The sequence below is a fragment of the Pagrus pagrus genome (assembly GCF_965226575.1).
Source record: "Pagrus pagrus genome assembly, chromosome: 8".
NCBI classification, from domain to species: Eukaryota; Metazoa; Chordata; class Actinopteri; order Spariformes; family Sparidae; genus Pagrus; species Pagrus pagrus.
This window is the reverse complement of record NC_140192.1, coordinates 13,635,482-13,759,611: the sequence shown is the minus strand read 5'-3', so window position 1 is coordinate 13,759,611 and position 124,130 is coordinate 13,635,482. Positions and strand designations below refer to the sequence as shown.

The 124,130-nt window shown below is 40.5% G+C and overlaps 3 protein-coding genes and 1 long non-coding RNA gene across 29 annotated transcripts; 2 read left to right on the top strand and 2 right to left on the bottom strand.

Moving 5' to 3' along the window:
• Window positions 1-3,189: 3,189 nt before the first annotated feature.
• On the bottom strand, window positions 3,190-16,508 carry LOC311260841 (uncharacterized protein). Its single transcript, XM_084359098.1, has 10 exons — window positions 16,404-16,508; window positions 15,634-15,828; window positions 15,354-15,534; window positions 12,585-12,768; window positions 12,276-12,373; window positions 11,733-12,113; window positions 11,408-11,584; window positions 10,851-11,038; window positions 8,604-8,827; window positions 3,190-7,237 (listed from the first exon to the last, which is right to left on the bottom strand). Exons 1-10 carry the CDS (start codon window positions 16,485-16,487, stop codon window positions 6,640-6,642), a joined length of 2,310 nt encoding a protein of 769 aa, XP_084215224.1. The 5' UTR covers window positions 16,488-16,508; the 3' UTR covers window positions 3,190-6,639.
• Window positions 16,509-16,698: 190 nt separating this feature from the next.
• On the bottom strand, window positions 16,699-45,722 carry LOC311261468. The gene is made up of 4 exons (XR_014623150.1): window positions 45,502-45,722; window positions 40,249-40,326; window positions 18,643-18,885; window positions 16,699-16,807 (listed from the first exon to the last, which is right to left on the bottom strand). It is a non-coding gene; the product is annotated as an uncharacterized lncRNA (long non-coding RNA).
• LOC311261467 (uncharacterized protein) lies at window positions 32,693-43,816 on the top strand. Its single transcript, XM_084360143.1, has 8 exons — window positions 32,693-32,783; window positions 33,045-33,205; window positions 35,299-35,482; window positions 37,877-38,020; window positions 38,349-38,482; window positions 39,212-39,423; window positions 40,264-40,370; window positions 42,362-43,816. The coding sequence occupies exons 1-8, from the start codon at window positions 32,761-32,763 to the stop codon at window positions 42,417-42,419; spliced, it is 1,023 nt and encodes a 340-aa protein (XP_084216269.1). The 5' UTR covers window positions 32,693-32,760; the 3' UTR covers window positions 42,420-43,816.
• Window positions 43,829-120,651, top strand: kcnt1b (potassium sodium-activated channel subfamily T member 1b). Of its 26 annotated transcripts, none has more exons than XM_084360115.1 (37): window positions 43,829-44,689; window positions 47,915-47,990; window positions 50,622-50,789; window positions 77,470-77,508; window positions 87,876-87,955; window positions 89,225-89,330; window positions 90,266-90,328; window positions 90,437-90,485; window positions 90,702-90,761; window positions 92,644-92,718; window positions 93,039-93,122; window positions 95,136-95,230; window positions 96,243-96,423; window positions 96,932-97,096; window positions 97,410-97,546; window positions 99,310-99,373; window positions 99,627-99,735; window positions 99,829-99,937; window positions 102,603-102,752; window positions 102,869-103,104; window positions 103,358-103,378; window positions 104,314-104,527; window positions 105,826-105,931; window positions 106,054-106,226; window positions 107,038-107,109; window positions 107,550-107,684; window positions 107,971-108,082; window positions 108,675-108,776; window positions 109,050-109,133; window positions 109,224-109,352; window positions 110,129-110,149; window positions 110,401-110,698; window positions 112,501-112,563; window positions 112,812-112,862; window positions 115,439-115,450; window positions 116,794-116,878; window positions 117,204-120,651. In XM_084360115.1, exons 1-37 carry the CDS (start codon window positions 44,623-44,625, stop codon window positions 117,325-117,327), a joined length of 3,915 nt encoding a protein of 1,304 aa, XP_084216241.1. In that variant the 5' UTR covers window positions 43,829-44,622; the 3' UTR covers window positions 117,328-120,651. The 26 variants fall into 26 exon arrangements, with proteins under 26 accessions (XP_084216241.1, XP_084216263.1, XP_084216260.1 ...); XM_084360117.1 differs by lacking the exon at window positions 43,829-44,689 and adding an exon at window positions 45,847-46,125; XM_084360137.1 differs by lacking the exon at window positions 77,470-77,508.
• The last annotated feature ends 3,479 nt before the right edge of the window (window positions 120,652-124,130 follow it).

The following is a 124,130-nucleotide window of genomic DNA, read 5'->3' as shown; positions in this document are numbered from 1 at the left end:
CTCTAGTGATCGAAGCTCTTGTCTGATAAACACAGAGTCTTTTGTTCCACTCCCATGTCTTGGGGAATTGGGGCCAGCTGAAAGCATCAACCTCTGTCCGGGCACAGCTGGATCCAATAAGCGCATGCCCCGGTGCTGTGTTTAGCCATTCCATACATTACAACAGGAAATGTAGATAAGAGCTCTATTCTCTTGTTGAGCAAGTCCAAATTAGAGCGATATAATTGTTTCTCTTTGTTTGTATTGTGTTGCCGCCTCGGGATGGAACCGTACCCTCTAATTAGGGGAATGTTTTGAATGGGTTTAATGGTTACATAAGTTACTGATCTCAACTGACAAACCATGAGCTCAAATGAACAAATAAATTATAGCTGAAACACGAGTCGATTAAAGATAGAAGGAAATTAATTGGCAGCAATTTTGAGAGTTAACTGTTTATTTCGGAGCACAAATAACAAATAAAATAACATTGATTTACTCGTTCCAGGTTCTGAAATGTGCTGCTGCTCTTTGTTTCCATTGAATTAAAACACTGATATGACCTTTGACCCTAAAAATGCAGACACATACACCAGACCATAGACCGCAATAACTGCAGCCGAAGCTCAGGGAAACCAACGCAGAGTGCAGTAACTACTCTTACTGTGGTCTGCCTTGGCTTTTGGCTGGATTTTATAATTACTGCAATTTTGACATCGCTTTTACTCTAAGATAGAGCAAGATTGAATTTAGCAATTTTGTCACAAGATAAAAAAGACATTTCAATTTCTGTCATAACTGAATTTGACCAGAAGTGTAGTTACTGCACCTTGGCTTTGTAGGGCAGACATGGTGGAGAGTTTAGCTGTTTAAAAGCTAGATATTTCCTTCAGGAGTTTGGTGGTGAGGAAAACAGAGTTTAAAAGAGAGTAAATATTTGACTAACATACGCTGAGTGGCCTGAAATACAACGCAAAATGAATTAAAATGTCACTCTGTGTTTGCCAATGTGTGAATAGGCAACTTTTCCTAACCATAACTTAATAAGGTGATGTGGTTACAGCTTCTCCAGTGCAAATGAACAGCTTTCAAACACGCTTTAAGCTCTACAGCTCAAAGTTTCATGAGGTTCTTGCCCGTACAAATAACTAGCGATTAAACATCAGGGACTTTTGGGCTTTTTTATGAATGGCAGGTCATCGATTACAGATATGTTTTGGGGTCAAGCTGCATGTTATGTAAACACATTTGATATTTTCTTTGTGGCCAGAGGTCTGTTACATCCATCAGTCATCTGAGGCATGTTAGGCTGCAGCAGCTCACACACTGAAAGCATCAGGCGTCTTTACAACTTATTTTCAGGACATCATGACTCAGAGTTTAAAGCACAGAATTGCAGTGATGTGGGAAGCCAAGATTCTCATTTCTTTCCTTACTTCCCAATAAAACAGTAATAATAATAATTTGAGAGGCAAAAGCGCTTGAACACAGAGTCTGAATCTTTCTGAAGGCCACATTAGACGTGGTAATTATTGCCAATTCCTTACCCCGCAGAGCTGCAGAAAGACAGACGCTGCTGCCAAGTCAGAGGCATTGTTGTGGTGACATTTGAGTGGAGGATCAAACCGCTGATGAATAATCCATATTGAAAAGCTGCTCTTTCTGCCAAATGTCAAACAGCAGCAGGAGCCATTGTTCGAAGAGCGGACTCCAAAACTTTTCATTCACCGTCATCACAATGCTGTGTCACATACTGTAGAGAACACGGCGATGCGGGGTGCACTGAACATACAGTTGTTAAGCAGAGTTTAAGGACCGTTGCTTTAGATACACATATTATAGTAGCATAATCCACTGCTATAATAATGGCCGTCCCTCACTGGGTCTTTCTTTTACTTGATTTCTAATCTAATGAATCAACAGGAATCATTTTAAAGGCAGTGATGTATCCCAGAATTCAATCTTCTGGGTCTGACAAGTATAGCCAATGCCTAAGCTCCTTAAATCTGAATTCTTGATGACGAGCTGAGGGGAAACTCCTCTGATTTCAAAAAGAAGTCTCATCGTATGTAAGCTTATGAGAAAATTACCCTACTTTTCACTTTATTTAGTACCTCAGAAAACAGTTTCCTCGTGAGTTTATCATCTCAATCGCTTGTTTCAAGTCTTTTTCAATACAGCATGATGCTCATTTTGAAAGTTACGGTCCCATTTTGAGCAAAATGGACACGTGGCTACCAAGTAATTGACAAGTCGCCACCACGGCCTGTCCTCGGGTTTCCAGTTAGATCCAGTCAGGATATCCTCCCTGGCTCCACCCTCTGGTCCAAATAAAGTCACTTCTGGCTCCAGAATACCAACATGCTGACGGCAATATACGGCTAAACTTTACAGTTAATTATCCAGCATTTATGTCCATTATTTCCTATTATGGTCTAAATCAGTGGTTTTGGCTTGTGTGCGCTGAAACCGAAACATTCAATCCCCTTGAAGTAGGTTTATCATAAGTGAGCCTACAAGTTATTTGCCCTTATCAAATTGATTTTAATTAAATTTTAAAACCCTGATAGACAAAATTGTCTGGAAATTTCCAAGAAAATAGCAATGTTTATAGCAAATTTGGAAAGATAAACATAATTTTGTGAAGCAAGATACACTTTAAGTCTTTCCTGTCCCATTAATCATCTCATGACTCCTCAGATTTCCTGTGACCCTAAGTTGGGAACAGGGGTTTTAAATGCTGGCCGGCCCACCAGTTTGACTCTAACTGTGCACTATATGTTTTGCTTTGCATGCGTCATCACAGCAGGATCCAGTCTATAAATTTCTCTCGTATTCTGGACAATAAAGATGGACTTGTCATAGAGAGGCCCCGCAAAGAGATGTCAAATCTAGAAACGTTCACTCTCATCCTCAGCCAGGTCTTTCTGCATTTATCCTCTGCTACACTGCATGCACCAAGCGAGAGCCAACATCAACTTCCTGCTCCTCTCTCGCTGTTTACAACAGCCCGCAACAGTTGAGCAGATAATACTGCTGCTAATGAAGAACACACCATAGTCCTCCGTATGAGCTGTAACTTACCTGATTATCTTTCCATCCATGAAACTGGCAGAGTGATTCCGTTCAGCCAGACCCTTCAGGGCTTGCAGCAAGTCTCCATGTGAAAAAAAACATTTTCTGAATTGACAAACAGCCTTCAATTGGTCAAGCTGCACAAGTAACAACTTCTATGGACAGACTAGACAAAACAAATTAGTGAGTGCCTGCGGTCAGTAGAGAGCTTTAATGGACCCAACAGAGGGTTTGCTGTTCTGACAGAGGTCCACCGCCCCCGGGCTTCCGTAAACACAAACACAGCACCTGGCCTTCTACATGTGGGCTGAAAACAGGCCCGCTGTACACAAACACACACCCCTGCCCATCTACTCCCTCACGTCATACACTGAGTCAGACTGTTCTCATGGCACAAACGCTCCGTGTGGATCCAGTCAGTCCCAGCAGGCTTTGGTGTTGATTTTAGTGGTGATGGAAATGACGCAGTATAGAAGCTTCAATGTGCTGCTGTTTTCTGTTTGGAAATGCTTTCAAATACAACCTTGTATACAGTAGCTGGGTTTACAACAATGTGTTTGGGGCATTTTGAAGTATGACATCAGAAAAGTTGGATGGAAAATGGCAGAACTTGAAAAGAACGCTCTCATTTTTACACTGGTTTGAGGTTGTTTTTGCCTTTTCCGAAAAAAAAAAAAAGGGTTTAAAGTGTAGTGCAGTTTGTTAGAATTGGCCACCACTAGAAAAACTGCTAACTGCTGCTAACTGTAGCTGCTAGTTAGCGCAGTTAGCCGTGCAGCTAGCAGTCTGGACTTTAAACACTTTTTCAACTAAAGTTCATATTGCGCCTTTAACGTGCTTCATGGGAGATGGAAATACCTTATTCAAAGTTCGAATGTAGCAAACATGTATCCCACATGGCTAAAGCTGATTCCAAAGAGACGAAAAAGGAAGAAAAATAGCAGCAGATTAAAACCACTTCGTCATCGCTCCGCACAGATATAATGTCACCTTCCACATATTAATAAGCAAAACAAACAGGGATGTTATATTTCCAGCGTGTTTCCCTTTTTTTCAATCATTTAAGGTTCCATTGACGCTCTTTTAGTCACATCATCTTGCAGCGCCCTCTTCTTCTGCACTTGTGTATTGTTTCAGACTAGAAAATTGGTGCCACCTACTGCTCATCTCTACGAACCGATTCCTAGCAATTGCATAATGCAAGTGGATGGAAACAAGCATTCATTTGCATTTTCTTGTGAGTTTCTCAAAATCCGCTTACAATTTGTAATACATATGGATGGAAACAGGATTGGCTAGTGTCTCAATAAAGGCTGTTTTGTCCCAGATACCACTTTAAAGGTAGTTTTTTGTACATATGCAGATGTAACAAGATTGAAGCAGATGAAAAGCCAAAGCATCACAACAGTCATTCAAATTCATCCTCTGGGGATCCTGAATGCACAAATGCCAATCCATCAAATAGATAGTATAATCTGAGCCAAAATGGTGACCCAGCCAACAGACAGACATCCCTAGAGCCATGCAGCCGCTGAGAAAAAAATTCACTCTAAATTTGAAAAAGCTTTCCTCACCTGTGTGTATCCAGAGGTACTCGATTACAAAGACATCAAAAGTTAATGCCCTGCAAACTGCAAAGACACTGGCCTTCATACGCTGTAAGTGGAAATAAATTACATCACCCTGCCTGGGAAACTTAAAGGAAGTCTGAATCACTGAACTTCCCATGAGGGTAAGTAACCATTGTCCACTTCATTTGTTTTGTTTGTGCCCTAAGTCAAAATCAAGAAACTCAATTCCCAAGACTTTCCTCTCTCCATCTTCCCCCTGGCACAGCATCGCTTGTGTGAAACTTAACCCCTGTATACCTGTATATCAGATGTATCTATGCTACTTTTCAGTTATAATTGGCCTGTTGGTCTTGTATATCTGTTCTTACCAGCAAAACACTGATGAATCATGTGTTTCACCTGTTTATACCTGCTAAAACTGACCGAGGCCTTGTGTGACAGTACAGCTAAAGCACCAAGAGACACGATACATTAACCTGCAAAGGTCTGAAAGGGGAAACTGTTTCGGGAGTGAACCTGTAAATTCCTAACAGATTGAGCTCCTATCATTGAGGGCCTTGTTTTTCAAAGAGTGGCTGAAAGAAGCTTGTAACACTGCAGGATTTGTTTCAGGCCAAATACAGATAACATTAGCAGACAGACAATGGGGTCACTGATCTGAGTTTTACTTGTAACAGAGAAGCACGAAGGCCTTATCGAAGGAGTCCGTGAATTACAGTGAGGCTCTTGTTCGCCAGCTTATGCTCAGCCAGGCATGATGGTGTACCACTTAGTTTTGTGACCAATCTACTACAAATGCGGCTGTTGAGATCGCAGTGGATCAACAGCCAAAAAGAAAAGAAACTCGGGCTCTTTTTAGTGCTGATAACAGAATCTTATCTGCAAGATATTGGATGTTACAAATTGACCTTACAAAATAAGACACCCTGAACCAGACACCTTTTCTCATGCAATAGGGAGTTTTAAGTTCACGCCACCGCAACATCACAAATAGAAGCTTAGTCAGTCTGATACTGCAGAGCAGGATGACTTCTGCAGATGTAATCTTCAGGTGCGCCAGTCTTATTTATCTGTCATCCTCCTGGGGCTTCGGAGAGCGTCTTTATCAGGGTTCCACAGAAAGGAATTCGCAAAGACTGCAGATGAAATATGGAGGGATTGGTTTCAGCAGAATCACCGCTGGCAGCCCTGAGAGGAGGAGATAATTACCACTTTGACAAGCTTTGATCACAGGTACAGTTATTCTCAGAATGTCGGTGTTGATAGAACAATGAGATGACGGCCTTGAAATTCAGATGAATTTGCCCTAGTTTTTCCTCCCCCCGCTACATGCTTAGATTGTGAATAGAAGCTCTGTCTAGCACATAAGGAGACAAGGATGACAAAATGAGGGTAGTTGACGTGGCATGGCTTAGCTGTCCATAACTCTCTTTTGATTTATAGAAGTGGAGAAAGGGGATCTGATGATGGGGGGGGAGTCGTGTATAAGTCATCCATGACCTGTAAATACTGTGGGTGGAATGAATCACTGTGGTTTCTTTCTTGTCAGGAGGCAGCAAATTATTCAATAAAATGACAGAGGGATCAGTGAGCCTTGTGCTGGAGTCAGTTTTAGCAAAGTAGGAGGTGTGGAGTCAGGAGGGGTAACGCTGGTGGGAAGGAGCGAAAAAAAAAAACTCAAGGTGAAGATGTAACCTCACCACAGAGAAGAAAGGTTCAGTTTATTGAGATCTCTTTGAAAATGCATCCAGACCACAGCGCAGGCCTAAAGCAAACATGCCTCCTACACTACCTGCCAGGGCTAAACTCAGATGCAGCATTTGTTAGCAGGGCCACCCACTCATAGGAAGGAAGAGATCTTTGTGTGTGTGTGTTTGAAGGTCGAACAAGTCAAATGACTCAGGTTTTTCCTCTCTGACCTCAAAATGTAAACAAAGAAGTTCTCAAGTCAGCGCTGTGTTTATGTCACATAGGTTCTCATGGTTTGGAAGTGATTCTCCCATTCCTGCAGGTTTCATTTACATTTCACCTCTTCCTGTATCCTACTCATTAGCCCCGTGCTGATGTTGTTCTCCTGAAGGCTCAGATGCCGCAGTGGGATATGTGTCCTGCACAGCAGCGCCCCCATAATGTCATTTCCTCCCACGTCGCTGATGCCGTTCCTGTCCAGATCCACCTGCCGCAGACACATGTTCTCTTTCAGCATGTCGGCCAGCAGCCTGACCCCTGGATCTCCCAAATTGTTCTCATCTAGGATGATCTGAGTAAGCGTGCTGTTTCCTCTGAGGCTGTCGAAAAGTTCCTTCCACGCCGCTAGATCAGCGCCGCTGGTCTGCGCCAGCCCCAAGTACTGAAGATATGAGTGGTGCCTCATATATGATGCTACTACCTTTACCCCATCACTGCCCAAGCCATTTCCCCCGATATCAAGTTCAACAAGCGCAAACACCCTGAAAGAGCTCCATCCGGTGGGGAGCTGCAGAATCTGATCCGACGGGAAAAGCATCGCCTGCTGGATAGCAGCAGCAGCTCTCGCTGTTTGCCCTTGCAGCTCAGCTATTCCATTTAACAAGGTCAGGACTCCATGGTCACGCAGTTTGTTTCCAAATAAGCTGTAGAGAGAGAAAAAAGTGGTAACCATGGAGATTTCGATTCCTCTCTGAACTGCTCATTTCAAAGGATTTTCACTAAGGTGTACACTAGCAACCTGACATAGTTTTCCCTTATTAGGGTACAAAATATGTTCTTCTTTTCCATTGTATGACAATGTTTTGTTTGTGCTTGCTCTGCCTGACTATTACATCTAATGGAAAAATCCTGCCTGTCTTATGGATAATTTTAACACACATCTCCGTTATTAAAGGTGCAATATGTGAGCTTTTTAGTCGAAAACATTTAAAAATCAACTAAAATTGTCAACATGAAAAAATAGCAGTTTTAACTTCATGACATTTATAAATTGTGATGCAGAGATATCGACTGAAGTTAGCATGCTAACCAGCTAGCCCCAGCCCGTCCAGTCCAAATCTCCTGTGCCATCAGTGTAAACCCCCACACCCCCCTGAGTCTAGACCATTAAATGCATGGCTAACCAAGCTAACTAGCTAACAACAGCTACAGTTAGCAGCAGTTAGTGGTTACTGTGGTGATATGCTGCCCCCTTTTTGTTTGCAATAGGAAAATATTACATATTGCACCTTTAAGATGGACATTTTTGGCATCTTTATTCAAAATATTCAGTCTGTGGGTTTCAACAATTGCACACGTGACTAAAATGATGCATTCGGGTATTTTGTTGGAATCTATACATACATTTTCATCATCGTTTAGTAATTGTAGTTTCATCAACTCTTACTGTTTGATCTACTGTACATGTTAAAGGAATCTTTTCTTTAATCCACACAGAAAAGGGTTTTGAGGCCAACTACCCAACTCTACTAAGCTTAGCTAACCAGCTTCTGGCTGTAGCCTTCTATTTAACAGACAGATAAGATAGTGGTATCAATCTTCTCATGTAAAAAAAATGAAGAAAATGAAGTGATGATCTATTCCTAATCCTATTAAGACCGACACTATTCCAGTTGTGCTCTCGCTGTATCTCACACATCTGTCAATATGTCTCTGAACAAATGTCACAGATGAGCTCCTGCACATTAACTGTATTTTGTGTGGAAAAAGAAAATAACTCAGATAGGTAAGGCACTGGAGGCATTTCTTGTTCACATAAAAAAGACAGATTGTGTAATTCAACAGCAAAAGGCTAAGATTTTATACTTCAATGCCAAGGCCGTCCTTGGCTTAACTGTGTCTTTTTACTGTCTCTTCAGTTTTATTATGTTCTTTTCTAAAGTCATATTGGAACACTTTTAAAAGGCTGGTGTCCTCACATCAGCTTTTTATTCAGTCTGTTGTGCAGATTCAATTGTTCTCCTTTCATAGAATTGGATGTAACATGGGCCAGTGGTGCATGGGACTTACTGTAAGCCTCTGACCTGAGGCTTCACTCCCAGAACGTCCAGCAGGATGTGAGCACCATATGGGCCGATGAGGTTTAGGTTGAGGTTCAGCAGCGTGACCTCGGACAGGCTGCTCTTGAGGGCCCCCGCCAGGCTCAGCAGAAGGTCATCCGTCAGGTCCGTGTTCCTCAGAACCAGCTGCTCCACCTCATCGGATGTGCTCAGCACCGTCATCATGGCATCGAGCTACAGTTACAAACCAAGAGACAATCATATTTTTGGATTTGGTTTGGCTTGGTGCAAAACGGCAGTGTTTATTTATTTGTTTATTTGACGGTGGGAGCATCTTAGCTATACCAGAGTTAGCTATAAGCCGATCTGTAGTCCATGAGCAGGAGACAGAGATAACATCTCACAGTGATGCAGAAACTTTAATTCTAAAGTTAAGGTATCGAAAAGGTTGTCTTATCACTCAGAGTTTACCCACTGGGCTTCGTAAAGATTTTACAAGGCTATAGAACTGAAAGAATGTTGTTAGAAATGGAAAAATCTTATAACAACACCGATACATTTATTTATCTATTGTGTTTTTTATGTTCTATAATCCTGGTAGACAACGGTCTCCCACATGAGGATGCACGACTGTAAAAAAGAAATGATACAAACAGAAATAGCTCATCTATCTTCTAGTTTACCTCCATCGCCAGACAGGTTTAGGTTTTCTGAAATGTTTTTTCTACCTCATAGCACAGATAGATTATTTTGCACCACTGCCCTGAGAGTAGAGTTTTGCGAACTCTTGATAGTATTAACTGTCTGCATGAGAGCGCAGCATAGCTCCAAAATGTGTTGTTGGCCAGGAATGAGACGTGAGCTGGACAGGTGCTGGGGGTTTTCTAAACACAGAGGGGGGTTGAGAGTCCAGAAGACATATGGTCTGGCTGTGGGCCACAGCCACTGTGCCACTTTGCTGGACCTTGAGGAATTTTTCAGGCACCTTTCGAAGCTCTTTCATCATGATGGGTAAGTCCGAGCCAATTGCCTGCCTGTCTCAGATAAAACTCAGTGACCATTTGTTACAAACCGTTTGTGTATTAACCTTCACGATGATGGAATAATCCTTTAAGTTAGAATGACTACAAACTGATAACATAACGGCCTTTTTCAAGTATTGAAGTAGATTTTAGATATTTGAGTTTTATTTCTAACATTGTGTGTGAAATCGATAGCAACACTAACACTGTAGAGGTTACTGGGGGGGAAAAAAACTGTCATTGGGGTGAAACTACTTTGAAGTAAAACATTTTTTTTGGCCTTTTGATCCACTGTCTTTCCCCCAACGGATAGCCATCTCTTAAGTTTAATACAGGTTTTGGGGCTAATAAATTATGTGGTATTGAATCGGTGCAGAGACTCATGTATTCAACAATACCTGATTCAGCATTTAAGGCAGTATCAGAGGCTTTTCTGATCCTGGTATCATTAGGAGAATATCCCTAATTAAGATAGCATCATCTCATTTAAATGCAAATATTCGAATTTTTGATATTGAAATTTGACATTTTGTCGAAATTACAGCATTATTTCGGCTGCGTCATTGTGAAAAGTTCAACCCAGTCACCATATGTGACATATGTGTCATATCACGTTCACATGATATCAGGAGGCGGAGGGGACGGTGGTGGAGTTAGGGACCATGTCGTTTCAACATTTGTAAGTGTGACACCACTGAAGATTTGTAATGAGATGTTGGGACATCTCCAGCCATGTTTGTTACAAAAACTGAATATTATAACCCTAACCCTAACCCTTGTGTCGATGAAAGAGGTATTTATAAGCCAAAACATGATCTTTTCCTAACCCTAACAAACTGTTTTTGTGCCTATACCTAACCAGAGCTCAGCATAGTGTTGTGACAAGAGAGAAATAGAGGATCCTAAAGAAATAAGTTTTAACTTATCTGTGGTTTTGCAGAATCATCATTTGTCAATATATTCACACATATTCTGGTGGCTGGGGTGGGAAATGTGCATTATGATTTTCTGGCTGAATACTAAATAACTACTTAACATTAATGACAAATGTTTCCATTTAAAGGAAAAAAATGTTTTCTATTTATATTCATTATATTATTTGGCAATTGTTTTATCGGTTTCACCTCATATTGCAGGGATACAGGTATTTTAAGGGCTTCTGTCAGTGATGTAATGCCAAGAGCATCTCTGGCAAAAACAGAGATTCACCACAGTAATTTGTGTTGTACACACACCTGAGCCTGCAGGTCTTGTTCTTTAACAGGCTCTTCTTTGCCAGCATTCTGGCTGGCTGTGTCCTCTTCTTCCTCTGGCTCTCCATCAGGCTGCAGGACCGTGTCACTTTCTGCACTGAGCTCCACATCTGAGCCTGGAGCTTTGGGGCACGATGACAATCTCTTCTGGAGCCGGCACCTCTCCAAGACTTGGCATATGGAGGGAAAAAAAAAGAACAACTCAGGCGCAATAAAACTGTCTCTCCTAAAGCCAAGTGCACACAGTGAAATTGATACCCAGTGCTGATGTGAGAATGCAATCTAAAATTCAGTTTGAGCATTCGTGTTCAATAGGGAAAACAAATCCGCTGCAGTGAGGCATGTGTGCGTGTTTGTGTGTGAACAATGTCTGCATAACTTCTCCCACACGTCATCCGTCCTCCTTTAAGCAGACATTGTTCAATGCATGACTTTATTGCAAATTCACCATTTTCTGCTCAAGTGTATTATGTAAATCAGTTACAGCACTCAAGGGGGATTCCAGTACGTTCCTACTGTGCTGCGGTTTCTTTACTCACTGCTCCCCTTGAACCAGTTGTGTTTGTTTGGGCCCTGCTCCAACGCGGCGCTCATTTCCACACATTCTTCATAGAAGTCCTTCAGTCTTTCCCCATCTCTGCTTTTCCCATTTGATCCCAGGGCCTTCTGTTTCTCCCCGTTCTGCTTAGTCAGAGCTTCCTCATCCTGCAATGAATCTTGAAAAAGAGACGCTCTTGTTCTAAAGAATATTAAATGGAAACACCACATGCGGATGAATTGAAGGTCATCTGCACCTCCACTTGACAAGCATTTTGTCCTCCTCTATTTTTCCGTCTGGTCTTACAGGAATGAAACAGTGCTCACCGAGAACTTTGCTTGTCTTGTTCGATCGCTGCTGCTCCAGAGTTTTGACGTTGCTGGTGGATCTCTGCTCGCCTCTGGCAGGCGATGATTTGTCTTCACACTCTTCTGTCACTGTTGACCTCCGAGCGACCCCCGAGCCCTCGCTGTCTCGTCCCTCTTCCCTCTTATTTCCAGCTGTCTTGCCTTTGCTCTCTTTTTGATTAGTTTGACCCTTGCGTCGTTTCCTCTTGGAGGTCTCTTTAAATCCAGCCACAGCAGGGTCCTCGCTGTCTGTAGATCCTCCACCGCCTTCCTTGATGTGTTTTCTTGTCCTCCTCACAGATTTTTTCCCTGGTTTGGCGGGGATAAACAGAGGGGATGATGGACATGACTCGACGGTGCCTGCATTGGAGGCAAAAATGAAAGAAAGAAAAAAAAAAGATGCTTTGTGGGACATTTTGTCTTTAAACTGGTCCATTAAAATCAAGAACTGGGCCTAATGTCAAAAAAATGTTGATGAATAAGCTTTAGGAAAATTGAGACACTCATTTCCAGGCTTTGTACCGTTGCCAGGGCTCTGCTCTAGGGGGGGAATTAAGTTCTCCTTTGTGCCGTTGTTCAGCTGCTGGCAGGAGCTGTATTTGTTTCGGAGACTTGTACATCTGAAAAAATGAAAAACTGTGCTTTCATCATGACTCATATTTCCCCCCTTGTACCACCACCAACACCATTCCCTCATGCAATATGCATCCTTTTCCTCCTCTGTCAACCCACAATACATTATATGGCTTTACCCAATCTGTTTTGACTGGAACTAATTTCTCATTTTCTGCCAATGCGACGCTGCCCGTCTCCCGGAGGATGAAATCTGACCTGTAACAGGGTGTCCCACCAGCCAGCCATGTCAACCTGAAGCAGCTCTTCCTGCCCTGCTGGAAGCCGGGAGCGTAGCGGTACTCGCAGCAGGAGCTGATTCTGGCCACCATGATGCCGTTTACGTACAGGGTGGCACTGAAGGGGTAACCTCTGTGTCGCTGAGAGACAAACTGGAACTGCTCTGAAAGATACAAGGGGAAACTATTATGTAATTCTCGAAGGTTGGAGATGTTTGCTCCTTTTAACTGATTCAGCATGGTGGTCTGTCTGTCTTGTTTGGCTTACGTTGCTGTGAAGGTCAACAGGTTCGGGGATTTAATTTGTGTTTATTTGTGTTATGCTCATGGTGCTGTAAGAGGGATGGCAGCATCCAGGAAATAGAATCAGCAGTGGTTCATAATCTATTTGGCCTGTGACCCTTCATAGTCAAGCAGTGCCCCTCATCACAGGCTGCATATTAGAGGTAGATTTATGTTCAGTTCATCTTCAATTGAGGCACTTATTTTAAGGTTAACAGCTCCACAACCACCTTTTTGCAACAGAATTATAAGTAATACTTTAGATTGGAGAGCACATACACACCTTTAACTATTTTGCTATTAGCATGCACATAATTCACCAGCAGAACCTGTGTAGGTTAATAAGTGTCAAACCTTCAAAGTGGAACATATCCTGATTTAGAATGAGTTTTGTGTTTTGTAACATAAGAATAGATCATATTCATTACCTGTGATGAAGGTAGAAAGACTATTCTTGTGGGACCACCATTTTAAGGCCCAGACTGAGCAAAGCATATTAAGATCTTGGTTCATGTACAATGTCTTTATGTACTGTCAATAAGCAGTAATCAAGAGGGTAAAATTCTTAGTTAATGGCCTGGTAGCTGTAGAATATGATCATGGAGGAATAGGGCATTAATAAGTGCTTTATAATGACTAATAAAGAGCCGCTATGCTGTTAATAAGCAGCTAGTTAATGGTTAATATGTGTTTCCTAATATAAACTGTTACTGAGTTATGACATCCAGATTATATCTGTGGTTTTCAGAGCGTGTCCTCATCAGAAAAACAAATATATAGATCAAATATTGCATGCAGCTAATCAAAACCTATATTTACATTTGTTGTTACTGTAGGTGGTGACCTCTAGTGGCTGTAGTAATTACAACAGCTGCAAAGGAGAAGGTGAGGAGAAGTAGTAGAAAAGAGTGGAGAAAACAAGCACAGGACTGTCATTCAGGAGACCAGAACAGCAGTCAATGGTGAGTTCTTTAAGTTAGATAATTTATGTCTTTGACAGAAGCAACATAGAGATTTTAAGTCAAACCTACTGTATATATCTCCCTAAAGCTAACCAAGTAGTTTTCATGCCTAAACCTATCCAAACGGCGACCATACGACAAAGGTGTGTCGTTGTAACGCTGCAACAGTTATGTTGTTTTGGCTGAGGTAATATATGTCGTTTGGGAGACGCTGGCAATCAATGAAAATCTGTATTGGATTGTGTCTATAAGATATAAACAATGCAGCCAAAGCAGTCTGTAATTTTGTGTCTTTTAATTTTTTTCTGCAAACCCTCAGTTGGGAACAACCGGCATTCAGTATGTCACATTATTTTAAAAACAAACCACGTCAAGACCAACATCTGACTCCCTTAAGTCCAATTCAGGAGAATCGAGTGGAGCAAGACTTATAGGAAGAGCAAGATCCAAGATCTGAGGCTAATTCAAAAAGACTAGGCCCTCATTTGCACTCATGTATAACCATTGTAAGTCATTGTTACTGTTAATATGTAAAGAGTGTAAAGAGTTGGCTCATTCACCCATATTATAAAAACAGCACTAAGCTTTAGTTTTACTGTGTTTATGGATACAGATAACTTTGTCTTTATTGTCCAGTTTCTAGACGTCTCTCTCTAAGCTTTCTGTTTCCACCAGAATACAATAAAGGGGAGTGAATTTTTGTCTGTGGAGCTCACAGCTTTGAAAAATTACATTTTAAAAATTCAGCAGCAACAGAAACAATGTCCTGTTTCTATGGACAATCCACAGAGCACCCTGCCAAAACCTCTCCTACAGTGACTCTTTCTTCTTTAAAATTTAATTCCAATGAAACTGTTCCCAGAAATTTGCTCGTCACAATAAAGTCACAAGCCACTCTACTACTGTATCTACAGTGGACGTAACATTATATTGTGTAAAAGCAATGCAATAAAAGTACTTTTTTTCCCTCTATATGCACTGTCTTCTCCTTTGTTTTCATCTTTTACAGCTACAGAAGATTTTGTAAACAGATCACAATCACACCTCCAAGCAGAAATCCATAACCTCTTTCTTGTACATCTGCCTGAAATTGTGATTCCCTCCCTGCAGTGACGGTTGTACAGTGTGTATCAACATGTACCAGCTGCGAAGATGAAATAACTTGTCTTGTCTCCTGACTTGTGATGGTAGTCTATCAGGTCACCCATCAGCTCTCTTTTCTTGTACTGCTTCAATACTGAACGTCCTCATCATCCTTTTATACAATGTTGCTTTGAGGGCAGATGGGTAATTAAATGTGCGAAAAGAGGGAGAAGATTTAACACCTCTTATTTCACTCTATTATTCTGGGCTTCTGTTATAAATGAGGTAAAAAAAAAAAACTTCATTTTTTTCCTTAAGATTGCTGAAACTCTGTAATAGATAGTATTATAAAAGCTAAATGCTCTTTTGTGCACATTCTTGACCACTCTTGCAAAACAGCTTTGCTCACTCGCTGCTCCTACCTCCTGGAGTTACCAAGTCTTTGAAGACGCAGATATTCTCCCCTCCGTTGACTTGCTGGAGTACCTTCAGTTCATCCCGTGTCAACCCCAACCCTCCTGACCCCCGACGACCTTGTCCCAGGTAGATCATCGTCACAGTGACGTTGGATTTCTTTGCCTCTTTCTGTGCCTTCAGGTAACTCTGATATGAAGAGAGAGGACGACAGAAAGAGCTAAATATTTCATGTTGAAAAGAAGAAGTTCAGTGCATTTACTGGAATTTTAGCAGATATGAGAGTACCTGCTTTTTAGGGTGAACTCCAGTTCTCTGAGAGGCCACTGAGGAGAAAGATCCTCTTCTTTTGTCGTACAGGTATGGGCAGGACTGACTCAGAGCCCCTTTCATTGAGCTCAGACTGGACACCTTGGTTGAGATGGCTGGAAGGTAAACGTCGTCTTTAGAGCTTCTCTTAGAATGGGCCATTGAATCGTCCAGCTGTGTTGGGAACAATGCAATAATTAAAGGGGTGAATCCACGTTACATCTCATTTTAGCCTGTGTGCCTTTCTCTTTGTGACAACTACCATGGGATACTACATGAACACAGGAACACTTTGTAAAACCATTGTTGGTAAACACAGTTAGTTTACTAATGATTCCCAGATAGCATAATGATTGTGGTCCAGATCTGGCCCGCAGCAAAGAGGCCATAGCATGGTCACATGTCAACCAAGAGTGAACTGAATAAACCAGAACTGGCTGAAATCTGGGCCACAGTTCATTTCTATTCTGGTGGGCTTGATCCGGCCGGTTAATGAGAAAAGAATAGTTTCTGTAAAATGTTTATTTGTTCTGGTCCTTTTTTGATATTCAAAAAACATTGCATGAAAACATCAAAATCCTCCTCTAAGTCGATGTTCCTTGTTGACCTCATGCAGATTTGTCTGAGCTTTTCTGGCCATGTTTTCCTGAGAAACTCCTCTGTGTTCTCCTCCCAACCTGTTAATAAGTTAAGGCATCTGTCATGTCATGATAACAAAGGGGAGAAAATAACAAAAGCTGAATGCTGACCTTGTAGATCTCCACAGTGTCGGGATTCTCGAGGAGGAGGAGTTTGCTCTTCGCTCTGATCAGACTGGCGATGGAGTGGATCATTTTAGCATCTCTAGGCTTGGCTGGGATCTGTAAAAAATAACACTTCTCTTACACCTTTAATCCATTAAAACAGGATGTTCAGTTACACAACCAATAATATTCACAGTGATGCTGAACTTTGAAGAGTTGAATGGTTATAAAACATGACCAAGCTGTGGAGCTGACGGTCAGACATGGATCATAAACATGCTGGTTAGGCACTTACAGGAGTATCTCTGTCTCCTCCATGGACTCCTCTGTAAAAGAAATCCTGGAGGAGGGTGTTGCTGTTTCTCCTGGATCTTCTCATTGATTCCTTCTGATACCACGGACACAGCTGCCTGTCAGCACAGACAGAGAAAGCAACATATTGACTTTGACAAATTAAAAATATCGTTTTTCCATTTAGGGTTATGATCAGTATCACTTCGACCCCTCTGTAACCAAGGCGTTTCAGGTCCTGGTTCAGAGTGTTTTATTTTTGAACCAGATCTTTGTGTTTCAACAGCCAAATAACTGGTTCTCAGCCAGGAAACATGGTTCCACAGATGCACCGACACTTTGCTGCTCTAGAACAAAGAACTGCTTACGTCAGGGGCTGGGGGCAGGGTTATCAACACCATGGACGTACTAAAATTGCCTGACCACCATTTTTCAATAAAGTAGTTTAGTGTGAAACTAAACAAAAATTTTCACTGTGGTCCAATGAAATTAGAGACGTACACATCGACTGAATGATGCGACTCTAAGGTGGCTCTCACACCTGTGCAAACTGGTTCTTAAAAGGTTCACAGGTTAAACCAGCACTTGGTTCAGTTTGGTTGAAAGGGGGTACTGTTAAGTTACACACTGTAACTCTTTAGTCCAGGCTAGCTGTTTTCCCCTGCCACTAGTCTGTATTTTAAGCTAGGCTAATAACTAATACAATAGTATGGGAACAACATGCACACATGTTGAAAATTGTGCTTTTGAAGACATGCTTTTAAATCTGTAACTACCAGGAGTGAGTGAGACTGAGTGGAGGATGTGGTGAATGAATAGCGTCAGGCACAAAATCTCCCCGTCCGGGCCTCATGTGCTCAAAACAAGATAAATCCACCTAGGGGAAACTGAATTAAGATGACAGTGATCTTTTCCACTCTGAGCTAACAAGCCTCTATTGTTTCCTCCACAGCCTGTCAGTAACTCACACTATCTGTAACCTGATCGCATTAACGTGGCCGTGTCATCTGCTGGGCTGAGTGCTTCTGGGACAGGAGGCAGCAGGCAGACAGCCATGTCCTGAGATTAGCCGCCTGTGTATGCATGAGTGCGCCTCAGTTTCAGGTGGTAAACAGCGAGAAACTATAGGACTCGTGAGGTAAAGAAGATTGCCAGCGTAGCATATTGTCTTGAAGGTTGTCAGACTCCCTCAGACGTACATGCCTTAGCACTTTACTGCAGCCATCATAACCTTTCTTTTACCCTTTTGGGGTAGGAAACAACAAACGTTTGCAGTTTGCAGCACAACAGGAATGGAAAAAAGACAAATCCAGATCCTTTAATTGAAAATAAAAATCGCAGTATCTTGTACAAAAAGATTTTAATTAAATGAAAGTACAAAGGTATTGCAAACAAAATGTTATTTTAGTAGCAAGAGCAAAAGTAATGATAAATGAGTGTGTATGCAGCATTTTGATGCTGTAGCTGCACCAGGTAGATACTTTTACAGACTTTTTTAACGCGGGTAGTTTCTTCATTAAAGATGCATCATATTTTAAGTTTATTAATTGTTGTTTTTTTTAACAATCTTAATGTAATGTAGTGAAGCAGAAGAAAAATGTGAACACAAAAATATTCAGGTAAAGTACCTCAACATTGTGCTTAATTACAGCATAAACTTTTATGCACTGCAAATACACTTATTAAATATAAGTGTATTTAAATATACTTATTTCCCACCACTATGTAAAAATGTGCTTATTTTAAACACTAATTAGAGAGCTAACTATAAAAATACCTAATTTAAACAGATATAATATCAGGGATTACTCCTAACCCTTTTTATACCTGGTTAATAACAGCTTAACATTCTTTCCAGTGACTGTCTGTGATAAAGTCTTTTCAAACTCTTTTGTCTGTTTTTCCCCGCTAACTAATTTTCCATCAAACCCACACCACAGGACAGCGATCTTACCTGTTGTCTTGTCCAGGTACCGAGCTGAATGTGTCTTTCCACCTGGTGATCTGATCCCTCCACAGCTGCTGATCTCCTGTTCTCTGCTCTCTCCTCACACAGCCAGCCGGTGACACCTGAGCAGACGACACCTTTGGCACTGGGCCTCCGCCGCCTGCCACTGGTTCCTCATCCATCTTTGATCACCTCTGACCTTCGCTCTATATGCTCTGGACGCATGTGATGTCGATTATGAGGCTGTCCCTGTCAACACAACAACATTAGAGATTTATTAACTGATTTGTGAGAATGTTGAGAATCATTTAATGTCCTAAGTGGGGTCTGATTGCTTTTTTATTTGTTTGTTTGTTTGTTTTGGAAGGCTGATGGCTCATGTTTTTGATTATTGAATTAGCATTAAGCTGCCAAAAACTAATGCCAGTTTTCTACAGTTTTATAGCTGACCACTTCCATGCCAAAGATTTAGGGATTCAGCTTTATTTTTGCAGCCTCCAAAACAGTATTTAGACCACCATGGGATGCCAAAACGTGGCAAGACTAATTCAGTTCTGGTGTTTATCTGTTAAATGAAGCAATTGCATTATAATAATAATAATAATAATAATAATAATTGTAATAATAATCATAATAATAATAATAATAATAATAATAGTAGGGACATTGAGGAATATATGGCTCCATTTAAATAGATTATTTACAAAGGAAAAGAAGGAAAGGAAAGGTAAGGAAATCAAAGGAAAAGAATAATTGAATAATAGTCCATGTACAACATGATTTATAGGAATTCTAGGACTTCTTGTCCAAGTTGGCTTAAAATAAAGCACAAGTCAAATGCTATAAGCATCCACTGATAAAGACCATATAGTGTGGTTGAAAGCCCTTGAAAAGGCAGGTGAGTGGAGTTTGACAAAATAACTGTCTCCAAGGTTGAGAATGAACTTTCATGGCAAACATAAGGTTATATTAATGCAGTCAGAGAGCGACCTTGGGCACACACATATTGTCAGGTTATTGGCATAATTAGTGCCACGGAAGTTTTGACTATCACAGCTGGTCAACAGATAAATCGTGGAGAATCATCTCATTCCTCTGAGGGATCAAGAAAAGCCGGACATGTGATTGCCATCATGTATATTTCCAGCAGTGGATACAGAACATATGAGAACAATTGAAATCTCATTAATTTAAAAAAAAATGGCTTTGTCCTCAAAATGTAGACATGCATCACTGCACTAGTTATTGAGAGACTGTGCAGTCCTTGCCATCATATGGTGTTATTGTTACATAACAAGTACTTTCCTGATGTTGCCCCATAAAGACCTGCTCATTCTCTCTTCATCTCTCCTCTGTGAGCTCTCTGAATGCTTGTACTGTGTGAACGCCTCAGCTCTCTCAGAAAGCCCGACCCTCCTTGCATGCACACACTGGCTCCATGCAGTTTCTTATGTGCCGTGGCACATCCAAAGGGCCGCCGGAGGCCAACGGGCTCCGTCTGCCTGCTGGATCCATTACAGCCATAAACTGATAGGGGGTCTGAGTGTATTTGGCTTGGCAGAACAGCGTTTGCTTCCTGCCACGCTCACTGAAGCGATGTGTCAGTTTATTATGGGCCCACCACACACCTCCACCCTCCGGTGTCCATGATGTGACGCATTTTGTGAGCGGTGCTTTGAAGGAGGGGTGATTTGTCTTCTTGCTCAGCTCAGCAACTTTTTGAGGGTCAAGATTTGTAAATGTCATCAATGATCAATGTGGAGATATAAGTGAATATTTGGAAGTGAGGAACAAATTGATTGTTGATGTTGGAGTTTAGCAGCTGTGTTAAAGCCGTATATCAGTGTGTTTTATAGACAGCTTATGTAATATCCTGCCCTCCGGGGACAGTTTAGATTACTGACCATTCATCCTGCCTCTCATTGTGAGATCCAAAGATGCCGAATACATTTCATTTCCTCCTATTCTTCCTGTTGTATAATTTGTAACCGATATAAAGCATTGACCTGAAGAAGTGACTCCCAAACTTCTTAGGGAAATTATCAGATGAGCTGAAGTATCCCATTATCCTACACCTTCAAGCGGTGAAATCATGTCCACGTGTGAAATCGTGATCCAGTGATCCTTAAATACATCTCACTTGGAGTGGCAGTGTTCCAGCTATGTATTGGTTACTTTCTGCTAAATTGCTGACTAGTTTTTCTCTAAAAAAAATGAAGAATGAATCAACACTGACCTACCAAAAACTGCAGCTCCTCGAATGGTCACTAATGGCTGGCTCCAAAAGCGAGTCAGTCCTCATAGACACCATGTTAACGTGCCAAAACATGTTTACAGCCTGGGGGACAAATGTGTTTTTGGTTTTCACAGATGATTTCTACATTCATGTTAAGTGTACTGGGGTACAATTTCATATAACTCACTTTCAGCCCGCCTCAGCTCCACTTCACCTCTTTGCCCAGGTTTGGATTTGCCTGGACTTAAGCAGAGCATGACCTGACCTTCACAGTGGCTCTTCAAACATGTGCATGTGGCGGTCAATTTACCAAAGATAAGCCTCGCATTGATTTGTTCTCCTTTTTGCATGCTTATTTTCCTCTTCATCAAAATGTGAATACATGTCCGGGTATTTTTTTTCTCAAATCATAATTTCTACTTCTTCCACAGTCTTTCCAAGTCCCTCCTGTTGGCCACAGAAGTCAAACTTAAAGGGCATAAGTATCCCTCGACGGGAATTACTGATCTAAAAGGTTAGGAAAGGCAGGACTGGGTTGTACCAGCAGGACAAATTTGGGTGTGGAAACGAAAAAGCAGGGTTCAGCCTCCCTCATTACCAGCACTGGGGTGCCCTTTAGCAAGACCTTTAACCCCCCGTGGAGTGTGAGGAGCTGCTCAGTTGTTAATAGGCAGCTCCAAAGTATATAACTGTGTGTATGTGAACAGAACTTTTCTGAATAAGTGAGCATTGCTGCCTTGATTAAATAACGACTCGACCCTGAATCATATGTTACATACCGCTTATCTAGAAGCCAAAGACCTTTTAGTTGAGAACTGGTATTCTTCATCTGGCCACCGAGGTTGGCAGATTGAAAAATACTCAGAAGTAAAACAGATGTGAGCAGCAGTGGAAAGTGAGTCCCATTTTCTTTTGCACTGCACAGTATGATGATTTAAGAGGGTTGATTTTCTTTAAAAATTGCTCTACAAAACCTTAAAATATGTTAGTGTGCAGATGACCAAAAAAATTGAATGATTTAAGGACTATTTTATTATTACTTACTCTCATTTCTGCAGTATTCTACAGCTATTTTCATTTTGCGAGTGATTCATGACTATTGTTATATTCGGTTTCCTTTATTTCTAGATTTTTTTTGTAGTATTGTTTAAAAATGTCATGAATATGCAGTTCTTTAGATCTGGCATTTATAAAGTGATGTGTCTTGTCAGTGAAAACTTCAGTTATTGATTTAAATCAATTAATAAATCATTCAGTGTTGTGTGTGAAGCGACTTAAGGTCTTTAATCTTGATGTCTCAGACTTAAATAAAAAAGACTTAGTGAATGCACAGCAGAGCCCTGCCACAATGAACAAACATCAGCTGCCGTGTCCTCTCTCTCATCCTGTCATGTCAGCGTTGCACCACTTGAGGGTGCAAGAAGACCAGTCAGACCATCACACCTTCCAACTCCCTGTCATCTAATTGCATTGCATGAAGGAGAGTGGGCAGGCAGCTCTTCTCGAAGCTCTCCCGGTGGTCTGTTTTTCCTCTGTGGCTAATTACCTCCCCGTCTGAAGTGCTGCATCATCTGTACCCGCTGTCAGAAACACTAACTCAAGGCTGCTTATAACTGGCAGCTAGCCTATAGTTGAGTTTCCACATAATACTGGATGTGCAGCAAACACTACTGTTGTCGCCAGGCAGTCTGGGAAGGAGGTGTTTGCTCGCCTGGTTGCACCGCAGCATCACATTTCATGTCCTGGTTAAATTAATTTAATACCAAAACATCAAACAGGGGAGCAATATTCTCTGAAAGCTGGATAATGGCCGATGGGTGAACAAAAGCAGCACTCATTGCACGATGATTTCACACATTAGGAATTAATCCAAATGCAAACACGTATGGATAAATATGCTCTATCAGCTACTCTGCACGTTGCACGTTGTCAGGTGTAATTTTTTCAAATCAGGAATCGCTTGCTGACAGGTGACCTTTACCATGTTGCTGCAGGCTTTCACCTCCTGGGAGGACATGAGGCTGATAAACAGTGGTACCGATAGATTTATATCAGTGCATGAATTACCACCTGAACAAACATACACGTTTAAAATGACTGCATTGCGCTGTCACTGCTTTACTATTACCAGGGTTGGATTACTGCCCAGACAAATCAGATACACCCGGGCCCTAAAATGCATTTTTTTTACCACCAGATTATATTTAGCACTACATATTTAGCCAGGTTGATTAGGAATACTGGCTGATTGGCTAATTCAATTATGCATTTACGTCAATAACGGAAACGTCAGTGACAAAAAGCCTTTAGGGCGAGTCAGAGAGTAGGGACGGAAGTTGGCGAACGGGATTTAATGTCACAAATAAAACTCTAAAACATCACCTCCTGTGAACATTTTGAACATTCAGTTTCTAATTAGCAATAAAAGTTGTTTACCAATGAAGAGATCAACTCCCATGATCCCACGCTACTTTACAACTTCATCAAACCCTTTTTTTCTCCATTGTTTTGATTAGCGGTAGAAGTTACATACTGTGCTTTTAAGTACCAAATAATTACAGATTTTACATCGCTGTTTTTTCATGAGCTATGAAAAACAGCCCTGTTTTCAGCTTTTTTAACCCATTTTTCCAATAAAATAAATGGGTTTCTAGAGAGTTTACTGATCTTTATAAGTAGGACAAAACATTCAATCCATAGAGGAACACTTACTCTTTCAGCTAAGTCAAGTCAACACTTACGGTTGATTGTAAAACTGGCTCTTTACTGGGTTCATATTTTAGGTTTTTTTTTTTACTAACAATAGCATTCAGGCTCCCCATAAGTTTGGTTTAACAGTGGGACCTTATGTGAAAACCCCCCGTCTGGGATCTTAAGACAACACAACATCCACGTACTGTGTCAGTGGACAGCAAGAGCGGCCTGTCCCTTCTGCATAGAGCAGCAGGGGTGCCGGAGCTGCTCCCAGCTGGAGACTGGCAGAGCCATGTGGCAAGCTGGCACCTCCCTGACAGAGGCATGGTGAAGGCTGCATGAGAGGGAGCAGTAAGAAAAAGGAAGTAACGCAGCTTGAATGTTGTCTAACCCCTAAAATTACATTCCATTATTCATCATAAGAAATTACATAAAAGTCGTCGCAAAGAATGCAACCTATTGTAATGGATACTGATAACTGTAAAACCACGAATGATATAATGTTCATGAATGGCATTCACAGAAATACTCAACCTAATTTTCTGCATATATCAAATGGCTAATATTGATTACTGGATTATTTGTGTGTGATCATTGCTTGTCTTTTTTTCTTTTTCTGAGATTTGTGTGTATTTTATATTGCACACTGTAGTTATCTGGTGTGAAGTACTGTTTTTCAGGTTATTTCAGGTTTTGCATGTAATTTGCTTGTTTTGCTTGGGATAAGGAACATCATACTCACTTCTTGGTCACCTGCTACTATTATCCCAGTGCTGCTGTCTCTACGCTTGGTTCTGAGTTTGAACTGTGTGGGTGACATTTTGCATGTAATTTGCATGTTCTCCTTGTGCTCGCTGAGAGTTTGCTGTGATTCACTCTCACACTTCAGATGAATAGTTATTTTCCTAAATGTGGATGTGTCTGTGTGACTACGTGTTAGCTCAGCACAGGCAACCAGTCGAGTTATTTTCTGTGGTTTCTGCTTTTTGCATGCTGAGATCTAGGCTCCATATGGACGATTCGATGATATAGCATTTTTTTTTTTTTTTGCACTTCATAATTACCCAAGACTGCCTGAGAATGTTCATCTTCCTTTGTATCCTGTGTTCAGCTTTCTACCACATATTGTGGAGTTACAACACTTAATGCAAACGTGAATTGAATGGATTCGTCAGTGTCATCACCTTTATACAAAACAAGACTTGCCGCACTGTCGAAATCATTTTTGATTTAAAAACAGTAATGATCACTGTAAGGAGCAGCCGTCATACTTTAAATACGACACCCACAGCCTCCTTTATGTGTTTTCTAAATCTGGGTTGGAGTTAGGAACACTACACTGTATAGTACTGCTGCGAGAGAATGACTGATGTCCAAGTTGCAAGAAGAATAGAGGGTGATTATGTTACTGTAGGTTTAACCTTAGTTTCCAAGACACCTGAGAAACCACTGTGGTAATAGTGTAACTCACCATCCACTGGCCTGTTAGACAACAGGATAATAAGAGAGCTAATTACAAGTGTACAAAGAAAACAAGGAGGGACGATATATTAAATGATTAAACCAGCATTTCAGGTCATTATGTGTCAATTAATGTGGGCCATAAGTGCAATGACATGTTGCTTTTGTCTTTATCATGAAAAAGTCTGTCCTTATAAAAGACAAACAGCAGCCAGACGGAGATCAAGATTCAAATCCTCACACGTCAGCACTTAAATCACAATAAGATGGAAAAAGCAGAGTGTAAGCCATGAGACAGGTAAAACCAGGACAAGCACCCTCAAACTGTGTTCAGCTCTCGGATGATTTCTGCCTGATGGAAGGTGAAGTGGAGTCATCGGTAAATCCCCTGCCGAAGTGTTGCAGACAGGAGATTAGTGCATCTGACATGAAGGGGTGCCTCTCTGGGTCTCCATCTCCATTTATCACACAGCAGTATCCTTTACTAAACAAATTCCTTTCTCCTTTTTTTTTTTCCAAACAGGCTGAGTGAAAGACAGAAAGATCTGGTTACCAGGGGCAGAGGAAAAATCAAATTTTTCATTATTGATGTCCACGTTGGAATATGTTCAATATTACAATACAGTGAATACCTTTGACAGCATCACGTAAACACCATGTAGAGCTGTCATCCGAGACAACTCCAAGTTCAGTCTCAAGTTACAAATCAAGTCTCAAGTCTTCAATAGCAAACTGAAGTCAAGATGCTAGCCTTTAAGATCTCTGAATGATGACCATTAAAGATGTGGACAATGGATCAGATTACCATGTACGTCGGTCTATAGAGGGTGAGGTGTTACTTGTATTAACAGATCTGTCTATCTCATTTAGCTTATTGTTTTGGCCTCATGGTCTGCAATTCAAAGGATAAGTTCAACTCCAAAAAATATTAAAATGGCTCCATACAGTTCGTCCAGCTTAAGTCCAGCTTAACTCCTGAGATCCAAATTAATATGAAAATATTTGGACACCCTCCGTACGCTATCAAGCTCATGCTCCACATGGGGTGCATGCTAATGCTTTTAGCTTACCAGCTACGTTGAAGATTTCAGCTTTGAAAAGGGTGTAAAGAACTTCTTTTCAAATCAATTTTGGATCTCAGGGCTTCCAGGAAATTGAATTATGCCGGATGAACTGTATTGAGCCATTTTTTGTTTTTACATTTTAAAACAAGCCCTAATCTAGCCTTCTTCATTTTTTTAGAGAATGCTGTTTTGCTATGAAGCTCTAGAAATGTTTCAATTTATCCTTTAATAATGTTTTAACTCCCTCCCTAGTAGAAATTGCTCAGTTAAAGACAGTATACATGACCTGCCAAGCACCAAACAGAAGACGGATAAAAATTAAGCAACTATAGCTAGCTAGCAAGCTGGCGTATATAGTTGCTTAAGAGCCGCATATGTCCTTCAGGAGGTGGTGGAGACCAAAGCCGAGTTGAAAGGTGACTCACAGCTGCCAGGTCACCAGAAACATGACTCCAAAAGTATGCTAATGAAAACAAGTAAATCTGCTGACAAGTCTGCCATATCAACTAAAAAATTATGTTCTACTAACTAATTTCTCAACTGACAGCAGCTCTCGAGGAGCAGAACTTATTGCTACAGTGACTTTTCTCAACAGGAAAAACTCGTCATTTGCTCTGGGAATTATGACGTATTACAACGTATTTTCTGCTCATCAGCTGAGTCATTCTGGGCGTTTTAGGGGAATGCTAACTGAAGGAGAACAGACAGTATGTTGAGAAGGACACTCAATCATGCATCCTGCATTAAAATTTTACGATAATAGTGTTAAATGATCAACATTACAGTTATTTTAATCTCTTATTACACCCCTGTGTAACGTTAGCTGAAGGTAACACTGGCACAGAGCCTTGTGATGGTTTATAGTGGTGTGTGGGTTGCATATAAGGCTCTTCTGAGACCTGTCGAGGAAGTCAATAAAGATGTGAATCTGATTACTAAGCCCCTGTGTTTCAGGAATAGGCTACACTAATGAACTGCTGATCAGCATTAGAGCTGCCCACACTGAGTCTGTCTGTAATGGGTTTCTTTCATGGCTGTTTGTTGATGGATTAGCGATGACGTGATTATAACCATAAGCAGGAAACCGAAATCAGGGTAATTATGGTTATTTAGTGAAAACATTATGGTTAGGTTAATGAGTTCAGTGATTAAAACAAGTCAGGCCTTGTAGTTATAGTTTCCCTGTGTGGTTCTTATCTGTGTCAGCCAGACATTAGTTGCACAGGCATAGGAGAAGGGTAATCTGCATGGACTGCTGGCAACTGTTTGCTGTTCTTTTACCAGTGGTGTTTCCTTTCATTTCATGGCTTAGAGTTATCTCTGGCTGTCCTTCAGTGATTTGGGAGGAAGGTTAGAGGTTACAATCTCCCCCTTTGTTGGGAAAATCAACAACTTCTGTCAAATCAGAGCAAACTACGATCTTATCCAATGCAATTGAACGGTCATCCAAGTCGGAAACTTATGCAAGGTTCACGTAGCCCGGGTTCGCCGACATAAACACACATGACATCACAGCAGTATGGCGGCGCACATAGGGAATAACTTTTTACCTCTTCATCACTTTTTACTTTATATAGTGTTTGTGATACAGATACAACTTTTTTGTTGTCATTTTCACTTTCATTCAGTTGATCTGTGCTCAATACAAGACTTTGAGAGTCTGCATTAGGAGCCGACTCCTCTTGTCTTTTTTTTTTTTTACAGGGAGTGCCTTCAACTGTTAAATCAGCAGCTAAGCTCGCAGTCTTTCCATTCAAACACAGGTTTGCAACGAGCGTCTATGTTTTTCCGAGCAGATGCACCGGGAAGCTTGTAGATTGGAAGTCAACTCGGAAATTCCGACTCCTGACTTGGAATGCACCATTAAACCCGCTGGACTCGGTTCTGTGACTTCGTCTGCAACCAGTTTCCAAAGGCAACATATCACTTATCAAAAGCTGTATGATAGTGTTTTCTGTGATTAAATTTGGCTGAAACTATAATAACACACCGTGTCATGTAGACAGTTTGTACATCCAACTATCCAAACAAATTAAAAAATCAAATTGAAAGCAGAAAAGCAAGATACTGTGCAACAACAAATCTGAAATGTTAGGTCAAACCGGTTTCCTTAGCAGCAAACATAATCAAAACAACTTAATGTTTTGTTATCTCATACATGATGGCCATGAAACCAAGAATTAGCAGGACACATGCAGCAACTTTACAAATAACAGATTTGTTGTGCTTGGGCTCTCAATATCTATGAAAAAAGTTGGTCCTCTGTGTTCACTTTAGTGTAACCCCTAAAATATCCAGCTCACACCAGCTCCTCGGTCAACAGTATCACCATTGAAGCCTGACAGCTGATAACTTTATAGTGTCCGGGGTCTTCTTCCTGAGGTCCATTTCACGACCTCTATATCACTTTCACCCTAACTGGGTTTTAACTGCAGCACTTTTACACCAGCAGAAAACATGTGACATCTTCAACAAGTTTTTTTTATGGTCATATTTACCTTGCAGGGTCATGGTCGCCCCACTGCTGGCTTACTTTGTGTTTATTTAGTTGGACTGAGGACAACTTATTCATGCTCATTCTAAAGGAAGATGGACTGAAAATGCAACAGCAACAACATTATTTTAAGTGCTGTGTCTCAGGAATCCATGTGGGATTACACAATGACAACAAGGCCGTTTTTACTTCACTTTGTATAACTGCACCTATCTAGATTGTCTGTTTGTGCATTTTGTCTGCCTCTCCAACCACTTTAAATGTGAGGTTACAGCAGGGAAGGTATTTTTAGTGCTCAGACACAGCTTTTATATTAGTCAGCACTTACCCTACTTTTCAAAATGTAAAGTACATGACGTTTGGCTTCAGCTGACTTTACTTTGATATACATGACTAAGACCTCACTAACTAGATGCAAATCTGATATGATTTATTTAGCCATCCCTTTAATGTGTCCTCTTAACATTAATTTTAGATGATGACCATTGGAAACACTGCACGTAACTGGACTGTAAACTGAGAGTCCAGTTGTCACATAAACAGGGTTTTCATTTGGTTTTCGGTTACAGATGCTCCTGCCCTTTTGTTGTCCTACCCGCCATTGAGTCTTTTTAATATGTAACTTTGAATCGTTTGATTTGATTCTGTGTATAAAGCTGTATATACATGTCGTACAAGACTTTTTTTTAAGTATATCCTATCCTAAACGTTTCCAGTCAAATCCTCCTTTTCTCTGCTTCCTCATCCCTTCACTTTTCCATAACCATTTTGAAATCACCAAAACTTATACAAACACAAATACCCAACCTTCATTCACGTTCCACCACTATCACCTCATCCCGAGTATATCTTCTCTTGCTATGAGCGGGGGATGACGTGTTAAGGTTAAGGATCGCTTACATGCCTTATTGTTGTGCCATGTGATTGGCAGGAGGTCTCCAGAGACAGCTGCAGAGGTGGGTGGCAGACAGGCTCTCTGGCATGTGAGAAGGCCAACGACTAAGGAGAGCAGCATGAGGTCTTCCCTCACACATGACCAGAATACAGTACTGTCTTCTCCAGCTGAAATGATAACAATAATAGTAACAATATATCATTCTCTCGATGAGTATGTTTTACACACATTTTCTGAACTTTTCTGAGGTCTTTTCCCAAAAAATGAAAGGTTAGGACATTTGTTGCATTAACACTGATTATGAAATATCCCATCTTATGATTACAGAGAGGAGCAAGGGGCCAAGAACAGAGCCCTGGGGAACTCCATACTTCACATCAGTCAATATTGATGCATTATTATTATTATTATTATTATTATTATTATAAGAAACGTATTGTGTTATTCCCGTAAGTAAGAGCCCAAAGTGTACAGATTGCAAAGCCCACTGAGGCAATGTGATTGTGGGCTACATAAATTAAATTGACTTTATTATGTTTAATGACAGGTCTTCTATTTAGAAATGAGCTTTGCAAACTTTCTGAAGTCACTTAAAGGAAAACTCTGGGAATTAGTTTCCATTACAATCAAATTAATTTTTTTTAATTAATTTCATCTTGTTGCTGCTTCACATATACTCGTTTTCACATAGCTTAGTTCAAGGGTGGTCGAGTCTCATCCCCGAGGCATCTGAGAGTCACCTTGCTTTTGTTCAGATTTATGAGTGTGAGAACAGGACTTTTGAAGCGCTCAACAAATCCACTAGACTCAGCTGTTGGTGAAGAAATAGCTCTGGTGCATATGTGACATAACTGCTTAAAATAACATTGCATCTTCAATTTATTTTCTTTCAGCGCTGAACAGATGAAAAAGACAGTTGAGAGGCAGTTCTTTAAAAATGACTGAGGCTAATTGTTTCAGTTATCTCTGTTCTGAATGTAAAATGATTGGAATTGATAGAGTTGCTTTTATCACCATCATGTAAGCAGATTTTTAAGTGTTCCTTAAAAGAGCATGTGCAGCCAGAGACTTCACCTCATCGCTACCATGACACAGATTTAGAGAAGATTGCAGATGAAATCCTGACTCACCTGTTCCTCTGAAAAATGTCCATCACTTGCTTTCCACTGGCTCTTGTGCATAATAAACAGTTCGATTTACCCTTTGATGCATTGCTTTTACAAGAACTACCTTTCTCTTGCTACACAGTTCGTCATTTTAAATGTCATTTGCACCTGACTGCACCCAAATTATGTCTGATTCATTGCAGCACCCATCACTTATTTGGGTATTTAATTTTAAAAAGTAGCGTTTGACATTAGAATTTTTAAAACAAATGGACATTTGACTTTGACTAACTTTTAGAAGTCCAGCACAGGTCATCATGTTTTCTCTGTGAAGAAATGTTTAAGTCAGTGACCCGTATGGTATCCACTTATTTTACACTTTTGATTTTCCATGCTGACGCAGGTCAAATGCTGACACTTTTCATGTCAGACCTGTTTATGATCCAGAAGGTAGCCTGTCAGCAGTTTTTTTTTAAATTGCCACATACCTAAATAAACCCTTGACCTCCTGAAAATTTGGGATTTTACAGCCGAATGGCTCAAGCGGCCCCAGATGGGCGGGTGTGACCAAGCTGCCAAGATTACAAACTGGCCAAATACCAGCTAAGTGTTTAGGTGTCACTAATGATTCTGGGTGAGCTTGCTCAAGACTTTTCAGAGGAAGAAACTTCAACTTCGTTTGGGGAAGTCTCAGAAGCTTGTATCTGACTTTTTAGAGGGATCTATCGTCTGTCTTCAAACCTCAAGACCTTGGATGAATATCTTGTTGGATTAATCCTGAAGGCCTTGGCGACAGGAGCATTGCAGCAGCTTAGCCTGGTGCGTCTATCAAAGCATCTTTCTGTCTGTCTGTCTATCTATCTGACCTTATAAGTCCTGATACGATGGTTATTAATGCAAGAGATAACTGGTTATTAACAGTTAACCTTACTTTTTGTAGCTGCCAGATCTAAAGTGAGAACAATGCCTTGTTGGGTTGATATTCAGTGAGTCAAAAGTAAAAAAAAAAGCAAACATGTTTTTTTGTGTTTTGCACCACTAGAATATATCATTTATGTGTATTTTTTGTTCACTTTTTTTCAACCTTGACCACACGTAGTGCTCATCCCAGATGGGGGAGCATAGTTATCTGTTTATTTGTGCATCATTTACTGCAACTAAATCAACAAAAGGTATGTTTTAATATTAATAAAGCAACAAAAAAGGCTAAATTAGGTTCAACGTGGACATAACAGGTAAGTTAGTTAAACTCAAAAGTGTAAAAAAGTTACATAATGTTGCTTGAAGGTTGGTAGTTCTTCCTATCTATCTATCTATCTATCTATCTATCTATCTATCTATCTATCTATCTATCTATCTATCTATCTATCTGAGTCATCTGTATGCTAATGACTCAAACACAATTTGTTAGTCAGCCCTGTGGAAGCCGTGTACTGATAGCAGAACAGCAGTGACTACACAGAATTTGCATTTTGACCTATCTTCCATGACCTACATGAGATGAATCATTACACCATCTGAGGTATTTCCACTGGATTTAAATATAGTCATTCTGGGGGATAAGGAGTCATGCGAACTTGAGAGAAATGATGGAATGGCTGAGAGATTTGCAGGAGGGCGCTGACAGGGGGAGGTCAGACGGTAGCAAATATCTGGACCCCTCTGGTGAAAATCTGAAACTGTGAAGACTAATGCTGCTGCCAAAGCTAGTGATGCCTCCTTACTAAAGTAAGAGGGGAAAACCTCAACAGTAACCAGCACAAGATTAGTGTTGGTTACTGTAAGGGAAAACCTGAATCTACTGACCCTCCATGACACATGGCTGCCTGTCTCTGGTCTAAAATTGAGGCCATGCCAACAATTCCTTCAGTGTGACAGTTGTCAAAAAGCAGCTCAAACCAGGGTGTGGACAGGGAGTCTTGGGTTTCAGGATGCAGGGATAGTGATGAATCACTCAGGAAATTGTGCGGTGTGAAGGGGAGGATGTTTCACTCCTTGGAGTGGTCAAGCACAAGTGTCCTTTAGAGCAGAGAGCCGTGACAGCTAGAAGTTTAAGGACAGACTGCAGGAGATTGATAGAGCACCAGAGGCCAGAGACCTGAGTGACACGAAGGTCCTGCTTTGAGACAGAAGCACAAATCTTGACTGCAGACCCTGAGCTGAGAAGATAAAACATGGGAGTGTTCAATGAACAAGGGTAAGCGGTGTAAAGCTGACTTTGAGGCGTGTTTCGTAGCATTTTAATTCATTTATCATCCTTTGTGTAATTGCTGCAATATAATTAGCACATGAGGGAAACAGTGTGAGGTGATATCATGACTGTTCATCTCATATTTTTAAAGAAATCACTGAAATAAATTGTGTAAATCCTATTTCAAGTTCATAGTTATTTTTAAGTGAGATGTGAAAATCTCTGATTTCAATTTGATCACGTCTACCCTGTCACTGTATGTTTCAGGGCGGTGTTGGAGGAGCCAGAGCCCCGCCACATGCTGATCAAACAAGCAACGGGCAAAGGAGGGTCTTCCCACTGTCGACGCATGGCAACCCCCCTCTCCCTCCGCAGACAGCTCAGCAGACTTCCCCCCAAAGATGTCTTCAATGACATGATGTTTGTGGGTCAGTTGCTGCATTGGTGTACATCTGACAAGTAGAGTTTCTGTTTTTAAAGAGCACTGAACCTTTACTTTGGAGGGCAGTTTAAGCTGTTCAAGTTCTGTGCTCGAGATGGAAGACAGAAAAAGAACCAAATGTAGAAATAATATGCAGCAACAAAGTCAAAAATCCAAATTAATTTAAAGTGGCACTCTGCTGCATCAATTTTGATCTAGAGGCTTCGTAACTTTGAGGAAGACCTAAATTGTCGGAGTACCCATTTAAAGGCTTTGACTAAATACTTGTTTTGCCCCACAGATTTGCTCCAAATCTTTGCTCAGATCTTTTCATATTTTTTCACAGCAGACGTTTTGACTTGTGATAGTAGGAAGGACACAGGTGTAACTAACTAAACTAAAAAGTTTAACAATGACTCTGTTCAAGAGTCCCAGTGCGGATGGTTTTATGTGAAAAAGACCTATTATTTAAATTAACATGTACTGTAGCTTTAAGAGAGTATCTGTTTAACTTTCTCACTCTGTGCTCATAAAAGACTAATTTATGCGGGATCTTACAGCCTCTATACGGATACCATACACTCTAGAGACTTCTGTGGTCACATATTACTGTAATTGCTCCAATCGATCCTGGATAGCAGTCTGTGCTAAAGATCCTCCGTTAATGTTTAATGGATGGCTGGACAGTGTTGGAATGTAAGTAGTTTACTCAAGAAATGTACTTTGAGATACTTAAACTGGGTAAAAACAAGGTGTTTGCTTTAATGTATCATTATGAAGTAAATGCTATTTGCACAATGAAATGTCTACAGAAAAATGACACCATCAGACCCTTTTAGATCTGCTTTCACATCTCCATTACAAACTAAATGAATAGTAGTTGCTGCTCTGAGGAAAACAGAAAAGCAATCTGGTCTTCTAAGCAACGGTGGCACCATACTCCACTACATTTATCATACACCTTCAGTTACTTTTACTTGCAGTGGAGAATTTTCTGTGTTGTATTGCTACCTCGAATCAGCGATACTTCCACTACAGCTGTCTAGCTAACATATAATCATAACTCATCAGTCTACTGTCAAAGATCTACATCATTATCTACATTGCAGCTATTACAGACACCACGTCCAACAATCTTAGCCAATCCAAACCTTCATCTAGAGTATCCAGAACAACTGTGCATCCCCTACATGCAGAGGCTGGCAGCATGAGTCAGCCTTCAGGTGCAAGAAACAGAGCTGCCATGCAAACACAAGATACATACTCTTTCAATAAATTCAGCCTCTGGAGTATTTACGGAGACTGTTGCTCATATTGTCTGAGAAAGGAGAGGATGCTTGGGACTGGAAATGAAAAGGGTAAATAGAAGTGGAACCCTCAAGGCTAAAGCAAAGAGCAATAAAACATGAAGACAAGTGACAAATTAAAGGGCAAGCTTCAATAAATTAGTGGAAAAACAGAACGAGTGCAAATGCAAGGGGGGCAGTAATTGTCTGATAATGATGCAAATCAAATGCTTTGACCTTCACCATCAGGAGACCTCAACCCCACTGAAAAAGAATAGCACAAGTGTGTTAAACAGCACTCTCCACCACCATCGAAACACACGGAGCAACACAGTTCGGTGTCCGTCCTTCCATTAGAGCCCCAGAGACTTGTTACTTCTCTGCCAAAGAGCACTGAAGCTGCTCTGGAGGCGCATGGTGGCCCAACACCTCGCTGAGACACTTAATGTTGGTTTTTACCCTTTATTTTGTCACCCATCTGTGCATTTGCAGTTTTATAAATTACTCATAAGTTTGAGTTCAGATTATTTTTCACTTTCCTGGATCACACCTCCTTCTGCCAAGGATCGCCATGGAAACCAGTCAAAACAGGTCGATACTATTGGATCCATGCCTAAATTTGCCCTGCTTACTGCTTCTACTGCATACAGTAAGAGAAAGGCAAAGAGTGAGAGATTTTTCATAAAAATGTCTGTTGTTGATTGACATCACTGACGGGTTTAATTGCAGTTATGGATTTTGTATTCCATTTATGGCATTAGATATGTTTTGATGAAAACTGTATTAAAATGAGTGCCCTCTTTTGTTTCCATAGTCGGGGGTTGGACCCAGGACGACCCCTCCTGTCTGGTAGAACAGTTCTGTCCTGACTACAACGAGTGGAAAACAGCAGCACCAATGGTTAATCGTCGTGGCAATGCGGCTGTAGGCACGCTGGATGGCCAGATCTACACTGTGGGTGGGGAAGATAATGTCCGCTGCTACAGCAATGTGGAGAGGTGAGAGACAGAGACACAACTGTTTTAAAATTTACTTTTCAACTCAGAATTTGTGCTCAGAGGTCTTAACTTGCCAATCATTTCTATCTATCTGAAATGTCACACTTTTACTTTAAACTGTAAGGATTTCTGGCTGTAAGAACCTCACATCATCATCCGAACAGATTGTTTGTTTTGTCACATGCTCCATTGAATTTCATGTTCCAGCTAAATGCAAGCATCAAACCGCTGACTTCATGAGAGGCTGTAATTGAAACTGTTTCTTTTGGTTTGTGTTGACTTTCTGGTATATTCAAAGTGACATTTCATTACCTCACGTCGGTTATATCAGCTCGAGAACCTGAAAGCAAGCATGTTTGCGCTGATGGTGACAGGTTGAAACACCAGTCGTCTCTTTCTGAGTTAGAGCTGCTTGGCTCTGACACTTGGTCTTTCAGAGGATTCCTCCCAGACCCAAGTTGATCTGTGGAGGATGAAGTCATCTAACTGTAATGTAGGTCTGTCAGCTACTCCTGGCCTCGGTGCTAAGTGCTGAAACTGGGATGGAAGGTGGCAGTGAATGTGCTATATGAGATCTTGTAAGGCAGGAGATGACCGAGCAGCTTCTTTCCTTAGGCTGTCAAGACACCTCAAGTCATCCTCAGCACTCTGCCATGTCTGAAACGCTCTGTTCGAGCTCCTCTCTCTTTAAGGCCCCTCCTCCTAAATACCCAGTCTCCTCTGATTGGTCAGCTCACACACACCTGACCAAGCACCTCTAACAACAACAGAGCAGCTGTACTAAATCCATTCTTACAAGCCAAACTAGCTGTTAGGTATAAATTAATCCAATGTGTGACACGGTGATGTAGTGCGATGTCACAAAGTCACAGAATTAAAGGTGGATCTACTGACGAGGCATTTCAGGAGCAGTGTTTTCTGTGGGATTGAGGAGCTTCTGTTGTTGCGGGCTTGGCCTTTTTCACTTTCAAGATCTTTTACATACACAAGACATACACATACAACACAGACTGAAAGGAAAACAACAAAAAGCATAGGTCTCCTTTAAATTTAGACTGTTTCATAACCAGTAAAACATTCATTTTAGTAGGCTTCACTGCATGAGGAGACATTGTTGTAAATGTTTTTTGAAGCTGGAATGTCTGGGAGTCAACTTCCCTCATAAAATGTTTTTTTGTATTGTTTTCCCAATTAACTTCCCTCACATATTATAATAAAAATATGGTAACTAAAACGTATACTGAAACTAATGAAACACATTTTAAACAATAAAAACTAAACTGAAATGAGCAAACCCACTTGGGGAACTAATTTAATTGAAAACAAAAATAAAAAGAGATAGATATTTTCCATAGTTTTGCCCGTAAAGAATTATATACATGTCGGGTATACACAGAGGAAAACATAATCCAGGAGTCATGTCATTAAACTCCAAAAAGACACAGGCAAAATACCTACAAGTTACTGCTTAACCAGAGGTTTACTATTTAACTGGAATAAAAAGCTTTTAAGCCAAAGTACTCATGTTCCTAAATGGTGTGGGAAATAAAGGTCTGAAGGTATTTATTGTTGTTGTTCACATCACTGAACAGTAGAGGTCAGCATTAAGGCAGAAATTAGTTGTAGGCTTTCTGACATCAAACCCAAACTGTAACCTGAAGCCATCTTATTATTGAGCAATGGACCACCCAAAATCCTCACTTCACAGGATTTTCCTCATCTTATTACTGCCAGGATATCTTTTCCTCATAGGCAGACAAAGTCAAAACATAAACTGTTAAACACACATACGCACATTTTCTCCCACTTCCTCTCCTCCCACTCTATCAGATGGCTCAAAGGAGCTGGCCCTGTTCCCAATTCCCACAGACAGCCACTCCTTCACAGAGTGCCATCCAGCTGACCCCATACAGATCATCCCAGGGCTTCCTGGCAGACCAATAGGGAGAGACCCACTCCAAACTGATCAGCTGTTAATTGCCTCTCATTAAGGTTACATAATCTCTATGGGGCGGTGACAGTGCTGTTGTGACATTTGTAGGTACTCTCTGACGTCCCACTTGAGCAAAGACTTGCCAATTAGGTAAAAGTGCTGGTTTGGGGGATGTGGGCTTTCATGTAATGGCCCTGAACGGAGAGAAAGACATTTTAATAGCCTTCCAGCAGAGAGGAAGCACTCTGGCAGATGTTTACATGGATGCCTACACGACTCAATTACTTTCTCAGTGTTAATGTGTCACAATCTGAATCAAACACAATTGCCAATATATAAAACACTCGGAAAATATAAGTTTCTGTGAAAGCTGTGGTGGTTCTTTTCAAGTTTTTTATTAGCAGTGTCCAATTGTTGTCACGCACTTTGATATCCCTGCTCCTTGACCACCATCACGGCAGGTACAACCCAGACACAGACAGCTGGAGTACAGATGTAGCACCCTTGAGCAGCCCACGCAGCGGAGTATGTCTGGTGGCAATGGACGGATACCTGTACGCTATTGGAGGAAACGATGGCATTACTGCCATAAATACTGTGGAGAGGTACTGCATTTGTACTGTACATTTTCTGTACATTTTCATTCCTAACACCATCTGGTACAACAGAAAAGCTTAAGCTAAGTCTCCGTTGAAGAAACAAACACAGGTCTCCTTTTAAAAATGAGCATTAAATGAGAGTGGAAGGAGTGGGCTGTGTCTTACATATATCCGGAATTAAAGTAATAATGATCTGACATCTCACATTACTTTGAAAGCAGTCTGAAGAGGCTGACTCAGAGGAAGGAACAAAGAAGTGATAAACTGAGTTATGCAGAAACATTAGTGATTGGCAGACCATTTGCTCCCGCTAACCTTTGTTTCATTGTTCTAGGTACGATCCAAAAATGAACATGTGGAGCAAGCAGGCAGCGATGCTGACCAGACGTACCAGAGCAGCGGCTGCTGTGCTGGAGGGTCACCTGTACGTGATTGGAGGGAATGATGGTGATAAGGCACTAAGCTCAGGTGAGGCCGTCTTTGACATCAAACCTCAGGCAGTCAGAAATTTTACTGAAACAGTCATACTGATCATGTATTAACATACAAATAGTTAACTGTTATTTAGTGCTTGGAGGCATTTTGTGAATTGACTTGTTCCCACCACTATTTGAAAAAAACCTCAGCTTTCTTTGACAGCTTCCTGGCGTGTGGCAGGATTTCAGTCACACATAACAGCTAGCTTGACCTTCTATTTACTGCGAATAGCCCACTCAGAGACACACACAGAGACGCATGCATGCACACACAGACACACACACACATTCTAAGCCCCTTGACCTTGCCAAAGATAAACAGGGGTTATGTTGTGCTGTCCCTATTTCCATCCATGAGAAGTACACGTCAGTAAAATTCCCACAACCGTTTTTGGTTCCCATCAAGATCACGGACCGTGCTTACGTTAATGGCTGGAAATTACATTATTTTTTAAGAATTTCCATTGGACTGTTATCAAATAATAAAATAGAAAATAGGCCTAAGTTCTTATCTTTGGTGTTTTGCTTTCTGACAGACATTTTTTAGCTTTTTATGTACATCTAAATCTGCAATAAATCAATATAACCTTGATATTTTTGAAAATAAATATAAAAAAATACCTGTCTGTATGCTAGTGTTACTCATACAATGTGTGTAGTTGTGTATTATATGGTATATATGGCCTCTTCTGACTTCTGCTAACCTCTAAATGTCCTCCAGTGGAGCGTTACAACCCTGTAGACGGTACTTGGTCGATATGCGCCCACATGCTGAGTCCCAGGGAGAACGCTGGCTGCGCCGTGTACCTGGGACACATCTATGTGGCTGGGGGCAAAGACGAGCTCAACCTGAAGCTATGCGCTGCTGAGCGGTTTAACCCTGACACCATGAGGTGGACTCCTGTCAAACGGTTGAGGAGCAAGAGGGACAATGTGAGTAACAGATCACTATGACACATAAGGCCTCCCTGCTGATTTAAGGCCCAGTTGATTTTTTTACAACTGAACTATAAGAAAAGTAAAGATGGAGAGAAGAAATAGGACTGACTATGACTGAGAGCAGGACATAATGTTCCTTAACAGATAACCTAAATAATACATTTCAGAAGACGTATATGGTCTCTTACTATTACTATTTATGGATAGTCTAAATGTTATCTTTTGTTTTTCAAAGCTTTCTTTACACATGAATATAATAATGAAGAAAACATTGGCAACTTGCTTGTTTCTGGTATGCCATGGATGTATTGGCAGGTATAATGTTAAACATGTTCACCATATAAGTTGATCTGTACAGATTAGTTTTGAAGGTATTTGGTCATAAACCATGTACTTATCCCAGTCTCAACCTGATGCTGTCACTTGATGAAACATTAAGGGATTGCCAATGGAGACACAAATGTATATACCAAATTTCATGCCAATCCATCCAATAGTTATCAAGACATTTCACTTATGGTGGTGCTAATGGAAAAGTCAGGGGATAATCAAAATCATTGTCTGGACAACAGGAGTTTTCAGGTTTAGTTAAAATCCATCTAGTAATTGGAAACTTTGACCTGTTGGTGGCACTAGAGGAAAAGTCTTTCCTTTTGGACCATAATGGTGGACCAACTGACCAACACTGCCACACACAGAGCTAAAAGGAATGAAAAGGGCTTTGGTGATGGATTTAGCAGACACAAAGCATGTCAAATTGATTTCATTTCAACCAATTTATACAGTAAATGTAATTTAATATCATTCTTTTACACCCACTCTATCGTGCCTCAGATGTCCCTTGTCGTCTTCAGTGATGCCTTGCTGGCTGTGGGAGGCTCCGATGGTTTCACCACTCTGAAAACAATAGAAGTTTACTGTCATGAAACCAACTCATGGAGGTAAGACGAAAAACCAATGCTGGGACATCCTTCCACTGGGCTTTCCAGAGATTACTCAACATTCAAATAATGCCCAAAGCTCAGACGTGTTTTTGTAAGTCTGTATTTAAAAGGGACAGACAAAAATACATATTGTTCCTCTGAACTGTAGTGCCGTTTAAAAAAACTAGGTTGTTTGGGTGTGAGTTGCAGGGTTTTGATTGCAGCAGCTTCTCTCAAATATAATGGAACTCGGCAACTTGGCTTGTGGAGCTCAAGAACCAAAAAAGTACATTTGAAAAACTCAACAGCAAGGTGGCTTTACATGAATCACGACCGGTTACTATTCTGAAACTTGGGTATGCAAGCTCCCTCTAGTGGTATGTGGTAATGGTCCCTTTCCAGAAATTATTAATCAATCATAATCCACAGACCTTGTTGTGGGCAGTTTAATATAGGAGATATTTTTTTTCTGAATCACTGCACAGAGGAAAGCGTGCGTCTGCTCATGAAAAAGAAGCTAGGTAATCAAGCTAGTTGACGTAACAGGTCAGCCAAGAGGATGCCATTATTTTTTTTAATCTTGCGCTGGGAGTACAAGCCTGTCATTCTTGAGTAAATGCATGCTTCCTTCTGTTCTGTGATAATTTGGTAGAAAGAAAATAGTTCCTACATGAAAATGCTGGCAACAAGGTCTGTAGATAATCTTGAGCAGTGGTTCTCAGACTTTCTACACCGTGTACCACCTCAGACGATATTAGGCTTTCGAAAGTATTATCATGTAAAATAATGCTATAATACAGTAGCAAAGGCCTACTCCATGCAGCTTGACTTACCGTTTTGAGCCATTTGCTGCAATGTATGTGCTGTGAACGCTTCAGTGGCGCTGCTTGAGTAGCCCGTAGCATTCGCACTCGGTTCACTGTCGTCAACTTCAGTTTCAACAAAACGCAGCACAGGGACACAGTTTAACACAGTTTTGTTTAGCTCATAACTAATCATCAATGATGTATTAGTGTGTGACGTGCGTGAACATGACTGAGTAGCAGGCAGAAACAAGGACATTTCAAGAAAGACAAAACTTATTTTAAATTTTACTTCAGCTTACCCATTCTCTTTTGGAAATTCTGCAGTATCATGATAGTATTACTCGTATTTTTCTAGATTAACTTATTTCATTTTCAAAAAACATACCTGGAATTCCTCTGTGTACCACTAGAGAGAGCTCGCATACCGCCAGTGGTACTCGCACCACAGTTTGAGAAAAGTGGATCTTGAGTAATCAGGTCTTGTGCCGTCGAGTGCCATTTTATTCAAGAGGTGCAGTCTCTGCGGCCAACATCTCCAGAACTTGGCAACTCACACCGTAACAATCTAGATGGATAAATAGCACTACAGCGCAGAGGAAGAATAAGTATTTTTGATTTCAGGGTGAACTGTCCCTTTAATTACAGTAGTATGAAACGGTCAATATTGTATATTCTGGTCAATATTTTAGCAACAGGGTTACATGGCTGAGGGTCTTGGGGTCTACACTGTGATTTTAACAAGAGAGAGGGGTTAGGAATGGGATTTAAAAGAGTTTAAATTATTCACAATCTGCTTAGTGTGAAATTACACTGCATGCAAACATTGTTAAAGGAAACAAAAATGTTACTCTGAATTTGGTCAAAGTAATGCAAGACATAAAAAAGGATATGATGAATAAAGAAAAAGCGAAAAGCCTCATCATCCAAAGCAATTACTCCCACTCATCAAAATTTAAATGCAACATTACATTAATGAATGTTACAGATTACTGTCTGTCTTGCCGTTGTGATACAGTTGTCAAATGAATTTCAAGCTCAGGACAAAAATACTTCACATCAAGAAAGTCCAGCCAGACAAATACATAGAGTCACTTTGTGATTCATGCACCATGTAAGGCTCCTATATATTATATATGCCTTCAGGCTGCTTACTGAATCTGAGTGCTCCACTGTCTGAGTCTTTCCCTCTCCATCTGTTTTTAGACACTTTGGAAGCATGAAGAGCAAACATCCAGGAGGGAGAGTGGCTGTGCTGTGCTGAGGCTCGGCAATGCTCGCATTATATGAACAGGACAGAGGTGTTAGAGAGATATAGTCTAATGGATGTGCGCCAGCCTCCAGGACGCATTGTGATATGTTCAAGTAAGGCAGCGTAATGACTGAATAATTGAAGAGTTCACTTTGAAATGAGACAGCGCCGCATTAGTCAAAGCTGGAAACTGCTGTTGCAAAATGACTGCGAGCACTAAATTAAAGCACATTATAGGCTACTGGGTTACCTTTAAAGTTGCGGGTCCTTTTACTGTACGTCTCTAGCTAACAAAACAGATCTCTTTTATAGAGATGAGTCAGTGGCAAATAAATTTCAGCTTGGATTTTTTCCCCTCAGAACAGGTGTTTAAGTCCGATACTGACAGCGATATTTGGGAGAAAATCGAATAAAGATATACAAGTCAGTAATAATGTCATTAACAAAAACATATAACATAAACAGATATTGGCTTATCATAGATATATTGGTATCGGTATTAGCAAATATGTTGTAGAGGTGGACCGATATGGCTTTTTCAGGGCCATTACTGATACCGATTATTAGAAATCAGGGAGACTGAAAATCGATATTTGGGACAATGTACCCAAGTACTGCTCTTAAGTATAATTTCAGGGGCTTAACTTGAGTACTTTGATTTTCTTCTACTTTATACTTCCCCTCCACTACATTTATGTGAAATGTTTAGTTACTAGTTACTCTGCAGAATTTGATTATTAAGTGTTTATAGGCTATTAATTGTGACGTGTTTGATATTGTTGTGGGCTGGACATTGTGTGAGAGAATGCTGCATCAGAGCCAAAGTAGCACGTTCTTAAACGACTTTCTTTTATCAGCAATCTGACAGAAATATCACAGATACCGATAATTGGATAAATGCTAAATATCGGCTTGATAATTGGCCCATCCCTCATATGTTGTTTGATATGTGCTTATATATAAATAAACTATTTTTAAATTATTATTTACAGAATGGGTTTCTTACATAATGCAGAATAAGATACTCGGGGTAACTATCAATTACCAGTTAAGGTTATGTCATTTTGGACAAATAACGTTAATTGTTACACTTTAAAGATTCTGTCTTCATTACATACATATCTCATATATACATGTTTGATGACTACATTTGAGGGACCATTGCAAAAACTGTGTTTCTGTATATAGTCTTTGTATTTAAGAATATCGGCCAATATATCGGTATCAGCCCCAAATTGCCAATATCAGTCACGCTCTAAAACAATCTTGAAACCTTAGATTTTCCTTTTTTTTCTTTTTTAGTTGCGGTAGACAAAAAAAAAAGTGTAAAATGTTAGAAATGACAAAGTGATCTAGTGTTTGACAAAACAGTGCAAAGGTACCACTTGTAAATATTGTGATTTGGATTCATTATTAGTAACAGGTATGTGCCCAACAAGATGGAGGTGAAATAAAGCAGGTGTTTGGTTAAAGAAGGATTCGCAGGTGACAAAATACTTTTGTAATATATTTTAAGATGGAAGTTGTAACCTAAACATTGATGCATCGCACAAGGATGCTTTGAAGGTGAGGAACTCAGGTGGTTGTTGGATGTGGAGAAAGTGTAGTGAATGTTTTCAGAGTAACAGTGATGTGGTCTGGGGAAATAACATAATGATAAAGATGGTGATGTGTTTGTTATCTCAGGAGCCTTTCTGAATTGCTTCAATCCACAGGAAAAACATTTTTCAATATTACTATTTTTTTTCTCTTTGAAATATTTATGTTAACTGTATGCCTACATTTTATGTGTACATCAGGTTATGTGAATATCTGCTCTGCCTGTAAATAACCCCTCAGCATAGACTGTAAACACAACTACTCCATCATATTTCATTATTTAGCTTGTGTAAATACCCAGTAATAAATGCAAACACAGGATGGATTGTGCAATAACAATATCAGTTGGATCAAGTTATGGAAAAGGAATATGTGGGAATCAAGATCCTGAGCGAGATAACGGCGAGAACGAGTTCTGACTGCTGGCATGGGAAAGCATAAGTGGCTGTGTGGGCTTTAAAATGATGACGCTCAGAGCTCTTTCCCTTGGAGAATAATGGGCTGAAATGTGGAGAGACTGAGCGCAAGGAACGCACACAGAGCAACACGTCTTTTTCTCCCGGAGACACACGAGCCAGCCAGCGTTGTCTCCCTCTCGTCTCTCTTTGCACACAGAATGAATATTTTTTTCAATTTGAGGGGATCTGTGGTGAGGCAAATAGCAGAGGAGAGATCTGTTCCAGGTATGTTTAACAGATAATGTATAACCTGCTGTTGTGGATTTCTACAAGTTGCCCAGACTTTGCATGTACTGTGTGTGCTCCATTATTGATGTTGGATAGTGGGGAGTTATCAGATAATTAATAAAGACTGGTGTGGTGTAATTCCAATGTTTTTTATTTTTATTTTATTTCCTATTTTGGCATGTCTATACCAGCCATTTAAGCCCATGGATTGACAGACGTATTCGTGCTTTTACTGACATATGTATTCATTTCCTCAGTGAAAATACAATAGCAAAGTTGCACTTTCCACCTTTTACCACCAGATGCCTCTGACTGATGAAGACATACGCCGGCATTTCACACTATTGCACAGCTTACACAACAGGAGGAACAGTCTTATTTGTCTCGACTTAAAAAGCCTCAGTCTTGCGCCTTTAAAACACTGACAAGCTTGACACATTATCGGCACAATGTGCGGTTAAAATCATGACGACGCACAATTATATCAGCTATCAATGGGTTAGTTCATTTAACGCTCACTAAAAGCGTGTTGGGGTTTTTTTCATTAGGAGTTTCCCGTCAGCATCAGTTTCCTCCTCATCTCAAAGTTGTCCGGCAGATGGCGAAGCACCCGTAGGTGACTCCGGGTTTGGAAAATGAGCGCCCTCCTCCTGGGGGGGGAGAACATGATGCTGATGCTGACGGGAAGGCATGGGGACCGGCAGGGAGTAGGCTACAGCGCACGGCTACATGATGTCCTTACGTTAGTTAGCCAGTGTTACACACAGCACGAGACAGCAACGGAGAAAGACACGAGAAGCGGTACTCACGTTGACGGTTGCGACGTAAGAGCAGCTGGAAGCGGGAACACGGCAATGCCAGCTGAATAAAAAGAAGCAGTCAGGAGAGAAATGTCAGCTTACAGTTTATCCTCCTTCCGCCGAGCGATGTTGTTCGCCAACACTAGCAAACAAAGTTGTTGTTGTTGTAAAAGCGACAAGTAAGGGTGCCGGTGTGGGACGCGCGCATTGATATGTAAATTAACCGTCAGGTGCGCGATAAATTAAAAGCGCTTTCGTGCTCCGCGGGTCAGCCAATCAACGCCGAGGACCGACTTATTTTCTTATTACAAACCTAAATAACAGCGAGCCTACAAGCAGCTAGCTGCTGTCGCTGAGATGCTTTGATTTACCGCTCAGGCTAACTCTTCTTTACCCCCTGACCGCTTTTAAAGTGACAGTTTTCCGTCATGAGAGGACCCTCGCAGAGGCGCGTTGATGGGAAACATCCTCCCTCTCACAGCCAGTGCTGTATGAGCAGTGTGCGGAGGTTATCCAAACCGAGCGTATGTTTACGATGATGGGACCTCGGTCAGAAACGGCAACACAGCTGGCTAACGAAGTTAGTTCCCTCAGGAAGCCTGAATTTACTCCCAGAGACTGTGGTGCTCATTTGTAAGTTTACTCACCCTTTGTGTATTTGCTTAATATTGTATCTTCAGGCTGTAACAATGGGTATTTGTTTTTAATCTCATCACCTACTGACTAATGCTGTGAAAGTTCAGTGATACCACTAAGCTAGTTGTGTTTTCTATATGTCTTTACAGCACTAAACTATAGCTTTATTCTCCTTTACACTGGTGCTATGAGTTCAGTACCCTTTTAATCCCTCAGCTTGCTTACTCTATAGTGTCATCCTGATATCTATGGTTGACTTCATTGCAGATGTCAAGCTCTCATGACCCTTTTCTGCTCTTCTTGCTGCCTGTTTTATGCACCAAAGCAGTTGAGCTTTGTTGTGTCACTCACACACCTTGAATATGTTGGCTGTGTTTCAGAGGCGAACCCTTTTCACATTTCTTTCTAGCCTATCTATGGGGAAAGCTTGCAATGTTAGTCTTCAAATTAAGTTTAATGCTGCCAGTGAGTGTAAGTGTGACATCTACCTTGAGCCTTCTGTGATACATATTTTTGAAGAAAACTGCAGATTTTAATGATCCTCTTCTTACCCTAGGCCCTCTTATTTTATCTCTACCCTCTTATCTTTCTTTTCTCCATCTGCTTTTTTCCCCCGTTCTGAATCTGTGGTTTTCTCTCCATTAAGTGGAGACTGTCTCTAACCGGGAGCAACTTCGTTTCCTATTATTGTGGTTACTTCGCCTCATCCATTAAGTGAGCTCACAAAGATCGCAGATTCTGTCTTTGAAGGCAATTTACTTTCATGGTTGACTTACAGCCATCATCTTTTTTTATTAATTTTTTTTGGTCATTCAGTACTCCTTAACTTCTCCTACGGCCTAAAGTCAAGTCATTGTCTTCAATGTGTTCTTTACACTCTGCCCAAACCTCCTTTTTGTCCCGTCCTACTCACCTTGCTCTCATCTCCTTACCAGCACGTCATCCCTACTATCTTCACATTCATCTTCAGGGTCTGTGCTTTCACTGTTAATCAGGGAGAGCATGTCCCTGGGTGCCATGAGCCAACGTGAGGCTGCCTGCACTGTACTATGATGAACACACACAAACACATAGCTCGGTAGTATCCACTTACTGTTCCCCCTGTAGAGGCTTCAGACGGAAATCAAACAATCTGAACAGGATACACAGTCAATCATGTGGTTGAACACGTAAGCCATTTATGAAATAAGCTCAAAATTGATTTACTTAAGTAGAAACACACACATGAAGGCCTCTCATGTTCAGCCACAAAGAACACACATTCATACATTGCACATCTGTTGTAGGTGTGGAAGAAATGTCTGTGTCCTATTTCTGAAATACTTGTCCTCTCCTTGTGTTGCTTCGTGGGCAGAAAATGGGTTTAACACAACCTTGATAAGGGGATCCCTCCTCAACATGGCTGCACACATTTAATCCCATACTCTAGGGAGCCCTTAATAATGCAGATAATAGCTGATGACCCATCTGAAATGCTACACTTTATCAAAATATACCCTATGAATAATAGAACACTATCTATTGGGAATGTGTGCGAAAGTTGGCACATTAGTATTGAACAGTGCAGCTGCATTAAAGTGTGTCGGTGTAATCCCTCTCTGTATAAGAAGCAGCACATTTCCGAGGTCTCGCTGAACTCAGAGCGTAGTTAAGCTGTGACACAGGCGGCAAGTGTAATCACATTTCAACCTCTCTAAGACTTAAAGAGGTGAATTCTTAATAAGTGTGTTTTAACTCCCTCCTTGTCTTTCCTCTCCCTCTCTGTCTCTGCCATCTCACTCCTTAGCTCATTCTTCAGTCAACCCCCCAGCAGAGGCAGTCATGAGCCCTCCACGCCGATCATCGAGTTCCCATGGTGACAGGTAATCTCCCAAAGCACTTCATTCCCCTACATGTGACATTGAGTGACATGGTGGGAGCACATATGCAAACACAAATGCGCCAATATGTAGCCAGTACTGTGTGCACAAGAAGCACACAAATGCATGCATGTATACACTTCTATACAAGTAGGTGGGTTTTTTAATATTTTTGCCTCTGCAGTGACCTTTTTCCTTAAGTGAAATGCCAGGTTTTTTTTATTCATTTTGAATAATGAATGCGTTTTTGTATATGTTCATTTTATTTAGTTTAATAATACATGGCACGTGAAAAAGGCCAGTTACAGCAAATCATCTGGTTCAGTCTTTCATGCATGACCTGCTTTGACTTAGAGAATCAGGACCACGTCAAGCATTTCTTTAACACATCAAAACATTTATGTTAAAGCTGTTTGCTCAGCTGTGTTCGACACTGTAGGCAGACAAGCTGCGGGGTTTGGCTTTTCTTATCTTCAGTCAAGTGTTTGCAGTGCTCAAACGATCCAGAATGGAAACATTATAGGTTGTTCTCACTACGTCATCCTCAATAAATTCGTGCCAAGTCTACAAGGAATTAGTCTTCATGGAACAGATACAAAATGAGCCTTTTTTCTTCGCTGTGGTTTTCCTTTGCACATTTGTTTTTGTCCCCGATGAATAAATTGGCCTCTGGGGACTTCAATACAAAGTAGACATTCCCTGCTGAACATTGATTGTTTTGATGACAAATTCTCTGTTACACTTATTATACAACCCTAAAATTGCCTACAGATTTCCCATTACATTGATCTCCTCCCCTATAATTGGCCCCTTCAGTCATGTCCGTCACCATTTATACAAGCAATCTCAGGTGCATTATTGTATCACCTTAAATTGTACTGAAATGTCTTTCTTGGTGCCACAGTGCAAAGCTAAGTAGTTGCTCATTAGTATGCATCAGTAGGATATTGGTGCTCTATTTGTCTATGTAAAGCCCCAGTTAATGTCTTATTCTGTATGATCATATTCTTCAACATCCAGGTCAGTCACCAAGAGTTTTCCTCTGAATAACATTCAACTTACTGCTTATTGGTAGTAAATAAAGAGGTTGTTGTATATGAATTAAGGGCTGTTCGCACCAAGAATAATAACTAACAAGAACTATAAATATATCCTTTCAAAAATAATTATTTCTCAAGTGGATGGTGGAGTAGGGCACCCTGGTTGCTCAGTTGGCAGAGCGTGTGCCCCCATGAACAAAGGCTGTGTCCAACCTGTGGCCCTTTGCTGCTCTCTCTCTCATCCCATTTCATATATCTAAGCTGTCCCATCACATAAAGCCATAAAAAGGCCCCCCATAAAAAGAATGTATTAAAAAAAAAAGTGTAGTGTATGGTGGAGTTTATCACAGCGACAACAGCAGTGGCCAACTTTATCATTGGGATCACTTTCATATGAACAAGAGAAACACTGACAGCCAATGTTGCTGGTACTACTGTTTTTTAACTGTAGCTGACTTCTTTTATGTAAGCTAATTTATGGCATTTAGGAAGTACTTTTTTGATGGTTTGCTATAACAACTCAGCCTTGGTTATTTATAAAACGGACTAAATGCTTATATAACATATTAGGCTGCATATTACACATAAAAAACACCATTTTACCTGAGACATAATGCCTTTGGTGTTGATGGGGTCTCTGAAGTTCCTTTTTGCCTTTACTGTCCTCTTTAATGATCACATGGATAATCGATATGGTAATTGACACTTGTACAAAAGTATGAAAACATTTGTTGTCAAAAGACAACAACTCTTGAGTGTTGGATTCTCCTAATTCAAAATCTTTGAGGAATTTCATTAAACCATATCCCTCTGGGGTTTTTGTTTGTTTGTTCATTTCTCTGTGCAATGTAGCCTACTGCATTTTTCCTAAGCTGTCGACACAGCTGGAGCACACAGTGCATGCTTGGCGCCCCTGTTCACAGAACATTATCTTTCATCAGTGTGGACACTCACATTGGTATCATTAGTTATCATTATAGTGGTTGTTCCTTGTGTGGATGGCCCTTTACGATCTTAATATGCTTTGCTCATTCTTGTGGCACAACCACCTTGTGAGCACATACTGAGCAAAGCATTTGAAGATCGTAATTCCTGCACAACTACTATCAATTCGCAGTAATCAGACTACAGTCTACAAAATAAAAGCTGCATCTTTGCGATACATAATCATTACAAAAACAAAACATTTATCCATTTGTAGTGCAGTCTCTTGATAATGCTCTGTCTCTACATCGATGCAGAATCTTCCACATCTGCATCGCAATGCATCTTATAATCGAGAAATTTCCACACCTCTAGTATTTAGGGATTATTGCTGGGCAACCGACCACTGTGTGTGTCTGTGTGTGTCTGTGTGTGTGTGCATCCCTGTGTGTGGGCATGCAATTAGCAGTAATTAGAAGGTTACTGAGGGACAACTCTTAGTTAATGGTCCAGTGATTGTAGAATATGGTCATTCAGAATCAGACATTAATAAGTCCTTCATAATGACTAATGTGCTACGCGTGTGCATGCTAATAAGCAGCTTATCAATGGTGAATATGTGTACTATACCAAGTTGACATGTTGATGAGCTCCCATTTTCTCTCTTTAGGACCTCCACTGAGACCCTGCAGAAGAACAACAGCAGCAACTCTGGCGTTATTCTGGACATCTCAGCTCTCAAGATGGCAGAGGTGGATACAGAGGTGCCTCCTCTTCCACCTCGCTATCGCTTCAGGGACTTGCTGCTGGGGGACCAGACATTTCAGAATGATGACAGGTAGCATGAAAAACACTGTTTATGTTCTACACTATATGAGGAGCCGACTATGGGTATTCCTTGTGTGTATGTGTGTGCATCTATACACCTCAGTATTTATTATGCACACATTGCAGGAGTTATTTTGTCCTGAATGTTGTAGATTACAGTGGTTTTCCCTCGAGCTGTCTCATTTACTTCCACTTGGGTTACTGTTTTCCTACATTTCCCAGAATGACCTCTCACGACAACCCCCGAGCGATGTGGTGGAACTTCAGCCGTCAGTTTTATGTGTAGGTGGATGCAGCAATGGAAATAGAAACCGTGATGTGAGAGGATTTGTAGTGGAAAAAGTAAGAGTCTTGCCACTTGCTCAGACTTTGGACTACTATCAATTGGGCCTCTTCAGTGATGGATTTAACCTTGTTTAACAGGGTTAGGATTTATGAGGATTGACACTAAAGCTGATGCTGTGTGTGGCCAGTTATCCACAGAATTAAGAAAAACACTCACAATAGGCGTTGAATTAAAGTGTTCACGTAGTATGGTTTGTTTGAAAATGAATTTTGTTTTGAACTTAGCATGAAATAGCCCGTCCCTTGGCCCTTGACGGGTGCTACAGTGACTTGAGCGCTGGAGTGTTTGGTAGTTCAATTACTGCTGCGGTTGAAGAGGCAGACCAACAGATGCAGTTTGCTGCCAAGAGGGGAGGAATTATCCGAGCACGAGCCACGGCTGAGTACTGTGGAGCTCTCCATGGTGCTGAAATGAAGCCATCTCAGGAAAGGATCAGCATTCACATCAGTATTGGCTTTCAAAGAGCAAATGGAGAGCACTGCTTTGTACTGTAATTTGCTGTGGCCTTAAATTGAGTGTTAACATGTGAATCATTCCATGAACTTTACCACATTGTGGTAAATCCACTTTAGTTTGTTTGTTAAAATGATCTTCTTGAGACCACTAACCATTGTAGTCTATCAATATCAGCAGCCGCCTAAGGGTGTTTGACGTATCAGACACAGTGGATTTATAATCAGCCAAGAATGTTTCCTGAAGGTTTATTGAAGGTTAGTGAGCTTCTTTTTAAAGAAACTGAAGGAAGATGAAGGAAAAGACAGAGGTTGCACCATAACTGAAATGGTTAGTTCACCCCCCAAAGATTGAAGCTACCCCTGGTTTTTCAACCTGTGAACCTTGATTCACATAACAGACAGAACCATGATCTAACCGTATTGTAACACTCATTTCTTTCAAACCTCGCGTGGTGTTTCACTCAGAATCTGGTTTCTGTTACTTAGCAAACATCATACTAATTTGCATAGCTGCTCCCGCCTGTACCAATACTGTAGATTTATAATTATATCAGTGGTTGAATCTGACAGACGGCACATTGTGTGTGCGTTATCTCTGGACTCCAGGCTTTCGGTTGTCCAGAGCAGCAGCCGTGTTTCAGCAATGAGTCGATGACCTTCTGTGGATGGCTTTTGTGTTTTGAAATTAGCTCATTGATCTGTATCTTGTATGAATGAGCAGCGAATGTCATCACTTGTAAAATTTCACTTCGAACCAAGAATTTTGTATGAAAGTAAATATTAGATTCAGCTTTGCCACCATCCTCTGCCTCGCTGTCTTTATCTTCCTGTTGACTCGACCTCTGTCTCTTGGGCCCCCTGCAGTAAATTGCTGTCAGTGTGTTTTATATCATTGTCAACACATAACATTTAGACCAAAGGTTCAGTATTTGACCATTTCCTCCTTGCACATTGGTCCCCAGTGAATTCTCGGCATTCGACTGCAGATGAAAGCTTTGTTCTTTACAGCTGAGTGCCACTTTTGTCAGTATTATTGATCCAAAGCATAACAAATGGCTTGAGCCAAAGATAAATAAAGCAACACTGACTAGATAACACTGCATAATTACTACATGGAAATACAGTCAGCATAAAGTAACATGAGCTCTATCTTTGAACAGACTGTTAACATGTATGCTGCCTCCAGTAGACCCTGAGATGTGAGAATATGGCAATCAGGCTGATTGTGTGTGTGTGGGTGCGCGCAAATGTTTCATCCAGTCGGTCCCCTGTGAAATGTTTTGCTAATGACTATTCAATTGCAAAGGGTAATAAGTAGAGGTGTGAATCTTCACTGGTCTCACGATTCTATTACGATTCAGCTGTCAACGATTCTAATGCAAAACGATTCTCGATGCATCTCAGTGTATGGCATCCTCAATCCTCTGTATTACTGCACGTGGCATTCAGAAAGTCCTCCAATATTCAGACTACGGCAGTCTACAAAAACAAATCTGGATCTTTTTGATACATAACATTACAAAACAAAACATTACAACAAACGGCACTGCAGATGGATTAATCTACAATAATATTGTTTTCACATGGCAGCTTTCAGATAAGGTATCTATTGACTCTGCTGCACACACCTCTCTCAGAGTTGGATGGCAAAGTTGACAGCGCCTCATCAGATCTTGGCTGATTAGCTGGGCTTGCTATTATTATTTATGGCTGCAGATGTTAGCTTCAGGTGAAAATGGCTGACATCATAAGTAATTGCTGTGTGGCAGAAGTCACGCTCAGCGTAGGTCTTATCCAGTTTGTGCTTCCCAGCAAGTTCAGAAAATCCGACATTTGCCCCGAGATGTCCGTTTAAAAAAATACTTGGTGAGTTTTTATTATCACTCACAGATGATCTCCGCCTAATGTCCGCCCACAATTCAAAGCATGGGAGCTACGTCGCAATGTAACTTTATTGTTCAGCTAAGGCCGGACAATCAACATAAGCTGCAGACTCACGATTATTCTCTGGCTCTGCATCAATGCAGAATCTTCCACATCCGCATCGCGATACATCTTATAATCGAGAAATTTCCACACCTCTAGTAATTAGGATTTATTGCTAGGCTACGTGTGTGTGCGTCTGTGTGCGTGCATCCCCATGTGTGTGCATGCACACGCTAGGTCTTGTAACAGCTTGACAGTAATTCACAGATCCTGCTATGAAGAACACAGCAGCCTTTGTTTGTTCAAAACAAATAACCACTGTTAACTACAGCTCCTCTCTCACACACACACCTCTGCACAATGCGCATGGAAGAAAGTGAATGAAGAAATGGAGAAAACACCATTATTGATAGCATGTTATGGTGCTGCTCTGTAATTGCTCGTTTCCGAGCTCTGGAGTGGAAATGGAATCAGCCTCTGTCACTGGGCTTTGGGGACTCTCTATATCTTGGTTGATGATCCTTCTGCATGCGCATGGTTTGTGATGTTGATTATTTCCTGTGCTTATGCCTTGTCGAGTGTAAAGCCTCAAAACAAATTAAGCCCCAGAGGTAGTGTCAGCGCCTCTGCACCACCGCTTCCCGCCCTGATGGCCTTTTGCATCTGTTTCCTTGCATCCGTCAAAGTGGGCCATGAGAGTAAGGTTGAAGGACTCAGGCATTCACAAAACATAATAACATAGCCAGAGGGGAGGCTCGTAAGGCAGCAACAAGAGCAGTCCAATGCTCAAACAAGCTGTAACAAAGACAGTTTGACCTGGTTATCTTATCCATATTTAATTTAAAATTGAAAATAAAGGTGTGCACTCCATTGCCACTGTAGACATATTTGTTGAGGACAGGAAGTCAGGAAGTTGAACGAGAAAAGTGCTCTGCAAAAACAAACATTTAAAGCAGCCTACCCCGAAACCTTTGTTTTCACTTCCACAAAGGTGTGGGCGATATGGATAAAGTTGCATCATGGTATATGTAATTTCAGATTGCAGTACTTTGATATAATGAACTTTCTAGAAAATCAATTAAACTGTTTATCGATAAAATAACAAGACAGACAGTCCCTTCTGCAGCGAATTTAAAAACCACACATTGTAGTTCTCAGTTCTATAAAGTTGTCCTGCTCATTTTTGCATCATCGCCCATAGTGACAATTTAAAGTCCAGCTGACTTGAAACTATAGTATTTCACAAGAAAGAAGCAAAGATCATAAAAAGGTTTGAAAAATACACATAACATTGTGTAGCAGAATCTTCTCTTATTTCCTGTGGTGGCAATCATCTTGGTTTATGAGATAGCATAAACACTACACACACAACACACAAGGGAACATCTCTGGAGGTCCATACATAGTTGGGTAATATGACTAAACTCAGACTTGGTTGTTACTTAACCCTGTTTCATGAGAAGTGATGTCTTAAAGCAACATTATGCAAGAATAGAACTTTTTCCTCCGTCAACGTCCTCGTAAGTATCTTCGTCTCTGTCATGATGACTGTCGAGGTTGCCGATTAAATATGATCCAGTTTAACCAACATATTTGATGGTGTGTGAATTGGTACCATTAAGTGTTGCGCACCTCTCGCTGGAGATCATACCTATGCAGCCAAGTTACATAGTGCCAGAATAGGTGTTCAGGGCACAGAGTGAGAACGACGGAGGCACTAGTCTCCCTATTACAAGTCAGTGTACCATCAAAATGATAATGAAGCTGTTATTTTGAAGTCCCCATATCCCAACAAAACAACAAACATAATTGTCCTTTGCAACAATTTAAAATAAACACCCTTATTAACTGTGAAGGAGTGCCAGTCCCTGTGAATGCAAGATTGTTGCTGTGTGTCACTCCAACAGTATTAAGGCAGTAAGCCCTTCCATGCTGTTGTGCTGAGTGTGAGAGTCCCTGTGTTTCCGTTCATCTCTCTGTGGATGTGGGCGTACAGTGTGGGGGGAGCTGAAGGGAGGGAGGGGGGGTCTCCCTCTAGAGCTGTCATTATCTCCAGGGTTGGGTGTCAGAGGGCCGTAATGACTGCTTGGCTGCGTGGGTGCTGAAGAGGAGCAATCACGCTGAAGTCATTGGTCTGACAAGCATTTGGTCTGTCTGTGCGTCTCTGTTTTTTATTTGTGTGTGTGTGCGTGTGTGTATTGTCTATGCAGGTGCTCATGTATGAGCGTGGACACACCGGCGTATGCACCTGTGAGTGTCTGATTATACATATCCGAGTGTGCATACGTGGGCTTGTTTCTCAGTCTGTCAGCCAGTGGCAGGGGGAGGGTGGGATGGGGTGGGGGGGGGGCAGCCTCAGTCAACATCAGAAATAGAAACAAACCCACCAAACAGTTTTCTACATGCAGACAGGGTTGGAAACGGAAAGAGCAGCAGGGAGAGAATTGGTTCAATCTATCTTTCCTCTGCGTGTTTAATCTCGTTTGGGTGTTTTCTCCTCTAATCAAGACAGGATGCTGATGGGAGTAATGTCGATGTGTTAATTGGTTACTAAATCAACTTTAACACTACTTGTGAGTCAAATAGCGGCTCTTGGACTGGTGACCCAGCACTGACGCATGTTCTGCTGTCAAGCAACAGCTAGCCTCGGACATGCATCATTCTCTCTTTGCTGTGAAAATCTCCCATTTGACAGCTTTACAGCAGCACAGAAGGGTCCTCAGTTTTAGCTCGGTAATCCTCTATTCCTGAGTGGATCTAGATTGATTGTGATAGATTTCATTAGCTCTAGGTTTTTCCCTGATGATTTATTTCAGGTATATCATCTATTGATATAAGGAGAGGCCTCTTATAGATTTTTTTTCTGTCCAGATAGACATTATAGAATTAAACTCCAAGTGGAATCAGATGTCCTGGGACAATAATTGTGCACTGATAGCGTCAGCAGCTGTTTGTTTACACTGATCTGTGGCAGAAGTGACTGCTGGGATTATACGCCTGGATGATTTGAGCGAGTTTTTAGAGCCTGATGATACGATACAGCAGAAGGAACACAAAAACCCAGATGAAGGGAAGAGTAGGATGGAGTAGGTGACAGATAGGAGGAGAAAGGAGGCAGACGAGTGATGAGTGGCACTGATAAGATGATGATGCGGGTGATTAGTTCCAATAAGTCACGGAGGACTAACAGTCTGAGTGCTGCAGGATATGGACACACTGTAGCTTCATATCAAAATCCAGCTCATTTTAGATAAAGAAGGAAATTCATGTTTATCATACATTGAAACAGAGAGCAATGTCACAAAGAGACACATATACAGTTGTATAAAGGGCTGCACAATTTATCGATATATCATCGAAATTGGAATATGGCCACATGCAATATCCATATCTCTGAAGCTTTTTTATTTAGATAAAGTCCTTTTTTATATATAACCTGGTCTACAAATCTCGTCCTCAGCTTAGAGAGCGACCGATACTAGATTGTATCAGGAGGTAACAAATGTGGTGCCACATTGTGGACTAAATGGAAAGGCTTAATCTAACCCAGGGATTCCACTGGTTGCATGTACGTTGCGGAACGGCTCGGCTACAGTTTTGCTGTGCTCCGTCGCCCGTCAACCCCGTTTTGAGTTCAGCACGGCGCAGCACTGCCGGACAGCTGGAGTTGCGAGACAGAGGAGTTCCAGCGATAATTACAGAATCACGCGCGACCGCAGTTATATGTATGTGTTATGAACACAACAACAAGAAGTGTTCCCAACCGAAGGATTAGAAGAAGTGCTTGGATTTGTCTCTTTTTTGAGATTTTCGTGCTGGTTTTGTGTTTTTATTATGAAAATTAACCGGATGTTATGTTGTTGTTTCGGTGTATGACTTCCTGTCTGCTCTGTGCTGAATTCGGCTGAATTGATGTGCTGTGCTCCGGCATCCAACAGAAATGGAAGCCATTGCGTATCTGCTACGGAAGGGTCCGGACTGCCGGAGCTGCAACAGAGCAGATATGCAACGTAGCAGAGCCAGTGGAAGTACACACATAGACTAAAGTAAAACCTATCAGCTCCGCTGCCATGGGGAACACGGATCTGGTGGACAACAATTCTTAGTTTCAGGTGATTATACAATAATTAAAACATAAGAATGAATATTATATTCCATTTCTGCCCCTAACCCCCTAAACCATACCAAATGTGCAGTTGATGTCTGCATATATTGTTATTATTTTATTTATTTATTTAGTCTAAATAAATAAAGAGTAGATAAATATATACATAGCATTTCTCTTGCAGTACATTGCAGTGTAGAGCTATCGTTACTCCTAGAATTATTGATGTCGGAGTCTTTTTGTTCTAACATTTCCCTGTTTTGGTGCTTACGTTAAATACTTCAATAATTAATTTCAGTATATTTTCATTTATAATGTTACATTAAAAAACACCAATGCCATTCTGTGTTTGTAGTAAGTTTGTAAAGATAACCTCAGTTATCTCAGTTATAGGAGAAAAACAGCTCGGATTAGGAGACATTTTACATCTCAAGTTGTGACCCCACAGTTTCCAAACGCCATCTCGTGTAGAAATCCGATGTGCTTGAAAAGCCGAGTGTTGTTGCTGGTGACATGCACGTCTCCGCTTAGCAACCGGAGCTCGCAATTTCAGACCATAGGTGGCATTAGTCACCATCATCAGCACAGAGTGGGTGGGCGACACTTAAGGGCCTCTAGTCTTGTTCTCATGTTCTCATCAGCAGCAGAGTGGCAACGTGTCTTTGACATGCTGTCGGTTTAAGGCCTATTGTTATTGTCAGAATGAGGCAGAGGCCCCAAACATGTTGTCTGTTTTGTCACATTCTATGGGGATTTGTGCAGCCAGTGAGTAGAAACTGGTACAAGTAAATGGTGAAAATGAGGGGAGAGATGAGGCATTGCATTCCTGAAAAGCTTAATTTGGACAGCGCTCCATTTCAGCAATTTCCTCTCAGATTTATTTCCCCATAACGCTGCCGAGGAATTACTGAAAGCGGCACAACATGTGTAAGCTGAAAGGAACTAGCTCGCTTTTATTAGCCTTCAAATCAAATGATTGGGAGCATTTCAGTAGCTCAGCACACAGTCTCAGAGGGGTTCATCAAATGGGACGAGTAAGTAAAGGTAGGGAGCAAAGGGAGAATGAATGTGAGGGAGCTTGCTCAGAGGAAAATATCATTTATTTTACCCATTAGAATTTGTTTCTCTTCTGGGCCATTGCATCTTTGTGCCTGGAAATCTCTGGTGCACTGGCCGTTTAGCCCCCACCATGCTCTGCCGTGCCAACTTAATTAGTATCGGTGGAGTTGGCTTGTCAGACTTTAATAAGCAACTGTGATGATGGAGGCATTTGGATGAGGTTTTCAGCACTGTAGAGGGGGTTCAAGTGTTGCAGGAGAGCGTGAGACGTGCAGCGTCACATAGAGGATCATTCAGGAATCACAGAACACAATTCATTCCACTAGATCAAAGAGATTTAATCAAATATGCAAGACCTAAATACTGAAGCTGCATTTGGATTGTAAAATATTCACTTGGTTAAGTACACAGTTTCTGCCTTGATTATAATCGTTTTAAATGGCAATTAATTATGACTCACTAATGTCTCTTATTTGCATTTGTATAGTCCTTAAAAGCTGTGAGATGATTTTATCTGCGGTGCTGTACTTATTTACCCATTTAATTTTTGCCTGGCCAAGGTAATCTGCAAAATGTTTCATAATCAATATAGCTGCTCTAGTTCACTGATCACGGATTTAGAAAAGAGCCCAGCAGCAGCCTTTTCTAATAACACAACTGACTGCCTGTCAAGCGATGTGCTCTTTCACCACCTACTGTCTGTTTCCTTCAGCACTGCTAGCAATTATTTTAGTTCATTTAAATACAATCTTTGTCACCCCCCTAATATGAGTTGTAAACGCAAAGCATTATGAAATATGCCTGTTGTGTGTCGGGGAATTTTAAGAAATGAATGCACAGTACTTCTACTACTAGTATTGCTCTTGTATAATTCTTACAGGCTTTTGAATTCCCTAAAATCCGAGCTAGACTATATACAGTATGCTGTCTTGGTGTTGAAACTTAAGTGTACATTATTTCACAAAGTTTTTTAGACCAGAAAAACACAAATTTGATACAAGTACAGCTTACCCAGCCGTTTGAGCTAAGTGAAAGGAACTGACTCCATTGGTCATTGTAACCACAAATGTGTTTTACTATGTATTTATGAAAGAAAACCTGCAATTTTGTGAGATAGTGAGTAAGGAAGCCATTATTCAAACAGTTGGAGTACAAGGATCAATACTGTCTAGACTGCGAGTTATTACTGGAGAAGAGATGAAAAGTTTCTGCTGCTGTCCAATTAGGGATTTCTGTAGCTGTACACATAGTTAGAAAAATTATCTTCCCTTCGACATCTACCGGTGTATATATACGCGGGCTGGCAAATAATAGCTGATTGTCCTTTTGTTGATGCAAATAAAGAGAACAACATCACTGCTTTCTGGTGCAGTGTCATGCTGTGAATGGTTGTTTTATTCATGAAACTGTTGAACATGGCCTAATAAGAGTGCCTGCATATTTCCTGAGAAGTTTCAAAGGGAAATGGTATTTGTGTCTGAAACCATCAAAAAAGAGCCCATTCGGTGGCATAGCGTTTAAGTGCAGCACATTTTTCTGCACAAGCTGAAGTACTATTTCATCACGCTTCAACGGAGACTCTCTGATCTGGGTACATGTAAGAGATTGAAAGAAATGATTTAATGCTCTCAGAAAATTTGAAGACTAAATTTTGTTTTCTTTTGTTTTGGATGAAACATTTACTGTGCCAGACCCACTTTTCACAAGTGAAGATTCACTCAGACATGTTCATTTTTGGCTGATAACATAAGGTTGCAACCATTAAATGAATAGTTGAACCTTTTTGCACAAAACAGCCTTTGGCAAAACAGCAATCGTCTAGCAAAAGCATCCCCTCGTGTGTGTGTGCGCTGCTGGAGTGCGTGTGTACACTCCTGTGTGTAAGCCTGCCAGTGGCATCGGCTAGACTTCTTCCTCCTCCCTGGCTATGCTGTGCTCAGACAGACAGCTCGCCCACAGCAGCACCAGCTCACTGCCTTAATATGTTTTGACAGAGGAAGCTTTATCACAGCTCTCGACGCCCATCTGCAGCACGGAGCATGAAGCTGAGGCGCGCCCAATGATTGTGGCGCTACGTTCTGTAGAGGAGAGGCCTGGTTGCTCACCAAGAAATGTAAAATTACTTGGCTCATTAAGTTCATTATAGTCATAAAGAAAAGGAAATCTATCCCTTCTTATATAGGTCTCTATGTCAAACCTCTGTACATTTGCTCTTATGTAATACATTTTTCATATAGCAATATGATCATATCTATTTGAGCAATGTCCTCAACTGCCTATTTCTGCAATTTTCAGTGTGACGCCAGTGGCTCTATGACACAGTGTTATATTATCAGCTCGCAAAACTCAGTTTCCTTTTTTTCCACTCTTCTCTTGGCTTGAAGTTACACATCTTGCAGAATCTGGAATTCATTCAAGTTTATATGCCAAGCATTTCAGAGAGGAATGCTTCACCAGCTATACCCAGCGCTCAGCTAATAGGCTTCACTGCAGCTCTCTTTCTCTGTGTGTTATATATTACTCCCCCCCCTCAAATTCCAGCTTGAGCCTAAAATAATGGATGTAAATACCTAATGTTGAGCTGGAGTCAATCATTTAGCAACTGAGGGTTTCTGCAATGGTTTCAGTGCTCTGGCTACAAAAGAAATAAGCTGCATCCTGTAAGAACATGCCTGTAAGATCAGAATCATTAACCAGAGCTGAGAATATTAACCGATGCTAAATAGCTAACTATATTCTGTATTCATCACTGGCACAAGGAAGTATGAGCTGGCAACTAATAGCGAGCGAGTGTTTAATTAATGTAAATTTTAATCATGTTTTAAAACTGAAAATCATGCGGCTCCTTGATTCAGTCTTGGTTATTTCAACTGAAAAATCTTCAGAAACGTCAAATCACTGTCACTGTTTTAAAATTATTTTTCACTTCATTATAATATAATTTGTCTAATTTTCCTCTGGGGGGAGGTTGCAGGTTCCTCGCAGCTTTTTTTGATGTACTTGAAGCTTGTGTAAAGGTTGAGCAGCTTGCTCAAGGGTGCTTCATTAGTATAACCTCACTCACTGGATATAAAACCGAGGGCTATTCTGCCATCTGTGTCATTAGTTCTACAGTGTAATAGGTCGGCACTGGCTGGTGCTTGTTTCTTGTAGCGCAGTGTGTTTTCTTCCTGCTGCTGTTTTCAGATCAGACTCACACAGGCTGCAGTTCTCTACCTCACCACACAGTGTCTCTGTGCTCAAATATGTTCCTCTGCACCTGTTTCTGCTATCATTCTCTGGCATATGTCATGTTTCTACCTCAATGCATTCATTTTCTTCTTTTTTCATGACTTTGATATCCTGTGCACTCAACTGAACCCGGTCCATACACCCGCAAGCACTTACAGAATTGTCTCCTCAAGGGATTTGTTTTTTTCCATGATTAAATAATACCACATTGTACTTTGATCAGCATATTTTTTCTTGCCATAAATAGAGTTGCAAACTTGATTGATTAGTTGATTAAAAGAAATTGGTTGCCAACTCTTTTGATAATCGATTAGGCCTAAGTGTTTAAGTCGGTGTTCTTCAACCTGCATGCTTTTAGGTGTTCCCCTGTTCAAGCACACCTAATTCAAATGAATGGGTCGTTATCAGACTTCAACAGAGCTTGGTGACGAGTTCATCATTTGAATTAGGTATGATGGGAAACATCTAAAAAAATGCAGGATTGAAGAACACTGGTTTCAGTCATTTTTCAAGCAATAACGTCAAACATTTATTTATTTATTTATTTATTTTTGGACTTAATCTTTTTTCTTATTGTTGAGATTGGTGGTGGTGTTATATGTCGTGTTTGTTTTCAACTTAAAAATCAATAAAAAGAGCATTGAAAAAAGAAATTTGCTGGTTCCACTTTCTTAAATGCAAAGATTTTCGCTTTTCTTTGTCATTTAGGATAGTAAATGAAGAGTCTTTAGGTTTTGGACTGTTGTTTGGACAAAATAAACAATTTGAAGACGTTTCTTTGAGCTCTGGGAAATTGTGATGAGCATTTTTCAAAAAGAAAATTCTTACATTTTTACCTACTTTGATATACTGGTTGGCTGATATTTCAGTCGATACTGGCCTCTCAGATATACCTGTATCTGCTTAAATGTTGTTTGATATGTGCCAGTATAAAAGACTATTTTCAAGAAATAAGGATGCAGACAAAGATGCTTGGAGTAATTTAATAATATGACATTTATGAATGAAGTTCACTGTTTCAATGCAATGTCATTTTAGACAATAAGTCATTGTTAAACTGTCCAAGATCCTGTGTCTGTTAAATATCTTTGTCCAAAGTGTTAACCAAATTCGACGGATCACTGCAAAACATGTGAGTATATCGGCCAATATATCAATATCAGAATAGTTTACTCCTTAAAGGGGCTATATGCAACAATTTACATGTATTTATCGCTTTTTATTGGCCCTCTGTGAACGAATTGTAATGTGACGTGAAAAATTAGACCTTCCCCGTCTCTCTCGGTTGCCTATACAAGCCTGGCTGACTTATTTAGCGCATAAACTAATGACCGGCTTCCGTCACAACACACGTTCCACAGAGCCCCTTTAATATTGGTAACCGTTATTGATCTTGAATTAAAGTAATTGTCTGACCAACCCATAAAATGCATTACAGTTTTAACTGCTGGAGAATGCTTATTTGCAATTAGGGTAGAAGTGCGGGTGCAGCATACTAGGGGTGTCAACGTTTACAATTTTTTTCTACACGTGTACACAGGGCTTCTAACCAACGTGTACCCGGTTACACGTCGGAGATTTATGATCTCTTTCTATCGCAGTTGCGCTACATAACCACTAGAGGGTTCTGTCTCCATTCAACCGCCTCCTAATCCCATTAAAGTCTCATAGTAGTAATCTGGAATTGGCGATAGAAAGAAACTAAAAAAGAAGCAAAAGTATGCTGAAGTGAGAGGAAAAAACTTCACCTTTATATCCACAAAGCTAAAAAAGTAGAAGGGGAATCTCACAATTATTCACTAAAACTGTCGGGAAAAAAAAGTTTTTTTCCTCCTCTTTAGACGCGAGGATATGTGATCAGGTCGTAAAAAGCCGACACAGAACACCAACCAACAATAAAATGTACAACAACACGTAACAATAAAGGCTAAAATAACAAGCCATTAACAGTTTTTGTTTTCCAGCAGGACGACATTTGCGCATGGAGAAGATGATGAGCGCCGCGCTCTTAAGTCCTCCGCAGCCTATTCTACACAGCAGCTGTTTTGCCTTTAAGTGGTCTCGCTGGTCTGAAAAACACAAATGGCTGTGGCCGCGGGTTTTTTATATAGCAACGTAACATTGTGCCCCATGCATCTATTATGTATGCGGATAACTGCACTAGTGGGAACATTTAATTGTATAGTTAGTTAATGTTATTATCTGAAGCTTTCAGGCAACATCATCACCCCTAAAAATACTATAGGCCTACATATTGGTGAGAAATAAACGAGGAGGAGGAAAAATGACATGTAAACAGTTATTGATTTTTCTAAACGGTTATGATTTATTAACCGTGTACCCGTTTACACGTGTAGATGTTGACACCCCTACAGCATACCATTACAGTTTCTTAAACAGAGGAAGTTGACTTGTAACATACACATGATATTAACATCAGTGTTTTAACAACCATGTAGTTGCACATACACTGACAATTTGGTGATAATCACTACAACCAGAGACTGTTTTATATCAGGAACCAATGAGCTGCTTCACTGGAACAGTCATGGTTAGTAGCTTGCTCAAATGTATCTTTATTTTCTATTAATATCTTTTATATTTTTTAGTTCTTTGACCTCCCAAATTTTCCTGCCCAGGCGGGGATTAATTATGCAACTCGCCTTTCACAGGTCCACCTCTCTAATCCCAAGGTTACTATCAACAGATAATTTAATGTGTTTCCTGAAGCTGAACTCAAAATGCCATGTGCACTGAATGTAGATTGTATTATGTGTTTCCTAAATGCATTACTAATGGGAGCTCAGCTCATGTGGAGGCTCTGGCTACATTAGAAATAAACTGCATCCTGTGTAAGCACATGCCTGTCTGTAGATCATGATCATAAACAGGAGATGAGAGAGATGAGAAATATGAGCTGGTCTTTTCAGATCGCTGCTCTGAATTCATGTCTGGCACAAATTGTATAAGCTGGTAAAAATATATTCCAACTAAAAAACAGTGAGGGACACATTCGGAGCATCCATGCATTGTCTCCTGACCTGTTTTACAACCAGCTTCCTGGATGGTAATATATAAAAAAATCACCTGCAAGGCTACTGACCCATCTCAAGTTGAGTTAAATTCACAAGTTCTTGAACGTGTGTGTGCTGCCGACTGCTTATAAATCAGGGCACCTCGCAGTGGGGAGGTCTTCCTCATGGTCCAATTTCTTTGATCTTCTCCTTAAATTGCATGTTTGTTACGGTGCTCCAGTTTCTCCCACTTTCCAAACACATGCAAGTCAGCTGGAATAGAAAACAAATGACCCACGGCTAATGAATGCACCCTAAGTTTATCTCGCTGTTATGTTAGTGATAGACCGGCAGCCTGTAGAGGGCTTTTTCCCACCCTCTGTCTAATGTGTGCTGTGAGATGCTGCAGCTCTTTGTCACAGTGAATCACTAAAACCAAACGGGCTTTATGAAAAGTAAAATTGAGAGAGGATTTTGTGTTTTGTAAGAGGGACTATCTACATGTTTCATTGTGTATCTTTGCCTGTTACAGTTTGCATTCACTTCATAGAAACAAGTGTAACAGCTGCTTTAGAAATCTGCTGGATTGGAAATATGCAGGTGATGATGATTATTTAATAAACTTATAAGAACAGATGTGACATGGGCTGCAACTAACAGATGTTTCCTTTATCGCTAAAAGCTGCTCTACGTGTTGTTGTTTTTTTAAGTTAGCCTCCAATCCATTTTGCAGAGAGCAATCCCCTCCCTCCTCTCTTCGATCATGCTCTCTGCATGTTCACGAGCAGACAGGACCACCTCTTTGTGGAGTTCTCTGTCTTGATTGGATAAAGTGGGCAGGGATACCAGATGATTTCCTTTCTCCTTTACTGCATGAGCAGGAGGAGGAGAGACATGGGTTACTGACCAAACACTATATAACCTTCATTACTGCTGGAATATAGAGCTATTTAACATGTATTTGTTCAGAAAATGACACTTACAGCAGTTTTAACCTATTGATTTTTTTCATGATTATTAAGTGACATCTACAAATTACTACTTCTTGTCCAACCAACAGTCTACAGACTCTTCATTTACTATCATAAATGTAGCAACATCCAAAAAAAAGTAGCAAATCCTTACATTCAAGGAAAAAAACTAATGTTCTTGTGTTGCAGCTCTTGACATGACATGTCCCTGAAGAACTTACTAACTTTGTGATTTGCTGAAATGAACTGGCAGGTGTATTATTATGTCTCATGTAGGCTGTGCACCCAGAGTCACGTGTGTTTCCATGCAAACCATGGACTGTGTTTGTCTAAGCCACCTGCTCATTTGTCTGTGGCATCTCATTATTCTGTGTGTGTAGATAACGATTGTTGAAGGGAGCTCAGTAGTGCAGCTCTCTGGAGCTTGATGTGGGCTTGATTGACATGATCTTCCATCCAGCACCTTTTGAATTATTAAGATCTGAACCGTATGAAGAGCAGGTGATGAAGATGATGAGTGGCACGTCTGTCTGATCGATAGAAAGCGCGGCTCATTACATTTGTCCATCCTCGGTTATGTAACCAGTTGGGGAGCCCGTTGGGTTGGCCAAGCGCTTGACGTTGCATCGTGACGACGCGTGAATCTCAGACGCACGGGGACCTCACATCTCCATCAGGGATGGAGGAGCTCTCGATAAGCAGGAGGACAAGCTGATGCTCGCCTCACTGTGGCTGAGGACCCCGTGATGCGGCAGGGAGGGAGACGCCCCCCCTCCGCCTTCGCGCAACACCAGTGACAGACCGGGGATGCGGTTTTCTCCGGCGGCGTCGGTCGCTGAGTGAGCCCGCCGTGTTCCGACACCAGGAGGAGGACGCGTATTGGCCGCTGTCTGCTGGAGGTAGCACCCGGGGAGGCAGAGAGCCATGGCGGGCGCTAAGCTGACGCCCTCTCCCTCGGAGATCGACCCAGACGTGAAGACCGAGGTGCAGAAAACCCCTGAACCCACCTGGGTCAACCCCTCCAGCCCTCTCCGGACCATGGGCTCCTTCGGGAGCGATGCTGGCCAAAGGTAGCCGCCGCAGATCCGCACCGAAGCCGCATGTTTCTGAGCGCAGCTCGCCTTGCGCACATGCAGCATCCGAGAAATAACATGATGCCGCGAGCGCAGGGTGCACGAAGTCTTCCTAATAACTTAGCTTGTAATTATGCTCGGGCAAAAGTTGCGCCGCGATTAATCATTACCATTGAATCTGTCCACCTGTGAATCGTAACATTATCGTAAAGCATCGGGTGATGGAGGCTATATTTTCTCCATCGGGGTTGAACATTAACACAAGCAGTGCGCCTCTTTATGACTCAGTTTCATGACAGACAGCTGAATGATTGCTTCTGCCGTCAATCATTTCTTCTCTCAGCATCACTGGGATGAAATTTATGGCTGCAGTGTATAGTGATTACATAATTCAGAGCATGCTGCATTCCCATTACAATTTTATGAATCCTGATGTTTTTATTAAGGTGGCGGCAGTCTTATTTTAGGACTGCATTCAAAGCTGAAGTTATTTTTTGACATGAAATGAACAGATGGATGGATGGAATCTAAATGCAAACCACGGGAGGGATTATGTTGACGTACCTTTATAGATATATATATATATATATATATATTGAAAAAAGACTACATTATATTTCAGCACGTCTGCATGACTTAATAGAAAATGCCTTCATCGCCAGGACACTCTACCATCATTTGGTAGACAAATTAGATTGTGGTTTGAGCAAAATGGGCTGAACCTGTAACAACTGAGGGAGACTTAATGTTTTTTTCCCCGCTCTCAGTGAGACAGAAGCACTCTGCAGAAATGCTGGCATTAAAGCTCAGATTGGGACTCTTACCCGCAGGTTATATGAGGTTGGTTTGGCTGAAAAAAGAGAGATGTGCTTCTTTGGCAGTGTTTCAGACACCACTGCACAGCCAATACGGTGGTGGTGCAGTGTGCTCTCACTCCTCAGTATTTACAGCACACATTTTTCATGTCAATATTTACTTGAGGGAATTGATGTTGTTTGGTATGAACAGAAAACTGGGCTCTTGAAACGTCTGCTGTTGCATTTGTCTTTGATTTTTTGTTCTTTTAGTTATCACACTCAATAACAAAATCGACAACATTGGCAAGGGGGGAAATGTGACACGTCTATTCCACGCAGAATGTCGGAGTTGTCAAAAATAGTCTGATTATTATATGTGATGCAAAAATGTAGTGGAATAATCTGGCTAATTACAAGGGATTATTATTTAAATCATAGCTATGAGGTTCTCCTCTCTGAAGTCTATTAAAATGTTAATAACATGCTTACTTCCTTCTTCATGAGCAGACTTATTTCCCATCAATACTAGAGACCCATTGAGAAATCTGTCCAACACAAATACACAAGCACTTTTAAATGGTGTATGTATGTATCTAGCAATACAATCCAACAGTAAACTGGATGCAGACGCCTGCAAGGCTTTCTCCTGGGGCAAATTGTCTCGAGCTTAGCTGCTATATTTTGGATGAAAGACCTGCCAGGAGGCCATGATGTGTTACAGAGATGACAGTGCTATCCCATACTCATAGCTCAGAGCTCATATTGATTTTTTTTTTCTTTTTTAGGAAATAGGAGGAGGAAATGAAAGAAATATCCTGCACTTTTGCCAATAAATGTAAAGTTTGAAATTACAATAGTGTGAGGAAGGTTCGTACCTACAACTTTTCATCTCACGCACCTTTTAAGATAATAAGAAGAAGGCAAAGTGGTCACTTCTCAAATGTTGTTCATCCTTCTGAACTCTTCATTATAATGATCACATAGGAGATGACCGCAATAAAAATGCAAAAAATGACTAAGATTACAATAAACATGATATCAAGTTGTCTTTTCTTGACTCTTGACTTGATGTAAACATCATTGCTAATGATACATGTAGGTTTGAGCTTTAGAGGACAAAAGAGTCTGGTTTCTGTAACTATTATTAGCCATCGACTCATAGGATATATCAATTGATTATAGGTATCTATAAGCTGAGGGTGGAACATTAATTACTAGGGATGCACAGTAGCTATCAGGCAAATCAATGGTTAAACATCAACACAAGCAGTGTGCCTCTAATTTATTGGCCTGATATTGGAAAATATGTTACCTGCTGTTTATCGGTATCGGAGAAATTATATCCAGTGAATAGAGACGATAATACATTACAAAATTGCTTTCATGGACTTAACAGCCACAGCATCTACATACTCTGATACAATACAGTGTTTCTTCTACATTAATTCGGGAGTCATGGACCACCACAGTAATAACTTTACCGCCACAGCTAGAACAAGGTAACCAAATATTAGTGCCTTTACAGTTGGTTTGCGATCCGCCAATAAACACAGAAAAGAAGAACAAGCGCAGCATAATATCATGAAAACATTGTACAGGGAAGACACTGACATGAAAACAATATTAAGGGATGATGCTGGCAAAGAAGGCAGTGACATGTAGCCGCAGCTGCAAAGATATCAATAATAAGCGACAACAAACATTCACTGTGACAGGTGTGGTGGCAACAGTGACGGAGATGATGAAGCTTGTGGTGTTGCTGGTGAACTGTAGGTGGTTCTAATGATGATTGCAGATCTATTAGAGCGATCATGTCTTAGTCAGCTGACAACTGAGAGCAGATTGGACGCCGGTCAGTTTTAAGAAGCTGAACAATATTGACTGAGGCTTTATTGCCATGCCAGACTGTTTATATGAGGATCTAATGCACAATATCTGCAAATGGATGAGGCAGTTAAACCAAATGCATCCAGACTTGGACCTTTGACCATTAAGAAGGGTTAGATTGGTACTTTTGATAAGTAGTTTAAATAAATAGACTTGGGTGCTCCTCCTGTCACTCTGCTTCCAGAAATAACACAATAACAGATTTTGCCATATTTCTGAAGTCCACACAGATCTCCTGCTTGTCCCCTGCAGGCTGACAGGATGTTGTCAGGAATCAGAGGGCTTTCGTGGTTGTGAAATGTGATCAGCGTGGGATTTGTGTCCAGCTGGCTCGTGAGAATGAGAGGATGTCGAGGGGAGGAGTGACAGAATCAATAATCTGACCCAACGTGCAAAGCAGCCTATAAAGAGTTCATCTATTTCTGCATAATTTACGGCACTTGGGAATCCCTTTTTATAATTGTGTATATAGGATTGTCAGTATTGACTGTAGGCAGTAAAGACACTAAATGAGACTTGGAGGATCTTCAAGAACAGAGGGATTGACCATCTTTTAAACACAGGATGTGGTCAAAACAGACAGATTCACGCAGATTTATTTTGGCTTCATGCAGCCATGCCACCACATTGCTTCTCTGAGGAAAATCTGTTTGAATAACAGGCATTTGATTTTGTGTCTTGGTGTGCAATGAATCTGAAATTCAGAGGCCAGTTGGAAGTGTTAGTCACATTCTCATTAAGGCTACACCAGTATATTACAAAGGATGAGATGAGCTTTTTTGGGTATAGGCCAACAGAGTAGCCACTTTATAAAAACCGGGATTGATTATTTGATTGATATGCAGCAGAGACTTTATATTTGCTGATGTTTCAGCAACACTGAGCTTTCCTCAGAGCTTAACACACGTCAGTCAAAAGCACTTCTGGTTGTAGAACTTGTTTTTTTTTTTTATCCTAAAGTCTTGTGCAGTCAGCAACGCCTCCTCAGTGTCAAAGCTACACAGCAGACTTTGTTATTGGCGATTCATGTTGTCCACTGTTTGATTGAAGCTTTTATGGATTGATGAATTCATTATTATTTTTTTATGTTTTATCTTTTATTCTTTCTTTAAGTTAAATGGATTAGGAAAATCTGGGACACCGAGGGAGATATCATGTATCAAAAGCCTGCTTAAGGATGTGAAGCCAAGCTATAATGAGTACATGATATGTGCTTTAGACAATTAGCCACTAGATCAAGCAGAGGAATGGATTAGTGTAGGTTTTTTTAGGAGGAATCGGGAAGAGTCTCTGCAATTTTTTCTGCAGTCATATTTGAAGGCATCTGTTCTCAGCCCAGAATATCAGGAAGCTGCATATAATATGATAAATTGCCTCCAGTGATGTCAGTCAGTGACTAAGTTGCATTGTGGGAAATGTAGGCTCCAGGTTTTGAAAAGCAGAAAGCATTTCACTCTCATAACATTGTTGGACACAGAACAAGAGATATCAACTTTTAATTTCAACGTTCTTCCTTTTCAGAACTTTGCGCCTTCATTTCCCCCAATGAGGTGGATGCGATTTGTCAGATTACATGCAGCTGCCTCTGGAGCCACAAAAGGCTTTATACTACTTTATTCATGTATATAGTAGTACTCCCCAAGACCTGTAAACTCTGGGATTCATACAAAATTGTTTTAAGGTTTAAAAATTAAATTTCACTCTAATTCAATTCAGCTTCCACACAGATATAAAATAAGCCTTTCCTTAATTTGCTGGTTAATTCTTCTGTACATCAAAGCAGTCTTATTTAGGTTCCTCTACTCCCACGCGCCTTTTTGTTATCCCACTGCAGACACTTTGATGCAGTTATCCTATTCAAATGGTGCAGTACATTATGCATCCTATACAATAATTTAGATGCATGTAAGGGTGAAAAAATAATCTGTGAATATCCTGTAAAGTCTTTATCACAATGTTGAGGTTCCCTAATAATGTGCAATAGATTAATTAGAATTAGTTTTGGATGAAGGAGGATGAATGTAGACTACTCCTCTTTCATCATCTCTATGTAGTCTGATGTTGTTGGCCTTATTGTTTGCTTAATGCATCATATTTTGTATGCTTTTTATCATTGTATGTTTTATCCATCAGTTTTCCAGCTAATTTCTTCTACACATTCTTTTCAAATTGATTACTGCTCAGTTACACACTAGCAGTATGTGCAACAAAAAAGTGAAATGTTCTACAATTACAGCCAAAGTCCGCCTCCCATTCGTCTAATGTTTATTTATAGCGCCCCGTTTTCACAGAACAATTATGCTTTCATTTTGATATGAGTACCAGCGGTTTAATGAGAGGTTTTAATGTGGTCCTTGAGGTAAATTACATGTTGTCCATCGTTATTGTTCATTAAAACGGGAAGATGAAATCTCTCAGCAGTTCACTTGAGAGTTGAAACTCGAAAATAACGAGTGCCCTGGTTGTGATGCTTGCACTCAAACAAAATGAACTTTTAAAAAGACATCAGCAGAATCCATCTAAGGGAATGCTAGAGGCCTTTAATTAAGTCTCTGTAACACTGAGATACTGTGATTATGCCTGGCTGTGTGTTGTACATAGTAACTGTATACTGTATTTATGTGGCACTTGTTTCCATGCAGAAGCCAAAAAATCGATCAAACCCATTGCCTTCCTTGCCTTCTCCTGCTTCTTGAGAGCATCAGTTAGCAGAGAATCAATTAGGGGGCCTGAAAAATGTGAGAATGAGGGATAATCTGAGTGAAGACACCGAACCGAGAAGCTCACACAGTCAGTTCTGAATGTCAACTGAACTTAATCTGAGTCGTGCTCCAGAAAAGACTCACAACCTGGGCTGTGTAGAGAGCCGATTAGCTCCAACACAGACCTTCAAATCTGAGTGGATTGCGAGGAAAGGAAGAACAGCACTCAAATTGGATAATATTCTCACTAGAGAGCTTATTACAAGGCTGTTACCAGTGAGCCCATAATTTTTCTGATGAGTCCCGGGTACACACTAACATCATCAGTAACCTGCACACGATTAGAGCATCAACAGAGTGCAACAGTATAGTTTTCTATCAGTATATATCATGAGATTGTAACATATCCAGAAGTTCTCATTGTGCAGAAATGGGAGCACTAAGAGGCACAAGGAACACAATAACCTGATACGGAAGGTGTTTGCAGCCCATCCAGTGAATTAAATACCTGACAAATATAGTAACACTGATGCAAACAATTATATGGAAAGTTCAGTAGCCTCAAAACAGTTCTGCTCATTGATTTGCAACATTGGCCATAATGATCTGATACACCCAGAGATACATACTGTAAGACATAGCTAAGTTTTGTAGTTTTATTGTTTCATGATAAATATTGGTGCATTTATCAAGCAGTCCTGTACTTATTACAAACTTGTTAACACACACTGTAGTGTTAATGTTAAATTCTGGTTGAGACTGTCATTGTGTTTATGTTATACTGTAAGTAATAAGTATTAAGTAAGTAATTAGTGATAAATAAATAATACATAATGAGTAATTCTAATGTACATTCTGATAGTGTAAGTCTACTATAATCTATAATGTTTTTGTCATGGCCAGAGGCAAAAAGCAAAAGTCATTTAATGTTATAGAGGATGCTCATTTCAACACCTGGTTAGGTCATCTTTCAAAAGTAAGAATTGGTAGCATAGCACAAAGAGGTACAGAGTTACTGTTGCTATGGTTACCTGCAGTTCAATATACCTGCAGACCGTTTTAGAACGGAGGTTAAGCTGTCGACCGAAACTATGTGTGAGGTGATCTATTATAAGTTTTTAATGGATACTTGCCAGCCAGTCAGAAACAGATATTTTCTGTGAGAATGGAAGAATAGCGTATGTAGGTGTTGGATGTTGTTGTGTACAGATCAGTAATGGGGCCAGAATAATGAAGCAACAGGGCAGGGTTGTTTTGTTGTATTCTGGTTCTTGTTGTATGTAGTACTGCTGTTAGAGTGGCTTCCTAACAAGGTGTTAAGTTACTGTGCTAGAACTGAGTAGTCTTATTTTTGGAGAGAACTTGACCTGCCTCTGTGGCATGTGATGTGAGTATGTGAACTGTCGTACATAAGGAAATGTTGGCGCACTTCCTGATGAAGGATAATCTGAGTGAAGACACCGAACCGAGAAGCTCACACAGTCAGTTCTGAATGTCAACTGAACTTAATCTGAGTCGTGCTCCAGAAAAGACTCACAACCTGGGCTGTGTAGAGAGCCGATTAGCTCCAACACAGACCTTCAAATCTGAGTGGATTGCGAGGAAAGGAAGGACAGCACTCTAATTGCATGATATTCTCAATAGAGAGCTTATTACAAGGCTGTTACCAGTGAGCCCATAATTTTCTGATGAAAAATTATGGGCTCACTGGTGCAGGTGAGAGAGAGATCGAAAACTACAAATCCCATTTGTCCTTGAAATTGCTGCAGCGATGGCGCATGTGTGGAAGGCCCTCCCACTGTATATCAGTCAGTCCTTGAGGCAGATCAGGGAATCTGATTGAAAGCATCCTGTGGTCATTTTGCACTTCTTGTTTCGGGAGCTCGGCTCACACTTGTCATTCCAGAACTGCTGCAAAGAGGTGAGACTCTATTTACTGCTTTATTGTGTGTATTTTATCACAATTGGACTAAGATATGAAGGGCGACCTGATGCTAACTGCATGAATATGGACTTTTTAAATTTCTTCTGCTTTTTGATGAAGATACAGAGGAAGGAACAGAGTCGGCTTATACGCTAATGGAGGCACAGTGAGCCCATGTTTATCTTAGCTTTTATACTGCTGAAGCTCTTAGCAGTCAGATAGCATCTTTATTGCTCATTAAAGTGTTGTCAAAGAGCCACTAAATGGACAGTATGATCACAGCAGAGGAGTTAGTCTTGTTGTTGTTATGTACAGTAACCCTGATTAGCAGACTAATCATCTCCTAATTGCTTTATTTCACCTCTGAACTAACTTTAAGGGGCATTTGGTGGCTAGTGAATGGTCATTTAAGTATTACAAGTGAAATGGTTTGAAAATATGTGAAGCGTTGCTCTGCCACATATAGTAAATAAGTCTGTTGTATATCCCCTAATGGATGTTTCCAAAAAAAAAATCCAAAATGCCTGGCAACCCATATTTTTTCTGTTTTATCTTTACAGTGAAATGAATTGAATATTGAATTGAATCTGGCTTCTAAAAATGTGAAACTCTTTCATTCAACAACTAAAGCCTCATAAAAATGAAATTCACTTACAGGCAAGAGCCTCTAGTGAATGACAAACATCAGGTATTTTCCCAATATTGATTGTTGTGAATCCAGTAGCATTACGAGAAAGTTGAATCTGAATGAACACTGTGGTCTTTCTTCTTGTGCCAAAAAGCCATTTGACTGTCATGGATCTGAGGATTTGATTTGGTAGTGGGGACTGCAGTAATCAGCTGTGCTCTGTTGTTGAAATGACAAATGGTTGTTGATTAATAACAGGAATTGCACAGGTTGTCTCTTGCGACCAAGCAACTTCCTGGGTTTAATGGACTCTCCACTTGTCGAAGGCATAAATGGGATGAATGGGTGTGTCAGAAATGTTCCAACTATGCCCGAACTGCCGAATAATCACATTCTTACAACGCAGACACATTCAGCTTTTCTTCTTTGCACTCTTGAGGGGCTTTGATCATTTATAAGCTTTAATGTCAACCTAAATTACATTTTTATCCATCTACTTTTGCTGATATTTTTAGATGTGCTTTACATTGGAGATTGGAGGCATTTTACTCCCCAGACTTACAGTGCACTCACAACAAATTACAAAAAAAATACAAAAACCTATAGACACAATACTAAATTAATTAATAGTTCAGTTTACAATGGTTTTAAGCTTTGGAAAGCATTACTGCTATACTAAAGTTGAGATGCTCAATTAATGAAAAATATAGAATATATGAAAGACAGTATGAGTAGTAGCTTTGGAACAATAAGGATCAAAACTAAATGGGTATACAGTAAAGGTAAGTATGTACTGTATGAGACACATGTTGTTTTGTCAATTATGTTGAAATAAATATAAGTCTTAATGAATGGGCATTGGCAACATCAAACTTGATTACATTGTTTAAATGAATCCCAAACAAAGATGATAAGATGCGATGGTAAAGGTAAAATCAATAAATAATACTCTATCAGAACTGACTTTTACACTACAGGGTGAGATTAGATGTTTTCTGGAGAATAGTGCACAAAACAAGAACCGCTGGTTCAAAAGCTTTGTTGTCTCTTCCTCTTTTATATCTTGGTTAATCCTTTTGTCGCATTTACTGGACCTTTTCACAGCAGATATTGGATTCATCACACCAGGAAATGCACTAATGTAACTAGTAACATCAATGATGGCCCCACCAGGCCTCTTAAGGGGAGGGCAGCCATAATGTTAGTAGTTACACCAAGTTAAACTGTCCAATGCAATAAAAGTCTACTGCCTGAATCACAATGACTGTGTGTGCTTCTGACTCAGTCCTCTACTTTGTGCTGTGTTATCTGTTCCTCTGAGGTTGATTTAATTTGCAATTTTGAATATTTCAAATGAACGCGTTTACATTATAGGCTATATAATTCCTCGGTACAGAACAAATCTGTGGTTCAGCCTCAGTAATTGGTTTCCAAAGGAAGTCTTAGCCATAGAGTGCACGAGTCAATTTGTTCTGCGTGTGTGTGTTTTAACCTTTTGACCTCCCAAATTATTCACTTGTCAGTCATTAAAATCAATATCTGGGTATGTCTTTCTGTCCGTCAGCCCCTCAGTGTTACACACTTCCATTTTCTCCGCGGTCATCTCAATATGGCAACCATTGAGAGTGACCCAGAGGGTGTGTCCACTGATCCCCTGTGGTTTGCATTAAGTGTCCCATCTGTTCTTTTTTCAGCTGAGGCGTTGTTTTCTATTATCTCAATGTGTAGGGTTTTCCTTGCATGTGCCCTGTGAATTAATAGCTCAGAAATACATTTTGTATTTCCAATCAAGTTCAGATACAGACAGTTTCAACTGTAAATGGTTATATTTACTTCCTTGGTGGAACTGTTTTCACAGTAGGCCGCGACTGTGCAGTAAGAAGCAGCTGCTCAAACGGGATTTGGTAAAACTTCTGGAGACATTCAAAATGGATTTAACCAGCGTTCTGGGTATTTTCTATGTTTTATGTTATTCCAAAAGGTGTATTAACTAGCTAGGGGTGGGTGATCCAGTTGTTGAGACTGCAGTATTTAATGTCCTCTTACTTCTGTTTCCAAACTTTAATGAACTTCATTGACCTCAGATCCACGCTACAGTTATAGCTAGTGGCATGAGGAAAGAAAGAAGAAAAATCTTTAATGCAATATTGCATTACAATGTTGCAAATGGAGAAATATATAGACTACTTCAGCTTTGCTATATAGTCTATAGGGCATTTAAAAACTGAGGAAAAAGAGCAAAATTTGGATTGGGGATAGTGATTGTGATTAAATAGATCATGATACTATTTTTCAGTCAGATCGCCCATCCTTACAACTAGTTAACATCAGTCAGTATCAGATCCCATCTTGGACCTTCTTGCTGCACAAACTGTGTTCATATTCTCCCTCAAAGTTAGAAAATGGTTGCTTTCTGTCTCAAGATGCAAGTGATGCAAGTAAAAAAAAAACTGCAGAGGCATCCTGAGTGGCATCCTTTTCTTGCTCCTTCCCCTCTCCTTCCCTTTCCTGCTTCCTCGATCCCACTCTCTCCTAACCTGTGCCTATCTGTGTCCATGCTTGCTGCATCCAGGTATCAAGAGGAGTACAGTATGGACTCAACCAATGCCCAGTAAGTCCCTGGCAGCATCATGCTTGCATGGCATGGAATTTCTGGACTCTCTTGAGCACCAGAGCACATATGAGGCACTGTTAACTTTGGATTTTGCATTGACTGGATGTGGATATGATGCCTTGATCGTGTTTAGAAGTTGTATTACCATTACACCTATCTGTAAAGTGGGCAATGACAATGTTGTGGTACTGGTGCAGAATGCTGGGAATAGATTATTAATTTGTGGCTACCTTTTCAACATTTTTTTGTGGCAAAGACTCAAAGTAGACATTTAGATCATCACAGATTTTGCTCACATTCGATCACACCACAGGAAATGGTGAAAAGGCAGCTTGTGTGTTTTTATCAACTTACTCCTGGTGTATTCTTTGTCCCTTGAATGAATGTGCACACCAATCTTCACTCGATGTCAGGTCAAGCCTTGAAGCATTATTCATGTAAGCTGAGATGAGAGCCTCTAGACATGCTAAAATCTGCTGGTTATATTGGTGAATAGGTGCTGAAAACCAACATGTCGATTGTTTGTGCTTTGCAGTGTGCATGCTACTGAGTTTATAATGCAGTTCTGGTTGATGTGACATATGGAGTATCACGTTTTAGTACATTCACTTTGGGAAACAGAATTTTCTGCAATCCCCAAGATGCTGAGATGTGGTGGTAAAAGAGGTGAAGCACTGACGCTATACTGTATCTGTTATACAAATTTATATTTGAAATTTGTTGAAATAATTATTTTTAGTTGTCACCTTTTGGCCAAATTGTTTTGCCTCACTACATGTTTAATGTGCATTTCATTTTGTTGGTGCACCCCTAGGTGCTCTGGACTTCATAAGTGTGTAAGTGCAGTGGATTTAACGATGGGGTAGGAAAAATAAGGCATCTCTTGCTTTTTCAAAGGACATTTGCGGGTGTTTATTGGGCTTTATGTCTTGCAGAGATCTTAGCTGTTAATGGAGCCAAAAAATTCCCAATTATGGCTGACTGTGACAGGCTGAGAAAGTCAATTAAGAAAACATGTCGTAAAACGTACCTCTTGAATCTGCAATGTATCTCTGAATGAAACATTATTCCTCAGAACTGGTGCCAAGACATGCATTAGACAAATTCAAATTTACAATCAAGAGCCTCACTCCTTCTCCAAAAAAGATTTGCAGGATTCTCCTCTGGACCTTTTTAAATAGTCTACTTTTGGTTGAGTCCATGACCTGCTGCAGCAGTTTCCCCACTCAGCTTTAGTGTTTGTTGGGACTGTGCTACTGTTGGAAAATGGATTGTAATCCTTAGGGATGTGCTAAGTGGAGAGCTATGAACATATATATGTTCATATGTGTTGACATGTGAGTGTTTGTGGTTCTCTCTTTTGTGGTGATTCTATAAGTGGAAATTGGGGCTGACCAAGCATATTGCATTTTTTGTATGCACAATGTGAATCCTGCACACAGGCACAAAAGCTCTAATCTCAAGGCACTGCATCTTGACACGTTGTTAAAGGGAATAAGGATCATAAACTACCCAAACAAAAAATGTCTGACACAACATTGAGGTGTTTCCTGTGGCTGTGAAAAAAAAAAAGTTATCTGCCTCATGTGTGCACAGGAAATACCATGTTATGGTTTCAGCGTTCATCGTTGCACATTCAGAAAACCACAGTGTTTGGTGTCAACACTGCACAGTAGGTGCATTCACAGTGGGTGCTTGAACCACTTCAGCTGGTTCCTTTTAATATGGAGGAGCTTATTACAGAGACGTCCCTGAATAGCTGCTTGAGGTAGGTAGCAGGTTGAAAACGAGCATTTCCTTGCATCGAACATCAGAATGGTGACGCATACGGGCAGTAGTGAATTTTTTGTTCACAGTGTGAAAGGAATGTCTATGTGACATTAAATGACCTCTAATCATGCTATCTTTGTGTTGTGTGCAAAGAGGCCGGTGTGTTATGAGCACTCTTTCTGAAAATGGTACTGTGTGAAAAGAGACAACACTTTCTTGACAGTTGATAGAAAAGTATTGTTAATTGGGCAGTTGTAGAACATCATCACAGTTAACTGTGCTCTCTTATGAGGCATTCAAACTAAATCACATTCATATTTTTGCAATGTCTCTTTTTGTTTAACAAGCCTGTCTTATCTGCATGTATTCCTCTGTACTGTCTTTCTTACTTGTCTTTCCAATTCTCATTCAAATTAAACTGCTATGCTTTACTTTCATTTTGGTTGAAGTTTAAGCATAAAAGGCTGATCAAAGTCTATTCTGCCGGATAACAGAGTGGAAACACAGCTTTGATATATCTTTTCCTTTTTTCTTTTTCTTTTTTTTTCTGGTGGTTACTGTTGGTTGGTAATGAACCATTTCAGTCTCCTTTAAAGTACTCTCTCTTGGTTATGTAACAAATTTCGCTTTCAGGGGAGAATCACTGACAGCTTCAAAACAGGATACTGTATGTAGAGCAGGGAGTAGTGAATTTCAAAAGCATCTTTCAACATTGGTGTTATTTTATAGAGTTTCTAGTACAAGTCCTCTTGGGTTCTCTAAAGTTTTTTCTTAGGTTTAATTTCCTTTTTTACTCAGTCTAATGTCCCATTTCTCAGACAGTCTGCCATTCTCTGAGCTTTGCTATTTATAGTTTGATATGAAGTATGTTGAGATCTTTCTTTGATAGAAGTTTCAGAGAAAAGCTAATGCAAAGCAAGCAGCTTTTTTACAAGGCCCCAAAGATGTCATTGTCTAATCTGACAGCCCCATTCAGGCACTGAGGTGTCAATGCTTTTTACCATGCTGAGCCTTAACCTCAACAAGGCTCTGCAAATGATTTGGATCTGTAAAGCAGCTTCTTACATGAATCCTGATCCTTTTGTAACAGAACACGATTTTAGAAACTTTCCAATAACCCTGTGTAGAGTTTACTTCTGTTTTCTTTCCAATCAACCAGCATCCTCTTAAAGTGTTCGAGCGTTTTCTGGGTCAGACATGTTGAGGTATTGCTGCATTGGCATTTTCCGGAAACAAGGAACACCTCTTTCGTGTGAATTTGCCTTTCAGGGACTGCCAAGTGTGTTATCCAACTGTTCAGCAGTTCAGCTTGAGAGCTCTTGAAATCTCCACTTCAGTCAACAGTAAGATTAATTTGTTCTTACACAGACAGTGTAGTCGACACCAAAGTGAGCAGCACTCTTATTATAACTGCACATTATTGAGTCTGACCTCTTTGACAGACCTTCAATGACCTTGGAGATGCTGATTCGAGGCTAATCTATGATTGATATGATTCTGCTGCGGTGCGCTTAACATTGAGCCAAGTGTTTAAGAACAAAATGCTTTAGGGTTGTCTGGGTCCTTGAACACATCATGTGCACATACAGAGAAGTTTGGACCCTCTCCACAACTCCCACACACACACATACATAGCCTCACAGAGTATATGGATGCCTCAGAGGACCAGAATCGACCTGTACATCTTGTCAGTCCACGGGCCATCCAGCTCCATTAAGGTGATTTTCCTCTAGCTACTGATTATAACAGAAGCTGTTAGATTTCCCTCGTGAGGTTCCTGCCTTCAGTATTCATTTGACAGAGCACTTTTTACAGTGCTAAAATAGTTGAATGGCCTTCAGGCCAGACATGGGCTATGGTAACTGTAAGAGGATATTAGACAACTACCTCCACCATGGGAAGTTTCAGACGCAACTTGGTGGAACAAAGGCCAGAGAGCAACAAAGATACCACCGCTTTTGAATATTCTTGTCCAAATGTAATATTTTTAGCATCCCTGCAGCTTTTATATCGGGCACACGTCTGAGGGCGGTGCAAGAGAAATGTTCTATTTTAGACTGTTTGCTTTGTAAGAGAGGGGGCAGAGCAAACCTGAGGTCTGAAAGTAAAACAAAACATGGTTCAGGCTGTGATGGGACAGACTGTTGTCATACTACTCATTAGACAAGAAGTAATATTATTGATCTGTGTGCTGCCTCTGTGCCCCTGAAGCCTTATCATAAACCACGAATATAACCTGTAGTTGAACTCAAGCAACCTGATTTGTCAGAGATAACTAGGCTTATAATTTCCACATTTGTTGCTATGCCAACGCTTGTGGTAATTTAATTATGTAGGCATGGGTACTTTATGTTGACGTTGGTGCTGCCTGATGTTAGAAGTGTGAATCTTCACTGGCTTCACAATTAGATTATGATTCACACGTCAATTATTCAAATGCACAACGGTTTGTGGTGCATCTTGACGCATCTTGATCTATTGCATCATAAATCTTCTATATAAGTGCACATGGCTAGTTTTTTAATCAATTAATACAAGCAGTCGGGTAAATCTGAACTCCCGTTTTAAGGAGGTCCTTTCAAAAATCAGACTATTACAGCTGCATATTTTCAATAGCAGTATCTGACTCATCTCACAACACGAACATTACAAAAACAAGACATAAATCAGTTTGCAGTACATTCAATAATAATGATAAGCTGTTTTTCTATAGCACCTTTCAAAATCACAGTTACAAGGTTTTTTCACAGAATACAATGCAACAATAGAAAAACAAAATAAAATGCAGTGGGCATCAGGGCAAATCAAGGCATTCAAGAACAAAACATAAAACACAGAGATAAAACAAAATCACTCCGCCACATCTCCCATCATATAAAAGTAACATCAGCAAATGTTTGCCCACGATTCAATACAAGAGAGCAACATCATAATTTTGTAACTTTATTGTTCAGTCGAGGCTGGAAAATCAACAATCAACAGGCTATAATTTTGTGTAGGCTGAAATCTCCCTCCCTATCTGCATCACAATATCATATACCAAATATACACTATAATTCCTTGCACAAGACTGTATGCGACAAGACTCTAAAGGAAATGAGGAGCTGCTTTTATCTGTAGTCACAGAGTGTGAGTCAGTGTAAGATCTTTGGACAGACTTGTGTTGCAGCTTCCTCACAGAGTTCCCACAATCATTTCTGGCCCCGGGTGATGTTGCGCTTGGCTAGCTGATACTGTAGTTCACCCATACTTGCTCCTGCCACAGTCACTGTCAAATAGTCCATATGGCACAGAGCATCTGGCAGCTGTTTGACTATTTTTTTTATTTTTTTCCCCGATCACCAAAATGAACGCAAGCATTTGAACAGCTCTGTTCTGTCAACTAAATTATCCCGAGGTCAACAAGCTGTTTGATGTTTTGTTTACAGAGTCTACAAATAGGTCCTCTGTGTCTCAGGCAAGGGTGCATCCAATTGTAATCCTATCACTGGCAATAGTCATGGTGTTCTCCTTGGGTGTCTCTGTGTGTATGCGCCACTAGCTTTTAACACTTAAAGTTTGATCCAAGGTCATTCCCACCAGACTAATTTCTCTGGGGTTACACTTTTTTTTTCTTTCATTATGATCGTGAACTTGTTTTTGAGTGTCTACATATTATGCAGGCCTGTGAGTTGGGGACATAAGGTCATGCGCCATCTATTATAACTATGTGTAAACATCCCTGCCTTATGCCTTGCCTACCTTCTTTAAACTTTAGCGAAGTAAAGGGAACGTGTCTTCTTAAGGTAAAGAATTACCAACCTGTTGTAGGTGCTGTCTGGCTCCTTGAATATTTAAACTGCTCATGTTTATATTTGACAGCCTGGCTAATGTCCATGGATTGGTGATGAAGGTTTGCAGACATGCCAAAGAGAAGACCGTAAGTACTGACAAAGGTATTGCAGCCGGTCTGCAGTTCCTGGCAGTCATCGTCGGAGTGCCTTGTAGCTTCTTACAATTGTTTATGTTCCAGACCTTAATAATGTGAACATAAATAAATGTAAGTGCAGTAAGGGCTTAACAAAAACACATAACACTGTGGTCCATTAGTATTTGACAGAGACAGAGTTTAAGACAGAGACTATGTAATTAAAGTGCAGACAATGATCTACAAACTGCTAAAGCAAGTTATTTTAAGGACCCAACAGGGAAATTTTTTTTTTATTTAAATCAGGCTAGCAAACTAATATGCATGATGAGTTATTGTAATGACTTGTATTGTTGTCGACTTTAATTTATAATATGCTATGAGGCTACAGCCATGCTAGCAGATCTGTGAGGCTGTACTGGGGCACAGCGATGCTTTGAGTTAAATGCTAACATCAGCATGCTAACAATGACAATGGGACATGCTGTTGTTTAACAGTTTATCATGTTGACAATGTTGTTTTTGTTTTAGCAATTAGTAGCAATTAAATCAAAAAACAACTGAGACCGATGGGAATTTTGTTAGCTAGAGAAGTCAGGATCACCAAACTCCTGGAGATTCACGAATGTCAGCATGAAATTTCATAGCAATCCATCAGACGTCTGTTGGGATACTACAGTCTTGACCAAAAATGGTAGACCCAGAGACCGACAGACTTACAATCTAGTGTTTCCACCCTTTTTAATGGAAAAGCTAAAGCCTAAAAATGACACTGGATGATGCTAGATTACATCAAACGCTAATTTACATATCTGTGATATATAACTTTTTACATACAGTACATGCAGTATTTAGCTCTTTTAAAGAGCATTTACATGTATTAATCACTTTTTATTGGCCATATGTGAGTGGGTTGTAACGTGATATGAAAATTGACCTTCCCTGTCTCTCTTGGTTGCCTATACAAGCCTGTGGATGATTTGTTAAAGTTGTTTAGTGCTGCTGGACCGCACGTTCTCGAGTGCCCCGGAGTTCTTCCACAGTCAAGAGAAAAAGTAATTAAGTTGGCGAAGTTGGAGACATTTATGATTTCGAAGGCAACGTGCACACCACATGCTTTCTCTCTCTTTGTGGTGCAGGAAATCAAATCCACCAAAAGATCAAATATATCAAGATCAAAGATCAGCAAAAAAGAGTGAATGCCCCCCCACACTTTAAGTATATCAATGCAGAAGTGAAAAGTGTTCGCTGGAACAATGCAGACATTGCAGCCCCTAGAGCTATACTGCTAGCATGGCTAAAAATGCTAAATTGCTGTACCACACAGTTCACCCAATGTGGCTTAAATACAGAATCTAAACCTTGTAGTCTTTGTTTCATTTAAATTAAAATGTCATGGAGTACAGAGCTGACACAACAGGAAGAATGTCTCTGTTCAAATATTTACCGTCTTAACTGCAGGTGTCTCACCTTACAGTCAGTTGAGCAGGGAAACCCTTACATTAATGATTACATACTCCCCATACAAACATGGAGGAGGCTCGATAGGCTTTTTTGTCTCCGTGATATCAAGCAAATGCTAATGCAGTTCTCATGTAAAATATCAAATTAAGAATTGAATCACTGGGTTTATGTTGGAGTCGCACTTCAGCTTTTGATGTGCTCACGTTTCATATGTGAAGTATAATTACAGGTACCAGTAGACAGGCTGGGTAAACATGAAGCTTAGATGACGGCTGTGTTATTGGAGACCGTTTGAACATTGATTGCATGATTCACCATCATCCGTCTTAATGACAGCCTTTTATTGTTTGTCAGGTGATAGAGTAGTCAATATACCGGTAGGATGGAGTTACGGGGGATAGGATTGTGTGGTACTGTAGGTGCCTATAGACAAGGAAATGTCAGTGTGTGTGCGTATGTGTGTAGTTAGGGCTAATTCATTGTACTGGAAACACATAACACACGGACACGTGAGTGAACATTTCCTTCCTTGGAAGCTGTCTCCATGGCGATACAGCCGGAAGAGGGAGAGAGGGGAATATATTCAAGATGGTGCACATCTCCTGTTCTTTCTCCCACCTACACTCTTTATCTACACAATACATATCTCCCTCAGGACTTGGCTGCAGTAATTGCCTTCCTGCTCTCTCCTCCCATGTCTTTTTGCACCCTGTACTATACTCATCTTGTCAAACATGGTAGAAGGCTTTAAGGGTCTCTTCTGGAACCACAAGGCCATTATTTCTTCCTCTCCATGCTCATTAGTGACAGCAAGCCCTCTACATTACAGAAACTGTTGATGTGCCTGTCTTAACACCTACATTCATCTAACCTACCTGCAGTAGCGACATCATCACAGGCGTTTAAGCTATCATTTTGGTCAAGACCTGAAGCCTATTAAGGTCCATTATTTCTGCTCAAGCCTTTAATAGCTTTGAATGTGTCACTGTCAGCATCATAAGTGAGAAAACATGGCTGTTTGATTTAAAGTAACGTCTTTTTAAAAGGGAGATGGGTGTCAATTATTAATGGAAGCTTTTGTGTTGGTGCTCAATATAAACCAGGCTGTCATTTATTTATGTGAAGAAAATGGTCAGTGATAAAGACAAAGTGTAACAATATTACAGATTATGTGGTTTTGTACTAAATGTGTAAATGAAATATTAAGAGCAACTTGAAATTGTTATACCCACCTTGATCAATGTGGTTTATTGTCTCGGTAGAGCAATTAAAACCCCCTTACCTTAGCGCACACTCAGTATGTGTCATGACTCTGCAAATGCATATGCATCACAGCAAGTTTACCATTAGGAGAATGTCCGTGTATGAAGAAATAGGGCTTCATTTATTTAATAATCTGCATTATTGATCAGAGTAGCAGGGATTCACATCAGCATTCAGTCTCATATGCGTTTGTGGCAGTTTTTGTTTTATTGTGAGGGGGAGCTGAGCATAATGACTGGCGGTAAATGGATGGTAACGGAATTAGTCAGGAGGGAGAAGCAGCTTTTTCCCTCCACTGGATTTGCACAAAGCGCATGCTTTATAGCCCTTTTTTACTGGAAACATTCACCAAACACAATTATTGCAATGACACAATTGGCATATCTGTTGCATAAAGTCTTCTTAAGTTAAAAAGGATGTGCCATTGGGAAGAGTAGTTGTACAATAGCAGGATGCAAACTAAATTCGGTACATTTTATGTTCCGACTGAAATGTATAATTTTCAACAAAAGTTGGAACTGAATGCTTGGTCAGATTCTCTTCTTTTCTATTCTTTAACAATTTTTGTTCCAAATCTGAACTTTTGTTAACTGTAGACTCTTATGTAGGCAAAGTTCTTGCATAGCTGATTGTTTTAGAGAAGACCTATTATGCTGTTTTACACTGGTGCATGCAAAAGGTCTTCAAAGTTAAAAAACCCACAGTCTGCGCCAACGAGAGCTCCTCCCCAACAGAAAACACTGCTTCTGAAATGCCTCGTCAGTGGTACCACCTTTAATTCCTTAACTTCTTGGCATCACACCAGGTCACCCCATCACACATTTACATAATTTATGCTATATTCATGGTAGAAGTGAAGCCAACTGGAAGCTGAAGACACGACAGAGCCGACCTGAGACACAGTGTGCAGTGCTGGCTCAGGCATGTGTGGGCTGACTAATCGGAGCAGACTGGGTTTTCGGGAGAGGGGCCCTAAAGAGACGGGAGCTGAAACAATGCTGCCTCTCTCGAGAGTATGAGAAAAAAGTTGCATTTTTTTTAGCATTTAAGCACGTGAACCTATTCTAGTAACCCAAAATAAAATTATAAACCTTGAAATGAGCATAATGTCTCCTTTTTAAAGGAGAAGGATGATGATATTCTCTGTTTTTGTTATTGTAATCAACAAAATCAACTGTTAGTTTGTCTATCATTACTTGCTCTCCAGCCTCTCTGTTGTACTCAGTCACAAGCCAATTTGTTGCTACTGAAGATGCACTTAAAAACTTTAAAAACATCATGAGTAAATACTTTTATATTTTAAGAGAGGCTTAGTAATTTCCCAAAACAGCCAGTCATGGTACATTTGAGCAAACGCTACTCAGACGGGAATAATATTCGTTGGGGAGTACTTTCAGCCTCAGATTCAGTGTGGTAATAGATTCAGTATTAACAGTGCCCATTTTCTTAAGTGCAACAGTGTGGCTCACCAATGTGGTTTTAAAAGTTTCTTCAACAATGAAAGAGCTCTATGACACAGAAGAATAAGAGTAAAAGTATAGCGTTTCACCAGATATCTCAATGAATATTGGCAAAATATGCATATGTTGTTAGATGAAAAAACTATGTTGCAAAACATGTTTATATTCCTCAAACCAAGGTATATCATCTTGGTGTCAGTACTGAAACTCTGGTATGGTCTTGACACCTGCAGGCTGAGTGCAGACATGATTGCATGTCTGAATCTGTAGGACCACAACAATTGTCACAATTTACTGAGTGACGCTGATTTCAACAAACCAGTGTCACTGCAAATCCACTGCTTTTTCTCACACCTGAATATTTTGTCTCATGAAAAGATTTACAGGGTTTCGTGAAATATTTTCTGGTCATTTCTATGTGTATTTGTTTTGGCAGGAGGTGATGTGTGCATGTGTACCTGTAAACATTAACACTGACATCATGTCACTGCTCCCCACAGGGTACAGGTGGAGTTTTACGTGAACGAAAACACCTTCAAGGAGAGGCTGAAGCTTTTCTTCATCAAAAACCAAAGGTCAAGTAAGTATAGCCGACAGGGAGTGTCACGCCATTTCCCTCTATTCCCATAATGCAAATGGGCCTGCCACCGGCAATAATGCTCAGCGCTAAATGAACATAAAAAAGCATTATGTAGGAAATGGCAGCCCATGATGACGCATATCCAATTTCTGTCTCAGTTGGGGTTTCATTATTACATTGACTGCCTCGTTGAAAAACCCTGTATTTTTGTAGCCCAGCAAGGACAGAAAGAGTACGGCTCATTTGCTGCGAGACGAGACAGGGCTGCAGTGTTTCTCTCAATAGGAGATAAGACAGGAAACGCCAACACATTGCTGAAAGAGACATTGGTGCAGTTTGGTGCACTGTGTCTCGAAGCTATTCATTGCAGCTAGCTGTAAAAATGTACGCTATGGTAACCCTGTTTCTCTGGTGAAATATAAGTTGTTTACAGATCCACAGCACTGACACGGCTCTGTTTTCTTTCTTCAACGTGTCATTGTCACTAAGCCACCACAGCATTTGACATAAAACAACACAGTCAAATGAAAATGTCACACTTGGCTGCAGGGGTCTCTTGCTCTACTCCGTCACAACACTGTTTGTTGGTCTGTTCTCAAATCTTTTTAACATTGATGCTGACTTGATGTGAAGAGGTCGTGTCATGGGTGATTAGGTAACTTCAGATGCTGATTAGGAATGGGGAATACAACTAGCACCACCCTCTGGTTAACAAGCACACCTGCAGACAGGTTCCTGTTTTGCACTTCGGGTGGTGCTAGGTCGTGTGTGTTCTTATCAGCATATGCCTGCGCTTACCCAAACAGGAAACCATGATTGCACAAATATTAATATCCCTCTCAGCTCTTTCTTTGCAATCCCACCAGTCATTTACTGCTGTTGTGTCCTTCATCACATTAGAAGCCCATCAAAGTGCTGGTGTTATTTTATGTTATTCTTGGAGGATTTGAAAGTTATGCGTGAGACGAAATGAGTTGTGACAGGCAGCCAGAGCAGCATGGAACCGCATCAGTCACGCTTCAGTGCTTCAACAGATAAAGTCTCTTTAGACCTATCACGAAAGGCGTTTTGAGCACCCAAACAACTGGTGTTCAAGCAGTTTCAACTTCCCAATGAGGAGACAATCACAGAGGTGGTCACGACACTAAACGGAATGAATTGAAGGCTGAAGTTGCAGTGCTTTAAAGTAAAGCCTATGACCAAAACACCTAAAAAACGTATTTCCAGAGCAGTATTTGAGCCACATGATGTGTCTTTGTTGGTCCACAGGCCTGAGAATCCGCCTGTTCAACTTCTCACTGAAGATCCTTACCTGTGCCCTCTACATACTGAGAGTCAGCCTGGATAATCCTGGGGACGTCAATGGTGGCTCATGGTGAGACACACAATCAAATCATCAGATATTCCCATGTTCCAGATGTCTATATTCTCTGGATATTTGTTTTTTTTGTTATGATTTATTGTAGTCTTTTTTGTTTGGGTTTATATTTGGCAACATCTTTGATGCTAAGTAAAGGCAATGTGATATGTTTTCCCTCAGAATAAGATGTTACTGTGCAGAAACTGTTTTTGTAGATGCAGCTCTCTGCTCCATCCTCTTATCACATTTAATGCCATCTATCATTTTTCTATTCTGTTGATTCCAAGCCCACCAGATGACTTGCCATATGCCAGAGGATTTTTCCATGAATATTTTCCAGTTGCCATGTGTGCAAGGCAACAAATATAAAAGACATCATGAAAGAAGAACGCATTTATATGGAAATGTTGTGGGTTTTTGCTTTCAACAGTTTAAAGTGTTTAGTTCCAGGAGTTATTCTGACAAAAAAAACATATTCAAATGTACACCCAACATTTAGGTCAAAGGTTTCGACAACATTAAAGGTCCCATATTGTAGAAAGGGAGATTTGCATGTCTTTTTTCATTATAGAGCAGGTGTAGATACTATATGCTCAATCCACAAAGAAATGCTCCCTGCCAGTATTCAGGAGCTGTGCCTTCAAACAAGCCATTAGGGCTTCCATAAAGTTCTGATGTCACGACCATACAGTCATCGCCCTCGGCCATGCCCCCAGCACGGCCATGGCTGCAAAAACAGTGGCCCTTTTAAGAGCTGACCAATCAGAGTAGACGAGGCTTTTCGGCTGGGGATCCTTAAAGAGCCAGGCACTTAAATGGAGCGGCCACACAGAGAATGAATAGAACTGAAAAAAATAATGTGCTATGTGGGAAATGTTTCTCAGTGGGTATGTTTCCTCTCAGGCACGCACATTCATGCTTCTTATGTTTCCCTTGTTACTGTTTTTCAGTAATGGTACATCTTGTCGGAACAACAGTTGGACTAATACCACACAGTCGACAGATATCAACTGGTACGTTTCAGGCATTTATTTGCAAACTAAAGCATGTTCATTATCATTTTTTGTATTAATGTACATGCACTTAAATGTGTGGAAAAACTCTATTCTGGTTTTTGACAGGGAGGTGATTTTCTGGGTTAACAGAAAGGATCCTGTATGGGCGATACAGGTGAGAGTATTAACACTCCAGTGGAAGTGTGCATAAATCAAATTCCACTGCATGAACTGAATCTCAAGGCACGATTCATCCCAAACACACTTTCAGCCATTTATTAGATAAAAGCGTTGCAGAAGTGCATTTTTTTCTCAGTGAAGGTTGAGCAGCCATAAGAGATCAGTTTGCAGTTGTTGGCTTCATATATCTCCCTTTCTCCTTCGGCTCTAGATGACAGTGGCCTTAATCAGTTTCTTGGAGACCATGCTTATCACATATCTCAGCTACAAGGTAAGTAACTGGTCCACAGTGTTCAGTTTCTTTATTTTATCTGTGCAGATGTCTTACAGCTGTTACGGTCCAGCCCTGCCAGCCAGTTCTATCCCGTGGGCCGACAGCCTCCAGTGCCCTGTCCAGGCGCCAGTGCCAATGCACTTAGCAAAGACTCGGGGCCAAAATACTTTTGCACCCAATTTTAGATATTGTTGTTGTTACTTCTATTTGGTTTCTTCTATGAGAGTCATCTAAAAGTGCACTTTGTTCATTTTAAGGGAGGATTATGCAAGTAGTCTTTAGTGGATTCCCATTAGTCTCTAATGGTTGCTTGTCTTCCCATTGTCTTCCCATACCAACATAACCACCAAAAGTAAATACAAATTCAAATAGATCAGTATCAGTAAGAATAAAAAAACACAATGTTAACCATGCAGTAAGATCGGTAAACAAATTACATAACAACAAACAACAGCAACCCATAGGCAGTGAGTGAAGATATCTGCATTATGTCTTATATGGAAATAAGTCAAGCTTCCACGGGTTAAAAGGGTCAGTCTCTGCGTCAGATTTCTTCACTGCTAATGAGCAGGGATAAGCCGAGGGATTTTTGCCCCTTGTAGAGTATAACCTACAGTACAGTATGTAAATGAGGTGGACAGCATGTTAAAAACACCATGTGTTTCTGTTTTCTGGTTACTTGCCTTATTTCAACTGGAAGGCATTAAAGAAAAGATCACCAGATTTGTAGGCTAATTACATTGGGATTTGGGGATATGATAGCACCTGCTATATTAACACCTAAATATCAAGTTTGTTGCATTTCACCAGGGTCCTCACGGTACTGCCAGTCTGAGACATTAATGTTTGCTCGGAATTATTCGTTTTAGCTTTTCTGCCCTGAGAACTGGTAGTGTCTGTTAAAGATGTTGCTCCTTCCCCTGTGGTGGCAATCTAAATTTGGGTGTTTGTTGATCCTTTTATATCCAGCTATATCTTTTTCTTTTCTCAGAAGGTTGTTTAGGGACTTTGTGTTTATCTTATGAGGACCAAAAGCCCAGATTGTATTAAATTCAGTTGTTTGTGAAATGTAGCCTCGTAAAGTGCCTCTCAGTTTTCTTTGTTAAGCTTTTTACTGGCTCCATCATAAAGAGAATCCACAACTGAGCTGCACCATAAAAACACTGCTGCTCTCTTTATATGTCATTGGTATTCAGTATATTATATATAATATATAGTAAGATGCTGGCTTCATCTTCAAAAGGCCAGAGTATACTAGTCTACATCTATTAGTTAAAACTTGTTTTTCTTATCTTGCATGGAAATAATGAAAGCTTTTCTTACTGCCGTGGCCTTTTTGAATACATAATTCAGCATCTAATAATGCAAGGATACTATTAAACTTAATTTACATAACACATGTCTAAAAGCAGCAGCAGAAAATGCAGAATATAGTAATTTACTAAATTCTGTCTTAAAAATGTCCTAAATGTGGTGGAATGTAGTTATAACAAAGAGAGTTCATTTCAAAGGCTTAGGGTTATTATAATGATAATTAAGTTTCTGTGTTAAATTGACGAGTAGCTGAGCATCATTAATGGGCTCCACAAACAAGAACATACTTTGAATGCCTTTAGGTCAATATGCTGTTTCTTGACACAACTTTAATGAATGCACCAGCTTCCAGCTTTGATGTGATGTTCAATACTGAAATTGATTATACCAAAGAAAGATGCATTTTTAATGTTATTGATCTCACCCATTAGAGTGTAACGTGGACTTACACCTCACAATCTAGAGAACTGTTGTTTACCTGTCTCTTACACAGAATTGTTTTTCTATTGTTCACAGCCGACTTTCACTGGTTTATTTGATTATGTCCCATCTATTTCCTTTTTAGGGGAACATTTGGGAGCAGATGTTCCAGATATCCTTCATATTGGAGATGATCAACACAGTGCCATTTATAATCACTGTGAGTAATTATCTTAGTCAGTCAATCTGCTCAGTCAGTCAGAAATATTTTATCATAGGCATCTTCATTTAGGCTTGTGGGCAATTTGGTATTACATTGATCTGAGACATTCAGCAATCCAACGTTAGTGCCCCAATCATTAGTGTTCCTCATCTCAGTCTACGCATTTGACCCTCTATAAAAAAAATTGCAAAGAGCATACTAGCTGTGTATTTAATGTTTTTTCAGTATCGAGGACAATGATTTGATGTCTTTGGTATGTCAGCTGATTAGTATTTCACCCTTTCTCTCAATCATCTTTCTTTATTTTCTTTCTTAAGATCTTCTGGAAACCATTGAGAAATATATTCGTCCCAGTATTTCTTAACTGCTGGCTTGCCAAAGGTGCCCTGGAGAACATGATTGTAAGTATTTTCTATAATGTATTAATTGTTCTGTACAAACTGTAGCTGTTGTGCATGAAAGCCACTGAGGTACATTATCCATCCGGTGAGCTTACAAGTATGACTATTAGGCCAGAGTGGCTTTATACGATTTAGTCTGAACAGAATTCAGTTGAAGAAATTTTTAGCTGATGCAGTGTTTTTGTGAACTGTGCACTGACTAATGTATCTTTTTGCTCGTGTTATAAGTTACATTAATTTGTGTAACATTGTTACATGTACCAGTGATGCTGGTTACTTTGATAATTTAGCTAATTAGATTTCCATCAGAACTTACATCAACCATTTTCTTGAGTTAACTGAGCTCTTGCTTGGAGAAAAACATGCTTGAAAGAAAGATAAGAGGAGCTAAGGATGGATATTTTTTCACAATTGCCTAAAAAAAAAAAAGAGTATGGCTTTTGGAAAGGTGTTCTCTGACTGTTTACTTTTAGTTTAGGACTAAACGGACCGAAAGTATGCATCTTGTATGGATGGTTACATAAAAAACCTCAAGCTATTACTTGCACTCATTCTGTTTATATTTCCCACCAGAATACAGAAAAAATGCATAGTAAATAATTATAAATAGGAACAGAAACAAATTAAAATAGAAATTTCAGTTTATGTCACATTTAGCAAACTAATTAATGCATACATTAATAAAAACATTTTTTATATTATTTTTGGCCCATTGAATGTCACATTAATGGTCCTCCATAGCTGGGGGTTCATGAAGAAATGCTATACGTACCGGAAACCTATTCTGTAAATGAAAATTGATGCATTCACAATAGCTAAGCATTACAAAGCAGCTCCACAAACGAGTGCATGCTTTGAATGTTTTAGTGACAACTCTATGGGCTGTTTCTCAACCCAACATTTATCACTGCCCAACTCCATTTGAACTTTGGTAAGCTCAGATCAATACTAAAGTTATTAATACTGAAATAAAGGAGCAATTCTTTACATACTGAAGACTCATACTGTAAATGAAAATGATGCATCATATTTATTGGGAGACAACAGCAAAAGCTGACACAAGAGCAAGGCAAGACAGGCAAGAAAATGGTGCAGGCATAACCAAACAGGACAGAGCACTGCAGTACAACATAGAAACAAAGACAGGATTAAAATGCCTGCTGCACACAAGTCTGGTGTTGTAGTATCAATATTGTCCAGGATTTGCCATAGGTGCAAAGTGACTGGTACAGGGAATTGAAAGCAATTAGATGATATCCAGCTGGTGTAGTGAGTGTGCTCTCAGATGAAGCCGTGACAGAGTAAGAGCCTCATGCCAAAGCGGTAGTTGGGCAGATGGTAGAATCTGTAGCCAAGCAAACCAGCACATGGAGAGAAAGCAGTGACAGCTCGGAGAGGCAGTGACGGGGAGGCGGTGGTAGGCAGAACATGCTAACAAGGTGCCACTGAAAGTGAGTCGTGAGCTCCTCCATTTCAGGACAGTATACTTACGTAGGAGAAAGCACGATACTGAAACGTTCCACTAAAGAGAAGAGGAATGTGGAGTTGGGCACAGTTTTGATTTGTATTTAGACAATCCTTGTTTTCTCCACCAATATAGTGTGTAGTAAGAAAATTGTTTCACAGATCGGTTTTTATTGAGAACTGACGGCTCGAAACATAAGTGTCACAATTTGATGCGCCAAACCAGACTATAGCTTCCAGCTAGCTTGCATCTGTTGTCCTTTGGCAGGTCAGCGCAGAGAAACAACAGAAAGACAAACAGCGCAAAGTAATGACAACACACAGGCTCCTTGTCAGGCAGGGTGATCTATCGATTTGTGGCTGTTACAGAGAAAGCTGATTGCCCGAATGCAGTACATTCTCGTATCGAGGATATGCTGTAGGATCTAATAGAATTTATGTTGTTAATGTACAGTATATATTGTATTCAGTTAACTAGACTGGAAAACAGTTTAGTAGGTCAGTAGATTCAAAACCTGCCTTTCTAATAATCTCTTTCCATGTGTCCAGAATGACTTTCATCGTGCCATCCAGAGGACCCACTCTGCCATGTTCAACCAGGTGTTCATCCTCATCTGCACCTTACTGTGTCTGGTTTTCACTGGGTAAGTGAACCCCTGTTGCATCTCTTTCTTTACTGGCTCTTGCGGCAGAATCTTTTTCCTGAACTGTGTACCACATTACCCAGAAAAAAACATCTCTTCTCCACAGTGCAGTTGGTACTGTGCAATCTGTTGGACAAGGGTCAGTAATTGGAGGAATGTATGCAAACATATCTTGTAAGAAGACTCGGTGAGCTGTTGGCACAGTGGTGAAGCCAAAGGTGCCTAGTTTTTCTAGCTAGGTGAAATTGGACTGAAAGAGACCAGGAAAAAGCAACAAAACCTTTGGAGTTTGCTAATTTCAGGAAGCCTGTTTGCTCACCATTCTGGCAAAAGGAAATGATCAGTTTAAACACCCTGGCATTTGATATCTTGAAGTACTTTCTTACCAAAGTGATTGATGAGCAGGAGGGAAAACATGCAAAAACACTTGTCGGATGTCAGCTCACATGCTCCAAAATGCAGGCAGTAAGTGAGAGACTAAGAACAAGAAAACACAGCAGGGAAAAGTGTTAAAATAATCACTGTTAATCAACCCTCCTTTATTCCCTTTGTCTCGTGGTTTTCCACTTTTATCACAGTCGTTTATTTTAATCAGAGCTATCACTGATGAAAGCTTAGATCTTTGGCAGCCTACTAGTCCCTTGGCCACTGCCTTGCATCTACTGTCCACTCCACTCTGTCCAGTTAGACATCTCCTCATGCCTCCGGGTTTCATTAAATCGCCAACTTATCAATGAAAAAACACAAATGAATTGACTCAGGCAGTAAGGGGAACTGACAGATCAATCAATGGTGTCCCTTTCACTGACAAACTGAGCAGGAACCTAAGCTGTATTGAATCCAGTGCCCTTTAATTTTGGGCAAATTGGATTTGATATCAATCCAGCAGGCTAGCACTGAAGGAGATTACCCTCATCAAGTATCTCTTCACATGTTTAATTTAAATTACCCGCAGGAGACACGGCTGTTGTAACACCATCAAGTCGTTATATAATTCCTCATGTTTCTGCAGGGCTTGTGGGATCCAGCATCTAGAGAGAGCCGGGAAGCACCTGACCCTGTTTGACTCCTTCTACTTCTGCATTGTCACCTTCTCCACTGTGGGCTACGGTGACGTCACGCCCCAGATTTGGCCGTCCCAGCTGCTGGTGGTCATTCTCATCTGTGTTGCCCTGGTGGTGCTCCCACTGCAGGTAAACTAATTTAGTAATTATATTTTAAAAGGGCATCAGCGGCATTCACGCTTCTATAAACTTTGTTTTCAGTCCTGTCTGTTAGTCAGCAGATGTTCTGCATCTAGTGCTGACCTTCATGGGGTTATCATCAAATATTAAACAACATTTTCTTGCAGCTATCGCAGGGCAAGATAGCAAATGAAAAGTTGCTTACTTCTGGCTGCAAATCTCACAAAATTCTGATTATGTCGGCTCATATTTGCTTCATTAATAAATCCACCTATTCGCTTGAACATGTTTGTAATATTTGGAAACAACTAACGTTGTCACTTCAAATGTTGTGATGCATATACAGTAATCCCCGTAGAGCAAATTGGGTGCAAAATAGAAGTGAACTCCTGTTGTTTACAAACTGCTACATCAGCAGTTTTCACTCCAGTGCTCTCACCATCTGTGCCCAGACAGCAAATCTGTCTCTGCGTCCTTATTTGACACCATGTCGATGTTTTTTATGTCGTTGTGTCAGTTTGAAGAACTGGCATACCTGTGGATGGAGAGCCAGAAGTTAGGAGGGAACTACAGCCGCCACCGGGCGCAGACAGAGAAGCACGTTGTGTTGTGTGTCAGCTCGCTGAAGATTGATCTGCTGATGGACTTCCTCAACGAGTTCTACGCTCATCCCAGACTACAGGTACCAGAATAAAACAGTGGGTTGTAGATGTATGATTATCAGAAAGTCAAATATGCAGTTAGTATAAATGCCCTACTGTCTTTAGTTTGTGCCATCAGCGTAGGAATGGTTATGTGATAAGCAAGATAATAACTATAGATAGACAATTATTGTCGATTTATGTTCCAATGTTTCTAACCTTAAAAAGGCCAAAAAGTAGTTTTTTTTAGCAAATTTTAAACATTTACTGCACAGGTAACACACTCTATATATCTATACTATATAAAACTTGTAGGATTATTTAGTTAAAGCATCTCTATCTCTTGTTTTGAAGGACTACTATGTGGTGATCCTGTGTCCAACGGAGATAGACATTCAGGTTCGCCGGATCCTCCAAATCCCTCTGTGGTCCCAGAGGGTCATCTACCTTCAAGGATCTGCTCTCAAAGACCAGGACCTGATGAGGGCCAAGTGAGTGAAAGCCTCTGAATTACTGCCCGCATTCAATCTGATTACTACATGAAATTGGGCTCTGTGTTAATTTCTGAGTGTTAAAGTTTGAATTTCAGTCGAGCACATAATCTATATGTGATTCATTTTAAGAACTGGATAAGAATGCAAATGTGAAGTTTTAAATCTTCTGCTAGCGTGTCAGAGTCCTTGAAGTACAGTGAGAGGATGAGATGGTTACAAGTTCACTTGGCTGCCCTCCACTTGCACAATTAGTGTAATGGGATTTCACAGTACAGTACACTGATCATCTGCTCATTTCAAAGGGCACAGACACAGACAGCATAAGAAACTGTGATAGATTGGAATATGTTTGTCCTGTCCATCCAAAATATTGCAGCACCAGTGTTGCTATTCATTGTTTTACTGTTGCTCTTTATTGGATGTGGTAATATGTAGTGATACGGGTGAAATGAGGTCTAACTGTGTCTCACTAGTACATTAAGTGTGTAATCACAACCATGAATTTGACCAGGAGCCCATCCAGGTTAAAAGAAACTGTGCCAGTTTGATGGTGGTGTGATGATCCCTTCATGAACTAGAACTAAAGATATGACTGTCAACTTTCAGCTGACTTTTATGGGCAGGGCGCTCTAGTAGCAGGCAACATGGAGAGAAGTTTTCCATTGCTCATTTGCTTATACTAATTACATTGTAATGATACAGATCTGATTTGAAATTGGCAAAGTTTCCCTACAAGGGAGAGACTTCACCCAGTGTTCAGACTGATGCTTTTAATGTGGATGAGACACTGATGGCTTCATTTTACAAATCCTTTATCAAATCAGTTTTAAACTTTTGTTTGATTTCTTAGTATGGGAACAAAAAATGTTTGTAGAACATTGTTAAAGTAGCCAGCAAAATAATTGGCAATAATAAAAAAATAATTGTCTTTAGAAGATTACCATGACTGACAAGTTTTGTGGGAAGCACGGTCAATCTTGGCCAGCTCTGACCTCCCACTCTTGGAGGAATTCAGTCTTCTACCTTCTAAGCAAGGGTACAGGCCCACATAGTAAAAAAGTATAAAGTTGAAATTTTCCTTTGTTCCAAGTGCAGTAAATGCACTTAATTTGCACTAAGTCTTGACGCTACCGCTCAACATCACTTGATCTTGGCTATAGTTCTAGTGGTAAATTTTTTATCAAAAGATGCATCTTTTTTATTTGGCTATTTGCTGTAACTGTGTGATAAATGTCCCATGTCCTTATCAATGTTGCGTTTATGTTTTGATCCTCTACTGCAAATCAAATTTTCCCTCTAGGAACATAAAGATCTGAAGTGAAGCTGTGTAGGTGAATAGACGCTGTGGCAATTTTACGCACTGATGTGTAATAGATAAAATCACCCAGCCAGATGAGCCCCTTAGACACATCAGCCCTGCTGTGCTCAGAGATGTTCTTGTAATCATTTCATATTGTAGTTCCCTTCAAGTTCACAGAACATGTGTTTTCTGTCATGAATGAATGATCTCTGCCCCTCATGTGACACTAGCCCTGGGCACTATATCAAACAGCATCAGATTGTTTTCATGCTACAGTGCGGCTGAAAAGGTTTTCAGTCGTTGTCACAGGACATTAGCTCTCATCCCTGCTTTTCTTCTCTTTAGGCCCTGGTCCTCTTAAAGAATACATTTTACGTTTGGTTGAATGTCCTCTTCGTAGTTACCAACCCGTGAACTTCCCTGTCTTTGTGTTTATCTGTTTCTCTCTGTCGATCCTCAGGATGGACGACGCAGAGGCCTGCTTCATCCTCAGCAGCAGGAACGAGGTCGACCGAACTGCTGCTGTGAGTCACATCGACAGAAATCAGTCGAAGCAATCTTAAAACTCCAGTTTCCAGTATAAATACTTCCGATAAAAAAAATTACACTGAAACTATTCCCTCTTCACACTAAACTTGCAGTTGGAGGTATATCGTGACTCTATTAGAGATGCAATTGAGCATTGAGTGCACATTGACTCACTGAGGTCAGAAATTCAGATTGCGTATACAAATGAGCCACTGCATCAGCAAAATTCAACCATTTCTTTTCCCACAGGATCACCAGACTATTTTGAGGGCTTGGGCTGCGAAAGACTTTGCTCCAAATTGCCCTCTTTACGTCCAAATTCTCAAACCAGAAAATAAATTCCATGTTAAGTTTGCAGGTAAGCACAGTTGGCTTGTCTTTGTTTTTTCTGACACATACACCTCTAAATCTAACATACTGTATTCCTGCAATTTATCCCATTTTCAATCAGATCATGTCGTATGTGAAGAGGAGTTCAAATATGCCATGTTGGCGCTGAACTGTGTGTGTCCGGCCACGTCTACCTTAGTCACACTCCTGGTTCACACCTCCAGAGGACAGTGAGTAATTGCTACTATTTTACTGAAGTTTAAATTAACATTTATGCTTTTACAGTTGTATCTACTGTCAGTATATCCTTTAGTCGGTGTGTGTGATAATCTCATTTATAAAACTTAAAACTTTCTGCTGGGAAACATGGGTCGGACCTGGTCCAGCATGTCCCAGAGGTGCTTAATTGGATTGGGATCTGGGGACTTTGGTGTCCAGGTCAACACCTTGAGCTCTTTGTCACTTTCCTCAGGCCATTCCTGAACAGTTATTGTAGTGTGTCAGGGCGCATTGTCCTGATAGGGAGGCCACTGCCATCAGGGAGTGTCATTGCCATGAGGGGATTTAGTTGGCCTGCAGCAGTGTTTGGGTGGGTGAATGCCAGGATTCAATGTTTCCTGGCAGGATATTGCACTGTAACGAGATGATCAATGTCATTCATTTTACCTGTCAGTAGTGTAAATGTTGTTGCCTATCAGTGTACATGTCATATACTCTTGAGGTGATCACAGAAATATTAGAAAGTTGCCTAAAACAACCAACAAGTTTTTTAAAAGGTTAAACAAACAACAGTGTTAAATGGTAATTTTTAGAGATGATGGTAAAGCGATGTAGCTTCTAACAGAGCCAGGCTGTTTCCCCCCTTTTTCCAGTTTTTATGCTAAGCTAAGCTAACAGTCTCCTGCCTCCAGCTTCATTTGTACCAATATTTTCAACTAGCTCAAGGCTTCCTTTCAAGGTTATTCAGGCTGTTAGTCAGTCATCAGTCGAATCTAAGGGGAGTTTATTGCTTTCTTGAAATGTCAGCCAAGCTACCAAGTGACCTTATATAACTTCTGTTCGTTTTTAAACGGTAGCAAGAGAGCTTGACATCCTCCGTCTCCTTTTCTTTGTCTCTCACCCTTCACATTATTAATCCAAACCTAACGCCGTACTCTGTTTCTGTCTGCTGAGATTTAACTCCCAGAGCAGCTCAACCTCTAAGACCTGTTTTTATTAAGTAAACTTTCAATCTTTTTAACTTTGAGTGCTCTGCTAATGTTTGATACATCTTTTTGTATCATTATTCATAGTGACAGATTCAGTCCCACATGATTAATATGAGGGACAGATGGCTGCAGCAGAGGTCTTTCAGTTAAACAGACTGTACCTGTTTTTTGTCTGCAGAGCTGACTACTGTTCTGTTACTAATGCAGAAACTTGTCACTTTCAAGTCAGTAAACAAAGCCCTGCTTCTTGTTAGGCAATAAATCTTTAAATGTTTTTCATAATTTTTGCAAGGTGACCAGAGTATATATTTTCACTGCTATCCACAGGAGAGAGATTACACACGCATTTCAATTTCCTTTATGGGGACTTGTACTGGCCTGGGGCTGAAGGTGACGGGAACGGGGTTAGATTTCTTCTTGGCAGGTGTTAATTTAAACATCATCATGTTGATTAAAAGTGATGAAGTACGCAAACTGCCTAAATAAAATGACCTCTCAGCCTTTCCCATTTAGTTCGTAACCTCGGGACAAAAATTTAGGAAGCTGGGGAGGACAGGGTCGTGAAAGATCAGATTTTAAGTCTGCGGGGAAATGAAGGCTGTTAAGTTGCAAATAAAGTCAAATTTGATTTAAAGCTGCATTCTTCAGTGAATTGAAATGAGTCAATGTTAAAAAAGACTGGGAAATCTGACTTTTGATTTAACCAATAGACAAGGGTGCTGTTAGCCAGCAGTCTATCAGAAAATGTCTGAAACTTCCTGTTTTTGTAATTTAAGTTTCCATTCACACCTGCAGTTCATTTAGTCCAGACCAAGGGGAAAACATGTTGTTGCATTTTAGTGCAGGTCTGGTTTCTATTCACAAATGGCTCACAAATATAACTGATTGTAAGTAGGGCTGCACAGTATTTCGCTTCAGCATCAACTTGGAAATGACAATAGTCATATGTACGGCAAATTAACTGAGCCCTTTTACGTTCTTAGATGTGTTTTTTAGTGTTTTCCAAGCCTTTAAGATGAACTTTGGGAGTGTAGTACTTGATAAATGTTAACAATTTCGCTCAGCAGTCTTTCCGCCACTCAATTTTTGTAACCATGGTGACTTCCGCCAACCAGGACATCTCGTGCATAGCCTCTATTGAGCTATACAAATTGTCACATATATATAACAGAAAACCAACATGTTGCAATGTTTATTTTTCCAATATCATGCAGCCCTAATTATTAACATTATCAGTCATTATTCACAACATGTGGTTGACTTGCAGTCTAAAAATGGTTACAAACAGGATGAAAAGGAGGTGTCTTGTATAGTAATGATTCAGGGCTTCATACTGTGGGATCGCTGTCATGCACTATAATGGATTAAATTAACTGAACAAGTACACAAAGTACAATACAAGCACAGCCGCTTTGAAAGCTTTTTAACCTATTGGGGAGTATATCTGCACTGACGTGTTGCCATGGTTACCAAATCATTTGCATAAACAGCCTATAGACCTGCCGTATACAGATGGATTTATTATAGGTTTAGCTTTCGAAATCATGCTAGTGTTGCGCACGTACTATCACAAAATACTGTGGTTGGTTTATTTGCTTTCACATTTCAAACAGACGCACCAGATTCTGACCTGAGCTCATTTTAACCAAACTGAACAGTAGTAACTATTCTGATAATGCTGTTTCAGGGAGGGGCAGTTATCACCGGAGCAGTGGCAGAGGACATATGGACGCTGCTCTGGAAACGAGGTCTACCACATCCGCTTGTGTGACAGCAAGTTTTTTGGAGAGTATGACGGAAAGAGCTTCACCTACGCTTCTTTCCACGCCCATAAGAAGTTAGTAAAACTTCGACTAGCTTAATCTTGACAGTCTATAATAGTATTTTATCTCATTAGAGTAATGTCTCTGGGAGAAAAACTTTTGGAGCTGAAGCCCATTTTGATCTCGGCAGGTATGGTGTGTGTTTGATTGGGGTGAAGCGGGAGGACAACAAGAGCATCCTCCTGAACCCCGGCCCCCGCCACATCATGGCGGCCCCTGACACCTGCTACTACATCAACATCACCAAGGAGGAGAACTCGGCCTTCATCTTCAAACAGGAGGAGAAGCACAACAAGGGTCTGCCCGTCTCCGGCCTCTACGACGCCCCCTCAAGGCTGCCCGTGCACAGCATCATCGCCAGCATGGGTGAGACTGAGAGCCCGAAAAAAAAATTTGAAAGTAGAGAAGTTGGCAGAGAAAAAAGTGTGTGAGCCAGACACACCGGCTTCCATGTAAGAAGAGAAAATGGATGCTTTGATGTTCTGTACTGAACATTTCTGGTGGCTGCCTTGGTGATGCTGGATGCTTTCGCTGACTGATGCATGTTTTTTTTCTTACATGCCTTTTTGCTTTCTTGGCTGACATTATTGTGTTGTGCTTTTTCTTTGACCTGTAAAAGTTGATCAGGCTACTTCATTTGGTAAGTTTGCGCATGATGCATCACTTCACTTATTTATTTACTAGTCCTGTTTTTGAATGGAGTACAGTTTTCACAACTGATAGTATGTAGTGTTGCAACGATAGTTGATTAATCCATTAGTTGATGGACTTTTTTTATAATGTATTATTCATTTTTCAAGCAAAAATGTCGAACATTTCTTGGTTCAAGCTTCTTAAAGTAAGGATTTGCTGCTTTTATTTGTTATTTATTATAGTAAATAAAGAGTATTTGAGCTCTGGACCTTTGGTTGGACAAAAGATGCAAATTGATGACGTTGCTTTGGGCTTGGTAAATTTTGATGAGCATTTTTCAGAATTTTTCTGACATTTTATAGAGTAAACGACTAATCAGTTAATCATGAAAATAATCTTAAATGGCAGTCTTAATAGTATGTTATACACTGTACAAGACGGTGATATTCATTAATGTTAATACTTGTCTTTCTTTTTTTAATAAAGATCAGATTTTTGCATATGAGATGATATATGTATCATACATCTATCATGTCTCTGATATGTCTGATATATGTATTGTGCATATATCACACATCATATTACATACAGCTAATATGTATGCTTGGGACATATTTATGACCACCCAAGCAACATCAATACTGTTTGCATGTCGTTTGTGGTAGCTTGAGAAAGCAATGCATTTTCTCCTCAAGGTCAAACTGAGCTGAGCTAAAGAGGCTGGTAGGATTGTTTGTGGCTAAGATGCTGAGCAAGCTAAACGTGGACCTTATTACTGTACGTCCAATATGAATGAGGGTTTTCCAGGACCAGAGGGTTTTCTGAGATTAAATAGTCATGGCCTTACCATGGCAATCACTGTTACACTATAAGTGCTGTGCATGCTATTTTAAAATAGCCCTACAGTATGCGGCTCATAGAGTAAACTGATATAATTTCCAGGCACTGTAGCCATAGATCTCCAGAACCCCGATCCTCCTGAGGAAACCAGCAAGCTGACCTTGCCGACGGAGAACGGCGCCGGAAGCCGCAGGCCAAGCATCGCCCCTGTCCTCGAGATTGCCGACTCCTCTGCTATTCTGCCCTGCGACCTCCTCAGCGACCAATCAGAGGATGAGACCACCCAATCAGACGAGGAGGGCTCTGTGGGGTCAGAGTAAGTAGCTGACACAATTGGTGCGTTTGTAGTGTATCGTCATGCAGCAGTAAAGAAGTGAAATGTCCTCATAGTGCGAGCGTCCTGCGCTCTATACATGATTGATCTACCCTGTCCTTCTTTACGTCATGTCTCAGTGGTTGTAGAAGGAGATGGATGAGTTTGGAATAGGCGTGTAATCTGTATGTCATAATGCAGTAAGGTGCGTACATGGCAGTGATAGATGTGTATGTTGTGACACGAAGGTCAGCACTTTTCCTCTTGACTGGAGCTCATGTTGTGTGTCTGAGATCCTCATCTATCAGTCGTCCAGACGGATGAGTCCTCATGGTAACAGCTCAGCATGTCAGAGGAATCAGTTTATCTCAGCAGCTTTGTTCTTCTGCTCTCTCTATGGAGATACGCGTAATATAGATGGATAGAATCTGCACCTCAGCCCATATGAGTGAACAGCAGTTACACCCAGACTTCAGTGGCTCTCATAATGTTGGACATAACATAGTCTTCTTAACCTCTGCGCCCCACGACACAAAAGGAGTTTTTCTTCTTTAACAGTTGTCAAGCACAGTAGTTGGGGAGATGAAGGGTGCTGCATTGTCTGCAAGAAACACAGCGAGTAGCTCAAGGTCCCACAGTGCCACCATGTGGTGATGAAGCTGTAGATGCATCTCTTAACAAAGTCAGAATCCCTTTTATTGACAATCGAGAGGGCACCGTGAAACTGATTAGTGTAATTGCAGCCGACGCGTTACAAATCAGGGGACACGGAACCAAATTGACAGACTTGTTGCAAAACAAAATGAGACGTGATTAAAGCAAAACGGGTTACAAAAACATTGTAGTTGTTGATTTATTGAGCAGGAATGAGTCCTGTAGGCTGATCATTTGAGCAGCTGCAGAATAGAAGCTGGAGGCAGGAACATTGTCATTCATGGTAATATTTCATGTCATGAAATAATGATGAGAATCATAAAGAGTGATTCAGCAATACTTTGACGATCAGTCTGCGTGAGCTGGAAACATTTCTGTCATCATGTATCACCACATATTTTAATTAAAGTCGGCGCTACTCTGTGCGTGAGCTCGTCTAGAGCAAATGTGGAAAGAAACAGATTTAACAGACTGCTTTTATGTAATTGCGTAGAGGAAAGAAAATCCCAGTTCAGAGAAGCGGAGCGGTACTGGTAAACATAATAAAAAGCCAATATCAGCACAATATATCAGTTAAGGTTTTAACTTCAGACACAAGTTTGATAAGATTTTATCCTCAGAGGCATTTCTTGTTTCTTTTCCATCAGTTTCGTGAAGGGCTACCCTCCCAACTCACCGTACATCGGCAGCTCTCCAACTCTGTGCCACCTCCTACCACAGAAAGCTCCATTCTGCTGCCTCCGCCTCGACAAGGTGAAGAACTAAAACTTTTTTCTGCCCGTTTTTGATTAAAACTATTTTTTAAAAAGAACTGCTGTGTGATGTGTCTCCTAAGAGCATAAGTGAAACCCGACTGACTTCCTGTCTCCATCCAGGGCTGTACACATAGCAGCTTTGAGGATGCCAAGGCGTACGGCTTCAAGAATAAGCTGATTATAGTGTCGGCGGAGACGGCGGGAAACGGTCTCTACAACTTCATCGTCCCTCTGCGCGCTTACTATCGGCCAAGGAAGGAGCTCAACCCCATAGTGCTCCTGCTGGACTACCCGTAAGACTTACCGCCGTCCTTTTCGACCCTGTTTTTGTTAGTTCTTACTCCATCAATGTACAACTACCAATATTTTTACAGTGACTTCAAAACTTAAGAGTAATATAACAAAACAAAGATGGTATGCAACATCTGGAATTTAATATGAGCACATTTTCGGAGTGGCAGAATTTCCTGCAGTGAGTTGTTAATTAAAGCTTGAAGTATATGGTTCAACTTTGCCTCAAGATATAGTAAAATAATAGTTTTACATTACTATGTGTTGTTAGTGTGTAGTTGCATTTGTTTGTGGGCTTAGAAGTTGCTTACAAAATGCTTTCAGTAGTGAATGGATCATAACAGGTGGAACTGGTTAGCAAGAAAAGAAAAGAAAATAGATTTTTGCATTATTTATAAACAACAATTCTCTCCGCACAAGACCGCCAATTTGTGTGTGAGGTTGTGTATACATTTGGTGTGTGTTGCAGCAATCCACCTTTTCTCCTAACTCACTGTGGGTTTCATTAACTCCGGCCCAATCTCTGCGGTTGTCAAAACAAAAAACTACACAGGCCGAGAGCCGAGAGAGCTCTGGCAAAGTGACACCACCAGGGGTTTACATAGAAACCAGCTAAATCCTTCTATTGCATTGCAGAGTTAGACATACTGTGTGTATATTTCCCTCTTGTGCAGAATTAAACTGTGCATGCCTCACCCTGATCGGCAAGCAAATTTCAGAAATTTACAGCGATAATGATGTAATGCGTCACTGGGGCTTTTCAAAGATAATTGGTGTGGGCTGCTCATTCGTGATGTTTCCTGTTTTCCGCAGGCCAGACAACCACTTCTTAGAGGCCATTTGCTGCTTTCCAATGGTTTACTTCATGGCTGGCACTATCGATAAGTATGAGAATAGAAACCTGTTCATTTGATTAGCTAAACAAACAACCAATGTTTAAATCTTTACTTGGTAAACACTTTATATTATTGGCAGCTGAGCGAGGCCCTTACACAACCTCAGTCTGACCCGATGATCAGTTTTTAAGTAGGCTGATTAGTTATTTCTGTTGTTAAGAAATTAAACACTCTTATTTAATTAAAAAGTTTAAATCCTGGCTGTTTAAGTAGAGGGAATTTAATTAAGTCAGACTGAATAAATTAAATGCAACATTGTGTTGATTAAAACAACAGCCTACTTCTAACAGAACCTGTGTTTTAGGTAGTTTGTCACTACTCAAAGTATACTCTATTAATTCGAATAATTGATGGAATATATTGAACAGATTGATGTTATACTATTGTAATGATATATCCTAACATGCCTTGCCTTTGTGAATGGACCAGCTTGGACAACCTGCTCCAGTGTGGTATAATCTACGCCGACAACCTGGTGGTCGTGGACAAGGAGAGCACCATGAGCGCTGAGGAGGACTACATGGCAGATGCCAAGACCATCGTCAACGTCCAGACAATGTTCAGGTAACGACTCACTGTGTACAAACATACAGTGCACATGGGACATGCACCAGACTCCATTTGATTAACTCCTTCATTTGTTCTCAGTCAGATGCTGGAGAGCAAATACTTGTTTTGCAGAGTTTGCCAGAATGCTGAATGAGTTTATTTCAAAGACAAACTACAGTAGCCAGAGCTCTGAAGCTACTCTTTTATTAAACAACCAAAATGAAAGGCATTTATCACTGCCACGCTGGGTCTTCCCCTCAGCACAAAGCATTACATCTCTCCCTCTCTTTGTCTCTCTCAGGTTGTTCCCAAGTCTCAGCATCATCACTGAGCTCACACACCCGTCCAACATGAGGTTCATGCAGTTCAGAGCCAAGGACTGCTACTCACTCGCTCTCTCCAAACTGGAGAAGGTGAGCCATGTTAAGACTCTTTTCTGTCTGTCTCTGGATCACAGAGTTTCAGTCACTCTAAGGGAGATCAGAATTGTAAATTTAAAGGACTAGTGGTTTATTCCCTCAATTGCTCTCAACAGTAACCCTTAATGCAATGGTAAATATGTCAGAAAATTCAAACCAAAATATATATGTAAATGAGCAAGGACTTATTTCATACAGTCTTGGTGCTTGTTCAAGTAACTTTATACGAGCGTTGAAGGAAGAAAACCACACAGAAGGAGCTGATGAAGTCTTTTACCAAAGTTCATGAGTTTTAGTAGAATCTTGATTCTCGATCGTAGTTGCTTCCTCCTCTCTGAATCGTGTTTTCTCCTACCCACAGTGATAGCTTTCACCTTCACAGTCCTTTTAAAAACTTGTCTCTCCACCAACTTGTAAGTTTTCAGACGTGAAAACCAACAGCCTTTTTTTTTTTTTCTTTTTCACACAAGTCGTCTTGGAGATGAAGCAAAAGTTCAGCAGACATCCAGGAGAAAGTGAGATTTTAATATCAGTCCACTCTGTTTCCTCATATCTCTTTTTCTATTTTGTGTGTTTCCGTCTTCAGATAGAGCGTGATAAGGGCTCCAACTTGGCCTTCATGTTCCGGCTGCCGTTTGCTGCAGGCAGAGTGTTCAGTATCAGCATGTTGGATACGCTGCTTTACCAGGTGGGAAAACAGAGGCTGACTTTTGGGGTTGAACATCAAGATAAATTTAGGTACAGTAGATGTCAGGCACCTCAAAGCAAGTTAGAGCATAAGCTGAAAGGTTTGTCTAATATTATTGAACAAGTTTTATGTCAAAAATAGCATTGACAGTTTCCGCAGACCCATTACAAATAATGAATAAAATGTGCAATAAACAGATGAATTGCAGATGCATCTCTTTGTCTGATATTGATCGATATTTGCTTGTGTGACATATTTGTGTTGCTCCGACAGTCGTTTGTTAAAGACTACATGATCGCTATTGCGAGGCTACTGCTTGGTCTGGACACCACGCCTGGCTCTGGGTATCTGTGTGCTGTAAGTAGGAATGTTCACACAGTTAATCAAGTGATTTGTACGTTTGAATAAATGATCGTGTGACGGCGTCTACTTGACTCTCATCCTCAGATGAAGATCACAGAAGAGGACCTGTGGATCAGGACTTACGGGAGACTCTTCCAGAAGCTTTGTTCCTCCAGCGCTGAGATCCCCATCGGGATCTACCGCACTGAGTCGCACATGTTCTCAACCTCAGAGGTAAGTTCGGTTTGATCAGATACTTCATATCCGACTAATCCTGAGATCTGGATTTGGTTCCAGCTGTGGCTTCTGGTTTGGCTTTAGCTGAGGCATTACTGTGGCTTCAGCTTCCTTACATTATTCATTCCCCCCATTTGTGCTTTCCTACATTTCTCCTCCTTTCTCACCCTCTTTCTTCCTCAAGGTTTCATGATGTCCTTCCGTGCTTCGCATTTTTCTGCTTTCATTTCTCTCTTCAAATGTCTTTCACTTATTCAAGATTTTTTCCGTTCTTCCTTCCTCTCTTCAGTTTTTAATCCTCCTAACTAGCTGCCTTTTTAATCCTCAGCACCATACTTTTTACTTTTCATCTCTTATTGTTCAGTCCTTTATGCATTTCTCTCTCTTCTATTTATTTCATGCAAAGCAGGTGAAAGAAATTAACATTTTGTTCTTGAACACAACAGTTTTTGATGCTTTCCTGACACAAAGTCCCCAATTACTGTCACGACTTGAGTGTGATTATGAAAATAGATTCAGCTCTAAATAATATTTGGAGGTTACATAAGAGACAAACTCACCAGCCATAAACCAGAAATGTGCCATTGCTGGCTAGTGTTAATTTCCCTGCATTTTAACAGAGAATGATAAAATAGTAAATACACCATATTTACTATTTCATGTGCTGACTTCTGAGGCTGTAGATGATTTTGTTTTGCTTAGAATGTGGATGCCCCCATCTTTCATTTCATCTCTTTTTGTTTGGATGTCGTTTTGTCCTTTTCTTGTTTCAGTGCAAGGACAGTTACGCACAGGTAAGATCCACATGTGATTGTTTTTAATTTGGATACTTCAGTCACCCTTTGCTTAAAGATGAAAAATACTTTCCTGGCATTTTTCTGGCTTTTATCAATATGTAAAGTTCATAAGCATCACAGCTTAATGATGCAGGCTTCTAGTGTCATACGGACAGGTTTTAAAAACAAATCAACGAAAGGATGTCACAGTCCAGCCTATACAAACACACACAGTATCCAGCGTTAATACCGCCGCCTTGCTCTCCTAGTCTCAGGTGTCCATCAACGCGGGGGAGGGTCTGGATCGTCGCGAGCGTGGCGAGTCCTGGAAGGAGAAGACGGCCCACAGAAACTCTACCACGAGCGACCAATCAGAGCACCCGCTGCTGAGGAAGAAGAGCATGCAGTGGGCACGGCGGCTGAGCAGGAAGAGCGCCAAACCGTCAAGCAGAGCAGAGCGCATCTCGCAGCAGAGACTCAACTTGTACAGACGCTCTGAGCGACAGGAGCTGTCTGAGCTGGTGAAGAATCGCATGAAGCACCTGGGCCTGCCCACCGTGGGATACGGTGAGTGGAGCAGCTAATGATGTTTACAGAAGTGACAGACAGCCCATGTTTGTACTTTGTTATGTAAGTTGAGTTACGGAAGTAAACTTGTAATTCAATGCAGTGGTTTACAATATTTTACTTGATGTATAGCTAGATTAAGCACAGTATGAGTGATTATTGACATTATTTAATTTAATATCTATTTATTTTAATTTAATTGATAGTTATTATCATAAGTTATGAACCTGTAACTGAATAATAATGTGATTATAATGTGTGTTGCAGATTGGAGTCTCAGTTCTATAAACTTTTCTTTAAGTCCACAGCAGCTCTGGAGGCAGAAATAATGTAACTGGTTGAGTTGAACCTGAGTGGGTAGAGCCTGAGAATCTATTACAATGAGAAAACATAAGAGAAACTAAAATAAAAATTTTGCCAGCCCTTTTTTTATATCACAATCATGAAAGGTAAGCAGAGTAGCTACCAAGATACATTTTAGCTTTGACCTGTATGGCCAATTTTAACTTCTAAAACTCATCGACAGTTTCATGTCGTCAAGTCACATAGTTTTTGTTTGGTGCAGTACTACTTTGAGGACAATTTCTGTTGTCACTACGTTCTTGGAGTAAGTTTTGAGTTAAGTCCTCTCCCATTAGACATGGACATCATAAGTACTCGTAAGTATACTTGTATTAGTCTGAGAGCACAGAATCCCAATTTCATTTTCAAGCATTATGACAGCCTCAGTAACTGTTGCTGTGTGACTACATGTCTTGTTCACTGAGCTTCACTTGGATAAAACATCACTCAGTTCTAAGATAACTGGAGTATGCAGTGATTTTGTGCAGCTAAGACGGTGTTAAAGAGGTAAATCCCGTCCTTCACATTGCCTGGATAAGTAGCCATGTTGGCCTTGCTTTGGTTGCATTTATTGACGTAAAAAAAGGGAAAGCTTCTCCTTACATAGCATCATGAAATGAAATCCCAGAGGAGAGGAAGTACTAAAGAGTTCAGGGGATCCTTTTGCTCCACCCACTCTCAACCAGTTAAATTATTTCACGACGCGAGAACACCTGCATTTGAAAATGTCACACCTGTGTTCCAGTCATTTTATCTCATCTCATTACCTATTAAGATATGTTATTGTGGGTCTTGATCATTAACATCACACCACACCATCTACAACCTACAGAAAACCTCATTGTTCTCCCATCAGTACACACTCATCATACTCATCGAACTCTTCCTCTATGTTCCATGAAACACACGCACACCAACCATTACATAATCCTGATCATACCAAACATGTGGATGTGAACACGTCATGCATGAAGATGCAGGGGCAGATGCACCTCGACTCAATTGCATTTGATCACAGACTGCAATTGCCTGCACTCTTACCTGCTCACTTCTCTACTTTTGTTCTTCAGTTGTTTCTCTCCCAGCTTCACGCTTCAAAACCAAAGCAGAATCATGCTCCAGATGTGTTGCACTTGATAAATATTAATGTGACGTGTCAATTGAATACGTTTCAGGAAGAACCTCAAAAGCTCAAGATCTTCTTATGAACGATGAATGTCAGTGAGGAATACTGCAACTTGTGACAGATGAATCATTTGGAAGTGATTCTGTGCACACACTACTGCATGGCTTCTTTGCATTGCTCTCACCTTTTCTTTTAAAACAAGTTCTTTTTGAAACTGCAAATGCATTCGCTGCCTGCCTGATTTTTTTCTTTTTTCTTGTTTTCCCTCCCCCTCCTCTGTTCCTCTCCTCCTTTCTCTCTCTGACTCTTCTATCTTCCCTCCTTTGGCTTGTAGAGGATGTTTCTAATCTCACTGCGAGCGATGTCATGAATCGAGTAAATCTAGGATATTTGCAAGGTAATTTGTGTGCTGTTTATAACTCATCTACAACATGTGAGTGGTTACGTCCATCTTGTGGAGAAAGGAGTTTGTCCTTTCACCAGCATCCATTGAAGAGTAGTGCACTGAATTTATCCACATAGATAGATAAATCCATTTTTTAGAAGATGTTTGGTTTTTTTTTCACTCTTTGATCTTTCATATAAAATTTGTAGTTAATCATAAATGAACAAATTAGGCCATTAACAGTGAATGCCGTTGCTTAGAGTTGCAGGACATTTCAGAGCACCCGTATACAGAGGGGACCAGGCCGTCAGGTTAGCTGGTTGATCACAGTTCTGCAACTTTGCTGCATGAGTGTGTGCGTGTGTGTGTGTTTTAAGTGCGTGTGAGTGTGCGTGTCCTGCCAGAACGAATGGTAGATCAGCAGCCGACCTCTCACTGTCTCGCTCTACTATCTCTCTCTCTCTCTCTTTCTGTCTGGTCTTTTCTGCATTGTGTTCCCGTGAGGTGACGTCCCAAATGGCTAGAGTACTGCAGGGCATCAGAGTATGGCTTTAAAGAGTGGAGCGGATTGCATTATGTCTGTGGATGGAAGGTTAGATGTCGAATTAATGTGTACAATCGTTTAGGTAAATCAAGAAGAAGGTGTATCAGAGGTGTCCAGGTGTAGAAAATAAAGAACCCTGTGGAGGAAACCTCCTCCACCTGTCTGTTATTTCCATATATCAGGACACATTTTCAAACTTATACCATGGCCACTTAACCACAGGCACAATAATCAGTGTTTTCATTCATTTCTTAAGGTTTGTTTGTAGTGTAAAGGGACGTTTCAACCCAAAATCAGAAATACTACATCATTTTCTTCTTACATGCAGTCCTATTTACCCATCTAGAGATATCGGCCATAGAGATGCCTGCCTCCTCTCTCATTTAATGGAACGAGATGGCACTCGGCTTGTGGCGCTCAAAGTGCCAAAAACAAATTATGGAGAAAAACTCAACAGCAATGTCTCTTTCCAAAAATCATGACCCGTTTACTCAAGGCAATCCACAGATGTGGTTGTGAGCAGTTTCATGTAGGTACTATTTTCTCTCCACCAAACTACACTCCACCACGCAGTAGGGAACGTCTATCTACTCATGGATGAGAGGCTAGCTAACTAAGCTAGCTAAATTTACAGCTCAACTGAGAAGGAAGTATAAATGTTTGCATCACATGCTGTCAAGAGCACGAACCACTCGTCCATGAGTGGATTGCACCAAAACAGTCTAGATGGATAAAAAGCACTGCAGGTAAGACTGACTTTTGGGTGAACTGTCTCTTGAATGCATGATTTGATTAGTGTCCCTCATTACTTAACATCTTAACCAATACAGTTTCATCAGCTGCAGTTTAATATAACTTGTGCAGTGATTTAGCGTGGTGGTTAACCTGCAAATAAGGACGGGAAAACATTGGCTCTGTACTCCAGCATATTGGATTCAAAATGAAACATGACTACGATGCCATGTGGTTACTTTGAGTATGAATTAACAGAACAAGCTAAATGATGTGGTTCAACTTCTCACCCTGCTGCAGTGATGTCAAGGAGCACTTAAGGCATTATAATACTTGTGCAAAAAGAGTGAAGTATGTGGTAAAACACATAGTTGTTCAGCTTATTAAAAAACCATGTCAGACACACATTCTTAAATGTGTGTCTGACATGGTTTTTGCAGGATAAAAAGCATAATTACCTCATTAAAATCTTTAAAATGGCACCCATTCCTTTAGACAGCTGCTGGACACAAGCTGTCTCTTACTTCACTGTAGAGTACATTCTCAGTGTGTGTGTGCACATCACACTTGTGTCTGCTGAATATTAGACCAGGATTGGCTTCCAGGGTATTTGTGCTGTCACGCATCATGCTCGTACGCCCACCTCTTAAAATCAGATCACAATAACTTTTACACTTTGAACAATAAATATGAAAACAGTCTGCTATTGTCAGAAAAACATATTTTTGACTGGAGGGGGGTGTGAAATATTCAAACATTTGCAACATTTGGATGGAGGGAGTTGAGGACAGTACGAGGAATTGCATCAGTATTAAATGTTCAGTGTAGGAATTATTCTTGTTTTTATATAAGACTGACTAAAGTCTAGACCTTCTTTATTTCTTGCTCGTTTGGAGAGCTTTTTACCTTCTGTCATATCTTCAGAAAGTGGCAGAAACTCTTTATCACTGCACTGTTTATGTGAGGTTTCTTCTTTTCAACTGTCTACTAATCAGAAGTGAGTGGCCATGGTATAATCCACATCTAATACACTGAGTAGTCTGCAAAAATGTGGATTAGAGGGAAAACAAATTGGTATAGTCTCACTGATAAATCCTGCATGTTTCCTTTCCACTTACATTTATTCTTTAATACTAAAACAGTCTGTCGTAACTTCCAGATGTTGATCGAGCAGCAGCAGGTTGTACTCTTCCACTCTCACACTCCCAATGCGTTCTGCTTCACTCTCAGTTTGGTTTGAGTCGCTCTGCGTTGGGTCCAGTCTGACGGATGCTGGAGCATGTCCCGTGTGTCTGTGGGGTGTGTCACATGTCACTCTTGTCTGGTTGTGGGGGCTGAGTGTCGTCCGTTTTAGCATGGCCTTACCAAGCCTGCTGGTCCAGTGTGGAATGCGCAGGAGAAAAAAAAAATTTAAAAAATGAATGCGATGGCGATGGACTTGTGGCGTAGCCGCGGACGCTGTCTGCATGCTGGCTCCGTTTTTTTAAGCTGCGCATGGGGGGTGCTGTTTGAGTCAGCAGCAGGCAGCATGGGCCTCCCCTTGTTTCACAAAGTGCCCTGTCAGTAACGGTTAGCCCTTCTCTCTCTTCCACCCCGCCTGGCTTTATAAAGGGCCACAAGCAGGTGGGTGGTCACATGTGCCCTCCTTTTCCCTTCCTCTGTCCACCACGCAAGTAGGAGCCACTGCCAGAAAGCACTCAACACACACACACATACAGACACACACTGCAATACACACTCACACACAGAGATATGACTCATCTGGAGATTAAATGTCAAAATCTTTTTCCTCTTTATTGATTCTTAATAAAGTAGAAGGCCTCCATAGTGCAAAACAGTTTCCACTGTTAGCTTAACGACATTGTGGATGCAACAAAGGAATATTGTTACAACTGTTAATGTTTACGGTTTACGTCATTAATGTCTAATGCACCGACCATTAGCAGCTAACTGTGTATGGAAGGTAAAAAGGCTTTGTAAAGAGTAAAGTAAACAACTTATCAGTTGAAAAAAAAAATGTATTCATTTCTTTATATTCAAATAAAAATGTATTGAAAACAACTTAAAAATCAGTGTTCATATTATTTTTTCAAACAAAAATGTAAAGGTCGCTAAGAAAATTAAACATGGTGATTATATTTTCTACGTTTTTTAAAAAAAACAAAAACTTTTTTTAATCAACTTTTTTGGTCAATATGTATTTGACAAAAATGTAAAGCTCAATAAGAAAATGTGTGATAATTATATGAATCTATGATTTAAAAATTGTGAAATACCAAAATGAAATAAATACAATAAATCCATTTGGTCTATATGTTGGCCAATTAAAAAAAGACATTGCGGTACAGAAGTAATTAAACTGTTGCCATCACAAAAGTTTATTCAGCAGAGAGTCCCTGGCTGTTAAATATCCTATTATTTGTATGTATTTTGGTGAGGATAAAAAAGAGTTAAGTCTGAGTGATGTTACATGTATATGTAAAAAAAAATCAGTGAAGATTTTTTTTTAACTACCAAATATTTATATCAGTATCAGCCTCAGTTGGGCTACAGTCAAAATACTCATTTAATGAAATCTAAATGTTATACAGTATAAACCTTACAATACTGTTTTTAAAGGGAAATAAACCTTCTGAATTTATGTGTAGTAATTCCTCTACTGGCGTGGATTAGTCCAACTTTTAAATTGTAATCGTTAACAGTTGTAACAAGCATATCTTTGACTAACAGCCAGGTGATGGAAAGAGCATCCCCACAACTATTTTGACAGTCTCTCCCTCCACTCGCTCTGAATCTGTGCGTGGGTTATTTTGCCTTTGTCCTCATTGAAAGGTTGAAAACGAGGGAGGCTCATATTTTCTGTGGTTGGAGGGCTCATTTCCTGGCTGATGTACTGTATAATGATGGAGGAGGACGAGGGAGGGCTCCAGAGCAGCTCTGAAGGTCTCTTCTGTCTCTTTTCCCAGACGAGATGAACGACCACCAGAACACGCTGTCCTACGTGCTCATCAATCCTCCTCCTGACACCATGCTGGAGCTCAACGACATTGTGTAAGAACCGGAGTGAAGGATGCAGCCCACTTTTTCTTTCCAGTAGACTTCACTTTGTTGGCATTATGTCATTTTGGTATTTTAAATGGACAATCACTCAAAGTAGGATCGTAAGGATTGAGACGGAGACCACTTCCTTTGTTTAAACGGGTGCAGGTGTCTTTCTTTGTGTCACCCAGCGTGTTGCCATTTAGGTTGCTACAATGCCAGTAAATTACTTTGTATTATAAGACTTTAATCCAGACGTTAACATTTAAAGTAAATATCCACCCTCTTGTTAAGTTGCGCCGCCCGCTGGCAGATAATGTTTATTTTGTCTCTACAGGTACATTATCCGGTCCGACCCGCTGGCACACATGCCAGAGGACTCGCAGGTGGGTCACGCCCGCACCAGCAGGCACCAGCAGCAGGAGTTTGGCACAGAGACGAGGGACGAGACTCACCTCTGAAACCCCCTCAGTCCTCGACACCCTGACCCTTAACGTCTACGCCCCCCAGAGCTCGTTTGTGTCGCACAGATGAAGGCTCGTCTCGGGCCAAGAACAGCGGGCCATAGTGAATGTGCATTATGTGTCTCTCAGCCTCCAAAATATCAACGTTTTATTAAAAGAGAGGGAGAGAGAGAGCTGCTGTTTCCCACTGAGCTGCTACAGGAGGATGCATGAAGAGTGCCTCGCCATCGACCCCGACTCCCCTCACACACCTACTGTACTTAACACACTTCGCCCTCGCAAAACAAACTGAAACGGAGAACCAGGCACTGGAAGTGACCCCCTTGCCTCCCAACCAAAGGACTGAGAGATCTGATGGATGTTGTGAGACAGTCAGAGGAGGTTTTTGTGCACACACTGTACAGGATATCAAATCATCACTTCACTCAGGGGTGAAGTTGCCCCAGTGCCACCACTCAGGCTGACTCCCTCGTACGCCTGTTGCTAACTAAACTCACAGAGAACTGAATATCGGGGCAACTACACCCTCCTCCACATCTTTACTGTCATGTTTTCTACCAGTAAATGCCATGAAATTCGAGCAATTCAAGCATTTACAATGAAATAACAGTACATGAGCACTTTTCTTAATTTATTATAAAAATGTCGTCTTCTTTTTTTTGTCTCTTTCTGATTTATGAGCACAAACTTTTTTACGACAAGCTGTCATCCGTGAATATATACACACTGTAGTGGCACTTTTATCGGCCATTTTAGAATAATGAGCATTTCTCTCATGGTTGTTGTTTTGGACACTGATTTTCATTGTGATTATAGTTAAAGAGTGAATATTGTTAATTTATTTGACTATTTTAAGTGCCCCGAATCATGTTTGTTATAGTCTATGTGCCATTCATCTGTTTACTCTGCTTTGTAAATATCTTTGAAATGATTTGTACATTATGTGCCATTTTGTCATATCAGTGTTATTTTTTATTATTTTTTTTTATTAGATCCTGACCGAAGTTATCAGCTGCTTTTTGAGATTATCAAAGATGTGTCGGCCAATACGTAACAAGACAGTATCAGTAAATGAACACTAAATTCATTTAAAAGATGAAATAGTCGTGGTGGCTATTCCTAAAAAATGTAATGTGCATACTTCAGGTAATGTCTGTTATAATTGAGTATAAGTATCAGTTATTTCTCCAGTCTTACAGGCTACATTCATATCAATCCTGTTTTTCTAAGCTAAACTTACACATAATCTTGTTTTGTGTTGTTTCAAGTTTTTATTTATCGTATTATCGTGGTGTTTTTCTTTCAATGCCAAACGTCTCACTCAGTACTTTCTCACAGCTCTTTAATGACCAGATTTAAAGAAATAGTTTGAAATTTTGGCAAATACAGGACAGACAGATACGGTATGAAAGCCAGAGCCAGCCGACGATTAGCTTAGCTTAGCATCAAGGCTAAGTTAACGGGGGCAAGGGGACAACTAGCTATTGTTTCTACACTTGTGCGGGTGTATGAGTGAATTAGATAGTGGCAGAGTTTGGGGCAAACCAGTCCAGTTGTTTCCCCCTGCTGCCAGTGTTTAAGCTAAGCTAAGCTAACAGTGCCCTGGCTGTGGCTGCATCATTGACAGAGAAAACGGATACACGTATTTTCCAAATTGCCAAACTATAACTTTAAAGTATTCTTGTCTAAACCTTTTGGCTTATCATGATCAAACTGGTTAGACTCAAATATCAGTATTGAAATTTGGGACGCAGTTGAGCTGAAAATGAGGTGCTCTCCTCTCCAAATTGTACAGGCCACACCTTGTGTATAAGGCAGTGTCAGTGTGCAGTATTTACTCCTGGTTTATCATTCCTCGGTATGTTTTGTTCAATCACTGTAAATAGAAACTTTATATATTCATTAGCAGCGTTTCCACCACAGGAACTTTCCCCAGGAACAAGGGACTTTGTGGAGGAAGTCGGTGCGTTTACACGACAGGGATCAGGGTCTGATAAGGTCCCGGGGACACTATTTTACCCAGAGAGTTGGAGGGGGGGAGTAGTACTTTCCAATAGTACAGGAACTTTGGGGGTGGGGCTTGCAGCACTCAACATTTCTGATTAGTCGAGTACTTGCAGCGTTTCTATTTTAAGCCACGATTTATTTATTTTTTTAAACTGCAGCCAAAAACCAGTTTGTTTCTTGTTGATTGTGCCTCACCACATCAACATAGAGTCAAAGAGGAAAGCATACACCAGATGAAAAAAAACATCAGGGGGCAAATTTCTGTGATCTACCAGGTCTTTACTGTGGTGGAAACACAGAAAACAGGCTGAAGGAACCTTTTTACATCCTGGGAGTAAAAAGTTTCAGGTGATTTTAGTGGAAACGCGGCTTTTGTTTTTCGTTTCTTCTGTGTGATGAAAGTGAAAGAGGACTTGAACTATTTTTGCACTAAGCTCTGCGGGGATGTCGAGAGCATAATAGCATGACCCTTTAATCTGAATCTGTACAACACGGCGGGCAGTATTCAATCATTCGTGTGAAGCAACAATGTGCAGTAACATGTCGTGATTTTTGTTTTTATTTACCTTGCAGATGTCTGGGAAGCTTAAATGATGGGTGCCATTCTTATGATCTGTCAAAAAAAATATGAAGTGATTAGCAATGATGAAGTATGATCTCAGATGGAGTTTTGTCCATCTGAGATATTTTGACTGTTTTTGGGAGGAAACCGTGTGTATTTTGCAAAGAGTCGCATTGAGAAGTACTGTTGTTTTTTGCTCAGTGGTCCCTCAGAAGTTTACAGGGCAGGAGAGCTGAGGGGTGAAAGCGTGAGCGGCGATGACGATGGAGAATTCGATTGGTGTTGCGATCCTTTCATGTACTGTAACATCGTCTTTGGTCCTCACGTCTGAAAAATCACGCTCCACCTCGTGTTCACTTCAGATCTCCTACTGTCCATACTTACAGTACCACAAGGGGCATGTAAACACTTAAAAAGCATGTTTTGATATACAAGCTTGCCAAGAAACGATAATTTTGTACATTTAGCAGGACATTTAGTTTGATGTCCCGTGGCTAGAGAAACACATAATTAAGTCAACTGCTTGCAAGTTGGAGCCATTATTTGATACTGTGTATTTATATGAATGGAACATGCATGTTGTCTAGGTGTTATCAAAAGCCTACGTATTATGTTTACCTCCACTTTATGTTTCTAAGTCATTGTCAAAAAGGGGTTGATCCATTTTGTACTATTTCTTATGAGAAGCGAGGTGTACTTCTCGATATATAAAATATGAACAAATAAATGCTGCATGCAGCCAGAGAAAACCAGCGAGAAGACTTTTATTTCATCTCAAGGCTTTGACACATCACAAGTACATACATGTGCAATTTAACTATCTCATTATGGTTTTCATATAATTATGCATTATTAACTTTCTCTCACAATAACAGTGTCATCAAGTTTACATTTAAACAGCAACAGGTAAAATATGTGTTTTCTAAAGGTAAAGTGTGTAGGATTCAGGGGGATTTTGGGGCAGAAATTGAATATAATATAATATAGTTGTTTTTTATTAGTATGTAATTACCTTCTAGAGAGGCTTTTTTTTGCAGCCATAGTTGAGGCGGGTGAGACGAGGGGCATTCAGTTGGTTGCAATCTGCACCTTTACCGCTAGATGCCACTAAATCCTCCACACACTAGACCTTACAAGGAATATTTTGACATTTTGGGAAATACACTTCATCACTTTGTTGCTGAGAGTTGTAGAGCTGCAGCTATTAGTTTATTAATGGATGTGTTGGTATAAAAATAATCTCCAACTTTTTTGAGAATCAATTAAAGAAATTTGCTCATGGGAAAAATGGCAGAAAATTCTGTTTCCAGCTTCTCAATGTGGAGATTTCCTGCTTTTCTCTGTATAATAAACAAAACATCTTTTTGACCGAATGTTAATCAATTAATCTGAAAAAAATCATCGGCAGATTAATCAATAGTGAAAATAATCATTAGTTGCAGCCCTAGTTGGATAAATCACTAATGTATGGTAAACATGAAGAAACAGTTAGCTTAGCTTAGCATAAATATTAGAAAACGGGGGGAAGCAGCTAGCCTGATAGTGCCAAATTCCACCTTTGAGCAACTCTAAAGCTTTCTTATACATTTAAATTAAAAGAAATTACATGTGGTTTAATTATTTTACATTATAAGCTGTTCCACATAAAATGGCTTCAAATTTGACAGATTCTTCAGCATCTTTACAGTCTAATAAAAGGTTGAAACTTACAATTTAACAATGGAACTGGCTCAGAAAACACCAGACAGCCATACAAATCCAGTGGTTTTGGATCTTGAACAAAACTACAGACTAAATTCAGGATATCCCCAAAATTTGCTACAAAATCCCTTTAATTGACAGACATTCAATTTCCTGGCTACAGTTAGATAAATACAACTCTCATTAGTGTATTTCCCAAATCATCACACCGTTTCTTTAAGACTTTATCTTGATAGTTTTAATTGCAATCTCATTTTTTGTGTACGTAACTTTAAACTCATAGTGAGTCCCCTCTCTAGGCTCCTTCACCGTCCTTACGCCGCTGCTTGCTGGCATGCGTCTGCCTCCACCTCTCTCTGGTCCAGCGGCCGTTGTTCTGCACCACTTCGTGCAGCAGGTCCATGAAGGCGTACTCGTTGCCGGACAGCAGTGTTTCATCATCTGGAGAGGCTCCACCAGATGGAGCCTTTGAGCCAGTGTTTCTGCTTTCTGCCTTCTGCCTGCTCGTCACAGCTCGCTTTGGATCTAGCTTGTTGATGCTCATCTCCGCAGGTGTCAGGATTTGATTTTGGGTTTCACTGATTGTTTGTGTCACAGTCGCAGGGTCCTGGATCACCTCTTCCCCCTTCAGCTGCTTCATGTCAGTCTGGGAATGAGCCTCACTGACAGAAGTGGTCTTGTCATTTGGTTCTGGCGACTGAGAGAGTCCCACTTTCATCTGAGCTACATCTATTTTTAGGGAATCCTTCATTTGATGTTTCTCAATTTCATCCTCACCAAAGGGAATCTCCACTTTGTTTAATTCTTTCTTCACCTCGCCTGGAGACTTTGATGTCCATACAGTGAGGACATCAGACACCTCAATCTCCTCTTTCTCCGTGATTTTACATCTGGCCTGCCACTGAACTGCAGTCGGAGGCCAGGTGGAGATCCTTCCCAAAACTTTGCTCGTCTGTAACCTTTGACCTGGATCGTCAGTGGACTGCTTGTTCAAATCATCAGGATGATTCTGGTTTGTACCGATGCTCAGATAAGGCACAGCGTCAGTGTTGACAGAAACACATTGGAGGTCTTTATCTAGATTTTTTGTCACATTTTCCGTCTCTAATCCTCTGTCTACATCAGTTTCACTCCCTAGTTTCTGCTTTCCTTCAACTCCATTTTCTGCATCTTTCGATTGAGCCTCTGTCTCAGTTTGTAAACTAACTTGATCTTTCACAGGGGCACAAAAAGGAGACATAAAGAGAATAGCGTTGGCTGACTTCGCTCTGACCCCAGTAAAGGATCTTCTCCATCCCATCTCTGATTCCCACTGGCTGTTCCCTCTTTCCCCAGAGTCCCCTGTAGGCCGAGCACGACTCGATCTGCTGCTGCCGTCTTCTTCTTCGGACTCATTTCTGTTTTCTTTTGGACATCCAGGCGTCACAGCTTTGTTGTGGCGTTTCCTCCCATGTAGCACTGCCAGGAAGCACACGACGATCAGGAGCAAAGACAAAAGCACTGCAGAGGAGAGAGTTGATAGAGAGAAAAATAATTTTGAAAACTGATGATATTTTCAGTTCAATCAAACATAAACCTGCAAAAGAACAACTAGGCATACCGATCACAACAACAAGCGTGTAGATATTTATGTCTGACGATGGTCTTGATGTCGTTTCTGGGGGAAAAAAACAGAAAGATGAAGCACAAATTATATGAGGTTCAAATATCCAAAGTTGAGAGAAACCAGGCATACCAGTCACTCCAACGGGTGCAGATAAAGTATATGTAGGCAGGTCAGAGGGTTTAGGATGGACAGAGATCTCCGTCACCGATGGAGGGGGTGTCATGTGAGTCTCTGAAGGAAACAACAAACCAAAGAGATGGAAAGCTGCTCAAGCTCGAGCCGCACAGTCCTCTGAACGTCTTGTTTTAATCATGTTCAGCCTGCACCAGGGATGAATTCTGCAACATATAGTTATATTACGTTGCTGTGGCGCCATCTGCAGGTGGAATATGAACATTTCAGGATGACTCACAGTGGGTGTGTACGGTTATGATTTTTTAATGCGTTTAGGAGTTAAGGTAGTTCAGGAAAAACGTGACAGGCCTGCAAGAACAGGGCAACCAATCAGAGGAAAAGAGCCTGGAGTAAGAATAAAGGTGTCATTTCTGGGTAATCAAATATTTTGCTCACTGAATTTCAGCCTCTCATAATGAAAGCCATGAGAGAAAATAAACTATGATTAATATTGTGAAAAGAAAATATTACCACTATATCATCAGTTTTTCTTATACTACAATTCATGTTTCGTACCACATTTGTTGACTGGATGAAATTTATGGGAGCTGTTTAACATTAAATTGAAGGTGGTGGACAACAGTGGAGAACGTGTTCGGGCAGAAATGGGCAGTGGCTGAACTAACAGATGTGACTTGAATAAAGGAATCATTATAAAATAATTTAGGGCCTTACAGTTCAGAAATTAAGGTAAGCATGAGAAGTGTCTCAGTAATAGTCTGACTCTATTGGTATGAACAAAACTGAAGG

What these genes read in the sequence shown, in the direction of transcription:
- LOC311260841 (XM_084359098.1), bottom strand. Translation starts at nt 16,487, where the DNA reads ATGATCCACTCCATCGCCAGTCTGATCAGAGCGAAGAGCAAACTCCTC. An exon ending in ACACTGTGGAGATCTACAAG is followed by an intron (nt 15,829 to 16,403) that starts GTCAGCATTCAG and finishes TTCCCAACACAG; the next exon opens with CTGGACGATTCAATGGCCCA. An exon ending in GGTGGGACACCCTGTTACAG is followed by an intron (nt 12,374 to 12,584) that starts GTCAGATTTCAT and finishes TCATTTTTTCAG; the next exon opens with ATGTACAAGTCTCCGAAACA.
- LOC311261467 (XM_084360143.1), top strand. Translation starts at nt 32,761, where the DNA reads ATGGGAGTGTTCAATGAACAAGG. An exon ending in CAATGACATGATGTTTGTGG is followed by an intron (nt 33,206 to 35,298) that starts GTCAGTTGCTGC and finishes TTGTTTCCATAG; the next exon opens with TCGGGGGTTGGACCCAGGAC. An exon ending in TGCTACAGCAATGTGGAGAG is followed by an intron (nt 35,483 to 37,876) that starts GTGAGAGACAGA and finishes CCATCACGGCAG; the next exon opens with GTACAACCCAGACACAGACA.
- kcnt1b (XM_084360115.1), top strand. Translation starts at nt 44,623, where the DNA reads ATGAATATTTTTTTCAATTTGAGGGGATCTGTGGTGAGGCAAATAGCA. An exon ending in GTGCCCTGGAGAACATGATT is followed by an intron (nt 93,123 to 95,135) that starts GTAAGTATTTTC and finishes CCATGTGTCCAG; the next exon opens with AATGACTTTCATCGTGCCAT. An exon ending in AGGTCGACCGAACTGCTGCT is followed by an intron (nt 99,374 to 99,626) that starts GTGAGTCACATC and finishes CTTTTCCCACAG; the next exon opens with GATCACCAGACTATTTTGAG.